The 144,179-nt window shown below is 39.1% G+C and overlaps 7 protein-coding genes across 9 annotated transcripts; 4 read left to right on the top strand and 3 right to left on the bottom strand.

Moving 5' to 3' along the window:
• Positions 1-11,198: 11,198 nt before the first annotated feature.
• LOC133720368 (uncharacterized) lies at positions 11,199-22,660 on the bottom strand. Its single transcript, XM_062146626.1, has 20 exons — positions 22,352-22,660; positions 22,118-22,270; positions 21,566-21,738; positions 19,208-19,315; positions 17,381-17,551; positions 16,762-17,316; positions 16,451-16,525; positions 16,193-16,321; positions 16,028-16,102; positions 15,736-15,945; positions 15,366-15,518; positions 15,047-15,261; positions 14,804-14,921; positions 14,585-14,717; positions 14,316-14,511; positions 14,132-14,237; positions 13,905-14,045; positions 13,693-13,816; positions 13,364-13,477; positions 11,199-11,849 (listed from the first exon to the last, which is right to left on the bottom strand). The coding sequence occupies exons 1-20, from the start codon at positions 22,548-22,550 to the stop codon at positions 11,476-11,478; spliced, it is 3,522 nt and encodes a 1,173-aa protein (XP_062002610.1). The 5' UTR covers positions 22,551-22,660; the 3' UTR covers positions 11,199-11,475.
• A 22,470-nt stretch (positions 22,661-45,130) lies between these two features.
• On the top strand, positions 45,131-46,624 carry LOC133723918 (glycosyltransferase BC10-like). The gene is made up of 2 exons (XM_062150791.1): positions 45,131-45,869; positions 45,965-46,624. Exons 1-2 carry the CDS (start codon positions 45,183-45,185, stop codon positions 46,607-46,609), a joined length of 1,332 nt encoding a protein of 443 aa, XP_062006775.1. The 5' UTR covers positions 45,131-45,182; the 3' UTR covers positions 46,610-46,624.
• A 29,307-nt stretch (positions 46,625-75,931) lies between these two features.
• LOC133719732 (brefeldin A-inhibited guanine nucleotide-exchange protein 5-like) lies at positions 75,932-78,973 on the top strand. Of its 2 annotated transcripts, XM_062145899.1 has the most exons (8): positions 75,932-76,353; positions 76,754-76,860; positions 76,954-77,389; positions 77,670-77,800; positions 77,881-77,922; positions 78,221-78,317; positions 78,434-78,514; positions 78,637-78,973. In XM_062145899.1, the coding sequence occupies exons 5-8, from the start codon at positions 77,882-77,884 to the stop codon at positions 78,838-78,840; spliced, it is 423 nt and encodes a 140-aa protein (XP_062001883.1). In that variant the 5' UTR covers positions 75,932-76,353; positions 76,754-76,860; positions 76,954-77,389; positions 77,670-77,800; position 77,881; the 3' UTR covers positions 78,841-78,973. The 2 variants fall into 2 exon arrangements, with proteins under 2 accessions (XP_062001883.1, XP_062001884.1); XM_062145900.1 differs by lacking the exon at positions 75,932-76,353 and having other exon boundaries at positions 76,744-76,860.
• A 2,236-nt stretch (positions 78,974-81,209) lies between these two features.
• On the bottom strand, positions 81,210-83,201 carry LOC133720163 (uncharacterized). Of its 2 annotated transcripts, none has more exons than XM_062146332.1 (4): positions 82,998-83,201; positions 81,871-81,989; positions 81,670-81,771; positions 81,210-81,557 (listed from the first exon to the last, which is right to left on the bottom strand). In XM_062146332.1, exons 1-4 carry the CDS (start codon positions 83,010-83,012, stop codon positions 81,347-81,349), a joined length of 447 nt encoding a protein of 148 aa, XP_062002316.1. In that variant the 5' UTR covers positions 83,013-83,201; the 3' UTR covers positions 81,210-81,346. The 2 variants fall into 2 exon arrangements, with proteins under 2 accessions (XP_062002316.1, XP_062002317.1); XM_062146333.1 differs by lacking the exon at positions 82,998-83,201 and adding an exon at positions 82,154-82,486.
• A 2,912-nt stretch (positions 83,202-86,113) lies between these two features.
• Positions 86,114-91,802, top strand: LOC133723213 (uncharacterized). Its single transcript, XM_062150029.1, has 2 exons — positions 86,114-86,216; positions 90,670-91,802. The coding sequence occupies exons 1-2, from the start codon at positions 86,114-86,116 to the stop codon at positions 91,800-91,802; spliced, it is 1,236 nt and encodes a 411-aa protein (XP_062006013.1).
• A 2,059-nt stretch (positions 91,803-93,861) lies between these two features.
• On the bottom strand, positions 93,862-98,436 carry LOC133720719 (2-hydroxyacyl-CoA lyase). Its single transcript, XM_062147165.1, has 2 exons — positions 96,803-98,436; positions 93,862-94,333 (listed from the first exon to the last, which is right to left on the bottom strand). Exons 1-2 carry the CDS (start codon positions 98,219-98,221, stop codon positions 94,019-94,021), a joined length of 1,734 nt encoding a protein of 577 aa, XP_062003149.1. The 5' UTR covers positions 98,222-98,436; the 3' UTR covers positions 93,862-94,018.
• A 25,856-nt stretch (positions 98,437-124,292) lies between these two features.
• LOC133720737 (serine/threonine-protein kinase STY13-like) lies at positions 124,293-130,869 on the top strand. Its single transcript, XM_062147195.1, has 3 exons — positions 124,293-124,444; positions 124,814-125,812; positions 130,283-130,869. Exons 2-3 carry the CDS (start codon positions 124,908-124,910, stop codon positions 130,620-130,622), a joined length of 1,245 nt encoding a protein of 414 aa, XP_062003179.1. The 5' UTR covers positions 124,293-124,444; positions 124,814-124,907; the 3' UTR covers positions 130,623-130,869.
• Positions 130,870-144,179: the final 13,310 nt, after the last annotated feature.

Raw genomic sequence — 144,179 nt, 5'->3', positions numbered from 1 at the left:
TCTTTAACGTCTCCCCGTGATTTGCTCTTGATTTTCACGGCAAAATGCAGATTTTATTCTTTATTTTCGTCCAAAATATCTTGAGGAAATTGAGGAACGAATCTAGACTTGTTTTGAGCCTTTTCTTGTTGCACAATCCCTTGAAACTCTCCGAAGCATATCGCAACGTCATTTTCTTGATTTTCTTCTAATTTTTCACGTTATCTTCATGATTTCCCATGGCAAAATCAAATTTAATTCCCAAAAATATCTTCCTTACGTCCAACAACCCAAAATTAATTGGGCTTTCACCATTTTGCCGAAATCCACATTAACCTAGAAGGTTCTTAGGACTCCATGTGTCATTTCACGCCTTATAGTCTCCTAGTGCCTCCAGGACTCTTCTCTCAACGTCATTTTTCTTCATTGTTCCGAACGTGCTTCCTGGTTGGCTTAGGAGTCTTGCTTTGACAAAGTTTCCTTTTCTGAACAGGATTCCTGGTTGAAACAGGATTTCCTGGCTGGACCAGGAAAACTTCATTTCTTCGTTTCAGCTCATTTATGCAGTCCTTGTGCCTTGTCTCAGCTCTCTCCAACATCCTCTAGCTTTTCTTTCTCTTTTTGAGCTCATTTCAACTTGTTTGCTCCATAGGACCTGAAAATAGAAACTATTACTAAAAATAGTAACTTTCCTAAACTAGAAGGATTTATTTAAGGAAATAACTAAGTAAATATGAGGTCGCATTAAAATGCTCCTATCAATCACGAACCCACCTGTGATATCCAGAGCCAGTTGTTCCCAATGGAGTAAAGTCCAATTTGTTCAGATTACTCATCCTGAAAGAGAACAAGAAAAATGGTTAGTTTCGGAGCGGAAAAAGCTACCACGAAAACATATAAAATTTATTAGTGTAATCGCTCTCAAAAAATTAGGAATTTCTAAGTGTAATCGCTTCCAAGAAATTCAATTCCAAGAGGTATTGGATTAGATCGAAACAATGACGTAAGTGGTCGATCATAAATTCTCTACAAACTCTAAGTTTGGAGATCTCAACAAGCTCCAAGCTTGGAGTGAGCACGAACCCTCACAGTTCGGCTTAATTAGGTCTCCCCTATGATGAAGAAAGGTGGGTAGAAGAAGAGAGTTTGCAAGTCCTCGAGAAAAAGAAGAGAAATTGAATAAAAACTCAAAAAAAAGGGGGGAACTTTTAGTATAAATACCTTGAAATAGGTTGCCGAAAAATTTGGCCGGAAAAAACCGCCAGAAAGTGACAGGAAAAGTCTCCGGAAAGTGGCCGGAAAAGTCTCCGGAGGTGGTCGGAAAAGTCGCCGGAGCTGACGTGTCTGTGGGCTGCGTCAGTGGGCCAAGTCTTCTCTCTTGAGCCGGTCCGCTTCCCTTTTTCTTTTCTTTTTTTTCTCTGCCAACTGGCTTCTGGGCTGTGGCTTGGTCTGAATCCTGGGCTGCGACTTGGGCTGCCTCCTCCTTTTTTTTCTTTTTTTCTTTTTTCTTCTGCCGGTTTTTCTGCATGAGGTTCAGTCGGCCGGTTTAGTAACTTTTAGGCCGGTATTCAGTATTTTTCCTCCGGTTCCTGAATCCTGGGATCGAAGCGCTTCTGTTGGAAAAATTTGGTAGAAATCGGAGGTTCGAAAGGTGGTGAACCGGTGGAGTATTTGCTGCGGGTGGTTTGGAACTTCCGGTGGCCGGTTCGGTAAGTTTCCGGCCGGTTCTGATTGTTCTGGCGCCGGTTCTAGACTCCTGGTGTGGAGGGCTTCAAGGGGTGAGGTGGAGGCAGAAAAGGCTTGATACGTGCAAAAGCATTCGCCAATTTAAACCCTGAAAATGTCGAGCGTTAGTATAGAGTAAGCAGGGATCGTTCTAAACCGGGGATTGAGGGTGCTAACATGTGAGAACAAATTAATAAAACAAAGAATATACAAGTCACGAAACCAAAGAACAATCATATACAAATTCACGAAAATATTTTACAAGTTTACAAATATACTCACAATTTTCAAACAAACAAAGAAACAACAAAGAGTTAGAGAGCACATACATGTCACACGAATTTGAGAGCAAAAGAATGAGAGAAACAACAAAGATATACAAGTATATATAGGCAAGGACGAAATTAAGAGAGAAAACTAAGTTAGAAAAGGTTTTGGAATCCCACTCCTATTTATACACAATTTACAAATCCATATCACTTAGGGAATCCATATACAACAAGGATTACTAATTATTATTTAATTTGAAGACTTAATCTCTAAGAAAACAAAATCCCTAAAAAACACCAAGAGAATCCCTAAATTTTAGCAATCCCTAAAAAACACAAAACAAATCCCTAAAAACCACTAAATTAATTCCTAGAAAACACTAACACATATTTACTATTCACGGAGACACTATTCACGAATTTAAAAACATTTTTTATTTTATTTATTATTTATATTAACATGCTACCTAAAAACTCTAAGTTAATTTTAATTATTTACAAATATACAAAAACACATAACATAAAAGATAGGGGGTTTTTTGAAGATTGAAAACAGAAATTTTCGAAAACAAATAAAAAGATTAAAAACGTTTTCTATACAAAGGTGGGAAAAGAAGAACTTTTGGAAAACAATTTATTAAGAACAATTCAAGATCAATCCATTCATGCATCCCTTAATCTTGTTAATTACCATGGAACGATATCAACCAAGAAACAAAGTTACAAGCGCCCAATGTCCCTTATATGACTTCCCTTTACACAGTTGATCAAGCAACGCACTTAATCCAACATATTTCAAATGCAGGTATCACACAATCGAAGCGACTCATAATCTCATGCATTCGAATCATTAAGAGCAAGTGAAAGTTTAGTCAATAAACATGCAAATTCAAGTACTCAAAGCAAGTCTTTTCATTACATGCATAATCTGATTTCGACCTTTGTCCAAAGCCTTTACTACCATATTGAATTAGGGTCACAACGCATGAACCTAATTACTAGCTCCAATTACATGCAATCATCCTAAGCGTGCACTCAAAGAACAAAAACATGCAAAAGTTATCTATAAAACAAAATCAGATTATCAATCCATAAAATTGGCAATCAACAAGAATCAGACACACATAAACACATCAATCATTAAAAAGAACATCAAAATAGCATCCAAAAATCAGAAAGTTAACTCATGGTTTCGGTTTTACACAAAGAAAATCAAAACAGAAATTTCTATCTAACAAGTCATAAAACCGAGAAGAATACATATGAAAGGTGGTATGAACAACCCTTAGTTACGTCCCAAGGTCCAACGCAGATCCAAGGCGGCGGCACAAAGTGAAGATCATGGCAAAGATGGAGGACGGCACGGCTAGGAACTTGCAAGATGCGAAAACCTGAAACTCAAGAGCAAACCGGTGAGAAACGAAATTGTGGAGAATAATGTGTCTTCCCCTGAACGTCATACACACAAGGTATATATAGGAAGACGTCCAAAGCACTCCCAATTCGTTTCTACTTGGTTTCTCCAAAGTTGTGTTGATTTAGGACTTCTTTGTTACAAGACAGATTTCCGGCAGGATTGACCTCAGTCCACTAAAACGGCCATAACTTCTTCTAGAAAATAGATATCGACGAGCTGTAAAAGTTTCTGGAAACTAGACATCTGTAGCTTTCCAACCATATAAAGATCATAATTTTCTGAGCTCTGAGCGATTTTCTATGCTCCGTTGAAGTTGACTGATCTGCACAGGCAGTAATCCGAATCTGTAATGGATTTGACTTTTAAAGCACAACTTAAGTCCACTTCGGTTTTCCTTCACATCACATGCCTCTCACATGTCTTCCACGCCTTTTTTGAAGAATGAAACGTCAAGAACTCCCTAGAACCTTCAAGAATCTCACGGCAATTCCAATCCATACTCAACTAGAAATCCAAACTCCACATTGCTTTGAAATCCGAATTCCTTGTTGCTTTCTCTTCCATGTGCACGGCATATGATCTTCTTGAGACTTCTAGATTCTTCATGAACGTTCCAATGCTCTCCTAGTATGAGTAGAACTCCATATGCAAGTAGGTTTCCTAGTTGAACACTGCTTCCTTTTCCGAGATGCTTCCACACTCTTCCGGAACCTTCTTGAGTAATCCTTATCCCACAGGGACTCCTTATCACACTAGGTTTCCTTATTTGAGTATAACTGGGTTTCCTTGTCCAAGTAGAACTCCTAGTCCAAGTCAGCTTCAGACTCCTACTTCAACTAGGATTCCTTTTCCTAGTCAAACTGGGAGAACTTCCATTTCTTCATTTCTTCCCATTCCTGCGCCACTTGTGCCTTCCTTAGTCATTTTTGGACTTTGAGACTCCATTTACACCTGTAAAAACACTAACTAAGTTAAATTGATCAAGATAAAGGAAATAACTTAGCAAAATATAGGGTTTAAAAATTATAAACGTCGCATTTTATGCTCCTATCAAATTCCCCCACACTTAGCTTTTGCTAGTCCCTTAGCAAAATCAACATAACAAACCAAAAAGACTAAGAAACAAAAACAAAGAAACCAACGAAAAGACTAAGTATGGAAAACGAAAAACACAAGGACTCAAAAACGTAAAACACAAAGAAGACTCAAACGAAAATCAAAGACAAAAACCAAGACACAAACGTCACAAACACAATGACTTCTAGCGTTGACTGACAAAATGACTGCTAAGCCCTTTAACATATTGTCTCAGCAATCTCATACTTTTAAGTCACCAAGATTAGCACTTAACCAAGCATCACATCTTCAAGATATTCAAGAGCTAATTACAAAACATAATCCACATTTAAGCATGTAAGACTTGGGAGTAAACAATGGTGATGGTTTAGCTCAACACATTTCGAACAAGTCATGACTCAAAACTCACATGGATATATCACTCTTTCTTCTCTCAGATTCAAGGCTCATGCTTAAAAGCTTATCACTCAATGGTATGTGAAAGATTACGAAGTAGATCACATACATAAGAAACGAAAGCATATATATATTTCTTTTAAAGATCTCATGAAAGATATCAACTACATGCACGAATGAACCCAAGCCATAAGTTCAACAGTTATAACTCATCTCCACATCAAAGGCTGTCCCATCTTAAGGATCAAAGAGGTCTTACAATTAAGGGTTGTAATGGGGCCAAGGCTTAAGGTTAAAAGAAACGAAGGGATAGGAAAATCACAAAGTATCCTAAAAACCTAGTAGAGCACTTGTAGATGTAGAGAGACTATCTTCTTCTTCGAAATCCACCATGTATAGCAAAACGTCATGTCCTCCATCTTGGGCTTATAAAAGGCCAAGTGTCATCATGTTGGGCCCAAACTTCATTCTAACCTTCTTTTGAACAAGTGTGAACAGGACAAAGACCAAATTCTTCAACAATGGGCCTTCAATTTAAAACAAACTCCAAATCCACTAAGTATAGGGGACTAAAATCCATAAAACTTAAACAATATTAACACATTTTTTCTTTTAATTGCTGAAAATTCTTTCTCTTTTTTTTTTGATTTCTTTTTTTTTCTTTTTCTTTCGGCAATTACATACAATTTCTCTTATGGACAAGTCTACCCCCACACTTGAACTTCTTCATGTCTTCAAAAATGCATCCTTGACACCAAAACTCCAAGCAAAGTCTCAAAATATGCTCCACTAAGTCTTTAGAACAAAGGGTAAAGATATAACTATACTAGGGTTAAGGTTTAAGGAGTTTCGAGGGTGATGAAAGAAAAGGTTTAATGTAGGCTCAAAATGGTTAAACTAGGGGGGTCCCACGACGGGCACAAATGGGGACACAGGCTATATTTGGCAATGGTGGTGAAAATCCTAAGTAAGTACCTTTATCATTTCCAGAATCAGGGCCATATATTGATCATAAACGTCTCAACAAGCATAACAATGAATTCTAGCATTCTCTAGTCCATTAAAGAGCTATGGCATGTAGTCAATCAAGATGAAAGAATAATGAGATCAACAAAATCATCGCCAAGAAAATAAGAGTATAATTTATTTTTTCCATTAATCACTCACAAAGAAAGGGCACATGGCTCAAATTCTCACTTAGGGTTTATTATGAATCACAACTTATCTTCCACATATTCATATTCTGTACCAAAGTTACGCATGCACCATATCTACTACACATTCATATGCTTTTCATAAATCATAATTAACCAAAGAATATCATCACACATTATCACAATCTTGTGATCCTCTTTTAGCCTTAATTTCAGAGATATAAGTTCATCCTAGACAGTTAAAAGGGCATCCTAAGACTCAATCACACAACAAAACAAAACAAAAAACAAAAATATTTTTTTTAATTTTTTTATTTATTTATTTATTTTTTTGAACAGTGACGATTTTTTTTAGTATTAATAAAGTGACGAAAATAAATGTTTTTATTTATTTATTTATTTATTTATTTTTTTGAACAGTGACGATTTTTTTTAGTATTAATAAAGTGACGAAAATAAATGTTTTTTTTTTTTTTTTTAAGACCACAAAACTAGCTATCTAAAAACAAAGTGAAACGTTAAACCCTTCCCCCACACTTAAATCATGCATTGTCCTCAATGTATAAACAAGTATAAAGCATACAAAGCATCAATCAAGCATGGCATAAGAGATAACGCAACAAATCCTAAAAGAAAAACAAAAGTTGACGAAAATAAAAGAGAAGGGAAGAGTTCAAGAAAGCAAATCTGCGTTGATGGCTCCTCCACAGCTACGGATGAAATGGGTTGCCTCCCATGCAGCGCTTGATGTTTAAAGTCTTTCAGCCTAGACTTGTACCTCCATTTACTCCTCTGGTTGTGGCGCCTCTTGGAGGGGTACATCCTCCACATTGTGCCCCACAAACGCCTCATAGTAAGGCTTAAAACATCATATATATACATTCATACACATGGCCAACGAAAATTATATAGTGGTTAGTTACAATCTTTTACAACTTTCGAAATAATCAACTTTAATAAGAGAATTTGTAAGTCAAAGTTTAGACGTGCGGCCCAGAGATTCTAATGTTAATACAAGTCTCCCCTCCTTAATCTTTTGGTAACTCTTTTCACACAGAGCCAGGTAGTAGAGGAACGATTTTGGCGGAGCTCAGCTCACTTGATTGACAGGGGACGAGACCCTTTGTCAGCACTTCTCGTATCCAATCAACCTAGACACTCTGGCTACTAAGGTGCGCCTACTTGATAAAGAAAGTTGCTTGACAAGTATTAATAAAAGAACCCTCACCTATTCCGTTATGACTTACTTTCTTCTTACCAAAACCAATTTTCTCGAAAATTGTCTAAGTATATGACTTTAATAAAACATCATGGACTATTGTTTTGGACGTGCGGCCCAAGTCCTTGTCTCCACACATAGTTCTTCGCAAATCCGTTGGGCAACCTTACTGAAATGGTCAGGTGGGGGAGGACGAGCACGAGAGGTAAGAACCATTTTGGCACAAGCTACTCCCACATTGTGGTTTACGCTCGTTTGATTGCCTTCTGGATTCAAAACCCGTCACGAACGTTGTCCCCTTTCTAGACACCATCTCACATAGGCTATGCTTACTAAGATAAGGGAAAAATTAAGTGCAAGACATTTTTCAAGTGTTAACAAAAGCCGCCCACAACCTTAAGAGACCTAAATTAGGCGCTAATAAGGGGTTAAGGCTAATGTCAACAAAAGAGACTTCACCTATTCCATAATAGTTCATAATCCCTTACCAAAATCATACCTTAGTGGCGTTTTCATCACATGAAGACTTTTCAATCCCCGGCAACGGCGCCAAAAATTGATACGTGCAAAAGCATTCGCCAATTTAAACCCTGAAAATGTCGAGCGTTAGTATAGAGTAAGCAGGGATCGTTCTAAACCGGGGATTGAGGGTGCTAACATGTGAGAACAAATTAATAAAACAAAGAATATACAAGTCACGAAACCAAAGAACAATCATATACAAATTCACGAAAAGATTTTACAAGTTTACAAATATACACACAATTTTCAAACAAACAAAGAAACAACAAAGAGTTAGAGAGCACATACATGTCACACGAATTTGAGAGCAAAAGAATGAGAGAAACAACAAAGATATACAAGTATATATAGGCAAGGACGAAATTAAGAGAGAAAACTAAGTTAGAAAAGGTTTTGGAATCCCACTCCTATTTATACACAATTTACAAATCCATATCACTTAGGGAATCCATATACAACAAGGATTACTAATTATTATTTAATTTGAAGACTTAATCTCTAAGAAAACAAAATCCCTAAAAAACACCAAGAGAATCCCTAAATTTTAGCAATCCCTAAAAAACACAAAACAAATCCCTAAAAACCACTAAATTAATTCCTAGAAAACACTAACACATATTTACTAATCACGGAGACACTATTCACGAATTTAAAAACATTTTTTATTTTATTTATTATTTATATTAACATGCTACCTAAAAACTCTAAGTTAATTTTAATTATTTACAAATATACAAAAACACATAACATAAAAGATAGGGGGTTTTTTGAAGATTGAAAACAGAAATTTTCGAAAACAAATAAAAAGATTAAAAACGTTTTCTATACAAAGGTGGGAAAAGAAGAACTTTTGGAAAACAATTTATTAAGAACAATTCAAGATCAATCCATTCATGCATCCCTTAATCTTGTTAATTACCATGGAACGATATCAACCAAGAAACAAAGTTACAAGCGCCCAATGTCCCTTATATGACTTCCCTTTACACAGTTGATCAAGCAACGCACTTAATCCAACATATTTCAAATGCAGGTATCACACAATCGAAGCGACTCATAATCTCATGCATTCGAATCATTAAGAGCAAGTGAAAGTTTAGTCAATAAACATGCAAATTCAAGTACTCAAAGCAAGTCTTTTCATTACATGCATAATCTGATTTCGACCTTTGTCCAAAGCCTTTACTACCATATTGAATTAGGGTCACAACGCATGAACCTAATTACTAGCTCCAATTACATGCAATCATCCTAAGCGTGCACTCAAAGAACAAAAACATGCAAAAGTTATCTATAAAACAAAATCAGATTATCAATCCATAAAATTGGCAATCAACAAGAATCAAACACACATAAACACATCAATCATTAAAAAGAACATCAAAATAGCATCCAAAAATCAGAAAGTTAACTCATGGTTTCGGTTTTACACAAAGAAAATCAAAACAGAAATTTCTATCTAACAAGTCATAAAACCGAGAAGAATACATATGAAAGGTGGTATGAACAACCCTTAGTTACGTCCCAAGGTCCAACGCAGATCCAAGGCGGCGGCACAAAGTGAAGATCATGGCAAAGATGGAGGACGGCACGGCTAGGAACTTGCAAGATGCGAAAACCTGAAACTCAAGAGCAAACCGGTGAGAAACGAAATTGTGGAGAATAATGTGTCTTCCCCTGAACGTCATACACACAAGGTATATATAGGAAGACGTCCAAAGCACTCCCAATTCGTTTCTACTTGGTTTCTCCAAAGTTGTGTTGATTTAGGACTTCTTTGTTACAAGACAGATTTCCGGCAGGATTGACCTCAGTCCACTAAAACGGCCATAACTTCTTCTAGAAAATAGATATCGACGAGCTGTAAACGTTTCTGGAAACTAGACATCTGTAGCTTTCCAACCATATAAAGATCATAATTTTCTGAGCTCTGAGCGATTTTCTATGCTCCGTTGAAGTTGACTGATCTGCACAGGCAGTAATTCGAATCTGTAATGGATTTGACTTTTAAAGCACAACTTAAGTCCACTTCGGTTTTCCTTCACATCACATGCCTCTCACATGTCTTCCACGCCTTTTTTGAAGAATGAAACGTCAAGAACTCCCTAGAACCTTCAAGAATCTCACGGCAATTCCAATCCATACTCAACTAGAAATCCAAACTCCACATTGCTTTGAAATCCGAATTCCTTGTTGCTTTCTCTTCCATGTGCACGGCATATGATCTTCTTGAGACTTCTAGATTCTTCATGAACGTTCCAATGCTCTCCTAGTATGAGTAGAACTCCATATGCAAGTAGGTTTCCTAGTTGAACACTGCTTCCTTTTCCGAGATGCTTCCACACTCTTCCGGAACCTTCTTGAGTAATCCTTATCCCACAGGGACTCCTTATCACACTAGGTTTCCTTATTTGAGTATAACTGGGTTTCCTTGTCCAAGTAGAACTCCTAGTCCAAGTCAGCTTCAGACTCCTACTTCAACTAGGATTCCTTTTCCTAGTCAAACTGGGAGAACTTCCATTTCTTCATTTCTTCCCATTCCTGCGCCACTTGTGCCTTCCTTAGTCATTTTTGGACTTTGAGACTCCATTTACACCTGTAAAAACACTAACTAAGTTAAATTGATCAAGATAAAGGAAATAACTTAGCAAAATATAGGGTTTAAAAATTATAAACGTCGCATTTTATGCTCCTATCAAGGCTTCAAGGTTTTGTATTTGAATTTAGGGTTTTAGCTTCTTGAATCAGGGTTTGGCTATTTGTTTCAGGGTTAGGGCTTCGTGCTGATAACGTGTTTAAGGAAAACTGAATTGAGAGAGAATTGAGTCGTGCTTTCATTGATAATAGGGGCCTCTTTATATAGAGGATTACAAGACATAGAATCAGAGTTGTACAAGGAAAGATAATCGTACAATTAATCGGATATCTAAGAATATCTCTAATTCAAAACCCTATTATAACTAGGTCAAGTAACCTAGAGTTTGGGCCAGACACATATTCTGGATTTACTTGAACATCTACAAAATAAAGAAATTATTGAAGAAGCTGTTGGAAGTATCCAAATTAGCAATACCACTCCTACCTCATACATGCAAAGTACAGAAAAGGTCGCTGATTAAATACTGCTAAAGCTCGACTAGGAATGCAATCTTTTTTGCCCCGAGGGTCATCGTGTGTAGTTTCGCTTGGGGCATGAACCCAATGTTGGGATTCTAGGTGTTGCTAAAGCTATTCAACATTCGTGACCGTCTACCGGAAAGCTATTCAGCCATGGACTTCTGGTATTCAACCATGAACCGATAACATGGTTCAAAAGAAGAAAAACCGACCTTCGAGGTTCACGTTTGCAGCACTCATGTACTCAAGAGAGTAGAGGATTCTGACTTTTGTTATTCTGACAATTCAAGTGTGGTTATCGATATAATTATTGTGCAAGAAAATGATCAAAAACACTATTTATTAGTTTAATGTGGAATGGGTTGTTCACCAGTCCAACAAATTCAACACCATACGATCAGAACAATAATGCATACTTCTCTTCCTTTCTTACTTTCTTAATCCCTTTTACTTTATATGAGGAAACAGAAAGTAAAAGATTATAAGAATTCCCTTGCACTCATCAGATCACAAGTTTGACAATGAGAACAAAACCATATCCACCTGAGAAGGAGATGCAAAATATTCTCTTGGCCACTGGCCAGGAAAAACTCTTAAGCTTTATTGGTTCTGAGTTTCGTCTTGGCCCTTTACTTTGCCTCTGAGCATGTCAGTGAAATTTCCCCTCATAATGCGCCTTAATCTAGTGTCCTCTACTGGTGCCAGTGGTGCAGCCTTCGGGGACTCAGCTGGCTCTGGCAGTGGCTCAACACTATCCTTCTTGCCCAGCAGCCCACCTTCACCAAAGAAACTGCTCACAGAGGATGCAAGTCCAGCACCCATCACCTTACTGATGGTCTCAAAGGTACCACCAGATCTCTCCTTCATTATAATTTCAAGGGCTTCCTTGTGTACTGGATCCAGTGCATCTGAGTCCTTCAATAGGTTCTGGATGGTAGGTAGGAGGAAGTCTCGTACACTGGTTGCTGAAATATCTGTACATTAAAAAATTAAAATCATTAAGACACTGAAAAAGGCAAAAGCATATTTGTTTCTTGTTTCTTTCTTTTTTTTCTTTTTTCTTTTTTTTTTGAAAATAAAAGAGAAAGCAATACAAACTGCAGTGACCATAATAGTATGTCACAACACTTTGTTGACAATAATACACTTAAAACTGAGAAAAGTAGATCTGTTTCAATGATTTTTGGGGTCATTGCCATCTCAAAAATGAAAGCCTAGGACCCTAAACATGAATTTGCTTGCTTCACAGGTTCTTTGAGAGCTAGTATTGCAAGTCAATTATTATTATAGGACGATCACATGAACAAACAAAATGTTACAATAAACCATAAGGGTAACAAATTTAAGTGTTGACTACATACAAAATAAATGGTAAATGTCGATATACTCTAAAGTTCATTGAGGAAAATTCATTTGTGGCATACTATCTTCTACAAGAAAATGGGGTTTTGGTCAACCATCTGGAACAATGAACAAAACAGTGATGAGGCTTGAGGTAATTTGTTGATAAGAAAATATTTCAGGCACATAATCTCAGGTAGAGGTCAAGAAAATGCACTACAAACCAAAAACTAGTGGGTAGAAATGATTAAGTTCCAACTCTGTCCATGGAATCATTAAAACTCTTGCCAATATCTATGATTTCTGGTAATTCACTAAAGTGCCCATCTTTTCACATTCAATTTGATGCTTTCAGCATGTGACCTCCTAAAAGCTAAGTTGAACATGACAAGATGCATCTTCTCATCTGTATAAGGGATCAACTTTTACCAAGTGTATACTTATAAGTGCGGATTTCATCAATTGGATAATCACACAATGAATTTTAACAATTGGAACTGTTGATCTTGTAGATTACTCTTTGATAGGTAACTCTGCAAAATTTGTGACAACACTTCAGAGAAAGCAGCGCTTTAGTTGATAACTGTTTGGTCATCCAAAATGGAGAAACATTACAGACAAATACAGAACGTCAGATAGAACTGAAATGATAAAAATGGGTATCAACTATGGTTCCCAATTTGACTCAAATTTTGGAGGAATCATATTTGAAGTGGGTTAGGGCAGTGTGTCACATCTATGGGTGTTCTTGATTGTCAAGCCTTAATGTTTAAGCGAGGGTGTCCACATTTTTTAAAAAGAAAGCCCTGATGTTTTTCATACATGTGCGGTTTATTTGTATGCAAAAGCAGAACATCTTTACAGTAAAATAAAAAGAAAATGAAACGAAACACATAACTTGGTGTCTTAATATGCATAACATTTTCTTATTCTGAAATTAATTAATCAAGCACTCGACACCTGTAAAACATTTTATTGAAATAAAATGAAGTAAATGGAGCTCAAGGGGAGGGAAATAAGAGAGAAATGAAAAAAAAAAAAAAACAAACAAACAAACAAGAACAGTCATAGAGAAATCAAACCCATCTTAGCATTCCTTTTTATGTGGTTTGGCTAAAAAACATATTAACATTTAGAAAATGCAAACCTGTTGCATCTAAAGCACGGATTGCTTCACAGAATGCATTTGCTCTCTCACGACGACGCATCATGTCACTCGCAGGCAGACTGGCAGTAAGGTGAAAAATCTTGGATAAAAGATGTAGATAGTGTCAAAGAAAACAGAATTGCTCAACAACTTGGCAGTAAAATCTTGGATAAAAGATGTAGATAGTGTCAAAGAAAACAGAATTGCTCAACAACTTGGCAGTAATCTAAAATAGCAGTACGATCAAGTAAATACTTTGTGTCAATATCCAGAGCATGCTGCCTAAAAAGGAAATAAAACAATTCCTCCAGGAAATATGTTGAGGATATAATCTTTAAGTCTATCCGTTGTATGAGGTACAGCAACTACCAATGCATGAACCACAGCAATGGTAGCTTCATGGGATCCATCTTCAAGAAAAGCATCCATCTGAACCCGTATCTTATCGACAATCTAGTAAAAACTAAATCTGATCAGCCGAATGAACAGATATTATTCCATTACGATAACAAACTTACTGCAGAGGGAACAAAATGCAAACCATATCATTTTTAAAATGTTGGGCGACAGCTCCAAAGGCAACTATGCTTGCATACTTCACACTAAGGTTTTGGTCGGAGCCCAGAGTTACTAGGGCAGGCAAAATATGAGTAGATGCAACTTTTGCATCGATATATGGAACCTATTGAACCAAAGCAGTCAATTAATTGTTAGGTTTAAAGTCAGACAAATAAATAATGAGAATGCTGAAAGAATGGCTAAACTTACAATAACTTTCAACAGATTGGCCGCATTGATTTTCATATCTATGTTGGAGCTGACAACCATTTCCCAGAGTATATTAAATATCATGCCATGATGAACTTCAAATGTGCTGCATTAAAAGAACGGCCCATCAACAACACAATAACTTGCAACAAGTTAGTTTTAAATAGGTTGTTACTTTACTAACCACAGGAAGCGGACAGCATCAATAATCTCAGCATTGCACTTTGTAGACTGATTTCCCACACCTTCAACTAATAGCTTTCTCAAATACTCCACTAATTGTTCATGCTTGCTAGGGGCACCCAAAACTCCAGCCAAGAGAAGAGGTAAGATGCACATAGTAGCCAGTCTCTTAGCCACAGCAGTCCTTGGCATCAAACCTGTTATATACAGCAACAATTAAAGTCAACACAAAAATGTGAACGCATTTCAGAAAATTTTGTTTCTTACTACCTTCAATTTTGGAATGGCTTTCAGACGGGAAATATGTCAAATGAGCATCTTCCCCAATGGCTACAAGGAATATAGGGAGCAATATATGTGTCAAATAAGAATCCCCGTAGTGTTCAGATACAGCCAACAAAAACTGCATCAGGAACATCTAGATCAGACATAATTAAGAAACCACTTTAAAAAAGAAATATTAAAAGCCAGCAAAGATGGAAAAAATACCCTGGTGATTCGATTTCGCAAAGTATCTTCTTTTGGAGGTAGCAAGCAGGCAAGCTCTATCAAATCGGGTATGCAGTCGACATGCAACCACTCAAAAGCAGGCAATTGAACACGTCCCCTAACCAGATGATAAAGTTTCTCAGCAGTTATAATAAATCAACCTTTGCTAGTTAGGTTACATTCTGTCTGAAACCAGAAGCCTGCATAAAAAATAAAATAAAAAATAAAAAAAATGGAGCTTACCCTGCATATAATTCAAGGAAAGGTGTAGAAAATATTGTTCCAGTTGTTTCAGGATCAGAAGAAAATGGGGACATCTCAATCGCCTTCTGGTGCACAGATGGAAGCATTTCCAGTAGCATCCGTAATAAAACATCGACATTCCAGCGTTCTCGTTCTCCTAACACACGAAGATGCGACTCCACAGACCCTTCAACCCCCGAAAGTGGAGGGCAGCGCTGCAATATCACAATGATGTAAATTAAACAGAGTATTATTAATGTTAATGACCCAGTCAGCCAAAATGACTACAAATCATTTAAGTAGTTAAACACTAGCATACCTCAGCGGAGCTCAATATATGAGATAGTAGAACTCTTAAAACATGGTCTAATTTGTGCCCCCACTTGATTACTGCAGGGACTAATTCTTTGAGTGTAGTTTCCACCACCACTCCAGAGGGATCGCAGACCAATTGGAACATCAATTCCTCAACCTACAAATACAGTGAAGTAACATAAAATTGGAGACACTTTCTGTGTTTCACTTCATACATTTTCTTTCTTGTCAGTCATCATATTATGATAAGGAGATAAGTCTCCATTCCCTAGACCATGTGTTATCAACCTGTTCTAGAGCTTACATTGTAGCCATTTCTGTCAAGTCAGAATTCCTCTCCATGAGAGCCTCTGAAGCATATTAGTGAGGCTGACCTTGAAATATTTGTCCATATTTGGAAAGAGTGGAAGCAGCAATGCAAGATTATGTACAGCAGCCTCCCGGACAACAGTTGCAGAATCTTCTATGAGTTGTTGAACAATAGATAAGATAAGAGAATCACGGATCTCAGGCCGAACAAATTCTGCAAGCTCTCCACATGATTGAGCAACTAGCAACCTGCGTTCCTCATAGGTATGATTTATCTGTAACCAATCAACAATAGACATATTCATTAAAATAGACAGAATGGTTCAAGATCCCCTGCAAATTGAGGCCCAAACTTACTTGCTCCCAACACTGGGGAAGCAACTCTGTTTCTGTTCTCATCTCTCCTACATTCTGAGCAAGGCTGACGCATGCCTGAAATGCAGTGGGTAAATCAAGCAACTAATCAAAAAAATCATGTAGTCATAGTACAACATAAATGCAGCACTTAGAACAACGGCCTACATCCATTATAATTCTTCTTTGCTGCTCATCTGGACGTTTGATTAGATTAAACAATGTGTGGGTCAAGGAATCTCGAGTACTGCTCTCTGGATGGCGCTCAATAGCACACATGATCAGAGGAAGTAGCTCCTGCAAGTAGATAACACCAATCAGTCAAAAACAAACTCTCATGATAAATTCCATTTAAAGAGTGATATCTAGAAAACTATATATAGCTACAAATATATATTATATATGTCACATAAATTAAATACGAACCTCGCGGTGGTTGATTAGAACATAAGGAACAATCTTGGGTAAGGCATCAGCAAGGATCTGAATGGTCTGTAGACCCTGTCAAAGTATAACAATATGCATTACAGGTAGGAAACGTCAAGGTACCCAAAGCTTTAAATTCATTCTATCTAAGAAATGTCACTTAGATGGGCCCATCCAAAAATAAGAGAAAATGGGGGTTGACTTGAAAAGAATCAACCCGTATGTGCCTCCAGCCAATCGTGCAACAAAAAAAAAAAAAAAAAAAAAAAGAGCTTTGATACATAAAAAGAGAATAAGTACAAGCAACTTGCCCTTTTCTCTGAAGCAGTTTCAGCAGTATGATCGTCTGTTGTTAGATGTAACATGGTAGATGCAGATGGTTCAACATTTTGTTTGGAGACACTTTCACCATTTGTCAAGGCAGTACTACCATTTGAAGGATTGACTGAATATTCTTCTGAGACTTCCTTAGGTGTAATTAGGTTGTCATCAGCAGCTAGTGATTGATCAGCTTCTTCCACAACTCTTGTTAGTGCATCAACTGGATGCTGGATTATACTTTTCTCTTCATCCATGACCACGACCTTTTCTTCCATCTGCATAGACTCTTTCCCAGCTTGGACGGAAACTATATAATCGGGAGCATTTGCAATATTGGATCTTAAAATTTCTAGTTCCATCTGCAGTGATTTCACCTCTTCTTTGTATTTTTCCAATGACAGGGATTGCACGTGATCAACATCAGTGGCTACCATATTTCGTCCCGAACGAGATCCTTCAATGTGCATTTTCAAAGCAGTGACTTCAGCTCTACAATCATTGAGCTCCTTTCTTTGGTGCTCCAAGGACTGCTTCAAATCTTGTACCTGAATTAAAGGGTGAATTATTGTCGTCCTAGATGTCTTGTTTAAACAGCATATTAGTACTTACAAGGTTCTCTTTGTCTTTAAGGTCCTTCTGAAGAGATTCCAATGATTTGTTGAGTGCACTTATTTGACCTTCAGCCATGTCTTTGTTTTTAACCAAGCACAGCTTTTCATGATTTAGCTTCTCATTTTTTTCCAATAACAACTCATTTTTCCGAAGCATGGAAATTTTCTCCTGCATGGATAATAACTTTAGAACAAAGTCACAAAAACACAAGATACAAAAACAAAACAAATAAAAAAACCCACTTATCAATTGTATATTGGCAATTCAACCGTTAGATTTTTAGGTGTAGATGACTAGATCACTACTGCAAATTTTCAGCCAAATTTATAATCGTAAAAGTGTTCATAATCGTGGTTTACCATTATGAACATGAGTGGCTCATGTTGGACACATGCATCAATTGATTTGATCCAGTTCGGTACTTTAACGATTATCAATTTGGCTGAAAATTTGCAGAAGTGATCAACACATTGGGACCTAAAAACTGAACAGTCGAGATGCCAAAATGTGATCGAAAAATAGGTCCCACAAGGGATCCCTTAATGACCAAAAAAGGGATCCCTTAGTGGAAAGGTCCTCTATATATATAGGCACACACAAACACACACTCAACAGTCGAGATGCCAAAATATGATCAAAAAATGGCTGAAAATTTGCAGAAGTGATCAACACATTGGGACCTAAAAACTGAACGGTTGAGATGCCAAAATGTGATCGAAAAATAGGTCCCACAAGGGATCCCTTAAAATGACCAAAAAAGAGATCCCTTGGTGGAAAGGTCCCACCCACACGCGCGCACACGCACACACACAGCAATCACAAAGCATAAACGATTTAATGCTGGTCATATTGAGAAATAATTTACATGTGCAAACGGAGTGACAAACTCACAGCCCAAAGATCTATAGATCAATATGCTGAAAGCCAAAGGTTGCAGGATACAAATTTTCATTTTCAAATAATCAGGAGTTGTTCTTCATGCAAAGATGCATAGATTTAGCTCTGTACTGGTGGCCCGTGGCCCTAATGGATGGAATTAGAAGCGACTCCTGATGGATGGAAACAGAAAGAACTTCAAAGATTATAGCAGGAAAGGGGTAGAGGAACTATGGGACAAAGCCAGTTGTGATCTTCCTCTATGGAATAATGAAACTTGCTACATCTGTAGGTTAATGCCTGGATTAAAATCTTAGGGCTGTTTAGATGCAATTAATTTTTCAGTTAGTTTTGATGAAGTGGTGTTCTTTTCTAGTCCACTGTATTGTATATTTTATTGATCAGGGTAATAAAAAGTTGAGGAATAAAAACCAACCAACATTAAAGGATGTTAGTTTCTGAATGCTGCATGCCTGCACACTTATAATGTAATCAAATAGGCAGGAATGAGTCGGAATCATTCATATTTACCTATACACCAAACCAATAATATGAAATCAATATATTAACCACATTTGTACTCTCTTGGTGATTCAATATATTAACCACATTTGTGCTCTCTTGGTGATAAAGCATACAAAACATGTCACATGCCACAGGCCGGATGCAGAAGCAATTTGAAAAGCTTTTTAAGTCTTTCTCGAACAAGTATCGGAAAGGCAGTAAATATCTAGAATATACGTGACTGATGATCTTTTACCAAAAATAACAACCACATACATATTCCAATAAATAAGGCTTTTCAGCTCCATAGGTCGAAAGCACACAAACTATACGCCACATGCCAGGTGCAAGAAAGAAGCAATGTAAAACACTTGAAATGTAAAACAGTGATTCTGAAATTTTATCAACTTCCCTAAATGCTACATAACATATTTCGAGAAATACCTCAGCAGCCTCTGTAGTGGATGAAAGATACTGATAATAATAATGGCGCAGGGCATCTGGTACACATGCGGGTGAGTTCTGCCAAACATCTAGATTCTGGTCTGTGACCTGGGCAGAAAGTAATGACAGTTTATGGTAGACTATTAAGAATAGTTAAACACGGTAAAATAACATGCTAAGTTCAGTCACACAAACGAATTGCAATAGCACCATTTTCACCTGATGCAAAGGTTTAAGAAATGTAATGGGCTTCCAATGCAACTCATTACTGTCTTAAACATATCAAAGCCAAATTGTATCTCGAAAAGCAATTTCTTTTGATTTTCTGCTAAAGCTATTTGCTTTATTCTATTCGTCAGATAAAATAGGACTGCTGTTTTAATAATGTTAACAACAAGAGCATAATCTATTATCAAACAACTGAAACTGAAAAGGCAGTTTCAACCAATGGACTTCGAGTTATTCACTTGCAAAACTAATATAAAGTTTAACCAAAGTAAAGATAATAACAAAGCATTGAAAAAGCAAAAACAGGAGCGTGGATTGTGGATTCTGGACGACATGTCTGTGGTGATGGCTACTCTTGGGGTTTCGTTTGGATGGGTCTGGTTTTTATTCAAACTTGGAAAGAGTATTCACGTTGGTATGAATGAGTTAAGAAAAAACACAGTGATATTGCTACTGACCTGCACTAAGATTGTTAGTGAAGGTTATTTAGGTCTGGTTTTGCTTCTGCTTTTGTTTGTGAAGGGATGGGAGATATTTGGTAGGTTGGATTTGGGTCCACGGTGAATAGAGGAAGATTTCCCATGTGAATGAGCTAGAGTTGTCCAAGAAAAACAACAAGATTGTTTCAGTCAGACAGTAACAATCACAGACAATATCAATCCAATGAAGACTGAAAAAATCTAATGACATTACCAATTCAGATATCATAAAGACAAAAAATTGCATGAAAAGCCTCCCAAAAAAAATCCCAAATCTTATTGACCTATGTTAGGAAAAGATACTGCCAGAGATAATTAAATAAATACATTTTTTTTTGTTTGGGGGGTGGGGGGTTAGTATAAGACAAGGACAGAAGTAGAGAAGGGAAGGATGCAAAATTTTGTTCTTTTTAGAATTGAGGAATATAAAAGGTACAGCTTATAGCCTATAGTAGATCATATAACTTGCTAGTAATCTACAATACTCTCAAAACTCCCCATCATAAACTGATAGGTAATGAATTTCACACAAATATTTAACCAAAAACATATAAATTTTTGGTGCTCTTCCTCCCCAAAGGAATCACTAGAACCTTATTGCACAGTTGAAAACATAGACATAACATGTACAAACTAGATGAATTATGTGCCTTCACGAATGAGCATCACATTTTCATAAAGAATTAAGACAGGCCACGTGTCTCGCAAAATGAGCGACCTCTAAACAAAATATATTCAAATATCCGGCCAGAACATCAATAACTAAGCAAAATTGAACACTAAACTCAACAAAATAAACAGCTTAGAAACAAAATATTCTAACTAAATTTACTCTTGTAACTAAAATACTTGACCTCTCTAACAGGGATTTTAAATCCAGTGTAATATGTAAAGATGTCTTGATGCAGTATCCACAACTAGAAAAGAAATACCCTATTTGGAAGGCCAAGATAAAGCCAAGAGCTGTTTGGTCGAAAGTGCAAGTCCCCAGTGATAGTCTAAGAGTTCACAGTACATATAGAAATAAATAAATAAACCAAGAGTCACTCTAGGAGTTAATGTTCAGTTTCATTAAGAGTATTAATTTGAGTCTAGTGCTACTTAAGAGTCTATATAATTCTAGGATAAGTACACTGTCTTTTAAGTACTTCGAAGGTCTCTTGTTTGATGAGTCTTTACTGAGAATTTATAGTCCTTTAGTTTTCTATGAGTCTAGGGGTGATCTATCTGAAGTTTATATATATGACTACTTCTTGTAAGCAAAATCAAATTGGAATAGTAAAAGTTGAGTTTTCTTGAAAGCCTTGGTACCTTAGCTCTCTCCTAATCTCCCTTTATTTTCTATTCCGTAAGTCTTAAAACTACAACAGCTACAAAACTTGTTTTCCTAAAACTATAGTTTCTATCTTTCCTAGCCCACGAACCGTACTCCAGCTCACCCTTGCTCTGTCCTATGTCATGTTTGGTCCAGTTTCAATGGCAATACAATCTGTATTTACAGTCACCACTGCAAATTTGATCGTTTCTGTCTACAAATACATGTGTGGCATAAATAAGAAAGGAGTCATCTCTTTTCACATACAAATACAAGAGAACAAAGATGAAAGGGAAAACGAAACAATAGAAGGATGAGAAAAAATAAAATAAATACCTCTTCGAAAAATGTCATTACAGTAAGCCGGTAACCTGCTATTAGCAAATATTCCTTTACAGCACAGTTAAGATCTCGACGTTCATTATCTTTCAAGGGACCCAGATCCGAGAAGGAGACATCTGTCTTTTGCCGCTGATATTGGGGTCCATTATTTACACTGGCATTTGACTCTGAATCCAACACGGGGAGAAAGTGACATAAACAACATGAAGGCTTGTTTTACCAGTCAAAAAGATTATCATGTACAACGCATGTCTCAGATCTTGCTACTGTTTACAGGTGCAATACAGTTTCCAGACAATAGAATTTCAAAAAATCATAACAAGCAAAAGTTTGGGTGTCGGTCTCCAGCAACAACATGCACTAATTCAGAAAAGTAACAGACCCTAAAACCTCACTGTCGTTAAGCATATGGCTATATAGTCGCTCACCATGACAACTTAGATTCAAGAACCACAAGCATCAATTCTTTATAAATGAGCAGTTACTCATCATCAAATCGTTCAGCAAACAATATAACATGGACCACCATTCAAAAAACAAAATTACCCCTCAATTCAGTTACTGGTGATTCTGCTTTCTTCTGCAATTCAGTCTTGAATTTCAAAATGTCCTCTTGGGCTAAACGAAGCTCATATTCACTAATTGCTAATTTTTCTTCTACTGCTTCTTTCTCCTGAAGCAAACTTTGAGGATCTGCAACTGCATGTGAAAAGAAGAATAGCATTAGTAGAGTCACTTAGGAATGATCGAACATTGTGGCGAGAAAATGAAGAGTAGTACCTCGGAGAGAGTTGAAGCGAGAGATCTGATCGGGAGGGAATTGGGAGGAGTCGGAGAAGAAGTTTTTGAGGCGAATGGCCTGATCGTCTCTGCCATCGTCGAGAAGCTCGTGGAGGAGCTCGAATGCCGTCAGTAAGTAGTTCTCCTCCAGCAGAAAGTTCACCACGCAATTGCACAAAGACGACTTTTCCACGTCCATCCTTGTCTACACAAACATTTAACACAACAACGCCATTAAACAGATCTCTCTCTCTCTCTCTCTCTCTCTCTCGCTCTAGACGAGTCTCATTTCTCAGAAATATTATGAGTCTGGAGATCCTACTGTTGTCGATGGTCTCTCGTCATCTCAACCGTCGATCTGAGGCCCAAGTAAACAAGACGAAAGGAGGCCCAAATAAGAAAATCAAGTAAATTGAGAAAAAAATCCCTGGGAGTGGGTCATATGGGACACGGGAATCATTATTATTTTTGAGTGAACAGGATGGTCCCGTTCCGTCCATAATATTTTGGGATTAAAATGGTATTTTAATTTCAATCCCTAGCTGATCCCTTGCCTTTCAGAAATATTTATATTTATAATTTAAATTAAATTTTTCATGTGTGTCAATTTGTGATATATCATATATGTCAACTTTTAATATTTATAATTGTCAATTTGCTACCCACATTTAACAAATTCTCCTTTGACCAGGAAGTGAATGTAACATCCCGTATCTCAATTTACCTGTTTACTAGTCATTTGGACAGTAAACGACAACTACTTTCACTTTTTACTTTGTTTCGATACTTTTAGTAGCCCTAAAAGTTGACATTTTGTTTGAGTCAAAATTTGAGAAAATGTTCTTCATGAAAGTCGTAGAGGACGTTAAACCGAGCGCGTGCATATGTGGTACATAAAAGTTGGAGTTCGTATGCGAAAGTTATAAGCGAAATGTGAAAGTTACTGTAGATGGTAAGTAGTATAAATTCAAATTTTTTACTGTGGCCGGGTAACTCTCTCTCTCTCTCCTCCCCCGCGCTCTCTCTCTCTTCCCCGAGCTCTCTCTCTCTCCTCTGCAACTTCGGCTCTCTCTCCACTCCGGCCACCAAACGACGCCCAACCGGCACCGTTCTACTCGTCTCCACCTCCAGGCCACACCACGGTGGTATTTCACTGCATCATAGCGGAAAATGAAGAACCAACACCGAGAAGCTTACAGTTAATTATTGTAGCAGAAGTGGTCAACGCCGGTTTCTCTCAAATCCGGCCATCTCCGACCATAAACCCAGGTCCATAGAAGCGCCTTGAGCCACTCTTCATGCTCTTCAAACCTCTTGCAACGATTTGCAGCGTGGAGGAAGAAATCATAATTGGAAAATTTCACTATACAATTGGGTTGCTTAATTGTTCGGCCACTTAGAGGTATTTTCTGACTTTGCCACAGTTGATAAAGTTATTAGAAATGTTGAAATGATGTTGTACATAAAATTTTGTGGCCATCGGAGGTGGTGACCGGCGGCGCGTCGGGCCCACGTGCCGCCACTATGGGTGGCGCGTAGAGGCGCGTAAAGCAGGTTTCTGGCTTCGATTTTTAGCTAGTTAAATCTTATAATTGTTGTAGAGGTTGAATGTAACGTCCCGAACCTTAGACGTTCACTCATTCACTAGTTATTGGACGATAAACGACAATCGCTCACGTTTTACTTAAGTTTCGGTACTATTAGGGGCCTGAATAGTTGACTTTTTGTTTTGGTCAAAATTTGAGAAAGTTTTCTTCATGAAAGTTGTAGAGGACGTTAAACCGAGTTCGAAGACACATAGCACGCTAAAATCGGAGTTGTAACGAAGAAGTTATAAGGGTTTTAAGTTAGTGACAGTTTTGTAATTTTGTGGAATTCATGTCTGTAAATAGAAATCTGGACTTTCCATTTTGGGAAGGCCCCGAAAATTTCCAGCTTTCTTCCTCTCTCGCCGACGTAACTTTCTGGCGTCACCGCCGCCTCGTCTTGAAACAAGGTTTCTATCCATATATGCCTTGCACCCTATCATTCACCATAGACGACGAATCGAAGCCAACAGTTCACTGTAGCAGCTCGGGTTTTCTAGAAAATTTTCTAGATTCCGGCCATCTCCGGCGGCATTTCTGGGCTTGATCGATGCGCCTCGAGACGTGGATGATATCCCTCCAAGCTTCTTTCCACAAATCGAAGTGAAATTGACGAATCGAAGGTTTGAATTTCTTGAGCACTATTCAAATTGGGTACCCACTATGCATTTGATGTTTTAAGCAGTTCTAGGTGTTTTCTGGTTTGATGGTAGTTGAGAAAAATGTTTAGAATGATAAGAAGGTGGTGCAGCCGGATTTTGGTGGCCATCGGAGGTGGTGGCCGGCGGCGCGTGGACCCCACGCACTGCCACTGTAGATGACGCGTGGCGGTGTGTAGAACAGTGATGTAGCTTCTGTTTTAGCTGGTTAAATCCTATAATCGATGTAGAATTTATATATGTGAGTTAGGTGAAGATTTGAGAAGTTTTGAATCGATTATGAATTTTCAAAAAGTTAGAATTTCCATTATCGATTTACGAGAATCCAACCGTCGGATATCTCTCTGTTCTGCCTCAGAACCTTTAAATTAATGAATTGGTATTAGAGGTAAAATTTGGGTTGAATCAAAGAAGAAATGAAAATGTTGAATTATGAGGATATGACGTGGGAATCGTGTTTAATTTCCGGATAGTTATTCACGAATTATAATTGTGTACAGGGCGACGTACCGAGTTACTGCTCGACGAGAGAAACCGTTTGCATGGTCGCCTAAACAGTACTGTGAGTAGACATTTGATTTTAAATAATTAAGCATGCAGTATTTGTTCTATTTTATTATGTTCCGGTTGAGATTTAATATATGATTTTATGATATAATGATTTCCTTTAATTGTTGATTTATCGGAACCTCCTAAATTATATTTAGTGGCATGCTGATAATATTTGAGTATTTGATTTATTGAGATTTATTGAAATATGCTTCCGGTGATTGTTGAGGATTTACGGAAATTATATTGAGTTTTCTTTTTCGGAAGCATTTATTGATTTTTGAGTTATGAGAAGTTTTGAGAAGTGGTTTTCGGAAAGTGATTGATTGAGGAAATATTGTGAGAATTAAGAATTTTCGAGTACGAATGATTTATCAAGTATTTGAGCATAATTGTATTATTGAGATATTGAGTTTTATGAGCCTTCGAGTTAGCGAAATGTTTTTGAGTTATGTTTTCGGGGATTTATTGTTGAATTATTGAATTAATATCGGGTTCTTTCCGAAAGCAATTGTTTTAAAGAGATTGAATCCAGTTTATTGAGGAGGTAAATAAGTCAGCACATGCATGCATGCTTTACCTTGTCGGCAGTCCCCTCCAGGTAATAGTCTGGTCGGCAGTCCCTTCCAGACAATATTTTGGTCAGCAGTCCCCTCCTAAATATTCCGGTCGGCAGTCCCCTCCGATGTGTCATCTAGTCGGCAGTCCCCTCCAGATGACATGAGGTAGTTAGTCGGCAGTCCCCTCTAACCATCACCTCCTCGTCCGGTAGGCAGTCCCCTCCGATGCGTCACTGGTCGGCAGTCCCCTCTAGGTGGCATGAGATGACTAATCGGCAGTCCCCTTTAGTCATCGTCTATTTTGAGATATGATTTGAGATATGAGTAATTTAACTAGATGTTTGAAATATCATTATATATTTGAGGGATTTGAGATTTTAAAGAGATTTTGAGATGTTCTACTTTACGTGATTGAGATTCCAGTAAAGATGATGATCAAGAGTATTTTCAAGATTTTTACTGCATGCTTGGTTTTTAAGAGGATAATTTGGGAAAGCACTATATCTTATCATTATTTTCCTTCGAGATTGGTTATTTTTCGTCCACTCACTCTAACGGTTTTTAAATGCTTTTCCCCTGGGCCCTTTGGTTTCAAATGCCCAATTTGCAGGCCAGATTAGCTTGAGGTCGAGCGTACATGAGGTTGAGGCATAGCTGTCATAGCTTCCGCATTATAAAAAGTATCGATCCTTTATCTTGTATTCTATCCTCTTGTCCGCCTTGTGCATTAGATTGCTCTGATAACCTATGAGATTAATATTCTTAAGTTCAGAATTGTTTTGTGAAATGGGAGATGTTGTGATTTAGGGAGCAGGATGGCTCCAGAAGAATAAGGGTGGTGTACATACATGTACATTTGCAAGCATAATTAGCTATAATGGGCCACGCTCATTGTACCGCTAAAGGTACTAATTCCAACCAAAGGAATGACATACAGGTATACCGCCAGGCGGACTACAACCTCAGCGTCGGATCACCCCCAGATCACCGCCGACGCGCCGCCACGCGCCGTGCAAAAATGGCATCAGTAGCTCCCAGAGCTGGGAACTGAAACACTTCAGTCCCACATCGAAAACAAAGAGAAGAACCTCCTCTTCCCCACCTATAAAAGGTTCTCTCCTCTCTCCTCATTAATTACGCATTCAATACTTACCTACTGTTACTTTGTCAACATAAATACATTGACTAACTTAGGCATCGGAGAGTCGAAGACCGCCCAGCGCGGTCTCCCTCTGACGCTATTTGTATTTTATTTGATAGGTAGCGGAAGCTTTGAGAGCGTTACAAATATCGATCCGCCCACCGGATCAGCGTTAACAAAGGTTTGGCTACCGCCGAACTTTTAGACATTAACATTGGCGCCATCTGTGGGAACCCTTGAACAAAAGGTCACCCCACCACAATCACCATGACTAACGGTAGCGGGGGAAACGCTGAAGAGCAGGCAGACCATTCCGCCATCCCCCAACCCTCCAACCCAGCGGTAGGCGTTAACCGCGTACTATTCACAACCCCGGCCAACCCCGGCGTTGAGGCAAATCCAAGCAGCAGCCGCCCGCCGGGCCAAGATCTCATCACTATGTACGAGCTAGCACTGGCGGATCTTCATAAGGCAAACAGAGAACGTGAGGAGGAGCGCAAGGAGAAGGCTGAGGCCCAAAGACAGTTGGCTACGCTGATGTCACGTTTTGATGAACTGAAGAGGACGCTGGAAGCCACCGCCAATCCAGCGCAAAGCGAACAGTCACGTAGCACCAGGCGTAGTCGACCCGGCACTGGCACATTGGTACCGGGGCCAGTCATACAGATGCAGGTACCGCTGGACCCACCTGAGTTATTGGGGATGGGACCACCGCCCATCCCCCAACTAATGTTAGAGCAGGAGGCGGAATCACTGCCGCACACCAACCGCTCGGAAGCTAGGGCGAGGACTGAAGGCAATCCGCCTGCGCCGAGGCGCAGGCAGGTCCAGCGGAATATTCAGGCTGATTCCGCCGGCGATGCAACCTCCCAGATATTGGAAAGGATGCAACAACTGGAGCAGAGGTTAATCCGGGCGGAGTCAAGCGCCCCAGCGCCAACTCAGAATCCACTTTTCGCTTCCAGACCTGGGCCCTTCACCGCTGCGATTCTGCAAGCTATCAGACCAGCGTATGCCAAAACCCCAAAGATGTCACATTACAGCGGCATGTCTGACCCATTCGTCCATATGGACACCTTCAAGAAGGTCACCAACAACAAGGGATTTGACGATGCCACCCTGTGCCACTTGTTCAGCGAAACGTTGGATGGTGAGGTAATGAACTGGTTCTTCGAGTGTCCGTCGGGGTCCATCAGTTCATTCCATGCACTATCACACGCCTTCCTCTCTCGGTTCATCTTATTATCCGCCGGACATCACAACACAAGTCAGCTGTTCAGCGTCAAGCAGGGAGCAGACGAGTCACTGAAGGCATTTGTCACAAGGTGGCGGGCGGCAGCGTCTCAGTGCCGCGACCTAGACAAAACAATGGCATTGGCGGCCTTCAAGCAGGGACTCCTCAAAGGGCCATTCCTCTATCACCTCAACTACAATCATCCAAATGCGGCGTATGACCACGTCATGAGTGAGGCGGTCATTCACGCCCAGGCGGAATTCATCACATATGGAGAAACCCCACCGCCACCAGCAACTCCAACAAAGTCAACACAGCCATCCTCCAGTCATCAGGAAACCGCTAACAAGATCCCTTCAGCACCGCCAACTGACAGGAAGCGGGAATGGCAGCAGGGCCACCACCAGAACAAGCGGTAGAGAGACCAGCATTATAACAAGGGCAACTGCCCAACCCATGGGGATAACCGCAATAAGCAGGCGGAGTCCTCTCAGCGGTACGCAGTGTTTACGGTCCTCACAGCCTCATATGAGGAAATATACAATCAATGCAAGGATCAGATCCCACCACCACCCCCACCAAGATACCCAAAAATGGGAAAACCAAGAAACACCGGCAGGTGGTGCAAGTACCATGAGGACAGCGGTCACAATACCAACAGCTGCAATGCTCTCAAAACGACCATTGAGACCCTGTACCATGACGGCAAGATGGAGCAGTTCAAGGTGCGCCAACCGCCACCTGTGATCGCCAATGTTGAGACTTTGGGCCGCATCAACACCATTGACGGCGGTGCCCCAATCACTAACATGTCCCACAGGGCAAGGAAGCGTTATGCGCTCTAATCACCCAAAAGAAGTCTGCAACATCCGCTACGAAAGATCCGCCAAACTCCCAAAGTCAGGTTGGGAACCTATTACCTTCTCAGAGGAGGAGGAGCGCGGAGTGCATTTACCCCATGACGACCCATTCTTGGTCGACGCCATTCTTGGCAGGTTTTCAGTGGGGAGAAAATCCTGGTGGATAGCGGGTCCGCTGTCAACGTCATCTTCAGCGGTTGCTACGACCATCTCAAGCGGAACAAGAAACTACTCCAGGATCACGAGCCACTGCTCAGCTTCTCCGGGGACTTCACGCAACCGCTGGGGTCAGACTACATGAGGCTGGTTATTGGCACTAGTCCATGTATGGCGGAGGTACATACGGAATTCATAATTGTCGATTGCTTCAGTTCGTATAACGCCATCATTGGGCGGCCGGCACTCAACAAGCTCATGTGCATCATCGCCGGATACATGCTTCTCATGAAATTCCCCACACCCAACGGCACGGGCTGTGTGAGAGGAAGTCAACAGTTGGCTCGGGAGTGCTATTCAACGACTATAGCGCGCTCAGCGCGCCGCCATGAGATCCTGACAGTGGGCAACCACGCACCGCCCCCAAATATTTTCAAGGACCCTAGAGATGAGGAGAAAAAATATGTAAAGAAAGAGCCGGTCAACCCGGACACGTCGTTGAAAGTTGTCCGCATCTCGGACGAGCACCCTGAGCGGACAGTCCGCATAGGCGCCCAACTAGACCCAGAGGTGGCGGCAGAACTCACTCAATTCCTGCGTAATAACGCCGCCGTCTTTGCATGGTCCTACGCGGACATGCTAGGTATCTCTCCTGAAATTATCACTCATAAGCTGACCATCAAACCTTCCTTTTATCCCATTAAGCAGAAGCGGAGGGCCTTTGATGAGGAAAAGTACCAGGCAATCGGAGAGGAGGTTGCCAAACTTCAGGGCATTGGATTCATCCGCCAAGTCATCTATCCCCAGTGGATCTCCAATTTGGTAATGGTCAAAAAGCCCAGCGGCAAGTGGCGGATGTGTGTCGACTTCAAAAATCTCAACAAGGCATGCCCAAAGGATAGTTTCCCGCTACCTCGTATCGATCAGCTAGTCGATGCAACCGCTGGACATGAGCTCCTCAGCATGATGGACGCTTTCTCCGGATATAATCAGATCAAGATGCACCCCGGCGACCAGGAGTGCACCACCTTCACCACCGACAAAGGCTTCTACTGCTACAATGTCATGCCTTTCGGTCTGAAGAACGCCGGTGCAACTTATCAGCGATTCATGAACGCCATGTTCGCTGAGCCTCTGGGAAAAATCATCGAGGTCTACGTGGACGACATGCTAGTTAAGAGCATAAAGGCCAGCGGACATGTGGCAAACCTCAAGATCATAGTAACCATTCTCCTGGCCTATGGTATGTGCCTCAACCCAGAAAAATGTTTCTTTGGAGTCACCGCCAGCAAATTTCTGGGTTACATTGTCAGCGAGGGAGGCATTGAGGCTAACCCGGAAAAGGTACAGGCCATCCTCGACCTGGCGGACCCCGAGTATAAGGTGGACGTCCAGTGCCTCTAGGGCAAGTTAACCGCCCTTTCTCGATTCATCTCCAGACTCACTGATAGGTGTGCCCCATTCTTCAAACTCCTCAAAACGACTCACAAGAAAGTCATCAACTGGAACCCAGAGTGTCAGGCGGCGTTCCAGGGCCTGAAGGAATACCTAGCGGCAGTCCCTCTCCTTTCTGTCTCTGTGCAAGGAGAGACACTGTTCGTCTACCTAGCGGTCTCGGTATCGGCGGTAAGCTGCGCCATTGTCCGGCGGGAGGGCCAAGACGAGCTCCCAGTGTTCTACGCCGGCAGAGGCATGAACGGAGCAGAAACAAGGTATCCTCCCTTGGAGCAACTAGCCCTCGCACTCATTGTTGCCGCCAGGCGCCTTCGCCAATACTTCCAGGCTCACACGATCCATGTGTTAACCAATCAGCCGCTGAGGCAAGTGATGCAGAACCCTGAACACTCGGGGCGCCTCAGCAAGTGGGCCATTGAGCTCAGCGAGTTCGACATAGACTACAAGCCAAGAACCGCCATGAAGGGCCAGGCAGTGGCGGACTTCATCGCTGAACTCACCGAGCGTCAGCCAGAACCCGGTACCGAGACAGAGCCCGGAACAGAAATGGTAACGGTTGAGGAAGCAACTCCCCCACACTCGGATTGGAACCTGCATGTGGACGGCTCCGCTAGCGCTAAGGCCAGCGGCGCCAGAGTCATCTTAACAGGACCCGGGGGACTGAACGCGGAATACGCGTTGAAATTCAACTTCAAAGCTTCAAACAACATGGCGGAGTACGAAGCACTCATCGCTGGCCTGCTCCTCGCCATTGACTCAGGGGCTGACAGCGTCAACATCTTCAGTGACTCTCAATTAGTCGTTAACCAGGTCAACGACAGCTTCCAAGCCAAGGACCAGCAGTTAGCGGCATATTTGGGGTACGTCAAGACGTTGCTCAAAAAATTCAAATTTCACACCATCACACAAATCCCCAGGGAAAAGAACGCCAAGGCTGATTCCCTGGCAAGACTGGCAACCGCCCAGCCACATCAGAGTCCAGCGGACACAAGAGTGGAGTGCCTTGACAGGCCAAGTATCACAAAAACCCTGGCGGATATCTTCAGCATTGAGGTCAGTCCCAGCTGGATGGACGAGATCATTGCATACAAGCGCAGCGGCACATTGCCGGAGGATAAGATCCAGGCGAGACAGCTCAAACGGAGAGCAACCCGCTATAACATCCAGAATGGCAAGCTTTACCGCCAGGGATTCACCCATCCCAACCTCCACTGTCTAACCCCGGAAGAGGGAAAGGTTGTTCTAGGTGAGATCCACGGCGGAGAATGTGGAAACCACTCGGGCGCCAGATCCTTGGCCAACCGCACAATGCGACAGGGCTAATTCTGGCCCACACTTGGTGATGACGCCCGGCCGATTTCGAGGTCTTGCCACAAATGCCAACAGTTTGCAGATCTTCCACATGCACCGGCAGAACCGCTGTCAATCATCATCGGCCCATGGATTCACTCCACGTGGGGCCTCGATTTGATGGGAAAGTTCCAAACCGCCAAGGGCCAGTTCAAGTACATCATTGTTGCCATCGACTACAACAACAAGTGGATAGAGGCGGAGCCACTGACGGCAATAACTACCGCCAAGGTAATTCACTTCCTCTGGAAGAACATCTACTGCCGCTATGGTGTCCCACATACAATCATTACAGACAACGGCACGCAGTTCAACAACAAGGAACTCATCTCCTTTACCGCCAACTTGGGCACCAAATTGAGTTTTGCATCTGTCGCCCATCCCCAAACCAACGACCAGGTCGAAGCAGCAAACAAGATAATCAAGAAGCTGCTAAAAAAGAAGCTCGACGACGCCAAAGGTTTGTGGGCGGAGAAGCTTCCAGAAGTTCTATGGGCCATCCGGACAACTCCAACCTCCGCCACCGGCGAAACACCCTTTTGTATGATGTTCGGAACAGAGGCTGTCCTACCTGTTGAAGTAACTCAACCTACCGCTAGGGTCGAAGGTTACTGCCCAGAGACTAACAGCGACGACATCAACCTGGACAGGGACCTCCTAGAAGAAAAAAGACACAAGGCTCACTTGCACAACTTGCAAAACAAACAGCGAGTATCGCGTTTCTACAACGCCAGAGTCAAGGCCCGGAACCTCCAATTGGGGGACTGGGTAATGAAGGAAGTCATTCTACCGCCAACAAAACTCCGCCCAACTTGGGAAGGTCCATACAAAATTGTGGAAGTCGTTAGCCCAGGCACCTTCTACTTAATGGGCAAGGATGGCGTCACGTCGACCCATAGGCAGGCCGCTACCCAGGAGCATCTTGACTTAGCTAAATTTTTGTTCAATATTTAGCTAAGGGAAGCTACCTAACGGGTACGACCCCACTTTTATACACACTGATCAATCAACTATCAATGAAACGAGGAATTATTCAAACCATTGTTCCCAAGTCCAGCACCGAGGGCAACTGGCAACGCCAGCAATCGTCAGCGGACCACGTCCGCTACGTGGTGCACTTGGACCAATCTTAATTCCTTTAATGTTTCATTGATTGACAAAAGAAAACTCTAACTCAAAGTACTAGCGGTACAAACACATCATAACAAACGCAAATTCAAAAACTTCATTCCATTTCGAAATATTTGTTACAAGTTGTTATGCCTCAGCGGCTACAAAAAAAAAAATGAAAGAAAATATAATAAAGATTCCAACATCAGGGGTTGCCCTCGGCATCTTCTGTTTCAGCATGCGGCGGCGGGATTGCGCGGCTCGTTTGATCAGACCCTCGGGCTATGGGACTTGGAGTCTCTATTGTGCCGTCCGCCCGGGTGTGTGCCGCCAGGAAGCCAGCACGTGACACCTCTAACTGGGTAGGAGGAGGAGTCTGCTGGGACCCTTCCGCCGGGCGTGCGCCACTTTCTCCACTACCTGAGGGGGCACCTTCCGCGGGGGCAGGTACGACACCTTTCTCCGGCGGGGAACTCTTAGCCGGCGGCACATCGGGCTGAGACGCTTTTGCGAAGTCGATAGTGCCCTTCCGCTTCAGCAGTTCCACGTTCGCTAGGGCCCCAGCCTTCGCCGACTCGGTCAGGGCCTTCTTGTACTCCGCCGACTGTTTGAATGCCTCAACAGCGGCGGCCGCAGCGTTATTCCCTTCAACCCTTAGGAGGGCAACCTGACCCTCCAACCGCTTCACCTCCGTTATTCTGGCGGCAGACTCCCGCTGCATGATAATGAGCTTCTTATCCTTAGCGGCTACCCACTCCTGCAGCAGGGCGATGTCCTGCTCCAACTTGGAGACGCGTTCATTCCTCTCCAAGTCCCGCTGGATGGCCACCGTCAGCTTGCCGCGGGCGTCCGCGGCGTCACAATCCGCCTTTGCCAGACGCCGTTCCACCTCCGGCAGCTTCTCCCTCGCCTCCGCCAGCTCCCTCTGGAGACTTTGGATTTCCTCCCTGAGCTCCCCTTCGACCAGAGGCTGCTTTGACGCCACCACGAACATGTCATGCAGCCCTGCGGATATTTGACCAAACGCCGAGCTGTAGGGCGACCGGTCAATCGCCGTGGGGCGCGAGATCCCCGCCGAACCCTAGCCGTTCGCAGAGATGGAAGAGGAACTCCCGCTCACCATCCGTCATAAACTCCGCATACGCGGCAAATGAGTCCAAGTCACTGGCGGCGGGCGCCTCTCCCTCCACCACAGTAGCCTTCGGGGGAGCTTCATGGGCTTTCTTCTGCTGGCGGACCCCGATTGTCTCCACATCCTCCTCCTCTTCCTCTTCGGGGGAGTCAATCTGCCGGCGCTTTCTCTCAAGCGCCCTTGGGTTCCCGGCAGCGGCCCTCGTTCCCTTCGCCGACGGCTCCTCCCTTGGCGCGGTGACAGTCTCCGCCGGCTGCACCGTTCTCTCTTTATGGGGACCACGCTTGTTGGCGGGTACCCTCTCCTTTTGTGAAGCCGTTGTTGAGGCCCATTTTTTCCCGCCGGCCACGGAGGCCCCCGCCTGAACGACAGGCAGGCCGTCGCCACCAAGATGGGAGTGGTGCGGCATCGGCAGCACCACCGGAACCTCGGACTGGCTCAGCGCCAATGTCTCGGGGTTCACTACAGTCTTCTGGGCCGCCAGCCCCTCGGCGTACATTGTCTCCAGGAAGTTGTCAACCTCCGCACGATCCATCGCTTTTTCGAAGGCGTCGCGGCTCGCTTTGTTACCCGGCGGATGTTCAAAAAAAAAAAAAAAAAACCAGTCAGCCTGGGTTCCTTATTACAAAAAAAAAAAAAAAAACAGTATGGCGGAGATTTCTTACCAACGGAGCGAGTTAGCCGCTGGTCGACCAATAGCTCCCAACCGGTCAGAAGTCGAAAGTCCAGCAGGTTGCGATTCCGCCAGCAACCTCTGATCCGTGCTACGCGACACTCTTCTTCGCGCGTTAGGTTATACCGCAGTCCCGCTGCACAAACACATTAGTCGTTAGTAAAAATACAAGTCTGCAATTACAAGAACCCGCCAACTACGTTTAGCGGAAACCGGTTAACAACCTCGGATAGGTTGGAACTCCGACTTAATCCTAAACGTTGGCCCTCCCTCGTTCGACCCAGCCTGATACTCCCACCCCTCTGTGGCGACGCAGAAGGTCCCCCGCCAGTAGGACATAGAATCCCTTAGATTCTCGATCAGCTTGGGCGCTCCCTAGCGGCGGCTCAAGTTCACTTGCCCTCTACAACCCTGGCGCTTCACATAGACCAGCTCGTAGAAATGAAGCACCTCTGCCACAGTAGGCCCCTCACATCCGGACAACCGCCACAGAGAGTTTAGCGCAAGCATCAACCGCCACATGTTGGGGCAAATTTGACCGAAGGCAAGGCCAAATTCGCACACCAGGATTTGAAGGTTCGGCACCAACGGAAGTGTCACTCCTTGGCGGAATATAGACTCGTGCACCGCGGCAAACCCCTCCGGAAGAATAGACGCCTTCTCATCCACCGTAGGCAGGCGCAGCTTCACCGAACCCGGCAACCGGAACATCCGCTTCACCCGGTTGACGGCGGCAACATTCATCCGCCCTCCTGCCTCGTCAACGGCGGTGCCATCCTGGAGGAACCACACTGACTCAGCGTCCTCCCCCGCCGTTTCTTCTCCTTCAGCGGAGCCGCTGGCAGCGCTGTTGCTTGCCAACCGCTCGTCGGGCCTAGTTTTGGCAGCAGCGGCCTCACCCGCCCTAGAGCTCTCTGGACGTGGAGCACGACCCATAGCTACTTCCCAAGGTATGGTCTGTAGCGGCTCAACCTCTAGCGGTTCTGGCAGTGAGGTTCCTGCATGGGCATACGGACGCAACGAGTCAATAAATATTTTATCCGCCACGCTGAACGACACGTCAGACCCGGAATCCTCACTGCTCGAAATCTCTATGACGTTAGCCATCCCAAACCCTAAAACCCACACCAGTTAGCACAAACACAGATCTAGCCTATTCTTACATCAGTTATAGCCAAGAACATCAGCAACAGTTTACCCAGAAAACACCAAGACAAGAACAAACAACCCCCAAACACTTAACCCAGATTCGACCATCTAGCAAATCCCGAAATCCCAACTGTGTCAAAAACACCAAAACCCATCCCCGAAACCCACTTTACACACTTAGAGCACGCCAAACAAGAACAGAGCACCCCAAAATCAAGAAACCCAAAAAACTGACAGAAGCAAACACACAGAAATTCAATGGAACAGGGATGAGATTCAGAGCACCAACCTCAAAGGTGAAATCTTTGGTGTGATTGAAGGCGCTTGTCTTCACCGGTAAAGGCCTCGTCCTCAAGATCCGATAACTCAACAGATTTCGTCCCCCGGAACTCTATTCGCAAATCGCACAGAGCTTGAAGACGACGACTCAGGTTTGAAGTTTTCACAAAGTGTCAAATCTCGCTAAAGTCCCCCCCCCCTTTTATGTCAACATCAACGCGTTCTAAGCCGTCCGCTCAAAAACGACATCACACACCAGCCGTACACGTGTCGCAGGTCTCCACTTACTCTCCGGATTAACCGAGGCGTCGCCTCGGTTACGAAATCCATAATTACTAGCATTAATGGCGAGAAGACGGTCAGGCTTAGGAGACAAGCCTCCGCACGCTAACCCTCTACGGGTTGGACACGCACTACACCAAAAACTGCATCACACAACGGTGATCACACAACGGAGAACAAATCCTCTGTTGTCTGTTGACGAGAATTGAATCATACAACACCTTTAATAAATCTTCGTTGTATAAAGATGCTCAAATTCTAAAACTTGTAGTTAGAAGGTGATGGCACAACAGAAAGAAAGTTTATCTGTTATGTGAATGAAGAAAAAAGACCAGCATATTTCCCTCCTACCATTGAGTCAAATTTGGCTCCAAATTGTATCCTAGATGCCATTAAAATGGACAACAGTTTAGTTACTTCCGTTGTAGGAGTATACTTGCAAATCATCATACAATGGTTTTTAATGTGCTGTTGTGCAAGTGAGTACCAAAATTTGGAGCGGTGGCTCCAAAATGACATTCATTCCCTCCAAAACGGGAAAATTTGACCTCAATTATTTGTTATGCTTGCAAGTACTAACAACAGAATGAACTATTTCCATTGTGTGAATGAGAAATGACTAGCTGAAGCGCCAAATCTAACATTTCGATTGCAGAGGCGGGAAATTTCCATTTTTTATTCCCTCAATGATATAACAAATCAGACAATGTAAATATATCTATACGTTGTCTGAGTAAGAAAGAAAAAAAAAACAATTTTTTAATGCCTTAGGGCTAATTAGACAACTCGACATAACTGGAGGGCACACTTATCACTTATGCCTCAGTATTTGCTTTAGCCGTCTTTCAACTCAAGAGAAAACCCCGAGCTTTTGTTGATGCCATCTTCTCACCATCGTACGAAAACACTTCTAACCATCACAAATCACCATCTTCTCCCAAACCCCGAGCTTTGTAGTCTGGATTAGCTTTTGTTGGGTTAGATTAGGGTTCGAGTTGGGTTAGATTTGGGGTTTTAGTTCTACTGAAAAGAGGGATTGAGTTCTTACTAATCGAGTTGGGTTCTACTCGATTAGGGTTCTAGTTGGGATTGAGTTCTCATTACATTCTGCTGAGAAGGAGGTTCGAGTTATCACCAATCGATTTGGGTTCAAGTTTCTGAAATCCTTGCGATTGGTGAGTTAAATTTGAGATTTCATTGTTGCTCTTCAGGTTTAAAATTTTGCGAATAAGTTCATTAATTTTCTTTGTTCGTTTGGTTCTCAGGAACATTCAATTCGTTTACTCTGTCTGAGTTCGAAAAGCATTTGCTGGGTTCTGCATGTATTGTTGTATTGTTGGTGAGTAATTTTCTGAAACTGTAGCTATTATTTCTGAATTCGATTTTTGGTATTGTTGTCATGTGCTTGTATCTGAATTTTGATGCTTTCATATTGTGGTTATTCTTTAACGCATATTTGCTATGCTATTTTTATTGTGGTTATTGTTTAATTCATTTTTCTGTGTTAAGCTTTTTGGGATGAATCAGTTTGAGCTTTATGGTTGCTCTTCAGGTTTAAAATTTTGCGAATAAGTTCATTAATTGTCTTTGTTTGTTTGGTTCTCAGGAACATTCAATTGGTTTACTCTGTCTGAGTTCGAAAAGCATTTGCTGGGTTCTGTATTGCTGTATTGTTGGTGAGTACTTTTCTGAAACTGTAGCTATTATTTTTGAATTCGATTTTTGGTATTGTTGTCATGTGCTTGTATCTGAATTTTGATGCTTTCATATTGTGGTTATTCTTTAACGCATATTTGCTATGCTATTTTTATTGTGGTTATTGTTTAATTCATTTTTCTGTGTTAAGCTTTTTGGGATGAATTAGTTTGAGGTTTATGGAATATAGTGACTGTTGTGTGTATTGTGGTTATTCATTAATTCATTTTGCTTTATATATTAATACTTTTGGGATGAATGAGGTTAAACTTTATGGAACATAGTGACTGTTGTGTGTACTGTGGTTATTAATTAATTCATTTTGCTTTGTTTGGTAAGATTTTTGAGATGAATTTAGGTTGAGCTTTATGTAACATGGTGAATGCAAGTGGTTGTGAAGTAAAACAGTAACATGTGATTGTGCTTTTGTTTGTTATGATTTTGTACGTAGTCTGTGGTATGCGTGCGATCATGGTGGTAACTGGGTTACGGCAAGCATGAGTGCGTAGTTTTCGAGGAATGTTGTTGATGTTCTTTCTTTAGTGTTTACGTGAGATTTGGATTTCTATGAATTCTATTGTTTGTTTTTAATGTAATCTCCTGAACTAAGTTATATGCAGGGATTACTGCCTTTTGTATTGTTTGTTTTTAATGTAATCTCCTGAACTAAGTTATATGCAGGGATTACCGCTTTTTGAATTGTTTGTTTTAATGTAAATTCCTGAACTAAACTCTATGCAGGGATTTATATGATTTCTATTGTTTGTTTTCAATGTGATCTCCTGAACTAAGTTTCTATGCAGGGATTACTGATTTTACTTAATTCAATTGTAAGTGCGGTTGTGGTTGAGATTTGTAGTGAGTTGTGAAATGAGTCGTGAGGTCATCGTTTTGAGAAATGTTTTATGTTGAGGGGAAGTGAGTGGGATTTTCGTAGATTTGTCGTTGAGATGGAAAATGAATTGAAACGTCATTAAGGTGACAACTACTTTTGTTGAGACAAATGAAGGTTGATTTTGTAGTTCGTTGTGTTTTAAAATGTTTAAAACATAATGAGTTTAATTGTTTAGTTGAAGTATTGTGAAATTGGATGCATGAGTCGAGAGTCAGTGCATGTTGATTTTGATATGAGTTAACTTACCCGCATGATATGATATGTTATGAACTTGATGTTTGGTTGCGTTTTGTGGAATTAAATATTGTTGCTGTAATTATCTCACGAGCTGAGAAATTATAAGCATGAGTGACGTGAGTCATTTTAATTGAGTTTACTCATACGGGCTGAAAAGCTTACCGGGTTTGTTTTGTTCAATCCCGGTGCACTATTCTATGGTGTAGGGTTTATTGTGCAGGTTAGAATATCGGGTGATCGTTATCGAAGCTAAGGTGGACTTTCCGTCACGTGGGTGTAAAAGGGCGCTTATACTTGTAGTCTTCCGCTGTGTAGTGAGTTGGTGAGAGTGGTTACACGTTGAATTGATATTCAGTTTAATTTGTAAACTATTGTAATGTAATATGTGACTCTAAAGAACGAGTCGGTATTGATATTGTGAGTTCAGTTTGTTTGTTGCTTAGTTTATTTGAAAAATTTTCTAAGAGTTTTCTTGTGATTGTTTGTTCTCGCGTTTCGGATTTGAATTCCTTTATTCAAAATTCGGGGCGTGACATGGCCTTACAATACTTTCTTGGAATTCAAGTTGAAATAGCTCTATATTCCCTTTTGGTTAGTCTCTATTATGTTCATGTTAACTCACTGAACTAACTAATATGCATAGGGCCAGAATCTACACAATTATGTCTAACTTTCTACATGTATTGTATAGATCTAAATATGCAACTACCAAACTCTATTTACAAAAGTTTGCAGGTACAACCTTCTCCTTTAGCTTTGAATTTCTTCAGTGGTTTTGAAGTTATTAATTTCTTCTATTGTGCGCAGTAAGTGCAAATGACTGGTAGCTATAGATAGACAAGCAACTTTACTGTTGTTAGGTCCATAATTACCTAGTAATTATTCCCCTAAGCTTGCACTTTTGCTTAACCTTTGTGTTTATTTTTATATATTTATTATGTTTTCCTCATCATGCTAGGAAATAATGGAAAAGCTTGGAAATGCCCTAAAAACTCAACTTTAGCACATTTTCCTACTCCGGCTAGGAGAAACCGAGCCAGGCAAGGAAGGCGGAGCGGCAGACTGATCAAATGAACTCCTAATGATTTGAAACTTTCCATATCCATTCTAGACATCCTAAGGATCATTTGTTATGAAGAGTGTAAGAGATAGTTCGGAGTGGAAGGCCTTCAAAAGATTGGTCCAATTTTCTGCACTAGAAGACTAAAACTGTAAAACCGGACCTGTACGAATTCCGGCAGCATTTCCGGCCAAACCATTGTGAACTAAGCTCTGAAATTTTACCAGGATGATCTACACTTATGGAGGAACATTTGGTATGAAGAAGTCAAAGACCAATTCCGAACTCTCGGTGGAGATTCAATTGAAGGAAGAAAGGAGAAGAAAGTGTGCAAACGAACAAAAAATGGGTCAACGGTGGTCAACGCCGGATTTCGGACATTTCCGGCCAAGAACATGTGTGGAGGACAGGAAAGAGCTGATTAGGGTTAGAGATTTTAGGTGGGAAGACTTTAGGTCTAGGTTATTTTGAAATTCAAAAGTTAAAAGATGACAAGTGGTCCAATTCTTACACCTTACACCTTTGTCTCCCATTTATTACCTTGTTCTCCTACACAATGACCCTTCTACCCTTACTTTTTCTTCTCCACCAAAATATCTATGGGCTTTCTAGGTAATTTCTATGTGGAGTTAAAAACTAGATCCACATTTTGTGCTTACACATTTGTCAATCACATCTAGCTCTTCATTCCTTTTGATCTCCACCCTTGATTTGAATTGCCATGGCCTTTAAATAGCCCTTCCTCTCTCCCCAAAACCGTGCTCGATCCCCCTTGGATCCCTCATTTTGGAGCATCAAAATCTCTATTTTCTTTAGTTTTAGGTTAGTTTTTCATACCTTGTACATAGTTCTTTGAGTTTTGTGTAAGAGAAAGGTGTGTAGCCACTTGGGTTTCACCAAAACCGAAGTTTCTACACACTTTGATCAATCACTTCTCTTGTTTCTCACACATTCAAGCCTTGTTCTTACTTTGTTCTTGAGATTTTGTGGATTTGTATAGTGATTTGGGTTCTAGAAACCGAAATCCCTATACTTTGAAGCATTTCTCTTCTCATATAGCATCTAGGAGGCAAGGGAGACATCTTGTGCTTTTGGTTTGGTATATCACTTGTTCTCCACTCTTTGCTCTCTTTTTGATTTGTTATTTATGATGTTTAGGGCTTGTAGTTGTGTAAATATGAGTTGTGAATAGTTGAATTTGGGGCTAGGGCTTAGCCCTAGCCAAACTTGTGCACAAAACAATGTAATCTTTATGTTATTTGATGTTTATGCATGTTTTGAATCTTTTGGCTACTATACTTTCATGTATCCTAAGTGTGTTTATAGATTTATCACCTAGAAGCATGCTTTAGGAAATTAATGAATCAGAAACATGAACTTAATAAACTCTTGATTCCGTGAGCATGTGTAGCTAAATAGGTGGTGGCTTAGCTTATTCCTACGGGAAGAACTAAGTTGCTTGAATTTCTTACCTTGAAATTAAAGCATGATGTTGTGAGTTTAGGTTCCGGAAGAATTTGGGTTCACGGCACCATAAGCCATTTAGGATCCGGAAGATTTGAATGGTATAAAGGTTGTGTAATTTAGCTTTGCTTCGGAAGAGATTGTTAAATTGCATGACTAGTTGGTTTCTGAATTGGTAGCTTCATCAAAGCACTAAGGGGAAATTTATCAAAGCATGTTATTACATTAAATATGGGTTACATTTTGTGCATGAGTAAGGTTAGGTGCGATGTCTAAGTCTCTATTCTTCTCATTGATTTAGTCTCTACATTTTTATTTGTTTATTTTATTTTATGCATTTAATTTTCTTTATCCAAATTAAAATCAACCAAGCCGCTCACTACCACAATTTTTAATACCATCCTCATGATCTTTAGCTTCCAAAGGGCTAAGGTTGTGAACTTGTAAAAAGGTAGACTTTACATGTGTTTTCTAGGTTTATTTTCGCGGTAATCTAGCTTAGGGTAGAGTTACTCAATCCTTTGGGTATGATACTCTTACTTTTCCCCTTTACTAAAACTTGACCTCCTAATCTTGGGAGTAGGGCACATCATTCATAAATTGCATACATTTTTCATACTCAATGATTTCCCCAACAACTGTAAACTCAGGTTAATCGTCCTTACGGGCAGTTCTCCACATCTAATAGATCCTTCAGTTTAAATCTTATTGAGACTTACCATGTAGGTTGTTCTACGGAGGAAAAGTGATCTCTACTACTGACAGGTAAATTGAGATCACCATAATACATAATGGATCAGAAAGCCAGAAGATAATTTGTCATTTAAAGAGTTTCCACCTGAATTTTGAATGTTACTCGACTATATGGGAATGTAAAAAAAGATCAAGAAAATCATTCAGTATAGACTTAATTTTACTGAAAGTTGAGATTTCTCTTTGAAGACCACTATTGGTCTGAATGAGACTCCACTCTTATCTCTCTTTCTGGGTTCTCATAATACAGTTTTCAACTATTATCTGAATTGTGGTGGTTGTTAGTGTTGCACTTTAGAATCTGTGCATATCCAAATGGGTAGGTCAAGATAGTCAAGTGATAACAACTATCATAGTTTTTGAACTTTTAACTTGGCCAAAAAAAAAAGTATATTTTCTAATTGTTGGAAATCCGTAATATTATAAGAAAATTTTGGTTTTGTTAAATGAAAAACACATTATGTGCCATCGTCAAAGTAACTGACGAAGAGGGAATCAAGGAATTGCAATTACAGCTCAATCATCATTTACTATCATTGTTGTAATTGATATTTTCGTTATAATTCTATCCATATATACAGGGACTATGAAATAAAATGAGTAGACCAATTCCCATTTACTTTTACACGTTATCAGCATGAGTTTCTAGCCCTATATTCGAAGAGAAAAAACCAAAACCCTAGAAATTTTTTTTTTCTGCCGCCAAACCGGTAAATTTAAGTTCGGGACGTTACATAAGTGATAACTCTTGTCCCCTATATGATGTTGATAACGAGACTACTAACCACTTATTTGGCTATTGAGCCTTTACTAAAGAAGTTTGACAGTTAGCTGATATAGTAACCCAGTGACTGGGACGAAGTCACCTAAATTTTTTTATTTAATTTAATTTAATTTTTTTAAAATTTTTCAGGAGATGTTCCTCTTACAACCTTATGATAGCACACTCTTTGCAAAGCTGCTTACTTCATGCTGGCATATTTGGAAAACAAGAAATGATGCTGTGTTTAGAGGAATCCATGCAAATCCAACATCTATAGTGCGGCAATGAATAATATTTTGAATGCCAGTCCAACTACAGGAGGGGAAAATATTCAAAACCAACCAACCACCATGCATTATTGTGTGGAAGAAGTCTCCTCCTAGTAGTTCTATGAAAATCAACTTTGATGGTTATGTTTACAGGAATTCAGCTGCTGGGGCTTTTATCATTCGAGATTGCAATAGTAAACCTCTATATGCAGTTGCTAAAAGCTCCGGAAACACAACAATACCAGTAGCAGAAGCCACATCACTCAGAAATAGCCTTGCCAGTGTATGAGAGTAATGTTACAGGAAGATTGAAGTGGAGGGTGACTCAAAACTAGTTATTGATGCTGCAATTAGGGTCATTAACCCTCTCTGGAGGCTAATTAAGATTATACAAGACATTAGGAATCTTGCTACTTCATTCTTCTCTATAATTACTTTTAAACATATCTTTAGAGATGCAAACGTTGTTGTGAATGCTATAGCCAACTTAGGTCATAATCTTAATGATGGCACTTCTTGGACCAATATGGTTCCTAGAGAAGCTTCTAGTGCCTTATTATTTGATATTGTATACTGTGGTTTCCCTAGAGGGTTTCAATTATAATTTATAGTCTTTTCGTATATAAAAAAAATATATAGTCTCCTTAAAAGTAGTTCATTATTTAATGTTCATCTATATTTCCCAACAAATTTGTTGGGAAAAAAAAATGCCACTGCAGATGCTCTAATCCCAATAAAAACTTGCACCTGCATGTTAATACTTAATACATGATTGTTTCATCATACTTTAAGCAATTAGAAACAAATTATATATAAAAGTCAAAAACAAACTGATAGCTAGCTGAATTGTTCGTAACGTAGTTGTTATGTGTAATCGGCAAGTAACTAGGAGATTAACATACTTATACTCTAATCTGGTCAATGGAACTTGCCAGAAAAAGAATTGAAGTAGTATGAAATTAATTAAGATGCTACAACAAGTATACTTGCCTAAATCTTAGCCTTGTTTTTGGGTCTGGCAATTTCATTTGCATTGTTTATGATAAACGTTGGAGCAAGACCCAAAAGCCATTTGACTTGAAGCTTATTAGCAAGCATGTGTGTGACTTTGACCAACCAAACAGTAATATGCTTTCTTTAATTTCTTTTCACGTTGTTAATTGTGCTTTGATTCCCCTCGCTGGCATGGCATGCATGGCATCTTTCACGTGGAGCCAAGCATTCTAATATCTCAGTCATACAATTATGTTCGTGGATGAATTGTCAACTTAAGCAGGAAAAACGATGGAGCCTTGCTTGCTTCAAAAGCGTACGTACTAGATAGCTAGCTTCACTTTGAAGGTGTCTATTACTATATGACACAACTAGGAATAATGACAACTAATGAGAAAGTCCACTTTCAAGCTTGCATTATATATATGCAGCTAACCTTGAGGCTAGAGTACGTAGTACTATTTCCATGTATCAGTTGGCTCCTCCTCATACAAATTAATTGTTTCAATTCAGATCGATCGATATTAATGATGGCAGCGATATTAATGATGGCAGCGATATTGTGCAGCTGCAGCAGCAGCAGCAGTGCTAGTGAGCAACATCATCGGGCGTTTCAATTCAATTACGTCCTGCATTTCCTCTTCTTTGTTATTGGTTTGTCACTCGGCATCCTGGCTACCTTATATTTCCAGAGTTACTCAATATTAGTCACTTTTCAAGCATCTCTCAACTCCATTAATAATTTTATTAACACTCCACTAAAACCATCACCCCCATCACAACCTCCGCCTCGACCGAAATTACCACCTACACCTCCACCTCCACCGCCACTGCCACCGCCACCGCCACCGCCGCTTCTGGTACTGTCTTTCTCAACAATTAATGCAACATCATCATCAGTATTAGTTAATTACAGTAGCAGTCTCAGCACTAGTGTTTCTTTGAAAGAACAAAAGCTGTTAGTACACAACATGAGCGACGAGGAGTTACTTTGGAGAGCATCCATGGCCCCTCAAGCTGATTCGCCTTATAACTGTGTTCCGAAAGTGGCTTTCATGTTCTTGACAAAAGGGCCTCTACCTTTGGCTCCCTTATGGGACAAATTTTTCGAGGGACACGAGGGTCTATACTCTATCTATGTGCATGCGCACCCTTCTTTTAATGAATCACAGCCTCAAACTTCTGTCTTCCATGGTCGAAGAATTAATAGCCAGGTGCCTAGTTAATAGATTCATTAGTGCTTGATTACTAATTTCTCGCAATATTTTAGGTTAAGAACTTAAATGTATATGCATGCACTTGCTTGCAGGCCGTTTACTGGGGAACTTCCTTAATGTTGGATGCAGAGCGACGGCTATTAGCAAATGCACTGCTTGACCTGTCAAATCAAAGATTTGTATTGCTTTCCGAATCTTGCATTCCCTTGTTTAACTTCACGACAACTTATGACTACCTTGTAAACTCAAATCAAAGTTTTCTAAGCGTATTCGATGACCCGAGGAAGCCTGGTCGAGGGCGCTACAACCCTCAAATGTGGCCCCAAATAAACATCACAGATTGGCGGAAAGGATCTCAATGGTTTGAAGTGCACCGAGACCTGGCCGTCCACATTGTCTCCGATCGGAAATACTACCCCATCTTTCAACAATACTGCCACCCTCCTTGTTATATCGATGAGCATTATATTCCAACACTCGTCAACATGTTGTACGCTGATCTCAACTCTGAGAGGAGCATTACATGGGTGGATTGGTCAAGGGGTGGTCCTCATCCTGGGAAATTTGGATGGCCTGATATTACAGATGAGTTTTTGAATGGAATTCGGTTCGGATCGCAGTGCAAATACAACAGCAATACTACTTCATTATGTTTCTTATTTGGTAGGAAGTTTTTGCCTAATGCTCTGGAGCCTTTGTTACGAGTTGCTCCACTGCTGCTTGGCTTTGATCCCTAGAAGTCCTCTTTTCCTTTTCTTTTTTCTTTTTTCTTTTTTCCTTTATGTAATATGAGGATTAACTTTTCATTGAGAAAATTATAAAATCCATACGAATTTATAAATGATGGAATCTTTAACTCCATCAATCTAAAATTCCATTAATTGCAATTTCTATTGTTTGGTTACATCTATTTAGGATTTTTAATGTGTAATAAATTAAGAAAGTTTAAAACAAATAAAAAGATAAAATAGAAAAAAAAGTCTTGTTTTGGAAATAAAAATTGAATACTGCAAAGGACACCTATTTTGGTGGAAATTGAAGTGAGAAATTTAAATAACGAATTCCTTCGTTTTTTTTTTTTTTTTTAATAAAGAGCTGGTGCGGCTGCCCTCAAGCCTTGATTAATGAAACTGTCGAATACAAGGGGGGGGGACATTGAGCCTAAACCCCTGATTACAATAAGCATCTTGATTAATGAAACTGTCGAATTCCTTCGTTTTTTTCCACTGAGAAATTTAAAATTTCCAATCTGATAATGCCAAATGAGGGAATTGACTTTTAGGAATTATGAAATCCTCACTTTCAATTAAATTCCATCATTTTTTCCCTCATCCAAACACACTCTGAATTCTTCTGAAATATCACCGGCCTCAACTAAGGGATACTCTTTTTTTTTTGGGCCATTTTAAGGGATTTCTTGTGGGACCTACTTTTTGATCATATTTCGACATTTCAACCGTTCAGTTTTTAGGTCCTAATGTATAGATCATTTCTGCAAATTTTCAGCCAAATTGATGATTGTTAATGTATCGAACTAGATTAAATCAATGGACGAACAAAATCTATCCAACATGAACTGTTCGTGTTCATAATTGTAAATCGCAGTTATGAATGTCTTATTGACTGAAAATTTGCAGAGATGATCTACTCATATATACCTCAAAACTGAACGGTTAAGATGTGAAATGCGAATATGTGATCGAAAAGTGGGTCTAATGAGCGATCCTTAAAATAGCTAAAAAAAGGAAGCCCTCACTAAAAAGACCTGGATTTATATAAAATAGTGTTATATCTAGAAGGAAAATGTCTCACGAGCCTCCAAATGATATATATCTGAACTTAACTACTTGGCTTGAGCATTAGAGCATATCGTAAGATGGGATATACATCAAGTGATCATGATATTATTTATTTATTTATTTTTAAAAGGGGTTTGGAACCCAGCCTAACTGGGAGGCTCAGCCCCACGCCCGTTATTATTATTAATATAAGAAGGATGATTGTACAGCGAGGGGGACATGTTACCTACACCTCGAGTACTAGTACAAGAATCCTTATAGAGTACATTCTGGATAATCACAGGAGTCTCATCTAACCAATAATCATCTAAGTAAGAGACACTAGCAAGATGTGCCAATCTATGGGCCACACCATTTGCTTCACGAAAAATAGATTGTAAAGAAAAAGAAGTAATAGCACTCAAAGAAGTGATCATGATATTATTTATTGTTTGACAAAAGTTTCATACCCTGACAAATAAATAGAAATTACTTTGATGAATAAACAAAATTTCATTATAACTACATATAAACATTTAATAATTATTTTGAATTGATTCAAACAACTTCAGCTCGCTTCTAAATTTCAGTTAATAAGCATTAATCATATTTGGCGAGAGGCAAACCTTGCTGCAGATGCAATTGTCAGTTTTTGACCATACTACATGTATCTCAGGCTTGAGAATCTCTCTTCCACTTTCTGTTCTTCATGCCATTAATTTTGATCTATTAGAATTTGGTTGTCATAGAAGTGACTCTTTGTAACTTTACTTTTTACATTGAGAGGAAAAAAAAAACTATGTGAAAACTTTAATGATCAGGGGCGGATCCAGGAACCAGCAAGTCAGCACTCCGGCCTCTGAGCTCCCCCTCCAGGCTCCAGTCTGTCCAGCAACCCATCTCCTCCTCTCCTGCTCTCCAGTCTCCGAGCTCAGCCTCCAGGCTCCAGGAGTCCAGATATCTCACTATCTCTCTCTCCCTCTCCATCTTCTACTCTTCTTCTAATCTTCTCCTCCTCGGCGACGGCTCCTCACTACAACATAAATGGTAATTTCCGACCATGAAAAATGGACGGAAATGGAGTCTTTTTGTTGGAAATGCATTTTTCCGACGAAAAAGTCGTCGTCGGAAATGCCTTGGTAGGAAATAATTTTCTTCCAACCAACTGTCAGAAATTCTTAGCTATTTCCAATAGAAATGGCCGTCGGATTTTGGTATGGTTTTGGTTGGAATTAATGTTTATTTCGTCCAAAAAAAGTCGATGGAATAAAAGTTTTCCGTCGGAAATAATTATATTTCCGATGAATTACTTTTTGTCGGAGTATCCATTTCCGACAACGTAATTTCGACCACTTGTTTCGTTGGAATAACTCTTTGCCACGTATTTTTTCCTACCACAAAGGTCGTCAGAAAACTTTTTTCTACGACATATTTTCGACCAACAGCTTCGTCGGAATAAATATTTCCGACTAACTACTTTTGGTGGGAATTACTATTTGAGTATTTTCGATGACATATTTTCTTTGTTGGAATAACCATTTACGTTTATACAAATGACTTTTATTGATGAATATGGTTTATCAAATTGAATATTTCTTTTCTAGAACATGATGAACCAAATAGATACATAATGAAGATTTGAATAATTGATTGAATGCAAACTGCATAGTCTTAATACGTAGGAAAAATAACATCATCTATAAAAATAGAAATAGTACGAGAGAATATACTAAACTAAAAGTGCTTATTCAATTTGTTACTAAACTAACACCATCCACCTCTTCGTGATCATGTGTTGATTTATTGGGAATGTCTTCGGGTAGAAGACTCATGATGTAAAGTGTTTGCTGCCCTTTTCTGTCATTTTTCTTTCTTTGTCATGACTAGAATATAATATGAAGACACACAAGAAAGTATATGGAGTAACACTATGAACTGTAGTTTAGTTAATAAACACAAATAATGAGAAATTGGAACCATACCGAAACTGAATCAGCGGCTTGCACAAGTCTATCGACTGGAAGACCAAGTGCATGTAAACCAATTGTTTGAATTAGATCTGGGTTTAGAACCTTCATATAGTTCTGGATTTAGAACCTTCTGCCACCGATACTGATAGGAGCATTTTAATGCGACGTTTTAACTGCTATTTCCCTACATTTCCTGCGTTATTTCCTTAATAAAACTCTGTTTAGGAAAGTTTCCATTTTTCGATTGGGAAAGTTCCTATTTGTAGAAAGTTTCCATTTTGTAGTTTCTATTTTTCATTTTCAGAAAGTTTCCGATTTTAGTTTAGGAAAGTTTCTGTTTTTCATTTTAGGAAAGTTTCTATTTTTCATTAACAGTTTCTATTTTCAGGTACTTGGAATAAATGAGCTGAAATGAGCTCATAAATGGAAAGAGGAGCTAGAGAACGTTGGAGGGAACAAAGACAAGCCACTAGAGGACGCAGAAATGAAGAAAAGAAGTTTTCCTGTTTCAACCAGGAAATCCTGTCCAAGAAAGGAAATGACTCCAAAGCCCATCAAGATGTATGACCGAAACAATGAAGTGTCATGGCATGAGAGAAGCTTATTGAAGACACTAGAAGATGACATGGCAAGGAGGTGACGCAAGAAGGCCCAAGAACTTCATGGAAATTGGATTTTCGGCAAAAATGGATATAGGCCCAAGGGAGCTAGGGTTTTGTGACGTCAAAGAAGTAAAGTTGGAGTAAAACCCTATGTTGCCGTGAATTATCAAGAGAGAAACAAGGAGCAACGTGAAAATCAAGCAAAGTGACGCCAAAGAGATTTCTTAGGGAGATTTTAAAGGAAAGAGAATATGTGTGCATCAAGAAAAGTTCTCAAAGGCGTCTAGATTCATCCCTAGAATCCCTAAAGGAAGTTTGGCCGAAATAAAAGAGAAAAATCAGAATATTTTCAAGGGAATTTCGGCCAAGATTATATTAAAGGAATTTGGGGAATTAATTTGGAGTTTTGTGATTGGTTGGACCACTTCATAAGGCTTACTTGGCAAGTTCTCATTGGTGGAAGCTATGTGGAATTATTAAATTAATTCCATGGAAAATAAAGAAGAAATACACGGCTTGGAGACCAAGGTTGCCGTTCCCTATATAATCCCCTCATTCTAGACGTCTAGGGTTCCTCTCTACACACTACACACTTTAGAAAAATTCAGAAAATCACCTTGTTGCCGTGAGCTTCTCTCACCCTCTCTCCATCCTCTAAGTGCAAGCCACGGATTTCAAGCAAGGTCAAAGAAGAGAAGAAGGAGCCGTGAACTACCATCCATCACCACCCTTGAAGCTTGCTTTCGAGATTCAAGAAACCAACAACGTTAATCATCCATCCTCATCTTCCATCCACGGTGTAATTCGACCTCTACTTTGTAACCTTGTTTTGATTTTCGTTGGTTTGTGCTTAGTTGACATTTATGTTTGAACAAAGTTGTTAATTCTGAAATTTATATGATTGAATGAGAATTTTCGATTAATATATTGTGATTCTAATATTGCTTATGTGAGTTTGTTCGATTAAATTTGATTGATTGATATCTCTTGTATGTTGATTCTAATTGGTTCGAAACTTTTAGGGTTTATGTATGAGTGGTGCTAGATTTAAGAACATGATGCAACTTATTGTTTTGTGAACTTGAATCGAAAGTAGTAAAGGTTTTGGACAAAAACCGAATTTAATTGAAAATGATTGCAATTAGGTGGACTTTTTCATACTAAGTTGCACACTTGAGTTGATAGCCTTTCTATGTGTTTCATGCGTTAAACATGTTATGATTGTCTAGCTTTCTAGAGCTTGAATGCATGTTTGATAGGATTAGTCTTTGTGCTTTCACTTAGATGAATTAGCATTGAAAAGTAAAATATGGGAAATCGTTTGCTTTCTAACGTTTCACATGATCAACTCCTTTCTCATGACTTAGATGAACAATATTAGGGTTGAATCGAATTTGATTATAATTTCAGTTTTGATCTTTGTTTCTCTCATTCCATTCGTGTAGTTATGTTTTTGTGTTTTAATTGTTTTCTTTACTTAGTTAATTTTCGGAAACCAAAACCTAAATCCCCCCTTAATTTCGTAAATATGTTTATACTTTATTTTATTTTTGTAAATAATATACTTTGTATTTTTATTGACAGGTGTACCCTCAATCCCCGGATTAGATCGATCCCTATTTACTGTGTACTAACGATGACATTTTCAGGGTTAAATTATGCGCTTGCTTTTAGCGTATCAGATACAGACATTGTACTTCTGATATATCAGGAAAATATTGAGCTGCATGCACAAGATACTATCACCAAAAGTAATATACTGGATAATACAAGAAGACTAGGTTTCTGTTTGTGTGTTTGCGTGTGTGTCTTCATACAGTCTCCCTCTTTTGGTAATTCACGAGAAAAATGTACCAAACAAATAAACAATTGGATGAACACTAATATTTTCCAATCTAGGATGGCTAGCTTGCTTAGAGTTTCTAGGTTCTGAATGGTACTTATTGTTCAACCAAAGATATATTTAGTTTTAGTTCATCAAGGTCTCCAATACTAAAAGATTACATTATTTCAAAAAAAAAAAAAAAAAAAAGATTACATTTGTTAAGCATGTCTGAGCAAACTAATTCCCACCTAAAAGCCCAATACCTACTGAAGTTAGTAACTATAATCTCTATAATCTCCACTTAGCTGCTTTCTGTCTGTCTGGGCAAACACCAACATAAATCATAAGCATGATTGAATAAACAAAGACAAACCTATTTTCTTCCAGTTCTTCCCCTTAAACTTTGCAACTGCATTCCTCAATGTATCGTCCTGTAGCCAATCCAACATGTTGCAAATTACTATAATATCTCACAGGAGGTTTGAAAAAGAAAACAAATACAGCATGTTTAACAGCAGTACATATAAAATGGGTCAATGCTATCATATCATAAGCTAAAGCCATTGACCATAGTACTCTTAGATACTTTGTTGAACATTATTAATACCGCAAGTAATAAAACCATTAATTCTAAACTACACGACTGTGTCAAGCCATTCCATGTTAGATGACTTAATGACTAACAATAATGGACCTCTCCCTCAATATGCATGGTAAATACAGGAAAACATTCGTGTTCCTAGCAGTTAATACAAAGGGTTAAATACTGTTTAGTCCTTGTACTTTGCCTCTCTCATCGTTTCAGTTTCTGACATTCTAATTTAATCTAAAAACTCCCTGATCTCACAATTTCCCTCTAATAGGTCCCTTCCGCGTCAAATTAGGAGTTGGCCTTGCGTGAAATGTCCAATATACCCCTCTGTTATTTATTTTTCCTTTTTTTCCTTTTTAATTTCTTTTTTCCTTTTTTTATTTTTCTTTTTCCTTTTTAATTTCTTTTTTTCCTATTTAATTTCTTTTTTTTCTTTTTCTTTTTCCTTTTTAATTTCTTTTTTCTTTTTTCTTTTTAATTTCTTTTTTCCTTTTTTTATTTTTCTTTTTTCCTTTTTAATTTTTTTTCCCTTTTTTTATTTTTCTTTTTTCCTTTTTAATTTCTTTTTTTTTCCTTTTTTTCTTTTTTTCCTTTTTTCTTTTTTCTTTTTAATGACCATCATATCCTGCTGCATCAGTAGCGCCACGTCGGCGAACCAATCCAGATCGACCCGAAACCCCAATTATTGTTCTCCACGCCGGCGGCCATTTTTCTTTTCCATCACTATTCTTCTTCTTCACTTCTGGTTTTGGTCAACTTGGCCATCAAAAACCACCATTTCAACCAGACCCAAAATCCAAATCACCATTTTGAGCAAGACCCAAAAACCTCAGAGTCTGAAAAAATGGTAGTTTTCAGTGAAAAGTTTCCAAATTGCGGCCTGATGTGGAGAGAGAAAGTGGGATTTGAGTGAGAGAGAGAGAAGTGGGCTGTGAAAACAAGAGGGGAGTGGTTGAGCGGTGAATTTCCGAGCTGATTGGGATTTGCTTATGTTTGAGAGATGGCGTCGGCGACGATGGAGACGAGGGCAGATCTGCTAAGAGACAACAGAGGGAGATGGCTTCAGAGAAGGTGAAGAAGTGATCGATCAGCTCCTAGCCTCTTGCTTTTGCTAGATGTCCATCTATACACCGCCAAGCTAAGTCTTTGCGGGTTTCAATTTGGGGAGAGAAACAGATGGGTTGTGGAGTTTGATCGGAATGAGATTGGTGGGTTGAGGAAGGAGAAAGTAGGGTGGGTTGAGGAAGGAGAAAGTAGGCAGAACGAAAAGAAAAAAAAAAGGAAAAAAGAAATTAAAAAGGAACAAGAAAAAAAAGAAGAAAAAGCAAAAAAGAAATTAAAAAGGAAAAAGAAAAAAAAAGGAAAAAAAGAAATTAAAAAGGAAAAATAGAAAAAAAGAGGGGAGTGGTTGAAGGAAAAAAAGAAATTAAAAAGGAAAAATAAAAAACAAGAGGGGAGTGGTTGAGCGGCGAATTTCCGAGCTGATTGGGATTTGCTTATGTTTGAGATGGCGTCGGCGACGATGGAGACGAGGGCGGATCCGCTAAGAGACAACGGAGGGAGATGGCTTCAGAGAAGGTGATCGAAGAAGTGATCGATCAGCTCGTAGCCTCTTTCTTTTGCTAGATGTCCATCTATACACCGCCAAGCTAGGTCTTTGCGGATTTCAATTTGGGGAGAGAAACAGATGGGTTGTGGAGTTTGATCGGAATGAGATTGGTGGGTTGAGGAAGGAGAAAGTAGGGTGGGTTGAGGAAGGAGAAAGTAGGCAGAACGAAAAGAAAAAAAAAAGAAATTAAAAAGGAAAAATAAAAAAAAGGAAAAAAAAAGAAATTAAAAAGGAAAAATAAATAACAGAGGGGTATATTGGACATTTCACCCAAGGCCAACTCCTAATTTGACGCGGAAGGGACCTATTAGAGGGAAATTGTGAGATCAGGGAGTTTTTAGATTAAATTAGAATGTCAGAAACTGAAACGATGAGAGAGGCAAAGTACAAGGACTAAACAATATTTAACTCTAATACAAACAAGTGAACAGATGCCTAAAGATGAAATGCTAACCTCCTGTGGAGTCCAACCACCCTTTGCTCCCCTAATAGGACCAGTAATCCTCCTGCAAAGTAAAGTTTACACATAATTCAGCTCACTGAGCTCCCATAGCATTGACGAAAAATAGAAAAGCAAAAGGAAAATAGTCATGAGGCACATTAAAGTAGCACATGGATTCTCCACTATACAAAAATCCAAAGATACAATGCATATAACTGACAAGATTAAAATGAATTTACAACTAAAACGACAGCTGTTAAGGACTCGAGGGATAGTACTTGTTAATTGGAGAAGCCTTTGTCGGGCTGCTGCCAATCCCCGGGGACGGGGACTTAAGGACAGGACTCTCACTTCCTTCGAAATCCGAGCTCAATGCAGCCGTGGGGACTTAAGGCAGCACTCCTCTATTGGAACTTCACTTCTCCCCTGCTACAAAACAATCACCAAAATCCAAATTCCTTTCAGTTCCTTATCTTTCTTCTAGTTTCGGTCTCTGACATTAAGACCTAAGTAGTTAAGTTCAATAGTCTTCAACAAAGAAGAAAAGAATATCATGGTAAAATTCCTTTAACAAGAAAAAACTCCAAAAAAAAAAATAATAACAACATCACTCCAATTATTTCAACTTTCAATTTACCAAGAGACAAGAATAAAGGAACAATCATACGGTAATCTCCCTTTGTCCTAAATGTAGGACAAGAACTATATACTTATATGCAGTACCAACATTACCTCCAGAATCAACAAACTAGAAACACAAACACAGCAGATACATAACAAAAACTCTCAAACACTATCCCCTAAAACGAAAAAACCTAAACAAGGACCTAAATTTACTCCAAGATCCCAAAACCCCACTGCCTTAGACCCAGACACCCAAAACCCAGATTTAGGTCAAAATGTAAAGAAAAGAGAACTCACTCACCTCAAATCCTAAACAAGACCAATCATAGAATCGAAACAAGGCTCTAGTACTATTGCCCAACTGCCAAACTTCTTTCAATTTTTGTTTCCGAGCAGATCTGGAATGGAGGCACCCCTGCAAATAGAGGTGGCAAACGGGCCGCTAAGCACGAGCACAGCACGGGCCCGACACGCTTAAAAGAGGCCCGGTACGGCCCAAGCCTGTTAGTGGCCCGGCACGACCCGAGCACGTTAGAATAACGGGCCGGGTTGGGCCCGGCATGGCCCGAGCACGACATATTGTGGGCCGGCCCGTTACAAACACAAAATTTCATTTTGTTTTTAAAAATATTGAAAAACCACAATGATGAGATTTGAATATTAGACCTCTTTATTTAAAATCTCAAGACAATTCCACCAATGCTATTTCTTAATATTGTCAAAATAGTGAAATAAAACATTATATCCTTGTTTTGACATAAGGTATTTTTTCTAATCTCATAATAATACAACTATAGAATGAAGGAAAGAATAATATGATACTAAATCTTCATTATATTAATAAATATTAATCTCACAATAATATACTAAAAGCAATATATTTTGAGTTATTTTTTTCTTTCTTTCTTTCTTGTAGTGGAATATAAAAAATATTAGAAAACTAATCTTAAAAAGCTAAGATTAAGAAAAGCATTGTAGAACTTAATTTATTTTAATTTTCTAAATAGTTAAATAAAATTAATTTTTTATTTATTCAAATTAAGATTTTAAAATCGTGCTTTATAGTGGGTAGGCACGAGCACGACCCGTTTATTGACCCGGCACGATATGGGCTCGGGCCATGGGCCGAACTAGGCTTAATGATTAAGTAAATGGGCCGGCACGATAATAAATGGGCCGGCCCAAGCACGGCACGAAGCACGACTAGGCCCGCTTAAAATGGACCGGGTCGGGCCGGGCCGGCCCGTTTGCCACCTCTACCTGCAAAGAAAGACCAAGAGGATGAGAGCTCAGAATACCCAGAAGATATAGAAGAATAAGAAGTTCCGAGACAGAGAATAAGAGGAAAAAAGAACAATTACGAGAGAGAGAGAGAGAGAAAGTATGTGTGTGTGTGATAGGCGATGAAAGAGAAGCCGTGAAATTTTAGATCTTTTAGGTTTATTGGAGTTTCATCGGTAAAGGTGGTAGAAGAGTAGTGTGTAGAGGATCCACAATGTTAGGGATATGGGCAGGATGATCAAATATTTGACGCAGCAGGAAGAATTTTAGAGGCGGCAAACTTAAATCTATTTAAGGAAAACTGAATTGAGAGAGAATTGAGTCGTACTTTCATTGAAAATAGGGGCCTCTTTATATAGAGGATTACAAGACATAGAATCAGAGTTGTACAAGGAAAGATAATCGTACAATTAATCGGATATCTATGAATATCTCCAAGAATATCTCTAATTCAAAATCCTATTACAACTAGGTTAAGTAACCTAGAGTTTGGGCCAGACACATATTCTAGATTTACTTGAACACTCCCCCTTGTGTCGCCTAAACGTTGTGCTCCTCTTGTTGCCTCATTAAAAACCTTGCCGAGTAACAAAAACCCAGTGAGACAAAAATAACCTTGGTCAAAGGGGAAAAAGAGCACAACACACCCTTCACGTTTCGAGACCTTACATGTTGACATCTCCCCCTCATGTCTGCATCTCCCCCTGATGACTACAGTCATGGAAGTTCGGATAACTTCCGTAAACGATGCTACCAACACGTTTCTCGAAAAGTGGAATTTAGGCAATGACTTAGTGAGCAAGTCTGCCACACTGTCCTCAGATCGAACTTAATTCACTTTGATCTTGAGGAGAGTCTGTTGTTGCTGATTATCCTTGCTGTTGTCGCTTCTGATGTAGCCTTGCTTCATTTGTTCAAAACAAGCAGCATTATCCTAAATGCTTGTAGGCTAGATTTCAAACCTGTTGAGACTAATTTCTACTACATTTTTAGTATATTTCTCTCTACATTTTGCTTAGTTATTTCCTTAACAATGTCATTTCTAACTTGTTTTGTGTTTTTAGGTAGTTTTGAGTCTGGAAATGAAAGGCAAGGAGTTATTTACGCAGAAATGATTAGAAATGGAGAAATGAAGCTTTCCTAATCCTACTAGGAGAAGGAATCCCAGTTGAAGTAGGAATCCTAATGCAACTAGGAAAGAGCTCGGAAAATGATGTTCGGAAATGAAGAAATGACAGAGTGATCGGACGAATATTTCTATGTTTTTAGTGCATTTCTCTCTACATTTAACTTAGGGCTAAATACTGATTACTACCCTGTAGTTTGGGTCCAAAATCAATTCAGTCCTTGAACTTCTAATTTCATCAAGAACACCCCTGCACTTTCAATTTTGATCTAATAGGTCCAATTTATTAGACTTCCGACAATTGAGTTATTTAACTTGTTGACGTGGCTCATATATGACCTATGTTTTATGATGTGGTGTTGAAATGGCCTGCATAGTAAATTTAGGAGTGAGATCCACTATTAGAAATCTATCAAATAAATAGTTTTTTCAACAATTAATCCAACTATAACTTGAACCCATAACAGAATATTAAAGAATTGGACCTATTAGATCAAAATTGAAAGTGCAGGGGTGTTTTTGATGAAATTAGAAGTCCAAGGACTGAATTGATTTTGGACCTAAACCACAGGGTAGTAACCAGTATTTAGCCCTTTAACTTAGTTATTCTCTTAACAATATCATTTCTAACTTAGTTTTGTGTTTTTAGGTAGAAATGAGCTTCAAACGCAAGAAATGAGCTAAGAAGAGCTGGAAATGAAGGAAATGAAGGCAAGGAGGAAATGAAGAGCAGAAATGGGAAAGAAATGGAGAAATGGAAACTTTCCTAAACTGAAACAGGAAAGTCCTAGTTGGACTAGGAAACCTGATGACACTAGGAGTCCTGGTGGTGCTAGGAGATGTTGTGGCTTCAAGATGACTCAAGATTGTTCTAGAATAAAGAAGGAATTTCGGCAACAATATAAATGGATTTCGAATTGGCCCATTTGGGAGAGTTTGGCCCGAAGTTTGAAGCATGTGACTTGCACATGAGTCTCTAGAACCTTCCTTGACGTCTTGAGGTATTCTTGGCCCATTAAGATTGCTTTTTGCCGTGATTATACAAGAAATACTTAAAGATTTTCGGCAATTATCTTTAAGGGATTTTATTGGATTTTCTTGGGATTTTATGGGAGAAAATAGAGGAATAAGAATTGATTTATGACTCTACATACAAGGGAGGCCGAAAACAAGTCTAGATACATGGAAGATTTCGGCCAAAAGAAAGGTTACTTGCTCTCTACTTCATATGCTATTTTTTTATTGGTCGAAGTGATGCAATTCAAGAGAAATTCAAGGGAACCCTTGCCCTTGCCGTTCACTATATAAAGGGAGTTTGTGAAGACATTCTGCACACCACAAAATTCAGAATCAAAAACCACAAACAATTCCCTTTCTCTTCCAAGTCTCGGCAACTTCAAGAAATCCAAAGTTCAAGGCCGTGAAGCATCCATTCATCCATTCATCATCCTTGCCGTGAGCCTCATCATCCATTCCACCACTTTTGAAGCTTCTTGCGTCCTTGAAGATCAAAAAGTGTAACCATGAACAACATACTTTGTTTTCGGTTTTGTATAAGAATTCTATTTCGGGTTTTATTAAATTTCGATTTTGGTTTTCTTATTTGGATTGATAATTTGTGATTTCTATGGTGGATGAAAGATTGAATTTAGTTATGTGATTTCCAAATACTATGAAGCATGAATTCGGTTTTAGGTTTTTAAATTAAAAGTTGCGATTTCAAAGTGTTCTTGCATGATTGTTAATTTCGAACTTCAATCCCATCTTTTATGTGTTAGTTGATCTTTGAATGCATAGTTAGGTTGATGAACATGTAATTGAATCCATATTAAGGTGCTAGCGTTCTAGGCTTTAATAATTTCGGTGGAAAACCTATAATAACTTAGGTGAATTAACAATGAGTTTTGCATGCTTGATTAGCTTTCTAACTTGTGTTCTTGACTTGAATTGATCAAACTTTCAATGTGTTTACTGCGTTAAGATTGTTTTTGTTAGTGATTAGCTACCACTAGTAATTGCAAGATTAATAGGGTTAACTATGGTGCGTTCATCTAGTTAATTTAACTAAGGGAAGTAATAAGAACTTATGTATGCGGTCATGGTTTGTTCTTGATCGATTCTATGCTTTGATACATTTTGATTCGTGATTTGATGTTTGAAACCTTGCCAACGTGTTAATAGTATTTAATTGCATATTATTTTCGTTCCATTCATTTAATTCTATTTGATTCTTGGTTTTGATGTGTCACATGTGTATATTACTTAGTTGTTAGAAAATAAATTTTAAATCCCCTTTATATTTTCGTAAATAATGTATATTAATATTTTTTAATTTGTTGGCTAACGTTTATTTTTCAGGAATGATTTAGGCCCTAATCCCCGGTTGAGAACGATCCCTACTTATTCTTACTACATTGATAGGGTTTTAAATTGATACACTATTTGTGTACATCACAGAGTCCTAGTTGGACTAGGAGTCCTGATGACACTAGGAGTCCTAATGCTACTAGGAGACCTGATGAGACTAGGAGATGCTGTGTCTTGAAGATGACTCAAGATAGTTCAAGAATGTTCTAGAATAATGAAGGAATTTCGGCAATGTTGAAGAATAATTTCGAATTTGCCCATTTTGGAGAGTTTGGCCCAAAGTTTGAAGCATGTGACTTGCACATGATGCTCTAGATCCTTCTTGACGTCTTGGAGGAGTCGTAGGCCCATTATATTTGCTTTTGCTGTGAGAATTAAAGGGAATATTAAAGGATTTTCGGCAAAAGATATTATGGGATTATTTTGGATTTTCTTTGGAATTTATGAAGAGAAAATAGAGGAATAAGTATTGAATTATGACTCTACATACAAGGAGGCCGAATTATAGTCTAAGTACATGGAAGATTTCGGCAAAAGAAGATTACTTGCTCTCCAATTTTCATTCTATTTTCTTATTGGCCGAAGTGATGTAATTCAAGAGAAATTCAAGGGAACCCTAGCCCTTGCCGTTCACTATATAAAGGAGGTTTGTGAAGACATTATACACACCACAAAATTCAGAATCAAAAGTCACAAACACTCCCATTTCTCTTCCAAGTTTCGGCAACTTCAAGAAATCCAAAGTTCAATAAGTGTAACCATGAGCACAACTTTATGTTTTCGGTTTTTGGATTGTAAACAATTTCGGATTCTATGTGATTTGCGATTTTGTTTTCTTATTTGGTTTTATGATTTGCGGTTTCTATGGTGGATGAAAGATTGATTTTAGTTATGTAATTTTCGAATACTATGAAGCATGTTTTAGGTTTTCAAGTTGACAAGTTGCGATTTCTATATGTTCTTGCATGATTGTTAATTTCGAGCTTCAATACCATTTTTATGTGTTAATTGATCTTTGGATGCATACTTAGGTTGATGAACATGTAATTGAATCCATATTAAGGTGCTAGCGTTCTAGGCTTTAATAATTTCGGTGGAAAACCTAAAATTACTTAGGTAAATTAACAATGAGTCTTGCATGCTTGATTAGCGTTCTAACTTGTGTTCTTGACTTGAATTGATCAAACTTCCATGATTCTTAATGCGTTGAAAGTGTTTTTGTTAGTGATTAGCTACCACTAGTGATTGCATGATTAATAGGATTAACTATGGTGCGTTCATCTAGTTAATTTAATTAAGCGAAGTAATAAGAACTTTGTATGCGTTCATCTTTGTTCTTGATTGATTCTACGCTTGGATATATTTTGATTCATGATTTGATGTTTGAAACCTTGCCAACGTGTTAGTAGTAGTTAATTCTATCTAATTTCGTTCCATTCATATATTTATACTTGATTCTGGTTTTGATGTGTCACATATGTATATAATTACTTAGTTATTAATTTAGAAAATAAATCCTAAATCCCCTTCTTGTATTTTCGTGAATAATATGTATATATGTTCTTTAATTTGTTTTGCTAACGTTTTATTTTTCAGGAATTAATTAGGCACTAATCCCCGGTTGTGAACGATCCCTACTTATTCTTACTACATTGATAGGGTTTTAAATTGATACACTAATTTGTGTAGGTCAAAACCACAATTGTTCGAACATGCATAATTATGGATTTAATCCATATACATTCACCAACCACTTCGTGAAGAGCAATGATCTCTGCATGGTATAAAGATATATCGACTAGGGTCTGTTCTGTAGACCTCCAAGATATCATGGTCTTTACCCATGGTGAACACTTAACCAATTTGGGAATGACCTTTGTGTGGGTCAGAGAGATACCCAACATCAGCAAAACCTTCCAAAACACTTTTGTCATTTTAGGATGGGGAGAGAGGACGCAAGCCAATGTTGCCGGTGTTCCTGGTGTGTGATGGGTCCGAATCCATCGTCTCTTTGTAGGGATAGAACAAGCCCATATCAATCGTACATTTCAAGAACCGAAAGATATCTTTTACACAAATCCAATGGCGTCGCGTTGGCGCAAAGCTATATCTAGCTAACAAATTCACAACATTGAGATGTCCGGTCTTGCACATTGAGCTAAGTACAATAATGCGTCTATTGTACTTAAGCATGACACTTTTGCCTTTAGCACGTCTTCTTCATCATCCTTTGGATGAAGAGGATCATTTTCAAGACCAAGACTACAGACGATCATGGGGGTGCTTGAAGGCTTGACCTTGTCAAAATGCCTAAGCATCTATCAACACGATGCTCAAGTTTCAAATCGAGACATAATCGTGTTCTCCCAAATTCCTTCATCTCAAACTCGGATTTTAAGTGTTCAGCGGTTTTCCTTAACTCTTTAAGAGCTTCCAATGAAGATCATGTCCAACATGAACCGCGATAGAATCTGAAACTTGTTATGGAAACGCGCGGGCATATCCCTTCCTAATCAAGTAGTCACTTTAGTGAGTGTTTCAACCTTATTGCAAACGCGCTCCGTTGTCTAGAGCCACTTGACTTGGGTAAATGAAGTCCACCATGAACCTTCATGTATATTCCGTATCTAGATCCCTATAGAGATACGTAGTGACCACATTCGTAAGCTGCATGATTAGTTATTCGAAAACTACCAAACTGACAGGGTAGTGGAGTGCAGTGACATCTATTATGAGAGAATGTGTCTCATCGTAGTCAATTCCCAGGCGTTTTGTGAGAAGCCTTGCGCCATAAGGCGAGATTACCATATATTTTTCTCACCACGCTTTCTAACGAAGACCCATTAGTCAATAGGTTTTATGTTAGGAGGTGATGCCATCACTGGCTCGAAAACCTTCCTCTTCATTAGAGAATTCAACTTAACCTGGATCGCATCTTTCCATTTAGGCCAAATTTCTCTACGTTGGCATTCATTCAACAATGGAGTGTGGTTCGATATCATCAGACTCAACAAACTTATGCGCAACGAAATGCGCGATTACATCAACAATCATGATGGAGTTTCTATCCCACATCTCATGTACACTAGTGTAATTTTCATATAGCTCTATATTCTCAGGAATAAGTTCTTACGTTGAGGCGTCCCCCAACGATAACCATAATCCGAAAGGTTCTCATAAGACGGATTTTGAGTGTTGATGATCAAAGGATTGGAATGTGCCATATATAGTATCCTTTGAACCCACGGGCCTCCCACGCATCCTAGCTGGGGCCATGGCCTATAACGCCAGAGTTCCACTCTCTATGGCGTTGGCACCATGCATACCTCCGTGTAGGGTGGCGCTACGTCCTTTTGTAGGGACATCCTTCCTTGCAAGCATATTTGCAGTAGATATGTGTGATCTCGTCACTTTAGTGGGGATCGAGATGAGACATAGTGGGGACAGGCCACGACAATTCCTGTCGTTCCTGCTGAACATTTGTGTTTTTATCTCCCCCTAACGACGGGAAGACTGTCTCATCAAAGTGACAACCCGCAAATCTAGCGGTAAGGAGATCGCCTTGCAAGGGTATTAAGTGGCGGAAGATTGTTGGAGTCTCAAATCCAACGTACATAGTTGCCCATTCGTCTGTAAGGACCCATCATAATGCGCTGTGGCGGTGCAATTGGCACATAAATGGCTTACTCAAATGTGCGTAAGTACGAAATACTTGTACCCAGTCACTAGCTGTAACGCAGAGATAGATTGAGTGACGGTTGGTCGTAGACGAATTAGCATAGCTGCATGCGATATTGCATCACCCCAAGCGGATATAAGGAGATTGGTGCGCATTACCAATATCCAGGCTACCATCGTAGTCGTTTCCGCGAAACCATTTGGGTGTGTACATGAGGATATGATGTCCAACATCAGTCCCAATGCAATAACCATCGAAAGTCTTCGATGTAAACTCTTTAGCATTGTCAAGTCCAATTGACAGAATAGGATGATCCGGGGAGTGAGCCCGTTGTTATATGATATGTGCTAAGAGTGTAGTATGCGCAGCATTTACAGGTGGACAATGGCACAACACATGACCTGAGTGTTTGCGTGTCAACCAACATCATGAGATATTTAAACGTCCGCAAGTTGGTTGAATCAGTCCACAAAATTCCCACGGACTCTATGTAAGAACAGAATGAGTATTTTCATATCCTTTGCATAGGACGGTCTTAGTCCTAATTTCCCTAAGGAACGGGCTTTGTAAAACGAGTGAGAGGCTTTAGAAGCAACCAATAAGGATTTTGGTTGGGCCTAAGCGTCTAAAATGCTATTTGAAGCAAAGTTGGTAATTACAGCATCACCTAGGGCGCCATCACCATGATTGACGCCATGGATAGGGACTGTGCCAACCCTAGGCTGGTGGTGGACTGCGGCAGTGCCAAAGGCAGCGGCGGTGGTCACACTTAGTCCAGGAATCAACTTTTGATTCATGCTTCGTTTCGCTCGAGAGAATTGATGTTCGTGTGAAGTCTTTAGTAGACGGACCATCATATAATGACTAGGATGACCTATCCTGTCGTGACAAAGCCAATATGTGTCTAAATCCAAGAGATCTTCTCTCATAAATTTATTGGATTTAATAGCTCGAATAGTGACATAGAGTCCACTAGAGAGACACATAAACTTCTCTAAGATGCGCATTTGTTCGCAATAGTTAGATGTATTGCAAAGGAACTCATTTCCGTTCTCTACATGTGTTTTCGCATGGAATCCATTGGCTATTCATAGGTGAGATTTGCCCTAGGAGTGTAGAGAGTTTCTGTGACAGTAATCAAGGGGGCATTTGGCAAGGGGAACTTGGGCTATTCCATGTCCTTGAATTAATACTGATGGCCCAGCCATCGTAGTCACAAAGTAATATGCTCAGAATCAAAATGGAGTCATAATGAAAAAACTCGAAATTTTATTCATAAGCCAACGGAGTACACCATTGTCTCTTAACCATTAGAAGAATCTAATCCAAATGTTAGCTAATGCAAAACAAAGGTAGTCGTTTGACTTCTTTCGGTAACTCCTAAATAAGTATGACCAGGTGAGTAGAGAGATGTCGGTGGAGCAAAGCTCGCTTAAGTACCACTTATCTCAAAACCTTCCTAGACATCATACTCATTTTGGATGCGCCTATGTGAAGAAAAACTAAACCAATGGCATTTACTACAAGGGTTTTTTACTTCAACAGTGTCTGAACTCTTTGAGGACTTTTGAAATGATACCTGAACTTTCAAAGTTATCAATGTGATACCTGAACTCATTTTTTTGTATCAACGTCGTACCTGCGGTCGATTTTCGTCACAGAACCGTTAACTATGACCACGTGCCCAGCACGTGAGGCACAAAATAAGGGTAAAAATGACCTTTCCCACTTCCTTTAGTTCCAATAAGAGTTTTTTACTTCAACTGTGTCTAAACTCTTCGAGGACTTTTGAAATGATACCTGAACTTTCAAAGTTATCAATGTGATACCTGGACTCATTTTTTCGTATCAACGTCGTACCTGCGGTCGATTTCCGTCACAGAACCGTTAACTATGACCACGTGCCCAGCACATGAGGCACTTAATGAGGTTAAAAGACTAATTTACCCTCAAAATTATTGTTTTTTATTTTTTTTGCTTTCTTTCTTTCTTGTTTTTCTTTTTCGACGTCTTCTTCCCTCTGATTTGTTCCCTCCGATTGAAAGCCATGGCCGCAAATCAGATCTCACCTTCTCTCTCAACCACCCAACCCTTTCCAAGCACTACCTGACTACAACCACATTGAACTCAGCTAGATCGATATGGCTACCTTGCAAAAATTCAAGCTCCTCGCCACTCAATGCCCCGTCGTCACCTGAAGCCCCACGCACATCCCATCTGTCAGCCCCGTCATCCACCTCCGCCGCCGTAAAACCCTCAGATTGTTCCTCACCTGCCTCGATCGCTGTCGATTGCCTCGCTGGAGTACCTCGTCCGATGCTCCCACTAAGTACTGATATTACAGCCGTAAATAACCAAAGGCCGGTTCTTTTTTGGACAAATTGATTAGAAGCTAGAATAAGTGAAATGATCATTGCCCCATTGTTCGATAAATCATATACAGATAGATATAGTTATACACAGACACGCAGTAGCGGAAAAATCAGTTTTGGGTTTTCTCCCATCATCACCATCCTTTGCCTTTTCGCCGCTGTTGAGAGAGAGAAAGAGAGTTGCAGAGAGAGAAGGAGAGAGACTCTCAGTCTCCTTCACTTTTGCAGATTTTGATTCAATTACAAAGACACAGACTATTTTTGAAATTCATGAACTTATGTTGTGATGTTAGTTGCGGTGAGGAAGCCGAGTGCCATGACGGCGTGGCCCGCCTCTTTCATATCTCCGGCAAGCTGCACAAGAAGGTCTGGATTGCCGCCGGCCATATTCTCTCTCTCTCTCTCTCTCTCTGATCCCTCGGTCTGAAATCTCAGGTAAATTCCAAGTCTCAGATCTGGAGGCCAAGAGTTGTGAAACCGTCTACACCGCTCCGGCCTGCAATAAATTCAGAGAAGCAAAGCCGTCGAGCAAGCTGTGCTTGGAGAACTCCGACGAGATGGAGTCCCCGGCAATGTCCGTCCATCAGAGAATTGGATTCAAGTTTTGCTTTGGGTTTCGCTTTGCTAGGAAATGTCATCATCCCATTTGATTGCATTTTGCAGATGAAAAAGGAAATAGAAATGGAGAAGAAGAACTGAAGGTACGACGGGACACGTGAAGAACTAAAGGAAGTGGGAAAGGTCATTTTTACCCTTATTTTGTGCCTCACGTGCTGGGCACATGGTCATAGTTAACGGTTCTGTGACGGAAATCGACCGTAGGTACGACGTTGATACGAAAAAATGAGTTCAGGTATCACATTGATAACTTTGAAAGTTCAGGTATCATTTCAAAAGTCCTCGAAGAGTTCAGACACCGTTGAAGTAAAAAACCCTTTTTTATACTTTTGAGGGTAAATTAGACTTTTAACCTCATTAAGTGCCTCACGTGCTGGGCACGTGGTCATAGTTAACGGTTCTGTGACGGAAATCAACCGAAGGTACGACGTTGATACGAAAAAATGAGTCCAGGTATCACATTGATAACTTTGAAAGTTCAGGTATCATTTCAAAAGTCCTCGAAGAGTTCAGACACTGTTGAAGTAAAAAACCCTTACTACAAAGTATATGGCAATTGCCTATTACATCTCTTGGAAAAATAAAGACTTAAAACAGAATTGGCGATCTATTGATCCCAGCCAGATTTGTAGTCTTCAACCCTTCACTCTAGATCATCTTCTTGATCTTCTTGTTCCACATAGTGAGCTTCTCTTGCTTCACAATATGCTTTGTAGGCGGTGACAATTTCTTCACGAGCTCTACAAATGTGTGCCCAATGACCGGATACTCCACATTGAGAACATACATCTCTTTGCTCAGACTCCATTGATTGAGGCTCTTTGAAAGCGTCATTTAGATGGCTCTTAATGTTGGTGGTGCCACCAACATGGCCAGAGGCGTTGCCTCCTTCTCTCTTTCTACGTTGATCTCTTCGGTTCTGTGTTCGCTTATTTTGGTGGTTACCTTCCCAAGTAGAGCGATTATATGGACCAGAACGTCTAGAAGTATCCCTAAGATTAGAGTTTCGCTCTTGGCGCCCTCTCTTAGGGGCGCGACTATAATTGGATTCCGGAATATGCTCTATTTCCACGGATCTCGAATTATAGTTCTTCACAAGGATGTTGTCATGCTTTTTAGCCACATTCATAGCTCCAATGAGATCATGACACCTTGTGATCCGTCCTGCAATAACATCGATTTGATAGTTCTTAGCAACCATCAATGCAGAGACGGGGAAGGTAGAGAGAGTCTTCTCAATCAACATCGCATCTGTGATCTCTTTACCGCATAATTCTATTAAGGATTTAATGCTAAGTGACTCCGAGTTGTATTCAAGAACTGACTTGAAATCACAGAAGCGGAGGCTATGCCATCTCACTTCTAGGTCAGGAAGCAGGGAGTCACGGACGTTGTCAAATCTTTCTTCGAGTGAGACCCACAGCCTTCTGGGGTCTTCTTCATTCATACACTCATACTAGAGAGAATCATCTATATGACGAGTCATTAGGATGATGGTTTTCGGCTTATTTGCCTCTAAGGCTGCTCTATTTGCTTCCAAAGCTTGAGCTTGCTCAACAGTTAGCACGTCCTGACTAGGCTCAAGAATCGTATCCAGGATTCCATCGGCCTTGAGATGCTGGCGGACATCGCGAACCCACCTGTGATATCCAGAGCCAGTTGTTCCCAATGGAGCTAAGCCCAGTTTGTTCAGGTTACTCATCCTGAAAGAGAACAAGAAAAAATTGTTAGTTTCGGAGCGAAAAAGGCTACCACAAAAACAATAAAAATTTCTGAGAGTAGTCGCTTCCAAGAAATTAGGAATTTCTGAGCGTAGTCGCTTCCAAGAAATTCGATTCCAAGAGGTATTGGATTAGATTGAAACAATGATGTAAGTGGTCGATCATAAATTCTCTACAAACTCTAAGTTTGGAGATCTCAACAAGCTCCAAGCTTGGAGTGAGCACAAACCCCCACAGTTCGGCTTAATTAGATCTCCCCTATGATGAAGACAGGGGGGTAGAAGAAGGGAGTTTGCAAGTCCCCGAGAAAAAGAAGAGAAATTGAATAAAAACTCAAAAACGGGAACTTTTAGTAAAAAAATATCTCGAAATAGTATCGGAAAATCGCCGGAAAAGTCGCCGGCGGTGGGCTATCGCCGGAGCTGCTGACGTGGCAGTGGGCATTCTTCTGGGCTGCGTCATGGGCTTGGGCCGCCTCCTTCTTTTCTTCTCTCTGGGCCGCTGACTTCTTCTGGGCTTCTGAGCTTTTAGGGTGGAGCTCTTCAAGGTGTGCGATGGGGACTGAAAGGTTTTCAAGATTTTGTATTCGGATTTAGGGTTTTGGCTATTAGGTTTTAGGGTTAGGGCGTCGTGCTGATAACATGTTTAAGGAAAACTGAATTGGGAGAGAATTGAGTCGTACTTTCATTGATAATAGGGGCCTCTTTATATAGAGGATTACAAGACATAGAATCAGAGTTGTATAAGGAAAGATAATCGTACAATTAATCGGATATCTATAAATATCTCCGAGAATATCTCTAATTCAAAACGCTATTACAACTAGGTCAAGTAATCTAGAGTTTGGGCCAGACACATATTCTGGATTTACTTGAACAAAATATTTTTTTGTTTTTTTATTTTAAATACAAATCCCAAACCCCAAACCCCAAACCTCAAACCATAAACCCCTAATTGTTATTTTGTATTTTTTTTTTGGAACAATTTTTTTTTTATGGAAATAATTATTGTTATATGTGTTTGTGTACAAAATAATTTGACTATTGTCAAAGATTTGTGGTATTTTAGAAACGCCAGACCCTTTAATTCTCGAATCTTTGTTCGAGGAGTAAAGTTCATGCTAAAAAAACTTTAAGATATCTCGTCAGGAAGAAGATAACTTGTTGAGGAGCAGATGTCTGGTCAAGGAAGAAATATCGTGTCGAGATGCAAATATCGTTTAGGAAGAAATATCGTATCAAGGAGCAGATAAGCTGTCAAGGAGGTGCCAAGAAACATATATCTTGACAAGTTGAAATAGGAACCATTTATCTTGTCTGGAAGTGAATATCTCATCTTAGAGCATATATCTGATTAAGAAGCAGATATCGTATCTAGGAGAGAATATCTCGTCGAGAAGCGTATATCTTGTTTAGGGAGTATCCTCTCGTCTAGGAGCATATATCTTGTCAAGGAGGGGTGTCGAGGAACATATAAATTGTTTAGGATGGAATATCAGGTCTAGAACCATATATCTTGTCTAGGAGGGAATATCTCGTCAAGGAGGCTATATTTTATGTTGAGAAGCAAATATCATTTCTCAGAGGAAATATCTCGTCCAAAAGCATATATCTTGTCTAGGAGGGTACCTCTCGTCTAGGAACAAATATCTTGTTAATGAATAGATATCGGGTTGAGGAAGAACTATCGTGTTATGACTTTGATCTACTCGATCAACTGGTTAATGTTTAATAACCTTATTTTGTGCACTACAAGCTTCAAAGGGCAAGGGCGTCATCAGATCGTGAGATTGAGACACCGACCATTAGATGTGACAAGTACATTATTTTAGGCTTCGGGTTCAGAATTCGAAAAATTCTGTCATAGTTATGATATCGATCTGCTCGGTCAACCGATTAAGGCTTAATTACACTATTTTTGTTCACTATAATCTTCAAAGGGCAAATATGTCATCGGATCTTACACTTGAGTCACCGTCCGTTAGATGAGTCAAGTACATTATTTTAGACTTCAGATTCAAAATTCAAATAATTCTCCATCATAATTATGGTTTTGGTCGACTCGGTCAATCGATTAATGCTTAATAACCATATTTTTGTTCACTTCAAGTTTCAAAGGGCAAGGGTGTCATTGGATGACAGGACCCGCCCCAGATTTCACCCTGAAATCCAAAGTGGCCCTGCGAGGCCCATTTTAGAAGAAATTCTACCAAAAATTTGGCAGAACTTCCCCTAAAAATGGACTACTCAAAACCTGTAGAAAGACATTTTACACTTCTAAACCATCCATCCTTATTCTCTTGGAGCCACCGTGCTCCCCAAATCTCAACATCTCCCATTTCACAAGTACAAATCTCAACTTAATAACATTCATCCCACAGGTTATCAGAGCAACTCTAGAATGAAAGGTAAATAAGCAAAACATGGATAACATGGATACGCGGAAGTTGTGTTGTTGACTATGTCTCAACTCCATGTACGCCCGACCTCAACTAACCTAGCCTGCAAACTGGGCATTTTAAACCGAAGGGCCCAGGGGAAAAGTATTGAAAACACGTTAGTGTGAGTGGACAAAAATAAATAATCAAGATAATTTAAATGAAGCAAACTTGAATACTTTCCCACTTATTTAAATTTATAAAACCTCGATGCATGCAACGTTTATAAAACATATTTCTTTAAACTCAAAATCTCGTGAAAACATACCAGCCCCGCTAGTAAAAAATAATATAATAAGTAGGGGAAGATGATAGCCATACGAGTGAGCCTCCCAGGCTCGGGTGATAGCCTCCCAGGCTAAAGTACTCCCATACTCCCATATATACCCTTACGCCACTAAGTGTAGCGATTAGGATACTGGGCTTCAGCATTACTGTCACAAAGACAGTAACCAGCGCCACAAAGGCGGACGGGCTTCTGTGATCCCATCACATCGCCACAAAGGCGAACTCAATCCTAGCATGATAAAAATCACCCCAAAGTATGGCACAAGAAAACATATTCGAAAATCGAGTAAATCCATAAATACATAAGGCTTCCCCATCTCTCGCAAATGAATTTCCAACGACGTGTCTCACACGCCAAGATAATCTCAAGTTCAAAATAAATAGGCGAGAAATAATAATAAATCATAATCTCTGTAAATCGAAATCAAATTCCGAACACAAATCATAAATTCAAACCCGAGCATAATAAATTCATATCCGAAATTCATAACCGAGATAAATCATAATCTTCGTAAATCAACAATGCAAGCAAATCCATAAGATATCTTGAAATCAATTTCCCAAAAGCAAATTATAGCAAAATGGCTAAACGATAAACAAATAAGTAAATCATTATTTCGGGAAAATAATCGCATGCATCAATTCTTAAAAACAAAAGTCCACTCACAGTACTATTTAGGCGATCACGCATACGAGTTCCTTCGTCGAGCAATAACTCGGTACTTCGCCCTGTACACAATTATATTCCGTGAATAACTATTCAACAATTAAATACGATTCCCAAAATCAAATCCTCATAAATCATCTCTCCACTTCTTGGATTCAACCCACATTTTACCACTAATGCCAATTCATTAATTTAAAGGTTCCAAGGCAGAACCGAGAGATATCTGACGGTCAGATTCTCGTAAGTCGATAATTGAATTCTAAATTTTGGAAATTGATAATCAACACAAAACTTCTCCAATTTTCAACCAAATTCACATCTACAAGTTCTACAACAATTATAGGATTTAAATGAGCTAAAACAAGAATTAATAACTTGCCCTACACGCCTCCACGAGCCCTCTACAGTGGCAGCGCGTGGGCCCCACCTTCGATGGCCACCAAATTTTGGCAACACCACCTACTCAACAAACCCAACATTTTTCCCAACTACAACAAGTTCCAATTTTACCTTGAAGACCTCCAATTTGGCCGGTGAACACAAGCCCAGAAATTTCAAAACCCTAGTTTCAAAATTTCTTCGATTCTCTCTCCACACTGCAAATTGAGGTAAGAGGCTTGGGGGAAATGATCCACGGCTCAAGGCACTCCGATTAGACACGGTTTCATAGTGGAAGATGGCCGGAATTGGGAGAATTGCCGGAAATTGACGAATTGCTACAGTGATCTTCCACAGCTTGTATCTCTCTTCTCTGGCCAAATCGTCGTGAACCACGACTACTAGTGTGTGCGGGAGGAGGAGACGCGTCGATGACGACTGGTGGCTCGTCGTTTGGTCGCCGGACGGCGGAGAATCGACGGAAACAATGGAGGAGGCCGAAGGGAAGAAGAGAGAGATCGGGGGAGAGGAGAGAGAAGGAGCTCGGTAAGTTTCCGAAATGGAAACTTACCATAGTAGTTCCCACCTTTTATAGAAACTTACTATGAACAGTAACTTTCGTATTTCGCTCATAACTTTCACATACGAACTCCAATTTTTATGTACCACATATGCACGGGCTTGGTTTAACGTCCTCTACGATTTTCATGAAGAAAGTTTCCTCAAATTTTGATCCGATCAAAAAGTTGACTTTTAGGGCCACCAAAAGTACCGAAACGACAGTAAAAGTGAAAGTAAAGGTCGTTTACCGTCCAAATGACTAGTAAACTCGTAAGTTCGGGTTCAGGACGTTACATTGGATCATACTCTTGAGATACCGACAATTAGATGGGGCAAATACATTATTTTAGGCTTCGAGATCGAAATTCAGTAAATTCCGTCATAGTTATTGTTGAGACTAATTTCTAGCTACTACATTTTTAGTGCATTTCTCTCTACATTTTGCTTAGTTATTTCCTTAACATTGTCATTTCTAACTTGTTTTATATTGTTAGGTATTTTTGAGTCTGGAAATGGAAGGCAAGGAGTTATATGCGCAGAAATGAGAAGAAATGGAGAAATGAAGTTTTCCCAGTTCTACCAGGAAAATGAATCCCAGTTGAAGTAGGAATCCTAATGCAACTAGGAAAGAGCTCAAAAAAATGATGTTCGGAAATGAAGAAATGACAGAGTCCCAGTTAGACTAAGAAACCTGATGACACTAGGAGTCCTGATGCTGCTAGGAGACCTGGTGAGACTAGGAGATGTTGTGTCTTGAAGATGACTCGAGATAGTTCAAGATTGTTCTAGAATAATGAAGAATTTCGGCAATAATGAAGATGGGCTTTCGAATTAGATCATTTTGAGAAGTCTGGCCCGAAGATTGAAGCATGTGACTTGCACATGAGTCTTTAGAATCATCTATGACGTTTTGAGGAGTCCATGGCCCATTCTAATTGCTTTTGCCATGAAAAAAACAAGAGATATTCAAGGATTTTCGGCAAATATCTTTTTGGGATATTTTTGGATTTCTATGGAATTTTGGAGAAGAAAATATAGGAATAAATATTGGAATATGATTCCTAATTCCAAGGAGACCGAAATATGGTCTAAATACATGGAAGAATTCAGCAACAAGTAAGGTTACTTGCTCTCTACTTCTCAAGATATTCAAGGGAACCCTAGCCCTTGCCGTTCACTATATATAGGAGGTTTGTGAATCTCTTCTACACACCACAAAATTCAGAATCAAAAGCCACAAACACTTCCCCTTCTCTTCCAAGTTTCGGCAATTTCAAGAAAATCCAAGTTCAAGGACGTGAAGCATCCTCCTCTCCATTCCAGTATTCTTGCAGTGATCCTCATCCATTCAACCACCTTTTGAAGCTTCTTGCATCCTTGAAGATCAAAAAGTGTAACCATGAACTCCATAATTTCTTTTCGGTTTTGTATAAGAAAGTTATTTCGGGTTTCTATGGATTTTCGATTTAATTTTCTGTTTTGGATTTATGTTATGCGATTTCTTTGGTTGATGAAGTGTTGATTTTAGATATGTGATTTTCGAATACTATGAAGCATGTTTTAGGTTTTAGGTTTTCTAATTGATAAATTGCGATTTCTATATGTTTGAGCATGATTGTTAATTTCGAGCTTCAATCCCATCTTTTATGTGTTAATTGATCTTTGGATGCATACTTAGGTTGATGAACATGTAATTGAATCCATATTAAGGTGCTAGCGCTCTAGGCTTTAATTAATTAAGTGGAAAACCTAAAATTACTTAGGTAAATTAACAATGAGTCTTGCATGCTCGATTAGCGTTCTAACTTGTGTTCTTGGCTTGAATTTATCAAATTTCCAATGTGTTTACTGCATTAATAATGTTTTTGTTAGTGATTAGCTACCACTAGTAATTACATGATTAATAGGGTTAACTATGGTGCGTTCATCTAGTTAATTTAACTAAGGGAAGTAAAAAAAACTTTGAATGCGTTCATCTTTGTTTTTGATTGATTCTATGCTTTGACATATTTTGATTTGTGATTTGATGTTTAAAACCTTGCCAATGTGTTAATAGTGGTTGATCCTATTTAATTTCGTTCCATCCATAATTCTACTTGATTATGTGTTTTGATGTGTCACATATGTATATAATTACTTAGTTGTTAAATTAGAAAATAAATCCTAAATCCCCTTACTTTGTATAAATCGTAAATAATGAAAATCTTGTATAATATATAGTTTTGTTTTGGTCTAACGTTTTATTTTTTAGGAATTAATTAGGCCCTAATCCCCCGTTGAGAACGATCCCTACTTATTCTTACTACATTGATAGGGTCTTAAATTGAGCACTAATTTTGTGCAGGTCAGTTATGACTTCAATCCATTCTGTTAACCGATTAATGCTTAATAACCCTATTTTTGTTCACTAGAAGCTTCAAAGGGCAAGTGTGTCATTGGATCGTACACTTGAGAAACCATTCGTTAGATGTGCCAAGTACATAATTTTAGGCTTCTAGTTCAAAATTCGGAAAATTCCGTCATGGTTATGACGTCGATCTATTTAGTCAACCGAATAATTTTAAATCTTATTTCTATTAACTCCGCACTTTGAATGGCAAGTCCGTTAAACGAATACAACACTTGAGACACGATAATAAAGTACGTGTCATGGCAAGTCCGTGAAATTTTTTGAGAAATATTTCGGACACCAGAGCAATTTATTACGATTTTTAGATGTTTTGGAATTATATAAATTATTTATTTGAATGTATACATATTTCTTTTATTTCAAAAACTACACGGGAGTAAGACAAATTTTTTGGGAAAAAGACAAATTAAATTAAAAAGAAACCTTTTTTTTTTTTGAGTTAAAAGAAAGGGAAATGATATAAAAGGTTATATTAGAGTGTGAAATGATAAAAAGATCACCTAGTTTCCCACTTGATAAAATGGTCTATTATAAATTGTTAATAATATTAATTTAGTCCTTATGAATAATGAGGTAATGTTAAGAAAGGTTAGTTTTCCATTTTTTTGATACCGATTCTACCCTTAAAGCTTTTTTTTTTTTTTTTTTTTTGAGAGCCCTTAAAGCCTGATACACGTTTATAACTTTATATTGAAGAATCACATAGCTCAAATCTTCTTCGTTTTGATCAGAAATCTCAAATAGAGCTCCGATTAGAAATCCAAAAGATAGAAGACGATTATCTGATCAAAACCTAAAACCTTGGTTCGATTTTGATCGGAACTATTTTTTATCCCAACTCTCTCTGTCTCTCTCTCTCTCCAATGGCATGCTTCTTCTTCTTCTCTGTTTCTCTGCCCTCGCTTCGCATCCAGAGCAAGACGATGTTGTTTGGATTTGAAATCGATTTCGAACTTGGAAAATGTTGAAAATGGAGCACGCGGTCGTTCCCCTGAGGAGGTGCTGGAGCACGTGTTCTCGTTCCTGCAGTCGGACGGCGACCGAAGCTCGACCTCGCTGGTGTGCAAGTGGGGGTAGATTATCGAGCGGTGATCTGAAAATTCAGAGCTTTGGTTTTTGCATTATCGGTAATTTGTGAGTGCTTCTTATCCTTTCTTCAATCGCATCGAAAATTTTTGTTTTCGTTTTTACTATTCTCGTTGTTCCTTCGTGTTTTGTATGATTATTGGTAACTTCTCTGTGAAAGAGGAAAATGAAGCAACATGTTTGATCTGGAAGAATTTGTCTAGATGATTTAGCGTCATGCGATTTTCTTTGGTTTGAGTAGTTTTGAATCATGAACACTTCGATGAAGCAATCCGATGAAGAATATGGCCGGAGGTTGTAGGAGTTTCAGGCCGAATTAATTAATTAGGCATAGATTTTTGTGCAGATAAGGTGTTTGATGAGATGCTTGTGAGAAAAAGTAGTGACCGCGATTGTAGATTGACTCTGTTTTTCAGTTTCTGATTGTGTTTGTTTTGGTTTGGTGAAGGTTAGTTACCTTCAGTATGATTATACTATGCTGGAGAACAAGCAAAAAGAGCTGAAGGGATACATAGCTTACTTCAGTCTGTGGAAACTTCCGTGAATGCTTATGAGGTTTGTGTTTGTGTTTGGGTGCCGATTATTAATGCCTGTCAGTTTATGTATGTAGTTCAGGAACTTAATGTGTGAAGTGTATGTAAACCCTAGGCTACTTTTGGAAGGAATAAAGTTCAAACAAATGCTCAATGGCCATGAATGTGGGAGCCAATCACAAAGCTGTTCATCATGAAGATGGCAAAAAGATAACCAGGTTTGGATATGATATTATACGTTGAGATCTCTCTTTTGCATTCCTAACAAACCCAGTCTTTCACATTTATTTGTAATGCTTCTAACTGATGCGCTATTTTAAAAGAAGGAATCGAATGACTTGGAGAGTATGACCATAGTTCAATGTGATGCTTTACTGGTTTTCTGAAACCTGTGGTTTGTGTTTTTGTACACTGTCTTCTAATTGTTGAGTTATTTAAGCAACTTGAAGCCTCCTATATGAATTTCAAAACTTGGTCTGCAGATGGGCATGAAGGAAGATAACAATGAAGTCACTTTGAAGACGAGGATTTTATCTCTTGAGCTTCTGCAGGTTATATTAAAGATTATTTGTGATTTTAAGTGCATGCTTTTATGGATAGATGCTTACATACAAAGTAGCTAATACTGTTAAATAACTTGAAAGTTTTATTTAAAAGTAATTTCTTGAACTTATTAAGTATGAGCTTCCTCTTTCTAAGACTATGGATGCAGAAAGGAAGATATGTATAATCCATGAAGAGACTTCCTATTCATTGACTTATATAAGGAGCTTTCCTTTCACTTATTTTCAGTGTTTTTTGAATAATATGATTTATTACTTGGTCTTTCAGGGTTTGTTGGAAGGAGTTGGTCATCCATTTACTAGGAACTTCCATTTTATTGATTCACTGAAAGCATACCTATCAATCTATCATATGCTTTGTTGCTAGCTTCAATTTCGCCGTCCCCTATCATATTACAGGTTTACATATATTCTTTATCGGATTTAGGTAGAATATTCTATGAGATTTTTGCCTCTGATCATTAGTTTCCTTCCTGCAGTATGCAACTAGAATTTTGTTGCGGTTCAGAGAAAGTCTCAAGGTGAGTCTATGATCTATACAAATAGTTACAAAAATTACCTTGACATACTATGTTCTTTACGCCAACAATTTTTATTCAAGGTGAAATATGCATCTTCTTTCCTTTGATAGTTTTCCGGTCCCTGGATGGCTTGGATTTACCCATGAACCAAAAAAATGAGTGTCCTTAGGTATTGCCTTTTCTGGTTATCACATTGCTAGTATCTTGAACATGTCACTCTCAGTTTTCACATGGCTAATGTGATCACTATGATTTTGAATTTCTTTTTCTGGTCGTCTAATGAGGTGCGGGATTGCAGGATGGTTGAAAAGGTTTGCAAGGATCATCAGATGCTTGTTGACATATTTGTGAACTATGACTGCGATCTTGAGGCACTGAACTTGTTTGAGCGGATGGTATAATTTACCTACTGTTTCCCAATGATGTTCTTCATACTTTCCAAATATGGTATTCTTGTACATCTAATACTGCAAGGTATTCTGACTCTTCATTTGGTTACAACTCTATCCAGAATATCTCAAGGGATGCAAAATGCAGATCCAATATGGCTGTTGTGTCCCAGACTACTTCAATAAAGGGTTCGTCTCTTCTGGTAAGTTTAACGATTTACTCCTTCTCAGTATTGGCTAGTTCATCATATACTTTCTTGTTGCTATATATTCATTGATGGTAGCACAGGTTGCTGGATGACCTCTTTTTCCTTGACCTTGCCAGTGTCTTGTGAATGTGCTTAAATCACTCGTAGATTGGGAAAAGTCATGTGGAGAATCAGATAGAATAAAAACATTCAGTCTTTGGAAGGAGATGCTTCAACTAAAGAGTGTTGATGTGAAAAGCAGGCAAGATGCAACCATTAACTTTGAGAAGGCAAAAGCTCATAAGTCTACAGTGGAATCTGCCATATTTGAGGTGGAATAAAGTGATGTTGTATTACTAATACTTTTGTATCTCAAGTGCATTTTTATAAATGGAATAAAGAGAGAAAACACCATAATTTTGTTGGTGGTTATATACTTTTTTGTTTGACGTACAATGAATGTAATGCAGTTGTTAGAACATATGTCTTACAGAATTTGTCCAACTTTATGTGAGAAATTCTTAGAAGAGGTTCATAGTCTGATGGTTAGACAATACAACAAGTTATTAGTCTGATGACTAATAACTTCACTGGCCAGTGAATTGGTCAGTGACATGTGTATAACAGTGACATGGTAAGTGACGCATTTCACACAACTAATGTGACATAGATATAACAGTGACATGGTAAGTGACAGTGATTTTGAGAGTTACATGATTACTGACATGGTCAGTAACTTGGCCAGTGGCATGACCAGTAACTTGGTCAGGAATTGACAGTTACATGGTCAGTGACGTATATAACAATGACATGGTAAGTGACATGTCAGTGACTTTGTCAGTAACTTGACCAATGACATAGTCATTGACATGGCCAGTAACCTGACCAAGAATTAACAGCGACATGGTCAATGACTTTGCCCGTGACTTGAGGTTAACAATGACTTTGCCAAGGGTTTACAGTGACATAGTAAGTGACATGCAACTTTGCAAATGACTTGAGGTTAACAGTGACTTGACCATGTAATTGATCATGTAACTGACTATGTAACTGATTATGTAACTGATCATGTAACTGACCATGTAACTGATCATGTAACTTTCCATATAACTTACCATGTATGTAACTGATCATGTAACTTTCCATGTAACTGAACATGTAACTGACCATGTCACTTACAATGTATGTAACTGACCAAGTAATTGAACATGTAACTGATCATGTCACTGACTTTGTCATTGACATGGGCAGTGACTTCGCCGGTGACTTGAGCTTAACAGTGACTTAGACAACGATTGACAGTGACATGGCCAATGACATAGCCAATAACTTGGGCAGTGACCTCACTAACAGTGACTTGGTAAGTGACAGTGATTTTGAGAGTTACATGATTACTGACATGGTCAGTGACATGACCAGTAACTTGGTCAGGAATTGATAGTGACATGGTCAGTGACGTGTATAACAATGACATGGTAAGTGACATGTCAGTGACTTTGTCAGTAACTTGACCAATGACATAGCCATTGACATGACCAGTAACTTGACCAAGAATTAACAGCGACATGGTCAATGACTTTGTCCGTGACTTAAGGTTAACAATGACTTTGCCAAGAGTTTACAGTGACATGCAACTTGGCCAGTGACTTTATCAGTGACTTGGCCGGGGATTGCCATTCACATAATTAGTGACATGTTCATGACTATGACATGGCCAGTGACATAACTTGGCCAATGACTTGAGATTAACAGTGACTTGACCATGTAACTGATCATGTAACTGACCATGTAACTTACCATGTATGTAACTGATCATGTAACTGACCATGTCACTTACAATGTATGTAATTGCCCAAGTAATTGAAATGTAACTGATCATGTCACTGACTTTGTCATTGGTTCAATTCTTGCTCCTCACCCAGATTCCTCTCGAGGAGATTTCTACTCACCTAGATTCACCTCGAGAGGATTATTCCTCACCCATATTAGTTTTGAGGTGATTTCTCCTCACACCCATAGTAGCCTTGAGAGGATTTCTTCTCACACATATTCGTCTTTAGGGAATTACTTTACTCCTTACCCAAATTTTCTTTAAGAGGATATCTCCTCACCCATATTAGCTTTGAGAGGATTTATTCTCACACATATTAGCCTTTAGGGAATTACTTTACTCTTCACCCAAATTTTCTTTAAGGGGATATCTCCTCACCCAGATTTCCCTTGAGAAGATTACTCCTCACCCATATTAGCCTTGAGAGGATTTCTTCTCACACAAATTAGCATTTAGGGAATTATTTTACTCCTCACCCAAATTTTCCTTGAGGGGATATCTCATCATTTAGATTTTCCTTAAGGAGATTACTCCTCACTCATATTGGTCTTGAGGGGATATCTCCTCATCAAGATTTCCCTTGAGGAGATTACTATGAATAAATGCAACATGACTTGGCTAGTAACTTGGTCAGTGACAAGTGTATAACAGTGACATGGTCAATGATGCAATGTGACTTGGCCAGTGACTTGTATTGCAGTGAAATGCAATGTGACCTGACCAGTGACATGAATATAACAATAACTTGGCAAGTGATATGCAATTGCCAATGACATGTTTAGTGACTTGTCTACTAACTTGTGATCAAACTTGGACACGGTCAGTGACATTGACTTGTTGAATTCAAAAGATGCCAAAAATTAGAATGTGCTGTAAAACATCTATAAAAGTAATGTTTTATTAAGGAAAACTAAACATAACAGTGACATCATAAAAAGATACAAAAAGCTAATTTATTTAATAAACTGGAGTTTACAATTCACCAATGACTTGCATCCTAAGCCCTAGGCAAATTTCTAAAACTCTAAATCTGCAGAGATCCAATTGTGCCTATGTTCCACAAATATCTTGATTATATGAGCTTTATATTGCAAAATATCCTTGCTGAGTTTCTTCTGAATCCCCTCATCTTTTGAAAGTTTCTCCATGTAGTTCACCTCTGTCTTGAAAAAATCAAGTGCCGGTTGTGATATTTCAAGCCCTTCCTTTCGAACAATGGACACATACCTAGAAGTGTTGTAGAAGAAGAACAATTTAGAGCTTGAGCAACAGACTTTTACAGTAGTTCAAATGCAAGCAAGCATCCTAACTTTGCTAAAAGGAAATGCAGCTACAGTACCGTTGAGGATTGAAATTGTCAACTCCAAGGTCCTCATCCCGTAGAAGAATGCGACTATATTGATCAACTATATCACGATGTAAGAAACGCTTTGCGAACCACCTAGGCATCAAGAAAGCTATCACTAAGAAACGCATCTAAAATAAGCCAACTTCTAATACAAATGAAATGAATGAAGGCATAAAGATAAGTCCTGTGTACCATTTTGTTTGATTGACTGCAGACACATAAATGACAAGATCATTCCATTGAAATTGCATCCACTCCTCAACGTTACCATCATAATGAAAAAGCATCACAACAAAACCACTTGACAAAAACTGCATTACGGTGTATAAGATCAAACACAAAGCCAATTCAATAGAATGTCAATGCAATATAATCTATTAAATATCACATTCCAACTATGAAAAAGGCATGAAACATCAAATAACATAATTATAAAAATTTCAAATCAGCAACAGTAGTTCATTAGTTCAAGAACCTGGAAACTTTGAAACGTTATTTATGAGTTTTCATGCCAAAGCCAATGAGTCTAGAAGAAAAAAAAGCTTAGAAATGGATCGAGTTTGGATTAATATTTTGAAGAGATTGAGAGAGTCGGAGCCTTTACTAAATTTGGGATATTGGAGGGATTGGAATCGAAGAGCCAATGGATCTGCATGAGGCATTTTTTGTGAGAGAGGAGTTGGTTTCTTTATCTTCATATTACTTAAATATCTGCTAGCCTAGATGATCCTACTTGGTGATCAATAGCTAATGTAAGTCCAAAAGGCAAACATTGAAAAAGCTTTTGGAACAATATTCTTATAGATAGAAAAAGGCAACAAACCAATCGTTCACACGGTTTGAAAGAACCACATACATATTTTAACATTTTTGAATTCAAGCTTCAAACTCGGATTCATAGAAAAAGGCAACAAACCAATCAACTTCAAATTCCAAGCATATTTAATGAAGTTCATAGAATTCAATCTCGGATTCAAAACAAAACAGATATTCAACTCCAAAATGATCAAATTCAAAGCTCGATTATAAGGAGAGATTCAACTTCGATTTCATTTAGAGAAATCGAGCAAGTAAGAATCGAAAATCAAAATCGCTTAAGCTATACGAGATTGAAATTTACCAATCGACAAGGCCGACTTGATCTTCGTAAAGCGAAAGAGTGAGATTTTTGAGAAATATCACATAAACAATAACAATCAAGCAAGGATAGTGCCGAAGGGGCTTTCATCAAATTTCAACAATCAAAGCACCACAGATAGTCAAATTCATTGCTAAATTACCATCAAAATTGAGAGAGCCAAAATCAGAAAGAGCCTTACATGTGCTTCGAGCATGGTTGCGAATCGAACCGATGGACGATCAGCTGGATTATCACCTCAGCAAAGTACCAGATTCGACACAATGAGCAAAATGGTCTCCGGCGAGTACTTGCGAGCGGAGGTATGATCTTGTGGAAGAGAGAGACATTCCTCTGTGGCAAGTTGAGCCTGGACTCGTCGTGGCCCCAGCGGTGACAATGCAGAGGTCGGAGACGTACTGGACGCCATTGGAGAGAGAAAGAGAGCGATTTTGGTTCAGATAAGGGCTCAGATGGGCTTGGATAACCAGAGGGGATAGAGAGAGAGCTGACAATGGCAGTTTTTGTAATTAAATTTAACTCTAGTGGTAGGTTGTAAAGAGCTGACCTTAATTATCATAGGGATATTTATGTATTCTGAATTATAATAAGACACTTTAAAATGACCTATTTTATCATTAGCCCTTAAAAGAAACCATTAATAAATGGTAAAAAAGATTAAGCCAAAGAACCTTTAAAAAAAAAAATAGTCAAAGAGTGGATTCAACATGTTACATACAATTTATTATTATTATTTTTTTGTATTTGCGACGGTGATTGTGTGGTCGGAACTAAATCCTATATTTTCCGACGACTTTTCGATGAAACAAAATTTTATCAGAAAATGACCATATATTTTCCGACGACAGCAAACTTGGTCGGAAAAATAATTAGCGGGAATTTTTGCCGCCAAATTATAATTATTTCTGATCCCATTCTAAACTTTTTCCAAGAGTTTGTTTGCCGTCGAAAATAATGGTCATCCCAAAAATGTATTTCCGACGGCAAAATATTTTTAGTTGGATATAATGTTACTTCCGATCAATCATCCTCTTCTTCTCTTCTAAAGTTCTGGCCTTTTGGGTTAGACACATCTAAATTTCTAATCTGTAATTTCCGGGTTCGATTGTGGATTACTTGAATTGTATAGTTGAATTGTTGAAATGGGTTCCGGATTCGATTTTGGATTTCCATAATTCCAGTTGATCTTGATGGTATAATTGCAAACAATCAAAATGATATAATTGATTTTTATGAGCTTATGAGCTTACTGATTAAGTGATTAACTGGTTGAAAACTTGAAATGATCATTTGACGGTTCAATTTCGTTTTGATCTTGATGTTGTTTACTTGATTTTAATTAAGGTAATGATACTGATTGGGTAGTTAGAAATGAGTTTGATAAATTAATTTCCATTTAATGTTGATTTCTTCTTCAGTTGCAAATTCATGATTGACAAATTGTATCAGTAAGAGTGTTGCACTCGGTCAGTGAGGTTAGTAAGGAGAAGACCTTAGACTAGGTGTATTTTTTTTTTCAATTAATAAAATTCTTTCGCACCGTCAAGATTCTTTACTATTTTTTTTTTCTTTACTTTATTAAGAAGTTCAAGCCCCACCGAACTTAAAATCCTGAATAGTTAACGATAAGAGTATGTCTATTGGGATCACTACTTGCATTATCAATTAGCTAGTCCACCGTCAACGTCACTTTCTTCTTGTTTCTTTTTCATGCAGCTGAGGGATGATCAGTCGTTATGAAATTTGAACAAAAATACGAAAGAAAATTAAAAATTAGGAAAAGTAAAAGCTGTAGGTGTGGTTCTCTTAATTGTTAAGGAACCAAGTTTGGCCGGGCAAAGATGATAAGATCTCCAACGAACACGTTTCAGACTTTCAGTCATCCACCAGTCCACTACCTAACAGTCCTCATATCTAGAAATTTCTTAATTCTTACATTATAAACTTAAGGTCCATTAGTTGAGGTATCGAGTCTTGAGTTCTGACCTAGCAAGCTGAGTTCATTGAAATTCTTTTGATCCATCGATCACCAACCAATCAATCCCCTGTACGTTCTCCTCAGATCACTTCTCCATTCTCTTATTTTTCACTTATATACCGATATATATAGCATACTCACATAATCACATTAGCAACCAATTCAGATCACGATATTATGGGATTCCGTAGGCATCCACCGCCACCACCACCGCCAGACCCCTTTGCGCCACCACCACCGCCAGACCCCTTTGCACCACCACCCCCTCCTCCTCCACATCATCATCATGGGCCGCCACCTCCTCCACGTCCTGAGTTTTATCATTCACCACCACCACCACCACCCCCTCACCATCACCATCCACCTGGTCCTCCTCCTCCTCCGCGACCTTATGCTCCAGGGCCTCCACCACCGGGTCCACCAGGGCCCCCACCACCATACTTCGACCCCTACAGACCACCTCCTCCTCATCATCCTCCACCTTACTAGTTAATTATCTCTTCTCCGGTCTCGAACTTTCCTTCTCTATGAAGATATTATGCATCTGCTAGTTCGACTCACGTTGGGGATCATTGTAGAAGCAAGCCGGTGCGACTCCTACTGCTACATTTCTGATAAGGATAAACAGACGTCACCATGTGCCTGTGTTATATCATTTGTAACTTTGTATGTGTATTTTTTTTTTTCTTTTGCCCCCTTTGTTGTGTTTAAATAGTATAATAATAATGATGAATTATGTTAGCGATGGTTCCCCCCACCCCCCTCTCATTTTTAGAGCGGCTTAATTTTGCTATTTCATCCGCCACACGTCAATATGAGAGAAATAAATATCGACTCTTAACTTTGGACAGATTCATTATTTCTTAGACAATAAATTTATCCCTCAAAGAGTCTCGATTTTTCCCAAGATGCCATCAATTAGAATTTTTGAGTCTTCCTCCACTTGGATATTTTTAAAACCATCTTGAATTGCCTGATTGTGACCTTCCTATTGAGGGGTAGAGCCTCAGTAACAAGCACCGAGTTTTTCTCAAACATTTCTGGTTGAAGCTAGAATAGAGATGCCTTGATCATTGCAGATATAAAACCTGCAGTTGCTTGATTGAGGTGGTTAACGAACAAAATTGAGCTTGATAAAATTATGTTTGGGTAAATGCCAACGGATTAGTCTAGATAAAGATTAATTTTAGGCCGAGGAGGAGGATTACCCTTCTAAAGTTTATGAGGTACAAGTGCAACGAGAATTATAAAAAGAACACTTAGACCATGGACCATGGTATTGTAAGACGCTGATGATAACGAATCTGGGTTAGAAAAGGATGGTAGGCTTGGTTTGTGGGATACAGCCTTCAATGGCTAGACTTAAAACGGCTGGATTAGATGATGGCTGCTTTCTGGTCAAGGGTGATGGCAAGGGCGTCGGTAAGGATCGTTGAGAACCGTATTGAACTTGGCTTTCATGTTATAAGATATTTCTAGATCTACACAGCTTGCAAAGCCATAGATCCCTCAATGTATTTTCAAATTCCATGATTTTTCATCATTTATTGTTTACTATTTATATATTTATTTTTGATAAAACCTCCACGTTCAAAATAATTTAAGTTATACATGTATAGAATTAATTCACTGTTGTAAATATTATATATATGTGTGTGTGACTGTCACGTAAACACTCATTAATTATGTCTTGATTATATAAACTTGTCACGCCCCTGATTTTTTTACACAAATAAAAATCGATATACAATCCCATAATTATATATGCGTGATCGTTCAACCATCAATACCAAGTACCTGGAAACTTTTTCCCTTTAAACTACATACGTATTGATGCCTTGAACCCACTATGTCAATATTGACCCGCCCACAGAGTCATATATTACATAAGCTTACGAATTAAATTGTCAACAACAAAATAAAACGTAAATGCTCCTCAAAGTTTACTACATAGCAGAAGTCATAACAATGGCAAAGCCAACCAAATTTTGCTTCCTACCCGTTCTGCTGCCAACAAGCTAACTCAGCTTCAACCACGATTACCCTGACCTGCAGGATTAACCCCTACACCGTTTGAATAGTGCACCGGGTTGTCACACAACAAACCCGGTAAGCTTTTGCAAGCCCGTATGAGTAACTCAAAACAACTCACACAAAATCACGGGATAAAACCCACACGTTTCAATCAAGAAACCAAATCACGCTTTGATCCTTAAAAACACGAAATAAAGGAGAACAACCCACCCTTAATTTCCTTTCAAATCGAAATAAAAGAAGGCAACTTACACCTTGGTTTCTTTTAAAACGAAACATAGAAAGCAACACACTCCTTGGTTTCTATCAAATATAACATAGAAAACAACTCACACCTTGAATTCTATCAATCGTACCATAGAAAGCAACTCACACCTTGATTTCTATCAAATATAACATAGAAAACAACTCACACCTTGAATTCTATCAATCATACCATAATTGTGGGGACGTAAAATGAATTGAGAGACAGAGCATGTGGGTTTTTAGTTGGGTAGAAATTGTTGAGCATGTTATTGATTAATTTGAACTTGACGTTTTGTTGTGATAATTGCATATTGTTTTTGTTAAGCTAAGATGGTGAAAGCATGTATTTTGTGGAATTAAATGTTGTTGCTTTAATTCATCTCACGAATTGAGAGATTATAAGCATGCGTGACGTGAGTCACTTTATTTGAGTTTACTCATACGGGCTGAAAGGCTTACCGGGTTTGTTGTTTACATTCCCGGTGCACTATTCTATGGTGTAGGGGTTATTGTGCAGGTTTGATTATCGTGTGATCATTATCAAAGCTGAGGTGTACGTTCGATGGCGTGGACATGGAAGGGTGCTCTTAGTTTTAAGTCTTCCGCTGGGTAGTGAGTTGTGGTGGGTGTGTTTACTTATTGAATTGTCATTCAGTTTGATTTGTAAACTATCTGTAATGTAATATGTGACTCTAAAGAACGAGTCGGTATTGACATTGTGAGTTCGGTTTGTTTGTTGCTTAGTTTAAATGAAAAAATTTCTGTGTTTTTCTTGTGCTTATTAAGTTATCGCGTTTCGGATTTGAATTTAATTATTCAAAATTCGGGGCGTGACATTCCGTCCAACTGGGACTCTGTCAATTCTCATTTCCGAACAACATTTTTCCGAGCTCACTCCTAGTTGACTTAGGATTCCTACTTCAACTGGGATTCCTTCTCCTGGTAGAACTGGGAAAACTTTATTTCTCCATTTCTTTGTCATTTCTGCGCAAATAACTCCTTGCCTTCATTTCCGGACTCAAAACTACCTAAAAACACAAAACAAGTTAGAAATGACATTGTTAAGGAAATAACTAAGCAAAATGTAAAGAGAAATGTACTAAAAATGTAGTAGAAATTAGTCTCAACAATGTTGTTACCATTTTTATTACCATTATATAGTAGTTATTGTTATTTATAACTCATTCTATATTATTTATCTAGTAGCTATTGTTATAACTCATTTCATTACCATTTTTATTACCAATATATGGTACTTACTGTTATTAATAACTCATTTTATTACCATTATCTAGTAGTTATTGTTGTTAATAACTTATTTTATGATCACAATTTATTTGATGTGATCATAATGGACTGACATATTATCAATGCGTATGATTATTTTAGGACTAAATACTGTTTAGTCCTCTGTGGCGACCCGAGTGGGTATACCACAACGCCGTAATATTAAGCCAATGGGAGCTTGATACGTCGTAGACGTACCGTAGACCTACCAACTTAATACTATAAGGCCTTTTGAAATACGAGTTTTATAAAATAAGAGACAAATAAAACTTTTAAGAAAGGACTTTCGATCAACAACCCAATATTCAAAGTAACAAGTCTGGAGATACTTCAAATTAAAGTAGGCAAGTGCAGTGTGATGCCTTAGGGCTTACACCATAACTGAAATAAAAAGAGTTCAACAGCAACAATAAAACATAGAGTGAGGCGCGCTCCCAGGTGGACGGATCTCACAGAATTCAACTGAGTTCAACATCGAAAGGAAAGCGAGTAAATTGATAGAGTACCAAAAGGGAAGGACTTCAAGCAACAGGGACAGCAACACACGGACTCGGCCAATGACCCACTTTTAATCCAGATCGTTCGGAGTGACCTCGTTGTAACCTGAAATGTAAGGGTGAACATTTCGTCCTCGCTAGCCCAATAGGGGCCGACACAACCTTAGTTAGGTTTGAAACCTGATAAGTAAAACGTAGCTACTAGAATATAGATTGCACGCATTTGTAAAATCGAGTGAAACAAATGCAAACAAAAAGAATCATCGTTGTCTTTTTTAGAAAATCATATGCAGCATGCTTCACACAACTTGGAGCTCCGAGATACTTACCTGCCGGCTAATCTAAAACAATCGGTGACCGACCCGGTTCGTCATCCTTTGAGAACCGGCCAACTATTCTATAGTGCTTATGACTACAAGTAGCGAAAGTGTCCATTTCTTGGCCCTAAGTGTCCTATGACTGGTTCACCGTCGGTACTTACCTTTCCTCGACGCACATAGGAGCACAGCCCCCTCCGGAGGTTCACGGTTATCGACACAGTGGGATGACTAGGAATCAACGCATCTAGGTCCCATTCACTTTCAGGTCACACGTACAAACATACAATGGGATACAGTATCTTAACATACAAGTCTAGCCTCGGTTTTCGCAATCAGCAATTATCAGTTATGAAAACACAGATATCACGAGGCATCGACTAATGAACAACCAAAAACGTACTTGCAAGCAACATACTATTATACTAGAGCATTCCACGTATATAGAAAAGCCTCTAACAAGGAAGAGACAGCTCACCCTACCTGGAAATGCCGGCGTATTCCACACTCCGGTATTTTCCGCTTAAGCTTTCTTAACGATCGTGTTTCCTGAACCATTACTTAGTTTGTAAGTAATTATCTGGATAAACATCGTAATAACTCTAAATAATCGCGCATACTAAATCATTTTTATTTCAATGAGGTCATTTATTATCTCTTTCAACTTTTACCAATTTGGGAAACTAACTTCTTTCTTAAAAAAACAGAAAACATCCTTATCGCTCCATCAAACTATCGCCAATCCGAGCGACCAAAGTCGAGTCGATCCTCTCGTTTTACGAGGTCGGTCAACCTTGGTCAATCTTCGGAGTTGGCTTTTGACTTTTGACTTTGACTTCTCTCTTTTGACCAAGTACCCCTTCATTTACCATTATTTCTTATTTATTAAAAATAAATAAGTAAATAATTATAAATAAAGTTTTACTTCTACTTTTACCTTTTTACTCATCATTTTTCACCTTTTTACTTTTACCGTAGTTTTTACCGTTTCACTTTCACTTTTATCTTTTACCTCCTTTCACTGAATTTACCTTTACTTTCACTCTTTCAACTTTTTACCACTTTACCACGGTAAAACTCCTTTTACCAACTTTTACTCATTTCTCTATTTTCTTTTTCTTCCAAAATAAAGACTTTTCTTTTCTTCTCCCTTTTCTTTTTCTTTTGGTCAAAATTACACCACAAAAATCACCAAAATTCGGGCCTTTGAGATGGTTCATACAATTTGGGCCAACAAGAATCCTACTGATCTGAAGATGGTACTTAAACTCGACATTAGTAAAGCTTATGATCGAGTGGGGTGGGGCTTTTTGGAAGGAATGATGCTGAAGCAAGGCTTCGCGACCAGTTGGGTGAATCTCATAATGTGATGTGTTAAGTCAGTACGGTTCTCAGTGTTGTGGCAAGGCCAGCCGGTTGGTAATTTCTTCCCTTCCAGAGGATTACGTCAAGGGGATCCCCTATCCCCATTTCTTTTCCTGCTTTGTTCTGAAGGACTATCTAGTTTGCTTCAGAAGGCTGGTAGAGAGAGACGGATCAATGGGGTGCAGGTGGGACTTGAGGCCCCAAATATTTCACATTTGCTTTTCGCAGATGATAGTCTAATCTTCTCTACTGCAAATTTGGAGGAAGTTGCATCAGTTAAACAATGTTTGTTGCTTTATGAACGTGCGGCGGGTCAACGTATGAACTTTCAGAAATCTGCGGTTTCTTTCAGCCTAAGTGTATCTGATGATTTGAAAGTTAGCATTCAAAATTTCCTCGGGGTATCTTTTGTTCCATTTCATGAAAGATATCTCGGAATCCCTACTGTTGCAGGCAAGAGCAAGAAGATGATGTTTAAAAGAATTAATGACAGATTGGTATCACATATGAGTGGTTGGCAAAGCAAATTCTTGTCCAAGGCAGGTAAGCTTGTGCTTGTGAAGGCAGTTGCGCAGGCCATTCCTACTTATGCTATGAATGTGTTTCGACTACCCAAAGGTGTTTGTCGATCATTCCAGTCTAAAGTCTCTAATTACTGGTGGGGTGATGGTAAAGGAAAGAGGGGCATCCACTGGGGCAAATGGAGTTTATTATGTCATAACAAGAAATATGGCAGGTTGGGTTTTAGAGATATTCAGGGGTTCAATCAGGCTCTGCTGGCAAAGACAGTTTGGCGCATTGCAACAAATCCGAATTCTCTAGTTCATACTGTGTTACAGGCTAAGTACTTTCCAGATTCCAATTGGGTGGTTGTCAGAAGCTGTCCTGGTGTGTCCATGATCTGGAGTAGTCTTTTATGGGGCAGGGATTTGCTTGTGAATGGTTTAAGGTGGAGGGTAGGTAAAGGGGAGAGTATCAAGGTGTGGGGGGATAAGTGGCTTCCTGTTCCATGGAATTTCCAAGTGGTGAGCCCTCGGTCAGGCAACCCAAATTTGATGGTTAGTGATTTACCTACACAGCATGGAATGTGGAATGTGCCATTAGTTGAATCTTTATTTCTCCCACATGAAGTCGAAACAATCTTAACTATCCCTTTAGCTAGGCCAAGATATCAAGATAATATTGTGTGGCATTATGGAAAAGATGGAATTTATAATGTCAAATCAGGGGTGTGGCTTGCAATGGAATTAAGGAACAAATAAGCTGGAAGTCCAGGAGGTAGTGTAGGCTTGACTAAAGTAACGAATGTGTGGGATAAAATGTGGAAGCTTAATGTTGCTTCAAAAATTAAGATTTTCCGTTGGCGGGCCTTTCATAATTTCCTTCCTTGTACTTCAAATATGAAAAATCGTCATATGAAGGTGGAGGAGAGCTGTATCAGATGTGGGGCTTTGAGAGAAGATACAATGCATAGTCTTTGGGAGTGTCGTTTTGCTCGACAAGTTTGGAAGCATAGCTTCTTAGCAGCTGTTTACAAGAAATGGCGGGAACCATGTTTCATTGGTCTTTTCGACCATGTGGTTACGGTGGCTTCTCAGGAAGAGTTGGCTTTGTTGCTAGGGAGGTGCTGATCATCGTGCTAACTTTCTTGCAGCTTGAATTGGCTGGAGGAGGAAGAATCAAAGGTGAATAGTGGGCGAACAGTAGCTCGCCGGATTTCCTTGTTTTCGGGTTGATTTCCGACCAATTGTTTTGTTGGTTTGTTGTGGAGATCATTGTAGTGTAGGTGGGTGCACCAGATTTAGAAGTTGGTGCGATGGCGCCCTGTGGAGCGTGCAGCCCCTATAAATGCATGATTTTAACTTGTAAATTATACCCTAGCAATTTGGAGACCTTTGGACACACTTGGTGTTCAAAAATATCGAATTTCGATTTTTATCGGAGGGTGTTAATGTAGAATTTTTATTGATTATTTATTTTTGTGGTCGAGATTGGAATTCGAGAAATTGAAAGAGGGTTAGAGAGTGTTAAGAGAGAATTTGGGGATTTTAAGAATTATTGAGAACCATAGATCCCAAATATTATGAACCCTAAATGGAGAAAGCCAGGTTTAGGGGATTTGCGAGTAATTTGAGTTATTATTATTTTTGTGGAAATGATCGTCGATATTAAATGATTCCCCTATCATTATTTTTAAATGTTGCCAAATTTGTACAGGACATATTGAGCCCTCGAGTGAAGAGGATCCCGGCAGGCAGCAGGCTTAGCTCCGAGGCTTACTAGTGAGTGGACTTTGTTTTAAATAAATATTGCATACAGTATGGAATTTCGTTTATGAATTATTTTGAGAAATTATTTTGAGATTTAAATTAAATGATTAACCATGGTTTCACGGTTTTCGAAGAGAAAGAGATTTTTGAAACGTGACGTGATAAGGAGGCTATCATGGTCGCATGCATGCATTACCTGGTCGGCAGTCCCCTCTAGACTATACACCGGTCGGCAGTCCCCTCTGATGCGTCATCTGGTCGACAGTCCCCTTCAGATGGCATGAGATAGTTAGTCAACAGACCCCTCTAACTATTTGTGGTTAGTTGACAGTACCCTCTAACCACTGCCTTCTAGATTCCGGTCGGCAGTCCCCTCCGATGCATCCTCTGGTCGGCAATCCCCTCTAGATGGCATGACGGCAGCACCCTCTAGTCATCGGACGTTATGCACTGAAAGTTGATTTTAAAAGAAACGGATCTAGAGTATTTTCCTAAATTGTGCTGCATGCCGGATTTTAATAAGATTTTGGGAAAGCATTCAATCAGTTTATCTTAGTAAATTACTTTATTTTCATCCACTCACTCTAATGATTTTCAATGTTTTTCCCTGGGCCCTTCGGTTTCTAACTGCCCAGATTCCAAATTCGCCGAGGTTGTGCGTTCAAGAATCGAGATCTAGGATCCACCACTTCCGTTTTGACTGTAGGTTATTACTTAACCTACCTATGTAAGATATCGGCTTAATTTTTATAGACTTGCTCTGATAACCAAATCTATTCGGGAGGATGTTTAACTACATAGAATTTAGATGTTGGTGGTTGTGCTGAATTGAATTACTTTCCGTAATGTAAATATACCTGGAATGTAAATATTTGGAATGTATGTATGGTTGTGATATTAGTTAAGTTCATGTCCAGGTTTGTTAATTTGGGTAGTCCGTTTTAGGAGAAGTTTTGCCGAATTTTCGGTAAAACTTTATCTAAGGTGGGGCCCGCAGGCTCAATTCGGGTTCCAGTTCAGGTGTTGTCACTACAACAAACCAACCCTGTGATGAGTTTAATTCCTTGTAGCGATGACTCCAAATTAAGCTCATACCAGATTACATGATTAATTAAGAAGGAACTAAGCCAGTTTGCATTATTGATACAGACTGCAGATGAAACTTTACCGGCAGAGATGAGCACACAAAGATGCAGCTGACGCCTGCATCAGTTTTTATGTTGAAGTCTCCCACTTTCTGAACCAGCATAAGGATCAATTATTACATTTATAACAGCTGGCTTTCTTGCTGCAAAGGATTCCGCAAGGGCAGACTTGAGTTCCTCAGGTGTCCCAGCAAGATAACCTTTGCCTCCAAAAGCTTCAATCAGTGTGTGATAAGCGGCACTAGGGACGAAAGAAGTGGGAGCAGGGTCATCTTTGTAAGGCCCATTTATTTCATCTGGGCTTCTTCGGTCACCACCGTATACGCCACCATTGTTGAAGACAATCACAACAACAGGCAACTGGTACCGAACCAATGTCTGCAGAAGTCAGGAAAAAGTGTACACCACATTAAGATAATGTCTTTTAGGGAGTCAAAACAAATGCTACAGACAAGCAGATACATAAAAGACACATGATTATATGTATGGGGTTGTCTGTGTGTGTTAATTGAGACAATGAACAAACAAAGACGTAATGAGGCCAATGAAAAGGTCAAGGAGGTTCTTTCTTTAAGCGAAAGAAGTTGAAACTGATAACCATGTCAAACAAATAGAGCTTCACAATAAAGGTTTGGTGAAATTAACAAAGGCTACATATAGTAGAGCCCAATAACAGAAACCTGAATGGATAAAAATAGGGTGGTAATGTTTCCTTTTCAAGTTTCTCATCATTTCATCAACTTATCAGGGTTTGGTGAGAAGTTGCGTGGGAATACTATTGTTTTCCTGCTCCTCTTCCCCCGTCATTGTAAACACAATTAGCTAATCCTCTTCAAGGATTTAAACCAAATATGTTGCCGTCTACCCTAAATACTAGTTATCTATCAGTCTATCATAGATAGCAATATCAATATACAAGACCCTTCTAGTAACGCATCCCTTTCTTTGGCAATTTTAAGGGATCCCTAGTGGGACCCACTTGTGATCGTAACTCGGCAAATACATCATAGCACTCCATGAGCATATCACTTCTGTAAATTTTCAGCCAAATCGGAAATCATTTAGGCATTCATAACCATTACCATTATGAACATGAACAATTCAAGTTATACACATTTGGTTCATCCATTAATTTGATCTATTTTAGTACCTTAATGATTTTCAATTGGGCTGAAAATTTGCATAAGTGATCTACTCATGGATACTTAAAAACTAAACGGTGGATCTGCCGAGATGTGATAAAAAAAAGTGGATCCTCTATACATACATATACAGAAGAGAAGAAAAAACAAAAAGAGAGAACAACATTGCAAGATGTTACTTATCGGACCCAAAACTAAAGCACATGAATTTAGACAGAAAGAAAACACAGCATTCAAAGATGTTTTTTGTCAGACTAAGCTTGAAATTTTTTACCCAGAACTGAGGCACTTTAATATGCTGTTCTGCTAGAAAATATATACAGAAACTATGCTGAAGAAGATGACCACCATTTCTGTCCCATAGAAATGAAAACAAAGACAGCAATGACTCCTGAGCGTCATGCTGTAAAACTAAGAAGAAAGCTTACAGATTAAAGATCGTCAAAAGAAAGGGAAACAAATTGGAAACTTAATATAAAGGAATCCACCCCTCTCCCTCCCTCCCTCCCTCTCAAATGCTTATCTGAGATGACTATCAACTCAAAGATCAGATTCGCTATTTGGAAGCTCGCATTTGAGGAAAAAGAATTACAGAAACAAGGTTTTAAACTTTCTAATAAAGAGGAAGTAAGAGCACTCTTTCATAAAGACACTAGCGCAGACTTTTGGAATGAAGGCCCTTCTTACGACTAAAAAACCCTGTATCTCACTCCTTCCACATTTACAAGTATAGCCCAGCCATTTTCTTAAGCCCCACCCTCACTTACACATCCCATTTCCTAGAACCTCCTCACTCATTTTACCCGTCCACCACTTCAGACCGCCTCCCTTACTTTAACTGACCATAAATAAACCCTATCTTCTGACTGCATATGTTTTTAAAATAAGAAAATAAAATTAAAAACAGAAGAGGAGAAGACAGAACAATACAAAATAATTAAACCAATTTGACACTTCTCCAATCCTCTTCAACACAAAACAACGATTTACCTTTACAACCTCTATCCCTCTCTAGCTACTCTTAAAGTTTTTGCTTGCCTGCCTCTGTTCCACACCAGAATTCCTTTCTCTCTTTTCACAGTTGGACTTTAGTTCTACAGGTTGAGAATGTCAAAACAAAGGTTCTCTAATTTTAATTAAATGATCTGCAAGTGATCTTCTCTTATCAGATAAACAAGTGATCTTCTCTTACCATGTACACAAGTGATCTTTATTTCTTCCTCTTAATAAGGCCAGAGGGGACTTTTAATTGGTAAATCATAATATGCAACTTGCAACCTAGTTGTATCTCTAATATATTCTCAAGGTGTTGAAATATATGAGTTCTTTGTTTCGTGAAACTATATTCCAATGATCATACGTTTCGTTCTGAACCAAGTCCATCTGGGAAATCATATCCCAAGATATTTTAATTTTGGTCTTTAGCGTTTCAAATTCTATATATATTCTCTACTTTTTCCTCACCTCTATCATCTCTCTTTTCCACAATTTTTCCTTAAATTTCTTTAATTAAAAATAAACAAAAACAAAAGCAAAAACAATCAAGTTATCTACACATCACCGCTTATACTTTGTAACTGAAACTATTGATGCAGAACAAACACACTATGCTTGCTTAAATCAATGAATGCTATGTACATAACCACACGTTATCATGATGAACAAAACATATATTATATAAGAGTAAACATGCAGCGGAACATACCTCAACTTCCATTGCACTGAACCCAAATCCAGAATCTCCTTCCACCGCAACCACAAGCCGGTCAGGAGAAGCCACAGCAGCTGCAATGCAGTAACCAAGACCCACCCCCATTGTCCCCCAAGTCCCTGCATCCAATCTGGTCCTCGGTTCAGTCTGAACCAATACAGCTCGGCCAACATCCATGGTGTTTGCCCCCTCAGAAACCAGTATAGGAGCAGGGCTACCCAGTCCCAAAATTGCATCTCTAATAATTTTCATTGGTGTCAAAAAATTAAAGGGCACAACTTGTTTAGCCAATTGGGCCTCCATTTTCAAAACATTCTCCTTGGCCTTGCAGGAAATTGCTTCGACCCATGGATGAGACCTCCCCAAACAAAAGGGGTCATCTTTAATCTGCTTATTCAATTTTTCCAAAACCAATTTGGCATCACCAACCAAACCCAGATGAGGTTTTCTCAGCTCAATCTCTTCCTGCCAAACATCAACCAAAATGAACTTGACGTCCTTGGACCACTTGGGTGGCTCACCAAAGTGCAAGAGCCAGTTAAGCCTTGCGCCAACCACAAGCGCAACGTCACATTTGCCGATGGCCAGTGACCTCGCCGCGGTTGCCGCCAGGTCGTGGGTATCAGGCAACAATCCCTTTCCCATAGGAGTAGGCAGGAATGGGATTCCGGTGGTCTCAACTAGCTTCGTCAGAGCACTCTCAGCTCGAGCAAACGCCGCTCCTTTACCAAACACAATCAGAGGCCTCTCCGCGTGTCGAAGCAGTGAGGCCGCTTCCTCAATCTGCGAATTCTGCACATTGAAAACCACCTCTTCCGATAATTTTCGGAATCTCTCGGCAGCACCGGCCAGTAGGCCCTCAGCCTCCGAATCGGAAATAGTCTGGTGTAGAACATCCGACGGGAAATCCAAATAACAACCGCCGGGTCGGCCCGAACCGGCATGAGCAAGAGCCTGCAACACGCATTCGGGTATCTCGTTAATATCCTTGGCTTTAACAGCGAACTTGGAAAAGGGCTTCACGGCTGCGATCTGATCGAGCTCCTGGAAATCGCCGCGGCCGAAATCTTTCTGATCGCAGGAGCCGGAGATCATGACCATGGGCCACCCATTGGCCATGGCGTTGGAGAGGCCCGCCAGCCCGTGGACGCAGCCAGGGCCTGAAACGGTGAGGAGGACGCCGGGGCGGCCCGTTAGGTAACCGTAGGCGGAGGCTGCATAGCCGGCGGACTGCTCGTTATGGAAGGCGAGAAATCGGACACCAAGCGAGACTGCGCGGTTTGCTAGGGAGGTGACGGGGATGCCCACCACGCCGAACATGCGGTCTACGCCGAAACGGGCCAGGGACTTGGCAATCAGCTGGTTGCCATCAAGGAGGACGCTTTGTACCACAATTCTGTCTGACTCAGCCATGTATGCTGATAGTTGAGCTTCGACTTTCCTGAAGAAGAGAGTGCGAGTTGGAATTTGAATAACGCTTATGCCCTGGCTAATAAATACCGAGCCTTTTTATGGGAGTGTGTGTCCGTCTGGCGGCGGTCTGGGTGAGGTAACGACGATGAGGAGTAAGAGGAACCAAATTTGAAGACAGCTTCTCGCTGGCCGCCGGTTCCTTTTTCTCGTTCGGTGGAAAAATGACGTCGCTGGCCTGGCCCATTTACTTTAGTTGCGGGTCCAAACCAGTTTCGACACGTGTGTCTAAATAGTTTGTAAGGCTCAAACTCAAACCATACTCACTCTCAGCTTAACAAGTAGAAATGCACATAGAAATTTGATTATTTTATTTACCTAGTGCCGGCTTCAGCACCGAGGCCACTGTATAAGTCATCCAATTTGTAGATTTGTAGCTATATAAGTTTGACCCCCTCTTAATAAAGTTTCTGGCTACGCCACTGCCGACAGTGACATGACGCAAACTTGTTGGTTCTTGGCGGCAGCGGCAACAAGCTTCATTGATGGAGTCTTAAGGCCGTGTGGAGGCAGAGATTGGTTGGCTTGTCTAGGTCCTCGTTTAGTCTTCTAGGTGGCGTAGGCTACGTGCTGTTAGACTGCTTCTTTGGGCATGTTGAGTCAATATTTAGTTAATTTTATTTCTAATAAATATCAAGGTTCTAAACATAGCTAAGCGCTAGTCGTAAAAAGTAATATAAGTGAGTGAAAAATCTCAAAAATTAAATTTAATAATCACCCAATAATATATTTGGCTTTTCCTTTCTGATCAATGATCATCCACTTTCTATCTGCTTCTTCCCTCACCATTTAGCACCAACAATCATCCACTTTCTCTCATATCCATTTCTTCTCTTTCTCTCATATCCATCTTCTCCTTTAAATCATTCAATCATCCATCCAGCTTCCATTCATGTTTTTTCCCACCCATAAATCTTTCCCATTTTTTATGAAAATTAAGTCTCCGCCGAATTAACCACTTCTTCACATTCTTGATATCACCCTCAAATTTTGTTCTTTAGGCTCCACTGATCAATGGGTATATTTCAGATGTTGCAATCTTGTATCAATTTTGTATCTTTAAGGGTATTCGTTTGAGCATTGTTCTAGGATTTCAATAAGGATTTTGGGCTTCTTCTTTTTTAATGCCCATTCTAGGATTTAGTGGATCTAAAGATTGCATGGCAAAAGTGGAGTCATCAGTGGAATAGGGAGCTTGGGTCGGATCAGCGATGACATATTTGAGTTGCCCAGAAGAGGTTTGGATCATTGTGTCAGGAGGGTTGGATAGTATTTTCAAGGAGTAAAATTTGAGTTAAACGCAGGCAGGACGAACAAAATCACCAGGTTGAAGAGCCTTCCCAGATCCGCAGCCAATTTGAAAGCTCCGAGATGGGGGAAGAAAAGAGGCACAAGATGATGCAAACCTCTTCGGCCAACAATTCGAAGAAGAAGAGGTTGAGTCCAATCCCTGCTCCACTATGCCTTTGTACGATCCGCCTAGCGCCAACCGCCTAATCGCCACGGCCCCTAATCGCCCACCTAGACCGCCCAGGTAGCCGCCTAACCCTAGCCTGCCCAACCATGCCGATTCGGCATTAATCGAGTTGGAGTACCAAGTTTGATATACTATAAGTGTGGCCAGCAGGGTAACTATCCAATGAGTTTTCCTTGTTGACTTGGAGTGTCATTTCAAGGCATGACTAATGTTCTAGTCAGTTATCAAAATAGCGTAAAAGGAAGTGTAGTGGCTCAATTACCTACATGATTAAGAACTCATAGGTTTGTTCGAGGCTACCTTTTGATATGCTTGACAACTGTGAGACCTTTACATGAACGACAGTCTTTCAAAAAAAATCTATACACAAACAAACAAGAAAGAAGTGTTGTTTTGTGGTCGCTAAGGAAGTTAATTGTTTGAATTTGCTGGTTAACTGTGATCATCTTGTGGTTATCACAATGTTGTTGGTGAATGGGTTGGATCTTCACTATGCGACTTTTATGAAAAGGTTATGAATACTTTTGTTCCGACCGAATGGCTTGTGATGTCAATACCTTGTGTCATCTGAGCTATAAACATGTTGTAAATTGCTTGAGTAGTTGGGATTTTCGGAAACTCTATGGTTTGTTTAAGTAGTGACTTGAGGTTGTAAAAGAAAACTTAACCCAAGGAAGAGACGACAAGTATCGAGACTCAGACAGCATCGAATGAAGATTGTTCCTTTTAAGGGTTGGTCTCCTTGTTCAATCGGCCAACTCTTGGATCAGTTTTGAAGCAAATTTCTACATGATTTGAGCAGACTGGCACATCTTTTCTGTGCCTTACCATCCCCACTGTTGTATTTGTTGTGCTTTTCTTTTTCGTGAGTGTTTACTACTGATTGGTGTGTGCACTCATCTCTACCTCAACAGTATGAAATTTCGAGGACGAAATTTTTATAAAGAGGGGAGATTGTCACGTCCCGTATCTCAATTTACCGGTTTACTAGTCATTTGGACGGTAAACGACAATTACTTTCACTTTTCACTTTGTTTCAATCTTTTAGGGGCCCTCAAAAGTTGACTTTTCATTCGAGTCAAAATTTGAGGAAATTTTATTTATCAAAGTCTTAGAGGACATTAAACCGAGTTCGTGGCCAAGTGATACGTAAAAATTGGAGTTCGTATGCGAAAGTTATAAGTGAAAAACGGAAGTTACTGTTCATGGTAATTTGATATATATATTTGAATTTTCTACTGTGGTAACTTGGTAACTCTCCCACTTTGTCTCTCCTCCTCCCCGCGTCTCTTTTCTCTCTCCTTCCCCAAGCTCTCTCTCTCTCTGTCCTCTGCAACTTCGGCGTCCTCTCAAGTCCGGCCACCTGGGAGCTAGCCGCGACCATCATTCTCTTCCTCTCCTCTTCCTGGACTTTCCTGCGGTGGTAGCTCGCCGAGTCTTAGCCGGAAAACAAAGAACCAAGCCCAAGAATCTTACTGTAGCAGTTTTGAGTCAACGCCGGTATCTCCCAATTCCGGCCACCTCCGGCGATAAACCTTGGTCCATTGGAAGCGCCTTGAGACGTAGATGATGCCCATTTGCAAGCACTTCTGGATTCAAAAACCCGTCATAAACGTTGTCCCCTTCCTAGACATCATTCCACATAGGCTATACTTACTAAGATGAAAAAGGTTATAAGTGTGAAGACAGTTCAACAAGTGTTAATAAAGGCCACCCTCAACCTTAAGGGACCTGAACTAGGTACCAATAAGGGGTTTAGGCCAATATTAACAAAAGAGACTTCACATATTCCATTCAATTAATTTACAACTTACAATTAAAACTCGTGTTCAACAATATAAAAAAAACATCCTAGTTAATTTAAACTAAGTTTCAAACAGTTTATATACAACAATTATAAACAAAAATAAGTGATTTTTCAATCCCCGGCAACGGCGCCAAAAATTGATAACGCTAAAAGCAGCGCGCAATTTAACCCTGTAAAATGTCATCGTTAGTATATGGTAAATAGAGATCGTTCTAACCGGGGATTGAGGGTACACTTGTAATTGCAAAAACAATTAATTAATTAGTAAAAGTAAAAAGTATTATTTACAAAAATAAAACAAAGAATAAAAGTATATACAAGTAAACACAAATAAGGGGGTCTTAGGAATATAAAATTAATAAATAAAATAAAGAAAATGTAAAAACATATATACAAGGGTGGAACGTAAGGAATAAAGATCAAAACCATATCCATATGAATGAAATCCAATTACAATTCCTATAGTTGATTTTCTATGTCATGAGAAATAAGTTGACCATGTGAAACGTTAATAAGCAAACGATTTCCCATTTTTTACTTTCCTTCGATATTTAATCTAAGTGAAAGCACCTAAATTAAACCTATTGAACATGCAATCATAGTCTAGAAAGCTAGCTAATCAAGAACACATTCAATGCATGAAGAACAAAGAAAGGATGTCAACCAAAGTGCACAACCTAGTATGACAAAGCTCATCTATTTGCAATCCTCCTTAATTGATTTCGACTTTTGTCCAAAGTCTTTACTACTTAAATCTAGCTCCAATTACATGCATATATCCTAAGTTGGCCACCAAAGAACATAAACATGCAAAAGTTTTCTATAATCCAAAATCAATCAAGCAATCTCACATAAGCAACATATAAATCAACATAAAGAAATCACAAATTTATTTCAAAACATATAAACGGGCTTTAAACTTTGCCCTTAATGTCATGTTAACTAGAATTCATAACTCTACGAATCAAACAAAGGAAAATAAAAGAAAGTATGAAATACACCGTGAAAGATGGATGACAAGCCTTGAGACGAAGAACTTGAAGATCTTTGAAAGCAAGCAATCTTCTAGGGACGACACAAGGATGGATGGTGGCTAGGATCTTGATGTATTGCATGACTTCTTCTCCTCCTTGCTTGAGACGCAGAGCTTCTGAAGACTAGAGAATGAAGAGAATTCTTCTGATGTTTATTTTTGTGAGGGGGAGAGGTGTGTTGTGTTGTGGTGGTGTGTAAAACATCTAGAGAGGAAGGTATATATAGGGGAAGGCAAGGCTTCATGAATTTAATTTCTAAGGAATTTTCTGGTTGCACCATACAGCTCCAACCAATGAATTAATGCCACGTTAGCTCTGCCATGTCACTCAACCAATCAAAAACCTCCAATTTAACACCTTGATTTAGGGAGATTATTTTTCAATTAATTGCATGATTATTTTCTGATTTTTCTCTTAATTTTCGGCCAAATTGCTCTTGAGTGAAAATAGGAATGAATCTGGACTTGTTTTTGACCTTTTCTCCCTTAACTCTCTCCATGGCTTTATCCTTAACATCCTCCCCTTGATTTTCTCTTGATTTTCACATTAAAACTGTAGATTTTATTCTCTAATTTCAACCAACATATCCTGAGGGAATTAAGGAGCGAATCTGGACTTGTTTTAAGCCTTTTCTTGTTGCACAATCCCATGAAACTCTCCCAAGATTTTCTCCTTAATCTTCACATTATCTCCATCATTTCCCATGCAAAAATCAGATTTAATCTCCCATAATATCTCCCACGTCATCTTCAAGCCATGTGGTCTCCTAATGCCTTCAGGTTTCCTAGCCTCATCAGGATTCCTGCGTTGACTAGGATTCCTAGTCGGACCAGGAAAACTCCATTTCTTCATTTCAACTCATTTCTGCATCCCTTGTGCCTTTAAGCTCATTTCTTCTCCATTTATTCGATGTACCTAGAAAATAGAAACTAAATTAAAAATGATTAAGTAAAGGAAATAACTAAGCAAAATATGAGGAAATAATTATTAAAACGGTGCATAAAAATGCTCCTATCACTTGGAATCTTTAAATTAACGAATTGGTATTAGTGGTAAAATTTGGGTTGAATCCGAGAAGCAGTGGAGAGGAGATTATGAGGATTTGATTTTGGGAATTGTAATTCATTGTTGAATAGTTATTCACGGAATATAATTGTGTACAGGGTGAACGAGCTACTGTTCGACGAAGGGAACTGTTTGCGGGGTCGCCTAAATTGTACTGTGAGTGGACCTTTGCTTTTAAGTTGAATTGCATGCAGTATATGTTCTTGGGTATTTACTTATCTTATTGATTTTTATAATGCTTTATATGATTTATCGAGAATTAGTGAATCATGCTTTCGAGGGATTAAATTATTGAGTTATTTATGAGTTATCGGCAAGGAGTTTATTTTGAGTTTACAATTTCACGAGCTTGACTTATTGAGACTTATTTATGGTTTACGAGATTAGTATTGTAATTTCTTTTCCGAGGGCTTTTAGTAGAATTCGAGCTAGTATTTATGAGTTACTGAATTGAGAAATGATTTTCGGGAAGTGATTGATTGATTAAGTATCTACGATTTTCTCAAGGATGAGATTGATGTTTGACAGGACATATTTCAAAGGGAAAAAGGTTTTAAAAAGGGATGAATTTCAAAGAGATTGATGTTTGACAGGACACATTATCTAGTCGGTAGTCCCCTCCAGACCATATTCTGGTCGGCAGTCCCCTCCAGAATATTCCGGTCGGCAGTCCCCTCAGGTGTGTCATCTGGTCGGCAGCCCCCTCTAGATGACATGAGGTAGTTAGTCGGCAGTCCCCTCTAACTACCAGTGGTTAGTCAGCAGTCCCCTCTAACCACCGCCTCCTGGGTTCCGGTCGGCAGTCCCCTCCGATGCGTTATCTGGTCGGCAGACCCCTTCAGATGGCATGAGATGAATAGTCAACATCCCTCTCTAGTCATCGAAGGTTTTACATGGAAAGGTGGATATTGAAAGGAAGTGGGTTTGAGACATTTCATTATGAAAGGTTGATTTTAAAGGAAGTGAATTCAGAATGTTTTATAAATTGCACTGCATGCTGGATTTTAAAGAATGAGAATATGGGGAAAGCATTCAGTTGTTATTTTCGTAAATTACCTTTTTTTTTTGTCCACTCACTCTAATGGTTTTTAAATGTTTTTCCCCTGGGCTCTTCGGTTTTAAATGCCCAGTTGCAGGCCAGATTAGCTTGAGGTCGGGCGTACATGGAGTTGGGGCATAGCTGTCATAGCTTCAGGATTATAGAACGTATTGGTCCTTTATCTCTTTACTCCATTCTCGTGTACCTTGTGCATTAGGTTGCTCTGATAACCCATGAGATTAATATTCTTAAGTTCAGGATTGTTTTGTGAAATGGGAGGATGTTGTGATATAGGGAGCAGGGTGGCTCCAGAAGAACAAGGATGGATTGTTTAGAAGTGTTTTGTTTTCCTACAGGATTTTGGGTAGTCCATTATAGGGAAGTTTCGCTAAATTTTTGGTATGATTTCTTCTAAGATGGACCCCGCAGGGCCACTCCGGATTTCAGGGTGAAATACGGGTGGGTTTCAGGGTGAAATCCGGGTGGGTCTTGTCAACTGATAAAACTCATATTCCTTCTATTGTGAAACTGTGGACAAGCTTCCAAGATAAGAAGAAAAATTTTACTAAACTTGCTGCCAAATCCAGCAATTTGCCTGAAGACAAAGCTTCTACAAGTGGAACTGTCTCTGAGCCTACCTCACAAATGGTCAATTAAGGATGCCCCTACTTCAAGACCTATATTCTCTGTTTCAAGAGTCTCAATGAAAGATATTTCCAACAATGTTGGCAATAATAGTGGATCAAAATCAACTATACATTATCAAACAAAATCTAGAGGCATAACCACTCCAAGTACTAAACACCAGCCTCATGTCTTTAAAAAGCTGTCTTTTGAAAATATGGATGGTAATGTGTTTGGTAATGGAATTTCTGCAATTTTTGGTCATTTCCCTTCTGAGGAGACTTCTGAGGTATGTGTGCCTAAATCTCCCATGAAACATGATAATGATAAGTTTCTGAAATGACTTTTGCTGAAAATATATAGCTTATTGACCAATTATGATAACTTGCCTTCCCATGATGGGAAAGGTATGGTTGATGCTTGATCTAGGCTTTCAGCCTCTTCTTCCATACGTACTCAATGTTTAGATCTCTATTTTGAAATGCTAGAGTTGTTGGAAGTGAGATTTTAACTCTATAATTGCAGATTTAGTTAAATTACACTCAATTGATGTCTTGGCTATCTGTGAGCCAAGAGATCAATTCAAGAAAGTTAGTTATGCTTTAAAGTGTATGGTGTTCCTTGATTCAAGAATTTTGGAGGTTGTTGGTTTTTCTAGAGATATCTGGCTTCTTTGGGACAAAAACAAGATTCAGATTGAATTTATTGATAAGAATTCCCAGTCTATCTCTGTTAAAGTTTCTCTTCTTAATTGGTAAACCTTTTTGGATGATCACTGTGGTGTATGCTAGCCCAACTCATACTATTAGAGCTTCTCTTTGGGCTTATTTTGATAATCTTATTACCTCTGTCAATCTTCCTTGGATGCTCATAGAATATATCAATAAACTGGTTTCTAGTGCTGATAAAAGCTGTGGCCCTCTAACTAGAAGATTTGGTTGTTTTAGATATTGAATTAATTGAAATGGAATGATTGATATGGGCTTTAAGGGCTCCTACTATACTTGGACTAATAATAGAGTCAAGGAGAGACTTAATAGAGGTTTATGTTGCTGCTCTTGGAGGTCTATCTATACTGAGGCTTTTATCAGACACATACCTAAGACTTGATCTTATCACTGCCCTATTCTCATCCAACTGTTTTCAAATATTGCTATTAACAAAAATACTACTCCTTTCAAGTTTCAAGCAATGTGGCTTTCTCATGAGTCCTTTGCTGATTTTGTTTCTAATACTTGGGTTCCTATGGATGGTGATTTTTCTATTAAAGTCAAGTTGTTGTCTACTGCCTTGTTTAAGTGGAATAGAGATGTTTTTAAACATGTTTTCCATAAGAAGAAACATATCTTTGCTAGAATCGGTGGCATTCAAAGAGCAAGCAACAAGTATGAGAATCCTTTTTTAATTAACCTAGAGGTTGAATTAATTCATGAAAATGAAACTATCTATGATCAGGAGGACATGTTTTGGAGGCAAAAATCTAGAGATAAATTCTTACAAGGAGGAGACAGAAACACTAAATTTTTCCACTTAACCACTTTGGTTAGAAGAAGAAGAAATAAAATTGAAGGTTTATATGATTCTCATGGCAATTAGTTCACTGACTCTACAATCATGAAGCAAATTGCTGTTGATTTCTTCATTGATATCTTCTCCTATCATCCTTCTGATGATATTAGAATTAGTATTCCTTGGCTTTTCCCTAGCATTGATCAGAATAGCTTGGACAACTTGTGTAGTCCCATCACTTCATTGGATGTTAAGTAATCCTTTTTCTCGATTGGTTTCCCTGCTATTTTCTTTCAATATCACTGGAAAATTTATGCTAATGAAATCTTCCAAATTGTTCAAGGTGCTTTCCAGTCTTGCATTATTCCTCCTGGTCTTAATAACTAGGGCTGAGACTTTAGACCCGAAAAACCGAGGAACCGGTCCAAACCGATCCGAATGGGTCAGTTCGGATCGGCTTTTTCTCTTAATTTAGTTGTTTTTTTTTCCGTTCGGTTCCCTTTTGATAGTAATTGGTTCGGTTTTGGTTCCCATATTTGCCTTTTGTCTTTACCCGAACCGAGGTGTTTTTCTATTTGTTCGGTGTCATTATTTCCCTACATTGTTATCCTCTGATGCCCATGTGCCATGATTTCTTTAACCTACCTACGTACCCCATCCCCATCACTTTCTTTTTCTATGCTGCACAAACCCACTTCCTTCTTTAATTAAACATTTTAAACTTATATATCCTCCCACTCATCCTCCCACTTCCATATATCATTAGTATATTGATTAGTATATTGGTTTGTGCATAGATCATTTCATCACACACATTGAAAGGCCCAGCCGCCCAGGTATTTCCATTCACTATAATTCCATTCCAGCTTTCCATTTCTCAGCTTTGAATTTTCTTCTCTGTTTCTCTGCAATAACAACCATCAAGAATGGCAGCTGTGATTTTGTCTTCGACGATGTTTGCAATCTCAACCTGCTGCTCCTCTTCGTCTCTCAGAGTAAGGACTTTGAGGAGCTCGACTTTTTCTTCATCCTTGTTTTGTCTCAACTCGTTTTCCTTGCAATCCAATCTCAATTCTTCCATCATTTTCCAGATATTGAATCTTCAATTCTTCACTAACTTTGCATGTTGAAAAAATTTGAAGCTATTATTGAAGGGATTTGAACCCATGTTTTCTTATTCTTCCTAGCTATTGGTCTACAGTCTTCTCTCCTTCTTCATAGCTACTGATTTGAGATCGAGCAAGATTTGGATTCACTGATTCAGACAGATAACAGAACCGAAGAATTGAGGAATTGGAACCGATTTTTATCGGTTCGGGTTTTGCTCGGTTCTAGAGATTGATATTCTTCAAACCGAATTGAAGTTTAGTACATCGGTTTGGTGCCGGTTCCGGTAGATGGTGGTCGGAGACCCGACTTGTCCCAGCCCTATCAATAACACTGTGATCTCCTTGATCCCTAAAATTGAGGGACCTCAGAATATGGCAAATTGTAGGCATATAAGTCTTTGCACCACAATCTACAAGATAATTTCTAAAATTATTGTTGCTCGGCCATGATCGCTCAAGAGCTACTTTTTAAGTTTAGGAAATCTTGTGGTAATCAAGGTCTCTTTGCTTGGAAGATTGATCTCTCAAAAGCCTATGACATTGTTGGAAGTTATGAATAATTTAGAATTATGAGAGTTATATGGTTTGAATAATTGTGACATAATGTAAGAATTGTAATAAAGGTAATTGAAACGTAATAAATGTGATTAAATAGATAAAGTTAATGAAACGTAATTACGTTTAGTTGATGTCTAAACATAGGCTTAAAGTGATTAAATAAAATAAATAGAGACAAAAAAAAAGCGCCTAAACATATGCTTAAAATTAATCGGTGTCAAGGACATTGCCGCTGACCATGTCATCAACATGTTTTCTATTGTCCACAAAAAATTAGAAACGTTGAGCTTGTTATCTTCACTGTCTTCACATGATTTTAGTTGGGAGATAATCCGATGCATAGCATAATTGAAAATCAGTGATAGAGTTAAAGTTCTGAAGGCGCAAACGCATCCATTCATATCATTCTCTGGGTAGAACAATGGTTTTCTGATGAGCAAATCGATCTGCTAATGCTTGCCAAAGCTCAAGCAGGTTTTTCATTGTAAGGTACTCATCGTTTAGGCTCTTGTTAAGATGATGACGCAAGAAAATCATAGCCTTGGCCCAATCTTGCACAGATGACTTATTGTCAATTTTGATGGCATCTCCAAGGTAGCACTATGTCAAAAAACGAATCAGACAACACACTTCCAACAACAGCAAAATTTTTAACTGCAGAATTATTCTATTGTCCAAATTTTTGATTCAGTCAACAATTATTACATTGCTATTGTGCAATTATTATTCAGACAATGGTTATATTTTGATGTTGTCTAAGTGAGTTATTTCAGACAACAGTTATTACATTGACTGTTGTGGAATCATGCAATTACTATTCAGATAATTGTGGTATTTTGATGTTGTATGACTGAATTAATTCAGATAGCAGTTATTTTTTGCTGCTTTATTATGTTGTATAACTCTCTTTCAGACAATGGCTTCAGACAACAATTATCTATTGATACTTTATTGTTGTGTAATTACTATTTAGACAATGGTTGAGTTTTGATGTTGTCTGACTGATTTTATTCAAACAACAGTTATTTATTGCTACTTCATTCTGTTGTGCAACTCACCTTCAGACAACGACTTCTGACAACAGTTATTTACTGATACTTTAATTTGTTGTGCAACCCTTTTTCAAACATGGCTATATATTTATATTGTCTTAGTTTCACATTGAGCCAAAACTCAATTTGTTGACTCCCTCCATCGACTTTGCCCGCCCATTTTTTAGCCAAAACTTAGACTTCCCCCTTTTCACAAAACCCCTAGTTTTATCTTGGGAAAGGAAAAAGAAGGGTTTAGATTCAACCTCTCTCCTCTCGAAGGCCCAGCTTCACTTCTCCCCAACTCTCTCTCTCTCTCTCTCTCTCTCTCTCTCTCTCTCTCTCTCTCTCTCTCTCTCTCTCTCTCTCTCTCTCTCTCTCTCTCCCTCCCTCTCCCCCTCCCCCTCCCTCTCCCCCTCCCTCCCCCCTCTTAATATAGCTCTCGATTCACAAACATCGCGACCGAGCCAGACCTTGCACCTAATCCATGATCGAGAATGGAAAAGCTATCTCGAGATGCAAGGATAGCTCTCGATTCACAAACGCCGCGACCGAGCCAAACCTTGCACCTAATCCAAGATCGAGAATGGAAAAGCTATCTTGAGATGCAAGGATCGGAAGCCGTCTCATACAAGGTGAAGTCCCAGCAGCTGCTCTGGTGGAGTTTGAGGCTAGGAGGTCTACATTTTGGAATCCTAATTCTCGGGTTTAGGGTTTATACGTTGAAGGACGCCTTCGCCATGATCAAGAACTGAGTGTGGTGGCGCAAGGAGTTCGAGATCGATGCTTTTCAGGACAACTATCCTGAGTTCATTGCCAAACAGGTACTTAATTTCTTACTTGTTAGATTGTTTCATAGATTGAGTTTCGTTGATTAATTAAATTTCTTATTCAATTATAGTAAATTTGATTTTGAAATTTTGAGGTTTTGCAGGTGTTAGTTTATTTCTTATTCAGTTTCTTGCTCAAATTATTTCAGTTTTTGTTCAACTTCTGATTTTCTGTGATATTAATCTTGAAATTTGGTATGATTTTTAAGGTATCTCTAATGCTGGAATGTTCATAGGGCCTCCACTACCTGTTGTTGTTGTTGAGGTTGAACATTTTGAAGAGGTACTGCGCTTTTCTTATTATTTACTTGTATGAATCAATAGTAGCAGGGGCAGACTTATAGTCATGCCTGGGAGGGTCCAGACCCCCCTTGGTTTCCTAAACAATCTAACTAAGCTTCATTGTTTACCTTAAGAAATCCTCAAATTCATTAATGGACCCCCTATAGATTGACAAAAACACATTAATTTGTTTCCAAATCTAATAAAGAATATCTATCAGATCTTTCTTTTTGTGCTACATTATGTTAATTATATCAAATTTGAAATGTTTATTTCCTTTTGTTTTTCCTATTTGTATTTCTTAATAAGCATAATAGAATTGATTTTTTGTTTTTCATATACCACATTTTGTATTCTCTCTTAAAAGAAAAAATAAGTTTATTGTCAAACAAAAAAAATCTAATTTTGACCCTCTCTCCCCCCCCCCCCCCCCCAAATCCTAGAATCCTGGTTCCGCCCCTGAATAGTAGTGAGCTTATATTAGCATTGGATTGAATAAGAGTTCTTGTTCAATCATCAAATCTCATCTCTCTTCCTTCGTTGTTCTTCATTTCTTGTGCTTTTTTACACACAAAAAGATAACACTTCATTCTACATTTGATTATGAATGAGAGGCATATGTATTGTGAGCGATTCTCTTGTTATATTTTGTTACTTAATCACTGATATGCGTCGCAGGTCACGAGGATCATGGGTTCTGAGGAGAATAGTCCATGGAAAGCATATTCCCCTAGCCATGTAAGTGATTGCTCTGGGTTGGTAAGAGATAAAAAATTTGAGGAAAAAGGACTGGAAAAAAAACGACTCTTTAGAAAGGAAACTGAGGTCGATCAATTTTGGGTTGCTGCTTTGACTACTCTTCAGAAAAGAAACTAAGGACGATCAGTTGTAAAATCTATTCCCAATGAATTCCATGCACAAGAGACATGCCGCTGGAGGGAAGGAGTGGATAAAAAAGCAAAAGTAAGATATTTTTCATTGTTCTTGTTTTGAACTTTTGATATACATGTTGGATCTAGTTGCTAAAGGTTACTGATCTTCTGATTGTTCTCTTATGTTCGTTCCTCATATTTTATATCTCCAAATAACAGGAGGATTGAATTCACTGAGGTGGGGTCTTGTTTACTTTTAATTTTAAAATGAATTGATTTCTCATGCTGAAAATATATTTGTTGATTTAAGGTTTTAAGCTGCCTCTTGCAATATTTGTTCATAAGGTTTAGAGAGAGATGGTCTCTCTCTCTCTGCATGAAGGTGAAGATTGGTACTGAACTTCGCTTGAACACAAAAGCAGTGTGTGCACTTGTTACAAGCATCAGTACTAATACCTACATAGAAGTGTAGTTGAGAATAAATGAATGAGTAGTTTAGTTTATGTTATTCTTTTGACATATGCATTCACAGACACACTTTGCTAGATATACTCATTGGTATATTGTTATTTTTATGATGTTGACTTAGAGTTGATTAACTTTTGTAATTGGTTATGTGACTGATATTTGTATCTTGGTCTGTGAGTAGTTAAAAGCCTTATCGGTAGATCTTCAGCCATTATTAATAGGGTCAGTTGAATAATTGGGGGTTCATTAGTTGAGTCCATTACAATGGAATTCAATAGACTGATGGTTTCTTAGTAGTTCAAATTGAATAAGTTTGAAGCAAAACTAAGGCAAAGGTTATGTTTAGGATTTTGAGGGATTTTGTTTCTAATACAAGTATGTCACTCGTACACTTTGGAGTGATTATTAATTACCTTTAGGTACTGATTAACCAATTTTGAAAGTCATTTGTACCATTTACATACGTAGTGCTATGCCTCATCTAGTCTGCAATTCAATGTAGCTCAACTATTTTAATTTGTTCCTGAATCCCATAACACTTTGCTTTTGTACTGTCTAGATGATAACCTGTGACAAATGTTTTATATTTGTCTAAACTCATATAGTACTTATTTTGTGCCTTCATAGAGTTTATAAATCGCATCCCATCAATCTAGTGAAGTTTATAGCAGAGAGGAGAAAAGAACAATAGCTCCTGAGCATGTGCTCGATCAAGGCTTTACAGGTTATTGACCAACTCTGACCATATATTTCAATGTCTCGATATTGGCTCTTGTTCTTTGTGTTGTACTGTCTTGGGTGTGTTGTTCTACATGGTTCTAGTCCATAGTGCACATCAGCTTCCATATTATGGTTTATTAGTAGATTGAGTACAACTATTCGCTTCTCATAGACTGTAAACACGAATTTCCTGCAATGAATGAAAGAAGAACACGTGTACAAAATAATATATTTTTATTAATGAATTTGAGGGTTCCAATCTTTGTAGATGTTCTTTCACAAGAATCTCCTCTGATTCGATCTCCGACGTTGATTTGATCCAAAGGTGGCGAGCACTTGATCTTGAATCTATGATACGCTAAAAGCAAGCGCATAATTTAACCCTGAAAATGTCATCGTTAGTACATAGTAAATAGGGATCGATCTAATCCGGGGATTGAGGGTACACCTGTCAATAAAAATACAAAGTATATTATTTACAAAAATAAAACAAAGTATAAACATATTTACGAAAAAGGGGGGTTTTTGGATTTAGGTCTTCGAAAATTAACTAAGTAAAGAAAACAATTAAAACACAAAAACATAAATACAAGGATGGAATGAGAGAAACAAAGATCAAAACCGAAATTACAATCAAATTCGATTCAACCCTAATATTGTTCATCTAAGTCATGAGAAAGGAGTTGATCATGTGAAACGTTAGAAAGCAAACGATTTCCCATATTTTACTTTTCAATGCTAATTAATCTAAGTGAAAGCACAAAGACTAATCCTATCAAACATGCATTCAAGCCCTAGAAAGCTAGACAATCATAACATGTTAGAAGCATATATATAAGACACATGGAAAGGCTATCAACTCAAGTGTGCAACTTAGTATGAAAAAGTCCACCTAATTGCAATCCTCTTCAATTAAATTCGGTTTTTGTCCAAAACCTTTACTACTTTTGATTCAAGTTTACACAAAACAAAAAGTTGATTCATGTTCTTAAACCTAGCATCATTCATATAAAAACCCTAAGTGTTTCGAACCACATAAGATTAAAATACAAAAGATATCAATCAAGCAAATTTAATCAAACGATTCTCACAAAAGCAACTAAGAATTACAATATAAGAGTCAAAATTCTCATTCAATTAAATAAATTTCAGAATCAAAGACCTTGTTCAAACATAAATGTTAACTAGAACAACTTCTAACGAAATCAAACAAGGGGAATGAAAAGTGATTACAAGAAAGAAGGTTGAATTACACCGTGAATGGAGATGGTGATGAAGAACTCGAATGATGAACTAATGAAACTCGAAAGCAAGCTTCAAACTTCACGGCTTCAAGGTGGAATGGGAGAGGTGCTCACGGCTTCTTCTTGCTTCTTCCTCCCTTGCTTGAAATCGCAGAAGATGAACTAGAGAATGGAGAGAGCTTTCGCGTATAAAGTAATTTCTGAATTCGGGGAACTCCTTTGACGTCTTGGGGAGAGATATATAGGGAGAGGCAATACTTGGTCTCCAAGCCGTGATATTCTTTTTGTTTTCCATGGAATTAATTTAATAATTCCACATAGCTTCCACCAATGAAAAATTGCCAAGTAGGCCCTAGTGTGTCATCCAACCAATCACAAAACTCCAATATGATTCCCTAATATATTCTTGCCGAAATTGCATGAATATATTCTGATTTTTCTCTTTTATTTCGGCCAAAATACCTTTAGGGAATATAGGAATGAATCTAGACGCCTTTTGAGCCGTTTCTTGATGTCCACACTTCTTCTTTCCTTAAAACTCTCCCTAGAAAATCTCTTGGCGTAATCTTTTATTTTCTTCTTGATTTACACGCCAACTTCTCTCTTCTCCTTGATATTTCACGGCAAGGTCTCTCTAGGGTTTACTCTTTGCGTCACAAACCCTAATTCCATGGGCTTTTATGGGCCTTGATCCATTTTGCCGAAAGTCCAAGTCAATTCATAGAGTTCTTGGGCTTTGTTGCGTCAACCTCAAGCCTTGTCACCCTCCAACGTTATGACACTTCATTTTTCCATTTCCTTTTCATGGTTGCGTTGGAAACTTTCTTGGTAAGCTCTCCTCCTTTTCGCAGGGTTTCCTGGTTGGAACAGGAAAGCTTATTTCTTCATTTCTGCTTAATTATGTGGCCCTTTGTGTCTCATTTTGCTCCCCTTAACGTTTGCAAGCTCCTTTTTCCTTTCGTGAGTTCATTTCCACTTTTTAGCTCCGAGGTCCTAAAAATAGAAACTGTTAATGAAAAATAGAAACTTTCCTAAAATGAAAAACGGAAACTTTCCTAAACTAAAATGGGAAACTTTCTAAAAATGAAAAATAGAAACTACAAAATGGAAACTTTCTATAAATAGGAACTTTCCCAATCGAAGAATGGAAACTTTCCTAAACAGAGTTTTATTAAGGAAATAACGCAGGAAATGTAGGGAAATAGCAGTTAAAACGTCGCATTAAAATGCTCCTAATAATCTAACGGTTGTAGTGTGAACTTCTTGTTATGTTGACGATTTGAGGAAGACGATTGACCAAGGGCTGTAGAGGCTTGATCTTGATTAGATTTAGGCCACGAGTAGTGTCACATGGTGAGCGTTCTTCGACTTTGGTAGGAGATGAACCGGCACGTATGTTTGGTGCTTGTTGATTCTCCACGAGCTTGATGATGAACTTGTAGAGGATTTACTTTGTTGACGACTTGTAGAAGGCGGTTGATCAAGGAATGCAGAGGCTTGCTCTTGATCGAATTTGAACCACGAGTGATGTCACGTGGTGAGTGTTTCTTTAGCTTTGAATGTGGATGAATCAGCACGTGTGCTTAGTGCTTGTTGATTCTCCACGAGCTTGATGAAGAACTTGGCAGAAGCTTTGCTTTGTTGACGACTTGAAGATGATGGATGATCAAGGGCTGAAGAGGCTTGATCTTGATCAAATTTGAACCACGAGAGGTGTCACGTGCGAGTATGCCTTTGATGGCTGATGAATCGGCACGTTTGATAGGTGCTTGTTGATTTTCCGCGAGTTTGACGACTTCTGAGCTTGCAGGTGATTTCCATGTTTGTCTGAAGTCGATGAGGTGAAGAGACCGGCTATTTGGCAGCTTGATGGTTCTTCACGAGCTTGGGAGACTTTTGAGCTTTGAAGAGGTTTCTTCCGTCTGCTTGCGTCTGTCCTTCGTCCACCCTTCTCTTGATTTGAGAATAGGTATTTACAATGTCGACGTCTCCCTCAATTTGGAATGCATTGATGACATAGCATTAATCACATTCTGTAAGTATGTAATTAAATCAATCAGTTTTAATTCGTTGATTTAAGTACCTTTTATTTAAGGAATATGTCAATCAAATATGATTTGATTTAATACTTGATTTCAATCAGAATGAAACAATTTAATTTGATTGATATTTGAATTTAACACTTGATTTCAATCAGAATTAAACAATTTAATTTGATCGATATTTGTATTTGATGCTTGATTTTCATCGAGATCAATCAGTTTAATACGATTGATCCGTTTTAAATGCTTAACTCGAGCAACAATCAATCAACGATAAATTGACGCTTCCACAATTGATGCTTCCGCATCATTCAATCGATGGATCACTCGTGTTTTGACATGTGTCATCCTCGAAGCTCACATAATTTTGGTGACGTACAAGCCACGTGTACCGTTTGTAGGACCCATGTGCCAACTAAGCTTGTTTGATCAGAATTTCAAAGATTGACCGATTTATTTAATGAATTTTATTTTCATTAAATTTCTTGTGTCTACATAGACATCTTACAAAAAGCTAGCAAAAGTTTCTGTATAGTATTATGCATGTTTGAAATGTATGCACTTGACAATTATTCTATTTTGTTATCAGGTTCTTGGGTTCAGCGAGTACATCGAGGAAGTTGTTGGTGCAGAAAAATTCTGTAGAGGAGTTTGACTCACCAATGAATGCGGACTGGAGCGGGAGCTGACCGGAAACAATCGAGAAGCTTCCTTGGAGTGTTGACTCAAAGTTTGACCGTCGGTTCGAGGAGGGGGGTACCTGCAGAAAACTCTCCGATGCTTAAGTCAGTACGTTTCTTAGTAATGGAGTAGAGGGAATTGGAATTCGATGGATTACCTGGACGTCGAGCCTCCTTTATATACGCGATGACTTACTTAGGGAGCAAACCGTCATTATTCCAGCTTTTATGGCTGCATTTATTTACACACTTTATGATGACAATTATTGCTGCACTAATAACAGTTAATCATTGTGTACTTACGACCGTCATTCATTGCGTATTTATGATAGTCATTCATTGCGCACTTATAATCATAATCATTATGCGTAGTTATTGTCGTAATAATCACCGCATTCATGACTGAAATTTAACTCCATACTAACTACGGAGTTAATCGCTTTAATTGCGGGCCCAGCAGAATTTGACCACTCCCACAATGCCCCCAAATTTTCTCTTTGGACACTCGTCCTAAGAGGAAATTTCCATTCTCTGGCTGTTTCGAATCTTGCCTCGATTATTTCCTCGAGCCCTGGCTATCCCGATTCTTTCCTCGAGCCCTGGTCGCCCCGATTCTTTCCTCAGGCCTTGGCCGCCCCGATTCTTTCCTCGGGCCCTGGCCGTCCTGGCCGCCCCGAATCTTTCCTCGGGCCTTGGCCGCCCTGAATCTTTCCTCGGGCCCTGGCGGCCTCGATTCTTTCCTCGGGCCCTAGCCGCCTCGATTCTTTCCTCAAGGTGAAGATTCATTTTCAGCATGAGATATGGAATTTCCCCCATTTCCCTTTGAATCTGATCAACAACATTTTATTCTCCTTGGCCACCGGCCTTGGGTATTTACTCTGGCCACCAGCCTTACACATACATTTCAACAACACTAACCACAAATATATTTCAAATATAAAAGGAAAAAATCATAATATGATTACTAAAGGAAAGAATGCTAGTTTACGTTACCCAGACTTTTATCACTTCGGGGCTTGTATTCCATCATTCCCAGTCCTTAGTGACAGAAATGAGATTTCTAATGGTGCAGCTCCCGCCATCACTTTTTAGGGAAAAGTGCTTCCCACAGACGGCGCCACTTGTTGGTGCAAAAAAAATGTCGTAGAGGATTTTGACTCACCAATGAATGCGGACTGGAGCGGGAGCTGACCGGGAACAATCGAGAAGCTTCCTTGGAGCGTTGACTCAAAGTTTGACCATCAGTTCGAGGAGGGGGGTACCTGCAGAAAACTCTCCGATGCCTAAGTCAGTACGTTTCTTAGTAATGGAGTAGAGAGAATTGGAATTCGATGGATTACCTGGACGTCGAGCCTCCTTTATATAGGCGATGACTTACTTAGGGAGCAAGCCGTCATTATTCCGGCTTTTATGGCTGCATTTATTTACACACTTTATGATGACAATTATTGCTGCACTAATAACAGTTAATCATTGCGTACTTACGACCGTCATTCATTGCGTATTTATGATAGTCATTCATTGCGCACTTATAATCATAATCATTGTGCGTAGTTATTGTTGTAATAATCACCGCATTAATGACTGAAATTTAACACCATACTAACTACGGAGTTAATCGCTTTAATTGCGGGCCCAGCAGAATTTGACCACTCCCACAATCACCGAGGGAGTCTCTAGAGCGCCCCTTGTCGAGGGGACGAGAGACACATTAAACGGGGGACAAAACGGCGGAGCCCGACTAGGCCAATCCAAGAGAACACGTGACGAATCGTGGCGCGAAAAGATGGAAAAAATGATTGATGCATGCAAGCGTGCCGGCCCTCGAGAACTCGCGGCCGAAATCGCAAGAGACGTCGGTGAGTCTTCATTCACCACTGACATCCTCAATGCGGCGAAACCTCGCAGGTTCACCACCCCCGTTTTCCAAAAGTATGACGGGACTACCGACCCGGTAGACCACATCAAGGGGTACAAACAGCAGATGTCCATCGAGACAACCGACGAGAAACTGATGTGCAAACTTTTTCCTTTAAGCCTCATAGGGACTGTGTCGACATGGGTCCAAGACCTCAAGACCCAATCAATCCCAGATTTCGAAACATTGAGCCAAACCTTCATCTCTCAATATTTCTGCAGTGGCAAGCAAAAAAAGGACATGGCGACCTTATTCAACACCAAGCAAAAAGTAGGAGAGAAAATCGAGTATTTCTTCAAGAGATTCAAGGCAGAGATGATGCACATCAATTGTGACCTTCAATGCGCGGCAATCGCCTTTCGAGAAGGACTCTTCCCAGGTACACCCCTATATGAAAATCTATTACTCGACCCGCCAAGAGACATGGATGATATTATTATAAGGGTCGAGGGTGAAATCCGGGTCGAGGGGGCAAAAACCAGGTAACATAGACTGATGGTCTTTCTTTTAATAATTATTTGTTTGATTTTCACTTCCTTTTGTATTTGAAATGTATTTGTGGCCAGTGGCCAGAATAAATAAAATATTATTTACTTAACTCATGTGATTTAATGGTAAACCTTGCCCGCTATAGTTATAACTGAATCTCATTTCATAATAAACATGAGGCCGGTGGCTGGAATGTAAGCGCAAGGCCGGTGGCCGAAATAATACACGAGGCCGATGGCCAAAGTGTATGTGTGAGGCCGATGGCCAAAAGGAATGTATGAGGGCGGTGGCCAAAATGTATGTGTGAGGCCTGTGGTCCAAAAGGAATGTATGAGGGCGGTGGCCAAAATAAATAATATATTGTTTATTGGACTTGAAGGAAAATGGGGGCAACTTTGTGTCCCATACAAAAACTACTTCTTCGCCTTGAGGGCAATCCATGAGTTCATCATATACGCAAAGAAAAAAATGGGGGCAATATGAGGAGTACAAGGACTATCGATGAAGGAAAAGCAAGCCCTCGATAAGCCTTTAGTGAAGAAAAGATGTCTTCGACGAGGAGGGCCTTCGTCGAAGGAAAAACACCATAAACGAGGAAGATCTCTTGACGAGGAAAGCTCGCAATAAAAGAAAAAACACCGTAAACGAAAAAAGCTCTCGACGACGAAAAGGCTCTCGGTAAGGAAAGCTCTTAGAGAAGAACAATGCTCTCGATGAAAAAAAATCTCTTTACAAGGAAAAAGGCTCTCGACGAGGGAAAAAGCTATCGCTGAGGAGGTGAACTCTAGAGGATACGTACATTCAAAAAGCAATAAGCGTCACCTCGTCGAGGTTCAAGGTGATAACCGCATCGAGGCTAGTAGGAGAAAGAGATCATACGGCGTTGACAGAGGGAACCTCAGAGTTGGGCTCGGGTCAGGGTCGAGGCCAGATTTTAGAAATTTCCTCTTAGGACAAGTGTCCAAAGAGAAAATTTGGGGGTATTGTGGGGGTAGTCAATAATTTTGACTCACCATCATGACTGTGAAACTTCGCCATAAGTACGCGGACAATGACAATCGTAGATGCGGTGGCAATCACCGTTATTAACGCCACAATGAAGATGGCGTTAAGGAGGCGCAGTCAAAATAACGCCATAACGCGGAGCGATGGTGTTATTTCATAACGCGGAGCGATGGCGTTATTAAATAACGCGGAGTAATGGCGTTATTCCATAACGCGGAGTAATGACTTTATTAAATAACGCGGAGCAATGACGTTATTAAATAACACGGAGCAATGGCGTTATTCCATAACGCGGAGCAATGACGTTATTAATAACGCGAAGTAACGGTATAACGCGCAGTGATTACGTTATTGATGACATTATTGAATAACGCGAAGTGATGGCGTTATTTAATACTGCGGAGTTATGGCAATAATGAGTACAGTTATCGATATTAAACGCGACTTGTGGTGCAAGCTCTCCCTCACCTATAAATAGGGGGCATACTGACCAGGTAAGACATCTGATTCCGACTTGTTTTACTCCACTCAACTAAGAAAGGTACTGACTTAGGCATCGGAGGGTTTTCTGCAGGTACCCCCCCTCCTTGAGCCGACGGTCAAACTTCGAGTCAACGCCCCAAGGAAACTTCTCAATTGTTCCCGGTCAGCTTCCGCTCCAGACTGCATTCATTGGTGAGTCAAACTCCTCTACGGAATTTTTCGTCACCAACAGAAGTTTATGCAGTATATGAATAACACAAGATTGAGAACGTGGTAAGTATTCATCATGTTGTGCTTTGTATGTCTATACAAGTAGTGCAAGATTGTAGTTTCTAAAACTTAGAACCATGGTGGGATCTATGTTTATACAAGTAGTGCATTTTCTGTGAACTTTCTACATAAAACAATGTACTGATGAGAGTTGAATTTTTTTTAGCATGACGTAGCAAAAAGTGTCAAATGGGGCAATGGAGCGGAGATGACGGATTACTTTAGGTATAGGCATGGTTAATGTGCACTGGACACATTTGTGGATAAATTTATATTTTTGGCCTTTAAGTATATAGGCAGGGTTAGTATGTGTTAATGTTGGGATGAACACAGTACTGATGTAATGAATTGGTTTTGGAATCAATGGATGTGTTTTTGGATATGTTATGATTCTCTTTCAGACAATTCAATTCCAACTAAAAACTATCATCTAACAATTGAACATCAAAAAATGGAATGCAGAAACCGTTGTATGAACCACCTAATTACAATACTTTTCAAACATATTCAATTGCCCAATTAGAAAACACACAACAACATAATAGTTTATTCTATTGTATCAAATATATACAGCCAATGGTTTTCTCAATTTTCTGTTGTCTTACTTAAATAAACTCAACATAATTAAGTTAAATCTTGATGTAGAGATTAATAGAGACAACAGTTTCTGCACAAGGCTTGTTGTTTGACTTCTCTTCACAAGTTGTTTTCCGTTAGGCTCATGTCAACAGACATTGCTTTGGACAACATATATGATATCAAGTTCTGTTGTTCTTTTTGGTGTTCAGATAACAGACATTTACATGTCTGCTCTCATACTAAAGCAAATCAGACAACACATTTCTGCCGTTGTCTGATTCTCCTATCAGACGGTATGAGTATTAACAACATCTATTTGGCCTATCAGACGACAGTGAAAAGCTGTCGTTTGATTCATTTTTTGGCATAGTAAATTGTTAGCTATAAGGTGAATTTCGGCATCAAGAACGCAGCTCAAATAGTTATTGCCAGAAATTTCAAGAGGCTCACCGTCCAATTTTGTCAGATGCGTCATCTTTCTACAAAGAGACAAGACGAGATATATCAAGATCCATAAGTATTAGAACTATATATTCTATGAACAATGATAGAAAATTTATATACGAAACAAAGGTTTTGAAGTGTTAATAAATATGAACAATTGATCTTATAGGGAAATATGAGAAAAACATTCATGTGATGTCTGTAGAGCCATAGGTCTAAGACTACTCGGTTAATGGACTCGAGTCTTGACAATTGGAACAATAGTTCTCAAAGTTGAATATAAAACATAAATCTCAACAATTACATTATATAAAAGATACATATAAATATATGTAAATGATTGCATAAAACAAATTGATGTTCACATGTAATAGGAACAAAGATGATAAACATGAAACACATATATCTACAATGCAATAATATAAGATATTTATGTTATATATAAAGCAGTTCGTTGAGAATGAGAGAAAAACTCATAGATCAGTAGCCTTGGTCATAGGCAACTATGTTGCACCATAGGCTTGCGGATCATCATGGAGTTTAAGGAGAAAAAGAAAAATAAGAGGAAAAACATGCTGATAACGTGTTATAAACTAAAGAATAAGAGAGAGATAGAATAGAGAAACATAATATATGAGGAGGTAGAAATGTATCATTCTCATTAGACCCCTTTATATAGGAGTAGGATTTACATCATAAAGACATAACTAATGAGTATTTACAGTGGACAGCCACATATATATAATATTTACAATAGAAATAAGCAGATTTTTGATGATACTTTTACTATGCCTAATAATCATGGGAAAATAATTTTGAAATCTGCTGTGGAATGGAAACTTGCTGTCATCAAAGCCAAAATTGCCCGAACTTATGACTTCACTATACTCTCTTGGATGAGGCCTCAAAATTATTACAAGCTTAATGTTAATGGCACTATAGCTTCCTTGTCTGGAAAGATTGGTGCTGGAGGTATTTGTAAACACGAAAATCTGAAAACAAGTAGAATACAGACACGTGTACAAAAAGATAATAATTTTATTAATAATTTAAGTGCGGTTACAATTTTTGGGTAATCCACTGATTCTATCTCCGATGGTATGTTTGACTCAAGGGCGATTGACTCTTGATCTTGAGTTGCACGACAGCCACGAGGGTTGACAGGTGACGAGTGCTTTGGCTTGAGGTTGGTGAGGAACTGGCTATTTTGTAGCTTGAGGGTTCTTCACACACTTGAAGACTTTTGAATTTTGGGAGTGATTTCTTCTCTCTAGCGGAAGTCCTTTCTCAATTTCTCCTTGATTTAAGATGGGGCATTGGGGCATTTATGGTGTCAGCGTCTCTCTCAATTTGGAACACATTCATGACATGTAATTAATTGTATTCCTTAGTAGCATAGTTATTAGTCAGCCTTAATTAATTGATTTAATCATAACTATTAAGGAATTTGGCCAATTAATTTAATCTCTGATTTTCGTCTTGATTAACAATTTTAATTCAATTGACCTCTAATCAGTAGACATCATTTAATATTTGATTTTTCCCGGAGTCAATTGATTTAATTCGGTTGATCTGCCTTAATATCAATTGATATGGTCGGAACATATTCATTTATTGCTGACGGGCCTTTCATATGTCGCCATGTGTCATTCTTAGACTCTACATGGTTTTGCTGACTCACGAGCCACGTGCTAACTAAATTTTGTGGGGCCCACATGCTAACTAAATTTGGTCTGTCATAATTTCAAGTGTTGACCGAATTATTTAATGAATTTTATTTTCGTTAACTTGAAAACTAGCAATCCAATTGCCATGACGATCTCTAATAATACTGTAGACAGAAAAATTTAATGAAAATAAAATTCATTAAATAATTCGGGAATCATAGTGAAAAAAAAAAAAAAATTATGACCGACCTATTCTGGATGCTGAAGCTTGGGGCCTATACTTTGGTTTGAAACTTGCTCCGAAGTTTCACATCTCTAAGCTCGAAATTGAGTCTGATTATGCCATTCTAGTCCAATTAATGCAGAGGCCTGATCTCTCTTTGGATCCTCTAGGTTCTCTGATCTCTGGTTGTTACCATTTTATGTCCATTTTGGAGCAAACTAGAATCACTCAAGTTTTTCGTGAATGTAATATAACTGCTGATGCCTTAGCCAAATCAAGCATTGAGCAATGCCCCTGGCCTCATAATTTTTGAGAATCCTCCTGTCCATGCCTCTCAAGCCTACCTGGATGATTTTGGTGGAGTTTTAAGACCCAGAAGAGCTGAGATTGGTTCTAATGCTTAGCTTACTTTTTTTCTTTTCTGTTTTGGGCCTGTTTTGACGGTTTCTGTGATCTGAAAAATAAAAAAGGAAAGGAAAAAAGGGTGAGAGACTGTATGAGGGATTACACCGAAGACTTTCCCAGGGTAATAAATATTTAAAAAAAAGAAGTCGATTTAAGTATTGAAAACTAGAGAGAACAAAAGAAAAAAAGAAAAAAAAAAAAAAGGAAAGCGAGAGAGATATAGAAGAAAGGGAAGACTGGGAAGAAGAGGGTCTTTGTTTTCCATTCGATCTCTGAGCAGTCGTCGATTGAGGTGCGTTGTTTCCTGCTTAACCGATGGAATTACCAAATTCCATCTCTGTTCTTCTTGTAGCTTCACAGAATTTTAGCTGACAGCTTGAGAACTTTCCCATTTCTTAGGCTTCGATTTCCTATCACTTGTTGTTCAGGACCATCATCTGCGTAGACTTTTCAAATGCTTTTTCACTTGTTTGTATGCAAAATTGTATGCTATGTTCTTTTCGGGAAGAACTGTTGTGATTGATTTTACTCTGCATAATTATTATTTTTATCACTATAATTCCGCAGAGTAGTCATGGGAATCTGTAGTTTTTATTTCTATTGTGGGTCTGGTTCATTCTTGGAAAAACTTACAAGTTCTGTGGGTCAATTTTGGTTTCAGGTTTTTGAGAGAGAAAGGGGTGTTGGTTTCAGAAAACTATATGCTGAACAATTAGGGCAACTTGGAAGGTTCTGCTTTTCTGTTGGAGAAGGAAATGTTGGAAGGTGGTGCCAAGTTCACTGGAATTATAGGTCTAAACAACAACGATTATGATTTGTCTCAAGGCTTTTACCACAAACTTCATGAGGGTGAGGGTACTAACATGTCCACTGACAGTATGCAAACTAGCGTTGATGGAGGCTCTGTCGCCATGTCTATAGATAACAGCAGCGTTGCTTCAAATACCAATGATTCCCACACTCGCATCTTGAACCACCAAGGCCTGCGGCGACGCAGAAATGACAACGACTCTGTTGCTGCACAAAGTGTTAATCGCGGAAGAGTCACACATGCACTCAGTGATGATCAACTTGCCCGAGCTCTAATGGACAGTAATTCCGTCACAGAGGGGCTTGAGAATTATGAGGCATGGACAATTGACTTAAGAAAGCTAAACATGGGTGAAGCTTTTGCGCAAGGTGCTTTTGGGAAGCTATATAGAGGTACTTACAATGGCGAGGATGTTGCTATCAAAATTTTGGAGAGGCCTGAGAATGACCCAGAAAAGGCTCAGATAATGGAGCAACAGTTTCAACAGGAAGTCAAGATGTTGGCTACGTTGAAGCATCCGAACATAGTTCGTTTTATCGGTGGCTGCCGTAAACCAATGGTTTGGTGCATTGTAACAGAATATGCTAAGGGTGGTTCAGTACGGCAATTCTTGATCAAGAGGCAGAGCCGATCAGTTCCGTTGAAGTTAGCAGTCAAGCAAGCTTTGGATGTTGCAAGGGGGATGGCATATGTTCATGGGCTCGGGCTGATTCACAGGGACTTGAAATCGGACAACCTTTTGATTTTTTCAGACAAATCAATTAAAATTGCTGATTTTGGGGTTGCCCGTATTGAGGTGCAGACGGAAGGAATGACCCCAGAGACTGGGACATACCGCTGGATGGCTCCGTAAGTTTCTTGACCTTTTAGCTGTGATATCTTTTCATCTGTTACTATTGTTGTCTTCATTACTGAATTTTAATTGCCCTTTTCATGGCCTTATTGTCATTAGCCTGGATGATCCTTTACTTGATTGCTATTTCTCAATTCCGCATGGTACACCGTTAGCCAATTTTACTTTCTGTTTTGAAAAAATTGGATATCTTGATTTTATCTTCTTTGTTGGAGTAATTGCATTACCTACAGTTGTTGATATTAGTATTTTCTGTAGTTTTTTGGTTTTGCTAGATGTTCATAGTATCCAATTTGTAACTAGTTTTCTTTGTTGCAAGTCTAAAAGAAAACATGTGCTGGATACTGTTTCAAAGTTCATATGGCAGTGTGCACTGAAAGAGTAATTCGTGTTTCCCATAACATGAATGGTTTATCTAGTTCAAAAAATCATGTAATGTACTATTTATGGGCACTCTTAAATTTTGATAACTGCGATTGATCAAAGTTATATTATCATTATCATTTGTTACAAAAGATTGTGTACAGATAGATAAATGGCCAGTCGGCCATAAGAAGTCTCCTTATATTAAGAGCATGATGTTAATTAGAGAGGAAATATGTCATTAGAGGAACTGAAACAACAATAAACCGAAACAGCATATTATTATACTTTTAAAACTATAACATTATAATATTGTAATTAATAAACCTTAACTTTGAAATAGAAGACCTAAGGGATAAGCTTGCACACAGTGGCAGAGCCAGGCCCTCATACCACCGGTGTGAACTTTCTTACTCTTCTTCATTAGCCATAATCAGCTTTGTTCCACTTCCTAAATTATCAGTGTTGGCTGCAAACAGCACAAAATCTGTGAAGCAAAATCCCATCATTAGATGACACTAAATACTTACTGTGGCCATTGGCTGAATCATACCCTTTACATTGTGTATTACTTAGCTACAGAGCCTGCATTACTATTTTCTTCCTTCTATTCTTCGTATTCAATAAAACCATCATCTTTCAACCAAACACACACACACATAAATATATATATATATATACAGCCCTTCTTGGGTGCGGACGTCCGCACTTTTTGCTTCGGTGCGGATTTTCAGTTTTTCCCCACTTTCCGATCATATTTTCACATCTTAGCCGTTCCGTTTTTAGGTCCTAATGTATAGATCACTTCTGCAAATTTTCAGCCAATTTGATGATCGTTAAGGCATCCAAAACTGCAATTTACCATTATAAAAACGAACGGTTCCGGTTCGACAGATTCGGTTCGTTCATCTAAATTGCAGTTTTGGATGCCTTAACGATCATCAATTTGGCTGAAATTTTGTAGAGATGATCTATACATTAGGACCTAAAAATTGAACGGTTAAGATGTGAAAATATGATCGGAAAGTGGGAAAAAATGACAAATCCGCACCTTTTTGCTTTGGTGCGGATATCCGCACCTGAGCAAGTTTCTATATATATATATATATATAGCAAACTGACATGAACTTTCTTAAAGGTAAGGTATATATATACTCAATGCAGTATTATTTTTCTTTCTAGTTCTGATAATATCAATCGAGAGAAAAGTAGTTGAAATGAAACACTTAATTTACACAATTCCCATTCATGGTCCTTGCGGATCGGATCTCCCATAGAATCTATGCAAAAGGAAACTCCATAAAAAATATTTGATATCTTTCTGTTTGAATGAGATCTCAATTCCAACGACAGTTTCATTAGATATTTTCACCACTAGATTCCCTCCTCCTTTCCGATGCATAAAAGCAAAAACTTAATTCATTTCATTCACACTGTTGTACAAGCCAAGTGTACATATAGGAGAAGGGAAGGGTTCACCTAGCCAACCTGGCAATGGCTACAAAAACTAATAATAGGAAAATATTAGACGTGCTACTGTCTATAACCAATTTGTATAACCGAAGCTCATATATGAGTAGGAGAGCCCAATGCTATACCCATAACGAGTTGCTATTAGTCTGCAGTGGCTCAATAGATGAGACTCTCATCAAAATTCTTTCAGGGGGTGTAGTGGTGTATCCTGGTGCCACTGTGGCTCATCCCCTGCTTGCGCCTGTGCATAAAATAAATATTTTCTTTCCTGGATTTAGTATCATTCATTCTTTCTTGCGAAAACTGGATCTTGAGGTTTGATGTCCTTCGTTGCCGGAAAAATTGTGTGAAGGAGGCGCCACATGAGGTTTAGATTTTAAAATGGCTCTTCTTAGCGCATGAAGGGGCGTGTTAAAAATTCTTGATGATTCTTATGAGGAGAATAGCTTGCTCTTATTCATGTGGTCTAATTATTTTTATTTTTACTTTTATTTTCATTTTCAGAAAAAAGAAACGAATTTATGATTGTGATGAACATGTTTATTTGGGGAATGGATTAAAATTCATGTGGCAACATATATACTTGTGGAATGTGATGAACATGTTAGGTTGTGCTAGTGGCAACATTTTAATTTGTGAAATGGAATAAGATTGTGATGGTCATGGTGATGGTGATGGTGATGGGGTTCAAAGTGGGCAATGGAAGGAACTTTTAAGGAAGAGAGGCATAGATAACTGAACTTAATCATTCCCAAATGATTATGGGAATTTTGAAACCCATTTTACAAACTAACAATAAGGCTGGTTTGTTAAGGTATCCATATTGACCTAGAAATCCGCAACTCATAATCTAATAAGGGGAATGAAATTCACACACTCCATTTTACAATCCACACTCCGTGTTTCTTTTTTTAGTATTTTAACATCAATGTTTTACAATTCACGCTACAAAAAGACAGAACCTAATTACTAAAAAAGGAAACATGGAGTGTGGATTTCAGTCTCCTAATATAATTAAAACTCTAAATCAGTACTTATACCTTAAGTTCTAATTTAATCCTCCCCAGCATAAAATAACATTTAGTTTCTAAGTTTGTGCCTACAAAACATATGTATAGTATTTCGTTTTGTTCTTTATGGCTTATCTGATAAATGATCACGTGTACATTTTTAAACATGGTGCACTTTATTTGCCAATACCAACCAGTATCAGTATTTAATCAAACCTTAATCACTAGAAACCAAAGAAATAGCATGCAGTATAATTTGTGAGGTGTATTGCGGGAAGTGGTACTTAGATAGGATTTTGATTATTGCATGCAACATAATTCTGAGTTGTACTCTGGTATTGATTTGACTAGATATGATTCTATCACACTGGATTGGTAACATAACCAGGATTGGTCTTCATATTCTTTGACCATAAATTACTGATGTTTGCATCTGTATTAAATAGTGTGACTCGTGTACTTGACTTCCCCACAAAAAGGAGATATACTATTTGGCCTACGAATTATAAATTATATCATCCAGTATTTGGTGCAATCTAAAATTGTTTTCTGGTTACTAGCATCATTAGTACAGATCACTAGTCTTATTTCATCGGTATACATTGCAACTATCCAGATGTAGAGAATTTATGACTCGCATGAAAGATAAACCAATTAATGAACAGACAATTGCACAGTTAGAAGTTTAGTAATTGGTTTTGAAAATGATATATCTAAGCATGCTAAGTTGGGTAGGAGATGGATCTTGGATTGGGTTTTACACACCCACACACACCCACAAATGCATAACTGATTAGTGTATGAATTTGGCTTCACAAATGTATTGACTTTCACGTATATGCAGTTGAACAATTGGAAGTATTTTAATCAATTAGCTCTATATATATGTACTTTTCTGTTTGGAGTTACATTCACTTCTTGTACCTGTCTCATTCAGTCTATTCTTTTAAAACATTAATTTCCATGCCAGTTTAGGCCTTGTTGTGTAGATTCATTTCTTCATTATTTACGTTACTTGTAGTGTCCAAGGTGGGACATTATTTTGAGCCTGCCTCCTCTTGTCTGACCATAATGAGCCAAATAATATAAATATATTCGGGGACTTGGACCGGATGTGGCCAAATTGAATTGCACATGGGGATGAATTTTTTGCTATATCAAGTCAAAGTTAGACGAACCAACCCAAAACTAGTTGCATCTTTGTGAATCACTCATTGTTTGATGGCATCATAATATGTGTTTTCTCTTGGGTTTCTTATGTTTGCCCTTTGAAATTCCTTCTTATGTGATTGCCAACTGGCCCAATTAGATGGCATTGATTAGTTGATTTGATAACTTGATAACTTAATATGAAGCCTGTCAAGTGGTGTTGTCAAATAGATTCATTAATAAGCTCATGATAGGGAAATCAGAACATTAAAAACTGAACCTTTCTGATTAAGGTTTCAAGGTTTGTGCTTTTTCTATTTTAAAATCAGTAATTCGTTAAAGATCTTCATCAGATTATCTGATTTTCAGTATTGAGAACTGCTGTTAGAAATTTGTTTATTAGTTACCTAGGGTACATACTATATAAAGATTGTCTATTGAGTGCATTTGCTGTATCGTATGGCTCTACAGGGAGATGATCCAGCATAGGCCGTACACTCAGAAAGTTGATGTTTATAGCTTTGGGATTGTTCTTTGGGAACTTATCACAGGGATGCTTCCGTTCTCGAACATGACAGCAGTGCAGGCAGCGTTTGCAGTTGTCAATAAGGGTGTCCGTCCTATCATTCCCCCTGACTGCTTAACTGTTCTTGGTGAGATAATGACGAGGTGCTGGGATGCCAACCCTGATGCCAGGCCACCCTTCACTGAGGTGGTAAGAATGCTCGAGATTGCAGAGACAGAGATCATGACCACTGTCCGGAAGGCTCGTTTCAGGTGTTGCATCACCCAACCAATGACAGCCGACTGACCCCAGAAGCAAAAGTTCGAAAGAAAGCAGTTATTATAACATAAAAGGAAAGAAGAAATGGAAAAGAGGAAAAAGAGGTCAAATAAGGTGAGATTATATGTAGCCTTGTGTATTTAGCAGGTTTAATTTCTTTCTCAAAATAGAAAAAGGATGTTCTATTCAAAAACATATTTGGTTTTGAGATCTCTATTTTAATGAATTTCTGTCATTGAATGAGTAATAGAAGAGTGGAATTGATGTGTTTGTATGCTTCCGGTGTTTTGCTATGTATTGACAGCTCTTGCAGTCGTGGTTCTGTTCTGTTTGAGAAGAATGATAGGGAAAATCACTTTCGAGTTGATTGCCTTTGAATTGATACGGCTCAGATTATGTTTTCTTTAGTTCCCACAGTAAGTACTTATAACCCATCTTAACCTCGAAGCCCCTCTTCCAATTAGAGGGATTAAATTTGAAGGTTAGTTTCTAATGAGGATTCAATAAGAATTATCAAATCAACCTTTTAACAATAAACTATTAGGTTGTTAGTTTATGACTGTTAGGTTGGATCTTGAAAAAGCTTATGATTTTCTCAATTGGAATTACATTATGCGCTGTCTTAAGTAATTTGGCTTCCATGAAGATTGGATAAAACAAATCATGAATTGTATCACCTCAGTTTCCTTTTCCATTCTTGTGAATAGAAATGCTGAAGGTTGTTTCAAGCCATCTAGACGAATAGGGCAAGGTGATCCTCTATCACCATACATCTTTATCTTAGCCATGTGTCACGGGCCGACTTTATACGCAGCGGAATTAGTCCGTGAGGTGCCAAGGTTCCTCTAAACCGAGGCCAGCCTACTTCCTTACTTCCTTGATACTCCATTTTTCTTTTTCTTTCTGTGTGCTTCTCTTGTCAACTTGACCCTTTCGACATCGTCCCCTTACTTGTTGGGGTTTACCAACGAAAGCTACTCACGCATGAGTCTCACATCTTGTGACTAATCGATCGCTTCCTTGTGTCATGGTTGTCTTCCAAGACACTCGCCCAACCGATAGGCTTTCATGTCATCTCGGCTTTCGCCAGCCCATTACTGACCCGCGTGCATCCCGCACGTCGATAGCAAGTAGCATGACCGTGTACCGAGACTAAGTTGGCATTCACATTTCTTCCTTGAATCATTCCTTAGTAGCTTGCACACCTTCCTCACTTCGCGGCATCTCTCGCACCACCCGCTCAGCTCCAAGACAACACATGTCTTGCATATTTGACCTCATGGGCGCCACTTATGCGACCCACTCAATCTTCAGCTCAAGGGCAACCCATGCCCGCGTACTTTAACCTTGTGCGCATCACGTACGCACCTTACTTGACAGCACGTGCCCGCTTACTTCGTCTTGTGGCATCACTGGCACAACCCAATGAGCTCATAGGCAACACTTGTTTTCATCCTGCACTTCATGAGCATCACTTGTGCAACTCACTCGGCTCATGGACACCACCTGCCGTCGTATCTTGCCTCGTGAGCATCCCTCGTGCAACCCACTTGGCACTTGGGCAACACATGCCCTCATACTTCGCCTCATGGGCATCACCTAGACAGCCCACTCAGCTCATGGGTAACACTTGCCTGTCTGCTCAAGCCTTGAGTACCAACTTGACAAGCCATCGAGGCCTTGTGGCATTTTCCCTCTAACAAGGCTACCATGTTCTCTTCTTGATGACTGTCATGGCTCCAAGGCATATTCCAGCCCGTAGGGCAATCCTCAAGAGGGCATGCCGTCTTGCTTGTTGGCACGCCGCTCGAGTGAGCAACTCATCCTTGATGCCCCTCTTAAGCTTCCTTCAGTCTAGCACGGGGTCGCCCCTCCCGTGCTTGTTGGCATCACTTTGCTTTGGGCAAGGTCGAACCCTAACACATGCCCACGTCGCTTGCTCTGTGGCCAATGAGCACCACGAGGTCCCGACATATCTTCCGTAAGCCCACATGTTTGTCTAACGCCGATGGCATAAGGATCGCCCTCATCCGAACCTCGTCCCCGACGTCGACCCGCAATATCAGCCTTTCGGCCAATACCGTCCACGAGACTTCCTGACTCGTGGAAACATATGCCGGCGCCCCTTTCTGACGACACATGCCCGGTCCCCTAGGCCCCCACGGGTGCCCGGGAGAAGCTCACTTAGTGCCCCATGAAGGCCAGCACCGGGGGTGGTGGAGAGCTTGACACCATGTCTCCCCTATAGAGCATATCTTGCTTACATGAACTTGGCAGGAGGAAACATCAAAATAGCCGAGGAGACTAATTGTCCATAACTAATTCATAGAAAATCCAAATGACATGCCGTCAAGTGCATTGAACTCTTTTCGACGTCCCGGACATTTCTCATGTTTAGAGTTTTCCCAAATTCTGAGCCGAAGTACGTCGAACCAGAACTTCCACTTAATTACGACAATGCCACTCGTCTTCACTTTAGCTTCAAGCTCGCCCTTGGGCTTCCAAGACTCGCCCCTCTTGACTTCTCCTTGTCCCAAGGCTTACTCCTCTCGGCATCTCCTTACCTCAAGGCTCGCCCCCTCTTGGCATCTCTTGCCTCAAGGTTCGCCCCTCTCGGCATCTCCTTTATAATATGTCACGATAGCACAACTCTTAAGTGTGGCTCGTGACACCATGGAACCACTAATCAAACATCTGAGTTAGCTAGTAATCATAAGTCACAAGTAGGACTTTTGTTGTCCCTTTTAGGATTTAGAATTTCTAACCTAATGTATGCTGATGATTGTCTAATTTTTGGCAAGGCCACTAAAAGGGCTGCTAAACATATCTTAAAGTTCTTACTAATTTTTCTCTGGCTTCTGGAAATGTCCTCACTTTACTTTTCTCCTAAGGTTCCTTGTAGTCTCAAGTTAGATATTGTCGACATTCTTAGTATCCAGTAGAAATCTACTATTGGTAAGTACTTAGGAATACATAATGTTATCTTTTGGAAACACCCTATTAATGCCAAAGAATTGTTACTGAAAATCTCAAGTAAGCTAGTAGGATGGAAGAAAGGCACACTCCATAGAGCTGTGAGAATGGCTCTTATTAAATCTAACATTTCTGGTATGCCTAACAATGTCATGTCCTATTTTAAATGGCCACAGAAAATCACCAACGGTATAGACAAGCAAGCAAGAACTTTCTTCTAGTGATCAAGTACAAAATTCCCTCTAGTTGCATGGGATAAAGTTTGCATTTCCAAAAGTATAGGGGGACTTGGTATTAGGCCTAGTGCCTTCTTTAACAATGCAGCCATTGCAAAAATGGCTTGGAAAATAATCACAGACCATGACAATTGGAGGTCTCAAATTGTAAGAAGGAAATATCTTAAAAATGTCTCTTTCTTTCAAGTTAAGAAGAAGCAATCGAATTCTCTTGCTTGGAAAGGAACTTGTATGCAAGATAGCTCATACTTAAATGTATGAGATGAATTGTTGGCAATGGTAAGTCCATAAACTTCTAGACATTTAATTGAGTTTTTGATTATCCTCTCTTTGATATTATCCCTGATCAGTTAATCGATCTAAATGAAACAATAGCTGACTATATTGTCAGTTTGGAATAGAACTAAAATTTTAAACTATCTAGACCATATTGTTGTCATCCAGATTACTGGTATTCCTATCCCTTACACAGATCAGGAGGATGAATTTGTTTGGGGACCTTCTTCTAATGATCAATTTACTAACTTCGATTTACAAGACCGACTTTTTCAACCGCTCAGACATCCATCCTAGTCTGCAACTTGGCTGTAGCTTGATAATATGGAAAAACACAACAATATTGAGTTTCTAAGTAAGCTCTGGAAGCTCAATATTCCTCTGAAAATTAAAATTTTTGGTTGGCTTTTATTGAGAGTGAGATTGAAAACAAGAGATCGACTTTCCAAGTTTGGTTACATTGATGATAATTCCTGTCCACTGTGTGATAATGATAATGAAACTGCTAATCATTTGTTTGGATAATTGTTGTCCACTGTGTGATAATGATAATGAAACTGCTAAATAGCATTCCTCCCAAAATAACTGGGAGGAAGGCTATTTAAAGGTCTTTCAACTGTTTTGTTAATCAACCATATGAATGATATGATAGTGGGAAGTTTGTTAAGATGCTAATAATCTATTGGCAAATTTGGAAATCCAGAAATGACACTGTCTTTAGAGGAGCTATTAGCTTCCCAAATGCAGTTGTAGCAAGTTCAGCTGCTATTCTTAATGATATCAAAGAAACAATACATCCAAATGGGAGGAAGACTATGCAAAACCATCCGGCCACTATTATGTGGCAACCTACCCCTAGAGATTATGTGAAAGTTAATTTTGATGGTTCTAGACAAAGGAACTCTGCAGTTGGAGGCTTCATCATCAGAGATGCTTCCGGTAAACCGCTTTACACAGCTGCCAAAGGATTTGGAAGCACCATAGTTCCATTAGCAAAAGCAACAGCTCTATGAAATAGCCTCGTCAGTGCACAACAGCAAGGCTTCTTGAACCCCCAGGTTGAAGGCGACTCAAAACTTGTTATTGATGTGGTAAGGGGTATTATCCAACCACCATGGAGGATAGTGAAAATTGTCCAAGATATTAAGAAGATTGCTACTATGTTTTCCTCTATCACCTTCAAGCATGTCTTTAGGGAAGTAAATTTTGTTGTAGATGCAATTGCAAATGTAGGCCATAGATCCTTTGATGGTTGCTCTTGGACTAATACAATTAAAAGAAATATATCAAATGCCTTGCTTTTTGATGTTGTAAACATTGGTTGCCCCAGGGGTTTTCATATTTAATTATAGTCTTTTTGCCTAAAGAAAAAAAAAAGGTGTTTCATTGTAAGTAAGAGGGTGTGAGTTCGACTCTTGTGGTTATTTAATTGTTGGATTAAGTAAAAAAAAAAAAAGAAGAAGCTCAAATCCTCCTATAATTGTTAAGCTTTTGGGGTTACCCCAAGTGATGAGGAGACTAACGAGGGAAGCTTCGATCAGTCAAGTGGCTCAATTTAGTTGGTTCTTCGATAGATTCATACAACAACACATGTTTATGAGGCCAAAGCCAATCAAGAATAAGTGGTCTTTGTCGCTTTTGTTGATCACCTCCAAAAATAAATTAAAAATGTTGGACCCTATGATAGGGAAAGAAGAAGAAGAAAAGAAAATCAAATTCTGAATGCTGTGTTCTTGATGACAACTCTAGATTCTACGAACCTCTTCTTGACTGCTCTGATCGCCTTTTCCCACCCACCTAGACCCAGACCCCGACCCCCTAAACTCTCTCTCTTATTTTTAACTGAAATTTTCACCAAAATCAAAACTTTCTTTGAGAAAAACTAAAACTATATATGTTTCGATTTCCAATGGCTCAAATCCGCCTACAATTGTTAAGCTTTTGTGGTTACCCCAAGGGATGAGGAGGGTAATGAGGGAAGCTTTGGTCAGTCAATTGGCTTAATTTAGTTCGATCTTCGATAGATTCATACAACACCACAATAACAACCATGTTTATGAGGGCAAAGCCCGTCAAGAATAGATGGCCTTTATCACTTTTGTTGATCACCTACTGTAGATCCATGGAGTTTTATGCATAGAAATTTAACAATGGAAGAAAACCTGGTATGTAGGGCTGTCAATTCCAACACGACCCGATAACACGACTCGAAACCTGCACGAAATAAAGCGGGTTGAACCCGCATGATTAAAAAGTGGGTCAACCCGCCATGACCCATTTAATAAACGGGTTGGCCGCGAGTCAACCCGTCAACACGAAGTGAACCCATATAACCCGATTATGTTATACTTCTTCTTGAAATTTTGGACATTTGGAGTATTTGATCTTACGATTGGACAATTTGAAATATTTTACTTCATCATTATTTGATTTAATTATTTATGAATTATATATAATTATTTATATTCTTCGTCTTGTGGATTTTTTAGTGAATTTAATCAATTTATGCATTTTTTTTAGTTTATGGGTCGCAATGTTAATCCTTAAATGAGTCATTTCATCCAACACGACACGACCTATTTATTAAATGGGTTAAGTGGGTTGGAAACGGGTAATCCGTTTAATAAATAAGTTGGGTTTGAGTTTAAATTTTCGATACGATTATTAAATAGGTTGAGTTTGAGTTTGTCTCTTGTGACACGACAAATACCTTGACCCGACACGAACTCAACCCGACACGACCCATTGACAGCCCTACTGGTAGGGCTATTCAAAAATCGCAACTATGGTTGAGGTCCTAAGTTCAAGTTCCCCCTCCCGTAAGATCAAATGGAGAATGTCATACGATGGGGAGTTTTTTGGGGATGCCTCACAAATTTAAACATTATCGAAGAATCGATAAATTTTGCCGTTTAGTGATAAGTGCTTAATTGTCTATATTTTTATATCAAATCTCCATATTTATTTAGTTAGTTTCTTGTTTACTTGTGTTTTATATCTTTGTAAATTTTATGACAAAAAGAAGAGAAAATCGAGGAAAGTGAGTAATAATGGAGATATCCACTACATTTTGAAGTCATAAATGGAATCTTAACTTACACACTTATTTGTGTCATTGACTTGGACAATTTGTGGCAAAGCCGCAAAAGAACCTATGAAGGCCTTGGATAAGAAACTCTTGTTTTTTTTTTTGGTTAAAAGGAGGGCTAAAAGCCCGAAAAACTAACTAAGTAAGAACAAGTCTCGGTTTGCTTGGCTTTGTGTAAGAGAAGTATGACTTTGAGCTAGGGTGGCCAATATATCATCCATATAAGACTTCTTTGATTCCGGTTGTGGTGCTTGCTTATTTTGAAATCCGGGAGGAGGATTTTGTGTAGGATTGGCACCTCCAAATGATTGGGAACTTTGACCAAACCTTTGAGTGTCATGTGGGGCGTAATGCCCAAATTAGAGAGTTGATTGTGGCCTTAACCGGCATAGTCAATACACCGAAAGGATAATTGGTTTAGTAGCCTTAACCGGTACTAGATACTGGACTCGACACATATAGGAAATGCATGCATTTGTGAAATTGGCATCGATATTTGCAAGATAGTTAGTGTGAATCACCCGACACTCCCATGTTCCCATTAATTTGAAATCCGAATTTAATTTCTTGCTTGATAATAAGTTGTTTGCTTTTACTTTAGTGAATTCCCAATTCAAAACTCCCTAACAAAATTCTACCTTTCATTGTGCCATATGGCGCCATTGATAATTTTTTGAGCTAGGGTGGCCAATATATCATCCATATGAGACTTCTTTGGTTCTGGTTGTGGTGCTTGCCTATTTTGAAATCCGGGAGGAGGATTTTGTGTAGGATTGGCACCTCCAAATGATTGGGGACTTTGATCAAACCTTTGAGTGTCATGTGGGGCTCCTCCATAAGCATGTGTAGCCAAATTGTGTGTTCCCATGGCCGCGGGGACTAAAAGATGAAGAATTAGGGCCTTGATTCCCTCCATATGAATGAGAACCACCTTGGTTTGTATTAGAGGACCCTCCACCATCTCTCCATGAGAAATTTGGGTGATTACGCCAACCCGGATTATATGTAGTAGAGTAAGAATCATTTCTTGGCGCCCTTTGATAAGAACTAACCACTTTAACTTGCTCCTCAACAAATTCCGAAAATTGCGAAGCCAAGTGACAATCATCAGTAGAATGATGAGGGGACTCACAAATCAAGAAAAGATGTGAAGTAGTAACACTCTTGACATGTGAAGAAGAAGTACCATTACCCTTTTGCGCTTGAAGAAGCATCTCAAATTTCTTGTCAATCTTTACTTCAAGCCTCTCAATCTTAGAAGTCATAGCTCCATCATCTCTAGAAACATGAGAAACATCATATAAACCTCTACCACGAGGCTCCATATCAACTCGGCCTCTAGTATCATATTCATGTGAATCTCGGCCTCTAGATGTAGTGTGGTCATCTCTACCTCCTCTTCTCCTTTGATGATTATCCCATTGACCGGATGTGATGCCCCGGAAATTCGTATTTACTTTCCGAGGATTTTCCGAAATTTAAATTGTGGGTATCGGACGGTTTCGTGGCTCGTGGACGGAGCGGAAGTGTTTCGGACGAAATTTTATTCGAAAAGTATGACTTTAGGGGGGTTGCTAAGGTTGACTTTTGATACGTTGAGATTCTCTGAAAGATTCCTTCACGAAAGTTGTAGAGCACGTCGATACGAGTTCGTGGACATACGGAACGCGATAATCGGAGTTCGTATGAAGAAGTTATGAGCTTCGGAAAAACTTTTCATTTTTGTATAAAAGGACGAATTTTTGGGAAAATTGCAGAAAAGCCCAGATTTCCCAAAATGGAAACCCGAGCTTTCCTCTTCTCCCCCGAGCCCGGTTTCTCCTCTCCATTTCGCTGGCTTCGTTCTCCCTCCTCCGACCACCATAGGACGCGATTCAAAGTGGGTTCTCTGATACGCTCAAAGCAAGCGCATAATTTAACCCTGAAAAGATCGTTAGTAGTATAAGCAAATAGGGATCGTTCTATTCCGGGGATTGAGGGTACACCTGTCATTGTCAAACAATTAAACAATTAAAATTAAAACAAAGTATAATATTCACAAATGTATTCACAAAATATAAACATTTTACACGAAAAGGGGGGATTTTGTTTTTGGTTTTTTCGAAAATGAAACTAAGTTAATTTTGGCTCTAACAACAAACAAACAAAACAAACAAACTAAAGAACAAAGATAAACAAAAACCAAAACATGAATATAAAACCTAAAACAAAGTTAACGATTTTTTTTTTTTTTTTTTTTTTTAATTTAATTTTTTTAATTTTCTGATTTTTTATTTTGTTTTCTTTTTATGACAAAAACTAACTACAAGCATTAATCCTTCCCCCCACACTTAAATCATACATTGTCCTCAATGTTAAACAAGTTAGAGCATGCAATGAACAATTATCATGTGAATGGAATGATTAACTCAAGAAAACCTAAAAACAAAAACTAAAAATGCAAATAACAAAGATACAATCAGAAAATAGTAATAGAGGAGATAGAGTTTAAGAGAGCAAATCTGCGTTGATGGCTCCTCCACAGCTACGGTTCAAATGGGTTGCCTCCCATGCAGCGCTTAATGTTTAAAGTCTTTCAGCCTAGACTTGTACCTCCATTTACTCCTTTGGAGGAGCGGTATGCGGGCGAGTGGCAGCCTTCTTGCTGGTTTCAGCCTTCGGAGGAGGGTTCTGATGGAGTGACATAAATAAAAAAAAACGGGGGAGGCAAGGTTCGAAACCTTAACTTGCTGCACGAAACCTTTGTCCCCAACCACTGGAGCACAAGCTGTGCTTAATATAATGTGTACAAATTTTATACTTATTATGTCATAAACGAACATAATAAAAATAAACGAGAGGCGAGGTTCGAACCTCAGACCTCTTGTACACGAACTTTACACTCAACCACTCGAGCACGGCTGCTCACGTTATTATCCATACCAATCCTTTTATTTAAACCAACTGTTTCAACTGTTTCAACAATTCGGCACAAAACATCCAAGACTGTTGCAGAAACCCAGCCCAACTCATCCAAAACTGTTTCAGAAACTCGGCCCATCATGTCCAAAACTGTTTCTGAAACTCGGCCCATCAGGCCTCCACCCACAGCTACAGTGATGCCTTGATCCGAGACAGGCCCAAGTACGGCCCACTTGTGTCACGGCTTATCCCTTCCGTGATTTATGGCAGTCAAATCTGCTTTCGGCTACAGCTGTCTGCCACAGCGCCTCGAGATTCCCTCGGTCCCCTTACACGCTCTCCACGCGCCAACAACTTTTCCGGGTTTCAGGGCGACTTTAATCCAACGCGTAGAATGAATCACAGGAATCGTCCATCCAACGGTGGAGATCTGCTCACCTCGCTCTATAAATAGGTGCATTCTGAGGGCGCAACTGTTCACTCCAAAGGAACGAAAATCTCTCCTGAGTTCCAGCCCCTCTCTCCCAACTCTTCAGCTTTTCCTCTTCTTTCAAAACTCAAAATATTTCTTCTTCGATTCAATCCTTCTCTTCTGATCTTCTCTCCCATCTAGTTGATTCAATCTCATCTTTCCTCTGAACTTTCAGATCTCCAACACACCATCATCATCCTTAATCCCTTTAACAACAACTCCTTCAAACACTTGACAACTTTACTCTTCGATCTTCACATCCCCTCAACCCATCACCATGGAACCACGAACTCTGCAACTGATGGAGCTACAAACCCAGCAACAAATCGAGGATGGAGGAAACAACCAAGCAGCCGGGAGTAGTGCCAACACAGATTTCTGGCGAAGCCGTGCCAGGTGGGTTCCTACTCCAGATCAAATAAGGATCCTCAAGGATCTTTACTACGACAAGGGAGTTAAGCGCCCAACTACAGAGCATATTCACGAGATCTGTCTCCAGCTGAACCAGTATGGACATGTTGAGGGCAAGAACATTTATTTTTGGTTCCAGAATGTCAGGGCTCGAGAGAAGCAGATGAAGAGGTGCAATCAGGCTGCTCAAGTGCCCATGGGAACTAGTTCTCCTGGTACTGGTGGATCCATTGATCTCAATTTTGGGCCAGCTGGTTCTACTGGTGCTGGTGGATCCATCGACATCAATTTTGGGCCAGCTGGTGGATCCATTGACATCAATTTTGGGTCCACTAGTTCTACTGATGATGGTAGATCCATTAATCTCAACTTTGGTTCCACTGATTCTACTGGTAATGAAGGATTTCTTGATTTAAATTTTGTTTCATATTCTTCCTCACACTTCAACACTAATACCAGTACAACTCTTTTGGCACAACAGGAGGACAAACATCCCTGCAACAACGAGGAGGAGATCACCAGGAGATTGAAACCCTTCCATTGTTCCCCATGCATGGTGAGGACATCTTGGGCATCATGAAGACTACTTCCGAGAGAGGTAGCGGTTATGGCGGTGGCTCTCACATTTCCCTTGAGCTCAGCCTCAACTCCTACAGAGATGCAGACATGGCTTAGTATAGAGTATTATTATTATTATTATTATTATTATTAGTTTTTTTTTTTTTTTTTTTTTTTTTTTTTTTGTAAATAGCTGAAATTAATAAGACTGAATGAATGCATTTTTTTTTATTATTTTTTTTTTTTTATTTTTTTTTTAATTTTTTTTTTATTATTATTAAAAAATATAGGACTCAAAAATATTTATAGGACACAAAATGAAAGACAAAAATATTTATAGGATTCAAAATGAAAGACAAAAATATAAATCCCTTCCCCCACACTTAAATATTGCATTATCCTCAATGTAATCAATTAAAAGCATGCAATGAAATAAGTAAGCATATAGGGATGGAATTTACGAAAATAACTACTAAAACAAAAAGAAAATGGAGGAGTAAAAGGGGAAGAGAAAGCAAATCTGATTATATTCTGAATTGGGTTGCCTCCCAAGCAGCGCTTGTATTTTACGTCTTGCAGCCAGACGGTACCTACATTAAATAAAGTTAGTAACTTAATATTAACAAAGAAATACAAAAAAAATAAACAAGTAACTATGAATTACAAACTACAAGTATAATTAACAAGTATTTTGTACATAAGACACAAGTTAAGTACACAAGTGAGTATAAAACGTAAAAAGTATTTTTACAAGTATAAAGTGTGAAACAACAAAATAATTTACACGTAAAGAGTATGCACAAGTATTTCTTTTGTTATAAACATTATTGATATCAAATCTAATTCCAAGCGGTAAATCAAGTGGACGTGCGGCCCAAGTATAGTCGTCTAGACACAAAGTCCCTCCTACATCCGTTGGGCAACCTTACTGAAATGGCCAGGTAGGGGAGGGTGAACACGAGAGGAAAAATCCATTTTGGCATGAGCTAAGCCCATTTATAAGCACTTCTGGATTCAAAAACCCGTCATGAACGTTGTCCTAGACACCATCTCACATAGGATATTCTTACTAGGATGTAAAAGGTCCTAAGTGTGTTAGACAGTTCAATGAATGTTAATAAAGGCCGCCCTCAACCTTAAGGGACCTGAACTAGGTACCAATAAGGGGTTTAGGCCAATATTAATAAACACGACTTCACCTATTCCTTCTTTAATTTACAACCTACAATTAAATTCGTATTCAACAATAAAAAAAAAACAACCTAGTTAATTTAAACTAAGTATCAAACAGTTTATATACAACAATTATAAACAAAAACAAGTGATTTTTCAATCCCCGGCAACGGCGCCAAAAATTGATACGCTCAAAGCAAGCGCATAATTTAACCCTGAAAAGATCGTTAGTAGTATAAGCAAATAGGGATCGTTCTATTCCGGGGATTGAGGGTACACCTGTCATTGTCAAACAATTTTGTTTTTGGTTTTTTCGAAAATGAAACTAAGTTAACAAAAACAATTAAAATGCAAAAACATAAAAATACGAATGGAATGAAGGAACAAAGATCAAAACCGAAACTTATGATTAAAATTGATTCAAACCCTAATATTGTTCATCTAAGTCATGAGAAAGGAGTTGATCATGTGAAACATTCGAAAGCAAATGAATTCCCATTTTTTACTTTTCAATGCTAATTAACCTAAGCGAAAGCACCTAGATTAATCCTATCAAACATGCAATCAAACCCTAGAAAGCTAGTCAATCATGTCATGTTTAACGCATTACACATAGAGAAAGGCTATCAACTCAAGTGTACAACTTAGTATGGAAAAGTCCACCTAATTTATGAAGGATTAATGCTTGTAGTTAGTTTTTGTCATAAAAAGAAAACAAAATAAAAAATCAGAAAAATCAGAAAATTAAAAAAATTAAATTAAAAAAAAAAAAAAAAAAAAAAAAAAATCGTTAACTTTGTTTTAGGTTTTATATTCATGTTTTGGTTTTTGTTTATCTTTGTTCTTTAGTTTGTTTGTTTTGTTTGTTTGTTGTTAGAGTCAAAATGAATTTTTGGTAAATATCTTCTTCATCGTAGGCGCATCCAATGGGATGTGATGTCTAAAGGTCTAGTTTGGATATGAGAAGTGCTGACAAAGGGTCTCATCCCCTGTCAATCAAGTGAGCTGAGCTCCGCCAAAATCGTTCCTCTCTTCACCTGGTCATGTTCCAAAGGAGTTACCGAAAGGAGAAGAGAAATATCCCTAAGTCCAAAACGTTTTTTTTTTTTTTTTTTTTCTTGTATGTTGCGTCACTTTATGTGTTGTTCTTGTTTTTGTTTTGTTTTGAGTCATAGGATGCCTTTCAACTGTCTGGGATGATTCTATATCTCTGAAATCATGACTAAAAGAGGATCACAATATTGAGATGATTTTAACATGGTATTCTTTGGTTAATTGAGATATATGAAAAATATGTGCTTTGTAGTGGATATGGATTGCATGACCTTGGTACAGAATATAAGCATGTTAAGATGAGTTGTGATTCATAAAGCCCATGTGAGATAATTGAGCCATGTCCCTTTTTCTTGGAGTGAAATGAAAATATATTCTTAATTTCTTGGCGATGTTTTGATGATCTCATTATTCTTTCATCTTGATTGACTGCTTGCCATAGA

This window comes from Rosa rugosa, chromosome 7 (assembly GCF_958449725.1).
Source record: "Rosa rugosa chromosome 7, drRosRugo1.1, whole genome shotgun sequence".
Taxonomy (NCBI): Eukaryota; Viridiplantae; Streptophyta; class Magnoliopsida; order Rosales; family Rosaceae; genus Rosa; species Rosa rugosa.
Note: the sequence above shows the minus strand (reverse complement) of the source record. Positions and strands in the feature narration are given on the sequence as shown.

Bases quoted from the DNA above. Each gene is read 5' to 3' on its own strand.
- LOC133723213 (XM_062150029.1), top strand. From the start codon at position 86,114: ATGGTAGGCTTGGTTTGTGGGATACAGCCTTCAATGGCTAGACTTAAA. The intron at 86,217-90,669 runs GTAAGGATCGTT...TTTGTTCTGAAG, and splicing joins GGGTGATGGCAAGGGCGTCG to GACTATCTAGTTTGCTTCAG.
- LOC133719732 (XM_062145899.1), top strand. From the start codon at position 77,882: ATGCAACTAGAATTTTGTTGCGGTTCAGAGAAAGTCTCAAG. The intron at 77,923-78,220 runs GTGAGTCTATGA...GCGGGATTGCAG, and splicing joins GGTTCAGAGAAAGTCTCAAG to GATGGTTGAAAAGGTTTGCA. The intron at 78,318-78,433 runs GTATAATTTACC...AACTCTATCCAG, and splicing joins TGAACTTGTTTGAGCGGATG to AATATCTCAAGGGATGCAAA.
- LOC133720719 (XM_062147165.1), bottom strand. From the start codon at position 98,221: ATGGCTGAGTCAGACAGAATTGTGGTACAAAGCGTCCTCCTTGATGGC. The intron at 94,334-96,802 runs GTATGTTCCGCT...TGACTTCTGCAG, and splicing joins TCAGTGCAATGGAAGTTGAG to ACATTGGTTCGGTACCAGTT.
- LOC133720737 (XM_062147195.1), top strand. From the start codon at position 124,908: ATGTTGGAAGGTGGTGCCAAGTTCACTGGAATTATAGGTCTAAACAAC. The intron at 125,813-130,282 runs GTAAGTTTCTTG...ATGGCTCTACAG, and splicing joins ACATACCGCTGGATGGCTCC to GGAGATGATCCAGCATAGGC.
- LOC133720163 (XM_062146332.1), bottom strand. The intron at 81,772-81,870 runs GTACACAGGACT...CTTGATGCCTAG, and splicing joins GCAGTCAATCAAACAAAATG to GTGGTTCGCAAAGCGTTTCT. The intron at 81,558-81,669 runs GTACTGTAGCTG...CAACACTTCTAG, and splicing joins GACAATTTCAATCCTCAACG to GTATGTGTCCATTGTTCGAA.
- LOC133723918 (XM_062150791.1), top strand. From the start codon at position 45,183: ATGATGGCAGCGATATTAATGATGGCAGCGATATTGTGCAGCTGCAGC. The intron at 45,870-45,964 runs GTGCCTAGTTAA...ACTTGCTTGCAG, and splicing joins GTCGAAGAATTAATAGCCAG to GCCGTTTACTGGGGAACTTC.
- LOC133720368 (XM_062146626.1), bottom strand. From the start codon at position 22,550: ATGGACGTGGAAAAGTCGTCTTTGTGCAATTGCGTGGTGAACTTTCTG. The intron at 17,552-19,207 runs GTATTTCTCGAA...TTATCCATGCAG, and splicing joins CCACTACAGAGGCTGCTGAG to GAGAAAATTTCCATGCTTCG. The intron at 13,817-13,904 runs GTTTGCATTTTG...AGTTTTTACTAG, and splicing joins AACATTTTAAAAATGATATG to ATTGTCGATAAGATACGGGT.